Source organism: Ipomoea nil, unplaced genomic scaffold, assembly GCF_001879475.1.
Source record: "Ipomoea nil cultivar Tokyo-kokei standard unplaced genomic scaffold, Asagao_1.1 scaffold0465, whole genome shotgun sequence".
NCBI classification, from domain to species: domain Eukaryota; kingdom Viridiplantae; phylum Streptophyta; class Magnoliopsida; order Solanales; family Convolvulaceae; genus Ipomoea; species Ipomoea nil.
Genome location: NW_017616893.1, coordinates 2,515,498 through 2,641,677, shown reverse-complemented (window position 1 = coordinate 2,641,677; position 126,180 = coordinate 2,515,498). Strand labels below are relative to the sequence as shown.

The following is a 126,180-nucleotide window of genomic DNA, read 5'->3' as shown; positions in this document are numbered from 1 at the left end:
GGACGGTCGCCGGCTCGGGAAACAACACGAAGCTCCAGGATTATTGATGAATACATGGACGAATGCAGGACACTAGAAAGGCACATGCGGGCTTCTTCATCCAATAATTCCAGTCGGAACCAAATCGGCGACAAAGATGACACGTAGCTAGGCGGATTTTGCAACCATGGTTGCGTGGTTAGGTTCTGTGGTTCAGATCTGGGCAATATTGGTTAGGTTCTGCGGTTCAGATCCGGGTAGTATTGTTGAGCTCTTGACTGATTTTAAGCATATGATTAATTCTGATGCAGTTTTGCAAGTGTTGATGAATTATAGAGAATTGGATAGGATTAATACACTCAAATTCTTTTCTTGGGCTAGGACGCAATGGGTTTTGGGTTGATGACCAATTAGTGAATTGCATGGCTAATTTTCTAGGCAGGAGGAAGCTTTTTGATGATAGTTTTATCTATAATGAAGAAAGCTGGATATGGTGAAGTTGCGGATATTCCAGAGAATGTATAGATTATATTTATAAATACTTGTGCTATAAGGGACAATGCAGAGCAAAAGGCTTGGTAGATGCTTAACTATTTTTGGTTTATGAAGAGGTAGTGGAAGAGCAATGTTGCCGTTGGAAGGTCACAGTCCTTGCATCTTCCAAAAATAGTTGTTATGGGTTGTATCGCTGAGAGGTTGAAGGACAAAATATTAGATGCAGAAAAGATGGTTGATGTAGTTTGTGGACCTGATAATTAATGCTTTTGTAGTTTTGTCTTTAATAATCTTGTTGTTGCTGGGAGAGAAGCAGAGAAGCTACGGGTACAGAACTCCGGCGAAGGGAGGCGACGGCTTCATCTTTGATGTTGCATAGTCTGCTAGCCGCCGTCCATCTTTGTTGATTTGATGCCTCGCCGGAAGAAGAGGAACATCGTTTGTACTTAGCGAACATGTGAAGTGCAAAGGCGAGAAGCATGTGAAATTATGAGTCTGTCCTTGAGTTTAACGGCCAGTTGACGGTGGAATTAACAAATGACTATATAGGGTAGAAATTGTAAAGTCACGGATGTTATTGGTTCAAATCAGTAGTCGATGACCGATTTATGAATTTAGCTATAGTCAAGAGACTATTTTGAGTATTTACTCATGAAAATATATTTAAAGGCAAGTAAATACAAATGAATTTCTTCCAACTGAGAAGCTTCCCAAATTCCCACAGCTTTTCAAATATTCCATAACAGCTTCCTTTCTACATCAACGCAAAAATAACTCGGACAAGCTTGAAATCAGGAAATTACAAGACAAAATCACTTAACACTTTCCAAGTGGCCTCTTCTATAGGTGGTAAGAGAGAGAGCAAGGATGGAGCAGCGCCTGTGAATGGCTTAAGTAAGGATACGTGAAACACATTATATGTACTTGCGACTCCAGGAAAAACCCTAATTGATAGTTTACCTTGCCAATTCGCTTAGTATTTGAAAGGGACCATAAAATTTTGCAGAAAGTTTTATTGTTCCACCACCGAGCTATTGAATTATGTTGATATGGCTTCAACTTCACCCAAATCCAATGTCCTTCTTCAAACTCCACATCACAATGGAGGCAGTTATATGTTTGCTCCATCCTCGACTGAGACAACTGGAGATGATGCTGTGCATCACGACGAATCTCATATCGAGAGTCAAGACTACAAAGCTTCATCTACTACTTCCACTTTAGACATACCTGGTTCATAAGATAAAAAAATGCGGGGGCAGCCTGCCATACACAATCTAAAAAAGGGGTGAATGAAGGGCGGAGTGGAAAGCAGTATTGTAACAATACTCAACCCATGGGAGAATGTTTGTCCAATTTCGAGGGTGATCTCCAACCAGGAAGCACAAGTATACTTCAATAGTTCTATTCACCACCTCTGTTTGGGCATCAGACTGTGGGTGGTAAGAGGAAGAAAAATCCAGTTTAGCTCTGCTGAAGAGAAATAACTCCTTCCAGAAGCCGCTCAAAAAAACTAGCAGTCACTCACAATAGATTATGGCAAACCATGTAGCTTAAAAACATTAGCAAAAACCATCTGAGCCACCATGGCAGCTTTAAAATGGAAGTTGTAAAGCCATAAAATGGGCGTACTTTGAAAACCCATCAACCACCACAAAGATCACTATCTTCCGACCTTTAGAAACCCCTCAATAAAATTCATAGAGATATCAAACCATATATGGGTTGGTATAGGTAGTGGTTGTAGTACACCAAATGGGTGACAATTTTCGCACTTATGTCGTTGGCATTCTTTGCAACGGGCTACAAAAGAACGCACCATTGGATTTAAACCTGGCCAAGTAAAATCACGACAAACTAGTGAATTTTTTTTTGGACACTTTTGTGGGTTGCATCATGGACTTCTCGTAGCTCACGATTGGCGAGTTCATAATATAGAGGAATGAAGGTTTTACTCCTAAATAAGGACACATCAAATAATCACAAAAATTACTCCCATGGTTGCCCAACCTTTTGCAAAAAGGGAGAGTATGAACTTGAAGTGTGTACTGCCTTCTTGATGGCACCCAACAACGTGGAGTGGATCATAGAAATTGCACAACAATGTTCATATCATGATCCCTACTAGACAAGGCATCTATCGCTACATTGAGCTTCCCAAGTTTGTATTCCACCACAAAATCGAAGCCTAAGATTTTGCTCATCCAATGTTATTGTGGAGACGTTGATAAGCACTACTGCAACATAAATGCTTGCATTGATATTGTAATTATCAGTCCGAATAATAAACGGCTAGTCCCATAAATAGTGATGCCAATGACGAATATCTTGGGCTAAACAAATGAATTCCCTTTCATGTGTAGGAAGTTTATGGTGACGGTCAGCTTGCTTCTTGCCGAAGAAGGCAATGGGATGCATGGCTTGATGCAAAACTTCACTTACCTCACTACCCAAAGCATCACACTCGACGATGAAGGATTAGGAGAAATCATGTAGTTGCAGAAATGGAGTAGAGGTGAGGGCATATTTTAAGGTTTTGAATGCTTTGGTAGCCTCCGTTGACCACGCAAAAGAATGCTTGTGGAGTAAGTTGGTGAGAGGTGCTGCAATGATACCATAGTTATGAATAAACCGAAGGTAGAAACCTGGTAGTCCCAAGAAGCCATGGAAACTGGTTAGGGATGTGGGAGTTTGCCATTCACAGACTGCTTGCACCTTTTCTTAATCGGTGGTCATACCCTTATTACAAATAACATGCTCAAGATAACAAACCTGGACGTCTTCGAAAACACATTTGGACTTTTTCATGAACATGTTGTGTTGCAGCATTAATTTAAAGACCATGTGAATGTGTTGAATATGTTTTGCCCATATAGCACTATAAATCAAAATATCGTCAAAGAAAACTAATACAAACTTACATAGGAATGGCCCGAAGACTTAGTTCATCAAGGATTGAAAAGTTGATGAAGTATTCATGAGCTCGAACGACATCACCAAAAACTCGAAAGGGCCATGATGAGTTCGAAATTATGTCTTCTCCACATCCTCATGGCGCATATGTATTTGATGATAGCCGGAGCACAAGTCCTGCTTGGTAAAAACTTGGGACCTATGCAAATTATTGAGAAGCTCATCAATGATCGGATTTGGGAATTTATCCTTAATAATGTGAGCAGTTAGTTCTCGATAATCACGTAGAACAACCATGTTCCATCTTGCTTCTTAACTAGAAGCACTAGAGAAGAAAATGGTGGTTTACTTGGCCGAATAATCCCATGTTCAAGCATATCTGAGCACTGTTTCTCAATCTCACCCATAAGTAATTGGGGGTACCTATAAGGATAAACTGCAATTGGGTTAAAACCAGAGGACAATACAATGCGGTAATGGTGGAAGTGTCGAGAACTCTTGGAATAATGGGTCAAACTCTGATAGAAGGACGTTCAAAACATCATGGTTGGAAGCTGGGTGCAAGGAAGAAACGAGAGTCAATACACGAGGAGTGTCGCTGGACCACGAAATCAATTTGGCACCTCAAGGTCTTCAATAGAATGCTCATTGATTTCCTCTTCCTCATTAACGCCTATGACACAAAATAGGTGCTTGAAATGATGGTCGTCCACGTCTCATCACAATTAAAACAAAGGCCCTTGGATTTACATTTTTCTTGCTCCGCAAGTGACAACCGACGAATGGGAGGGATTTTGGGACTATGTTTCTGATGCGTTCTTTGGAAGGTCATACTAACATCGACAAAGGGGATATGCAATTAGCAAACTAAGGAAACAAATCAATATGATTTATTTACTTCCTTTGTTAGTATATTTATTTTAGAGTGAATTCCATTTTTGGTCCTACTGTTATAGGGGCGTTTCTAATTTCAGTCCACTTTAATTTTTTTGTCACTTTACAACCACTGTTATTGAATGTGTTCCACTTTTAGTCTACCGTTAATATTTCCGTCAAGAGGCCGTATAATCAAAGGGTATTTTGGTCATTTTATGTTTGTCTCATCTATTTTAATCCAGACACTTCGTCATCCTCCTCCGATATTCGAAGATGGCTCTTCGAACAACGAAAATGGGAAGCCAAAGCTACATCGTTTCGTTCGTTCCAACATGGGCCGACGAAGTTTTTTAGGTTTTAGGTTTAATGTTCTCATTTCTTTAGTCAAACATAGTCTTGGATGAGAAGGAATGTCAAAATACCCCTAGATTACACGGCCTCTTGATGGAAATACTAACAACGGGACTAAAAGTGGAACACATTCAATAATAGTAGTTATAAAGTGGCAAAAAAAATTAAGGTGGACTAAAATTGGAAACGCCCCTATAACAGTAGGACCAAAAATGGAATTCACTCTTTATTTTAAGGAGACATTATTTTCCTTCCTTTTAAACTTTGCTTAATATGCACTCCCTCCATCTCATTTTATGTGTCTGGTTCGGTTAACGAGGCTTGGAGTTATTTTTAATCGAATTTTTTTTCATAATATTAAGTTTAGTATTAGTATATAAAATTTATATATTTAAAAAATACATTAAAAGTACTATTAAACACAAAAAATCAAATTTAAAAATAATTAAAGAATACTAAAGAAAATAAATAAAGAAGAAAGAGTTGGTTTGACTAATAAATAGTAAGTATAGGACAAATAAAATTGAACAGAGGGAGTAATTCTTTATTATAAGCAATGTTGCAAAACACGTTAGGCGCCTAGGGCGTCGATTTTTTATTTTATTTTATTTTTATTTTTTTAATTAAAAAAAATTAAAAATTAAAAATTATCAAAATTCACTAATAAAACATAAGGTTCCCATAGTTATTTCTTACAAACTATTTAGGTAAGTGGTTGTAAAATTGTTCAAAAGATTGTTTAAACCATCTAAATACATAAAAAATTAAAATTAAGAACTAAAGAAGCATTTTTTTGAGAAATTAGTGGCCAAACCGCCTTTGTCCAAACGGTTTGAAAAAATACGCAATTTGAAAAAAAATATTGTCCAAAACGGACAACCGAGTAAAAAGTTATGCCCCGACAAAATTTTAAACCCAAAATTCTAAAAAATAAAAATAAAAATCGACGATTTAGCCGGCTAGACCATCTAGCCGGCCGCTGAGGAGGCCGATTCCGGCCTTCCTCGCGGCGGCCGGGGGCCGCCTAGCACCTAGGCGCCGATTTGCAACACTGATTATAAGTAAAGGACTTTTGATAGAGAAATAAAGACATGCACTAAAGTTTTAAACAAAACCAGGGAGTCAGAGACTCTAGAAACTCCTCACACTCATTACACCATATCTCAGCTTCCTACTTTACAATCTACATACACCCATCCATTCACCATAGGCGTTCGGCCCATGTTTCTTGCCCATTGATGATAACATTCTGCAAAGAACATAACATTTTGCTTTTGTTTCCGGGCATCAACATGGGTGATACAAAAAAAAAAAAAAAAAAAAAAACTACAAAACGAGGTATGGGCTATTCAGACATCCATCTAGAAGTTTGAATACCTTCCTACGACCGTGGAATCGCTTTTCGAGACTGTAGCCAATCTCTCCAAGATTATGAAATCTTTCCTCACATTGCAAGCCACTACTTCCACTGTTGTGACAACCTCTCTTGGCAACCAAGCCTCTCCAGAGAGCACACTACTACAACCAACTGATCCCATTCCTTCGACATGATTCACCAAACTTGAGTTTCCCACGTTTGATCACAAAATGGACCTTCTTGTTTGGCTTCATCATTGTTGTTAGTGTTTTAATTGCTCAAAAAACCCCAACATATAATTGGCATTATTATTATGGCAATCTAAGATATGGTTAGCATGGTGTCGGTTTGTGTTATAGAGGTCCGATTGATCAGATACAGCACCAGACGTACTGACACTGAAGATCTGTTTTAAGAAGATGTTTCCTTTTTGTAGAACGCTGTTTAAGAAGACAGTTTTGGAAAGAAGATCAGCGTATCTGTCTTGGAAAGGTATGGACCGGATCTTTAAGATTACATTCTTCTTATATCGTCCTACCATCTACAATCAGAGATATCTATGGAGAGTGTTCTTATTATGGAACTATAAGTACTCTTTGGGCTGCGTCACTGAAGTGGACTGCATCAGAGTTAGCTCTCCAAGTGAAGAGATTTCATTGGACTTCCTGTATGCACGGCTCTCCAACTTCAACAATCCACTAAATCTGTGTAGACTGGTTACGTACCTTGTGTGTGGCACTTGGATGAGATTATTGTTTCTCTACCTTTGTACATTGGATTATGAGTTAGTGGATTGGACGCTTTTGTGATCGTCCCCCAGATGTAGATACACACTGTATCGAACTGGGTAAACATCTTGTGTGTTGTTTCTTTGCTATCTGCCTTAGTTCTCTTTCTGCAGTCATATCACCCATCTATCTAACTGACTGATATCATCGTTGAATCTGTCAGTCTAATCTATCAGTTAGTTAATCCCGTTAATATCCTTAAATTGAGGAAATGCAAAATTACAGTTGTGAGCTATTATTCGAGAAATCACCACATGCAGATCATGAAAAACTCACCACGATAGCCTATTATATATTTGATGGCTCCCAACTATGGTACAAATGTCGCATGTAGGATGGCCACTAATTTTCTTGGAATCCATTCAAGTACTCTTGCACCCTGCATTTTGGACCACACTGGAACATCAACCCGTTAGGTGCTTTGTTGGTTTTCCGATCGTTGCTTTGATTGACTTAGGAAGCACACACAATTTCATTGTTTCTGGACGGAGCTGGCCCGGGGGCAATGCCAAAAATTATACAGGCCCAAAACGACGTCGTTTTGGGGCTGTAATTATATATAATTTTTTTTTCCATTGTTTATGCCGCTCTGCATTGCTCACTCCGTCAATCGCTCCCCGTCTCTTTCGCACTCTGCCTCTCTACGCCGTAGCCGTCGCTCACTCGCTCTCCACCTCTCTCGTCGATTCTTCGCTCTCCGCCTCTCTGCCTTCCCCTCGGCTCTCTCATCTACTGCCTCGCCAAGTCGCCAGCCGCCACCGAAAGTGACGGAACACCGGTGACCAGTCGCCGCCTCACCGGTCAGCAGGAGTGTTCTTTGGTTCGTACTTCCTAATCTCATTCTCAGTTCGAAACATATTCATCAATATGGCATGCACACTAGTTGATGTTCACCAACTCCCCTAAGGGGTTCACACTACGAGAAGCGCCAAAACACAGCTTGCAATAATCCTTTAAAATACCCCAAGTTATTCAGGATTCATCTCGCAAGATTTGGTAATACCACAATTGAGCTTCACCAGTCATATTAAAAGTTGCCAACTTGACTTGAGCTCGAATCGGGGTCTGAGTAATATGAAAATAGAGTTCACAACGATAGAGCCAAATAAGAGGGTCCTATTGGCCAAAGAACGTAGGAAATTCCATGCACATATATTGAGAACGAGGGATGGTATCATCACTAGTGAGGGGTGTAGCTTCAACTGTGACAGGTTGGAGTGCGAAAGAAGTTGGTTGTGGTGGCTTGGGAATGACATTATAGTTACGAATATGATCATCCAAGGATGTTTCAGTTCCTTAACCGATTTGGATATGTCGTTGTACTCAGCTCTAGAAATTGCATTGTTAGGAGGTTGATCATCCATGATGCCGACAATGGAACCAATGTTATGGTTTAACGTCACATGCAAACAAAAATGGAGGTAAAGAAAGAAGACAAAGAACCAGATTTCCACTAAATGAATCTACATCCCATCCACTTTAAGTGAATATAGATTGAATGAGAACGAATTTGACAAATTTGGCAAATTGGAGAGAATTTGGCACATCCTTACTCGCCCCTAACTAGTACTAGTTCTTACGATTGTACACAGTGACAGAGCCACAATGGGGGCAGTAGGAGCAACTGTCCCTACTTCCCTACCCCATCCCATTTATATATATTGTATGTATAGGTTCCTTACATAGTTAACTTATAAAAGTAAATTTACATAAATTTAATCAAGGATGTGCTATCTTAGATTGTAAGACATTTGTTTTTTTCTTAAATGTTAGGGGTTCAAATCCTACAACATTGTGTTTTAAATCTCATTTTAATACTAATAGTGATTTATAATATGTTTTCTATTTAAACTATTTTATCTAATTAATTATATTTCATATTTTGTGAAATGTTTTTTTTGTAACATTGTGTTTTTTTCTTATTTTTTTAAAGGAATAAGGTTCAAATTGGCCACTGAACGTAACCTGAAAATGCAATTAGGCCACTGAACGAAAAAAAAAGTGCAATTAGGCCACTGAACACTCCAAAAATGTGCAATTTCACCTGATAGCAGGTTACTCTCAATTTTAGCAGGTTATCAGCTTACGTGGCAGCTGAGTTGGCATTTTTAATAAATTTTAAATCATTATTAATAAATTTTAATAATAAATTTTTATTTAAAAAAATTTTAAAAAAATAAAAACGACTTTATTTTATTTTTTTATTTAATTTTCTTTCAATTTTTTATAAAATTTATTATTAAAAATTATTAAAAATGCCAACTCAGCTACCACGTAAGCAGGTAACCTGCTAAAATTGATGGTAACCTGCTATCCGGTAAAATTGCATACGTTTGGAGAGTTTAGTGGCCTAATTGCACGTTTTTGGAGTGTTCAGTGGCCTAATTACACTTTTTGTTCGTTCAGTGGCCTAATTGCATTTTCCGGTTATGTTCAGTGGCCAATTTGAACCTTATTCCTTTTTTAAATATTAATAGCGTTATGATTGTTTTATAATATGTTCTCTATTCAAATTATTTTATCCAATTTCATATTTTGTTTTGAATAATTTTTTTTTATCTCATTTTGATGTATTTTAATTTTTTAAAATATTTCATTAGTTTTTAATCTTTGACCCCCACTAGCGAAATTTTTTGGATCTGCCCCTAGTTGTACAATTCATTTTTCATTCAATTGTTTTTGGGTTTCATAACTGAAAAGTTAGTTCATCGACATCAAGCCACCAAAAAATAAAAAGAAAAGAACCAAACAATACAAAATTTTCAACCTTGCTCTCCTTTATCAACTGAACTCTCATGGTAGGGATGGGCAAACATCGGGTTAAGCCACCCCCAAAAAAAAAAAAAAAAAAAAGACCCGAATTCGGGTTGGATTCGAGCCTGGACGGGTTGGACACTTAATAAACAAGACACAATAATATTAAAACGGTTCGGGTTTTGGATTTGAGGGTTAAAATTCAAATCCGACCCGAATCAAGTTCTACAACTTATCGTGGACAGCATCAAGTTCACTGTACGTATTCTTTTGCTAAGCTTTAAAATCTAAAAACCGATTTGATAAACTGATACTAAGGTTTTCCAAGGTAAGCCAATTCTGTCTGTGTTGCAATCCTTTCGGCAGCCTTCCACCAATCTTCATCTTCTTCTAATTCTCCATCCTGTTTCTCAAACACAGAATAACAAATTAAACCAGTTTTATCTGAAATAATGAGAGGCCAAGGTTTCAGTTCATCATCTGAGCAAGGAAAAAAGCAGAAGAATGTGAATGAATCTAACATTAATGGAAGATCACTGTGAAATGCATCAAACTTACGCCTGATATTTCCAAGGCTTTTGGTATGCCCTCTACCTGTTCTGCAAATCTTATGGCCTCAAGCCACCATTCTTTCTTGCAGCTGTCTACAATATTCGCATCAGTAGCAACAGGTGTGTGCTCCCGACCTTCATTATTACTATCCAGGTCAAAGGACACTGAACAATGAGCTATAACATTGCCAGGGATGGGACGTAAAGGGGATCGATAGCCTGTAACAACCAAACCAGATCAGTAGGTTACAAGTAACTTTTTGGTATGAAGGGAGATATATTAATGCGTGATAAAGAGATCACTTACCTTTGCAATCGGGATCATGGCACTTCTGATAATAATCACCCCTTCTTAGATCAACAACATACATCACTAGCACATCCAACAAATGAAAGTATGTCAATGCACATGAGACATCTTTAACCTTTGAGTATATTACTACAACAGAACTCCTTAGCAAATATGTTTACAGAACTGAAACAAGATAAATAGCGCTATTGTAAATTTCCTACCCAGAAAGATTATTTAGAGTTGGGATTGATGAAGGAAAGGGGGCTATCAAGAAACTTATTTTCCTTTTGTAGTTCTGTGAGGTGGCTTTATCGTAAGGTAAATTTCCTGCCCAGAAAGATTACTTAGAGTTGGGATTGATGAAGGAAAGGGGGCTATCAAGGAACTTATTTGCCGTTTGTAGTTCTGTGAGGTGGCTTTGTCGCTATCTAATGCCTTCACATGTTTCTTCCTGATCACCACGGAAAATAGAACACAATCTAGCATAGAACTTTGTTACAAATTATTGGCTTTAAATAAGCTAAAATCACTTAGATTAATTAATATATTCAAGGTTTTGAACTAATGAATCAGATCTAGAACTTTGATGAATGTGGCATAGGAATTAGGTTAATACATGGACAACATCACTGCTAAAGTCAACCTAGTCTAGCTTGAACGGTAATCCAGGTTCAGAATATATTTTGTGCAATTATAAACACACATCTATATGAAATAGAAAAGAATATGTCATAATTAATGAAACCTTGAGGTGAGGAAATTAAAAATTTAAAACTAGGTTAATGTTCTCACACCATGTGGCCAAGTTGGAGGATACCAGTCAGGGAAATACCCCTCTGCCCAATCAGCCAAAGGTCAGACGGTAATATGGATTGAGGCCCAGCATAGCCCAAGCAGATGCACAACACAGCTCGGAGCCTCAGATAGTTGACCCAGTCAACTAACCATTTGAAGACCCACAATACCAGTCAAAGACCAAAAACAATAGTTGATAGGCTTAACTTAGTGCAAAAAAATGCATGGTTTTTACCTATACGGTTTCCACATAAAAAGTACTTGTGTCTATTTATTTCTAATTATTCACCACATATTTCTCAAGCACATATCTATATAGAGCTAATAATTCCATTTTTAGTCATCGACTATTGCGTCAATTCCACATTTAGTCTTAGTGTTTCAAAATTGCCACATTTAGTCCTATATTTTTCACTTCTAGTCCTTTGCTTGCGTCCTACGAACCCACCGTTAATAAATTTGTAATCTCCATCAGAGCAAATTTCATTTTTAGTACTTGACTGTTGCACAAATTCCACATTTAGTAGTATTTTTTTTTTTAAATTGTCACATTTAGTCCATTAGTCGTACGTTTTCCATTTCCATTTTTGTCCTCCATTTGCCTCCTATGAACTCATCATCAATTACAAAGATATATGCATGCACTATTGTATCATTGGTAAATGCATACACTATTGTGCATGCATCAAAATCACAACTTTCACATTTCACGATCTAATGTTCACTTTAATTTGGAGATTTAAACTAAAAATAAATTTGAATGTAGTAAATGTCCCACATGTGGTGATTTTCAATTTGTATGAACTAGTGTTTACTTTTGATTACAAATATTCACTTTGTATTTAACAGTGCATATAGCAAATTGCATCTTGATATACCATAGTCCGAGTTTTAAAATTATGATGTTGAATAGCAGGGAGTCAAAGTTAGGGAGTTTATTTTAGGAAAATATTTTAGGAATAAAGGAGAGATTTGGTTTAAGTAAGAATTTCAAACCTTCTTCACGGTATTAGAGCTAGGTCTATGAATCCCTAATCCCTTCGGGCCAACTTTTCGAGGCTTCTTTCTCAATTCTCAAGCCATGACAAAATACGGAATGGCCTCATCACAAACTTCCAACATCACGATATTTGAAGCATGAGGCAATTCAAAATCTTCAAACCTAGGTGGCAATAATTCCTCTCTTGGGACTGGTATGGTTGCTCAAACAGATTCACATACAGCTTTCACTATTAACAAAGGAGGAATGAGGCCGGACATAGTTGACTTAGGTGCTTCTGATCACATGACAAGAGATGCTACTCTTCTCCAAAATTACAAGCCAAGTAGAGGTCACTCACTTGTCCGTATTGTTGATGGTTCAAGTTCAAAAATTGCTGGGACATGTTCCATTCAACTTACTAAAGAGTTGTATCTCAACTCTGTCAAAAATGTTCCAAACTTGGATTGTAATCTTTAGTCCAGTAGCAAATTGGCTCATGATATTCAATATGTTACTAAATTTTATCCGAACTTGTGTGTTTTTTAGGACTTGAAATCAGGGAAGATGATGGGCAATGTTGAACTGTGTTCCAAGCTCTATCTCTTCTCATCTTGTCGATCCTCAGATCAAGTTTCTCAAGCAAGTTCTGTCCAATCCCAAAGTATGTTTTCTGTGTCCAATTCTAATGACAATAAAGATAGTGAAATAATATGGTTACACTATCGTCTTAGTAATCCTAGCTTTGTGTACCTCACAAAATTGTTTCCTAAACTATTTATCAATAAAACTCCAACATCTTTTCATTGTGAAATATGTCAAATTGCAAACCAGACTCGAACAGTTTATCCTCAAATTCCATACAAACCTTCAACTGTTTTTTCTTTAATTCATAGTGATGTGCCCCTCATGAATAAAAATTGTTTTTGGCACTCAATGGTTTGTGACATTTGTTGATAATCATACACAAGTAACTTGGGTTTTTCTTATGAGAGAAAAGTCAAAGGTTAGGAAAATTTTTCAAACCTTCAATCTTATGGTTCAAAACCAACTTAACTCTAAGATTTAGATACTGAAGTCAGATATTAGTGGTTACTAATTTGTCCATATTGTTGATTGTTCAAGTTCAAAAATTGATAGGACAGGTTCCATTTAACTTATTAAATAGTTGTATCTCAACTTTGTCCTACGTGTTCCAAACTCGGATCGTAATCTTTTGTCCATTAGCAAATTGGCTCTTGATATTCAAGGTGTTACAAAATTTTATCAAAACTTGTGTGTTTTTTCAAGACTTGAAATCAGGGTAGATTATTGGCAGTTCATCTATCTCTTCTCATGTTGTCGATCCTCAAATCAAGTTTCTCAAGCAAGTTGTGTCTAATCTCAAAGTATATTCGAGTCCTTTTCTGTGTCCAATTCTAATGTCAATAAAGATAGCTAAATCATATTATTACACTATGGTCTTGGTCATCCTAGCTTTGTGTACCTCACAAAATTGTTTCCTAAACTATTTATCAATAAAACTTCCAACATCTTTTCATTGTGAAATATGTCAGATTGCAAAGCATATCCAAACAATTTATCCTCAAATTCCATACAACCCTTCAACTGCTTTTTCTTTGATTCATAGTGATGTGTGGGGTCCCTCACAAATAAAAATGTTTCTGGCACTCGATGGTTTGTGTTCAAACCCTAGGCCTTCCTTGTAGGAAATGGCCCATTAGGTTAATACTTGTATAAATAGTAGATCTCTATATACTCCTATTGAGATAATAGGACGAAGCCCTTTTATTCTTTCATATTATCTAACATGGTATCAGAGCCTAAAACACCCTAGCTTTCCCTTTCTTTCCCCGCGACAGTGGATCGCTTGTTCCGAAGTGTCGGGTGGTTTTTTTCCAAATATTTCACCACTAGGCCTCTCGGAACCTCGTCGCGAGCCTACACCTGAAGACCCATCGCCAATCTCCATCGCACACGCCCTCACCGGAGTCACCGCCGTCTCAGTCATATCGGTTTTCTAGCCAGATCTCCTCCTCCAAACCACCGCGGCACCGCTCAAAGTGTCATTGCTTCCCTTGGACTCACCTTGAAGAGGCGCCCCTTAGAGTGTGTTCGGATCCTCCATCGCCAACCACCTCTTGAGACAGTTTCATTGTCTTTTTCTGAATATTTTATGGTTTCATATCCCATCACTTTCACCTCCTTTCCCGCCATTACCATGGATAAATTAACTGGTGGTGAAAACTATGCCTCTTGGGCTGCGTTCGTGAAACTCTAGCTTAAAGGCCAAGGTATGTCTACTCATCTGGACACAAAGGTTGAAGACATTAAAGAGAATAAAGGCGAATGGGAGAAGGTAGATGCGTTGTTGTGCAATATGCTATGGCAATCGATTGATCCCAAACTCCATAACGTGTTATGACGTTTGCAAAGTCCCATTACACTAATAATATTCAGTCTTTATTCTCTAATTTCCAATATGCTTAATTTTCGTGGTACAGTTGATATGGATATACTGGCATTCCTTCGCCGAATATAAGCATTACAGCAAGAATATAACAATCTGATGCCTAATGAGAAGACTGTAGATGGTCAAGTGAAGCAGTGTGACAAATTCTTTATGGTGTTCACCTTAGCTATCCTCCGTCCAAACTTAGCTCATCGTGGCAACCAACCTCGTTGTGACTACTGCCACAAGTTAGGACACACAAAGGATCGATGCTTCAAGTTGCATGGCAAACCCCACACTATGTTCATGTGTTAACTTCAAAATAACTTTCCATGTTGTTTTCCTACAGTATCCATCCTTTTAACTTGTAATTAAAGTTACTAAAATGAATACTACATTTAACTAAAGGGAAAGAATGGAAATAATCAATTAAACTATATGTTATGTCCCACATATCATTAAATACAACTTCCTAAATTTCATATGTTTTCTCTCTTGTGACAAATGGAGGGAGTATATACAAAATTACAAATAACTAAATGATTAAGATTATTTTTTATTTTGCATAGCTTATTATTATTATTTCAAAAGTCCAAAGATTAAAGGCGGAGAGAGTATTACTAAGTGTCATGCCCCATGAGTGTGGGTTACTGTTCTAGTTTATATAAAAGGAATTATGGAAAAGTAGTGTGCCATGGTCTAAAAGGTACGTGTACCACCAGGTGGGAGGAAGAAAAGGTAGGATATGGAAGTCTTCTTTCATTTCTCAACGGTGAAGTAAGACCAAGCTCATGAGCTTATTATCCTAGGTCAGAACAAGTTGATAGGATCCCCTTTTTTACGCCCTCATGTCACCCCAATCCCAGTGTGGGACATGGGGGCAAAAAAAGGAAAGAGGGATGAGGTTTCTCTCACTTTTTGGCATAGCGAGCCCCCGGTGGGAGGCTCCCACGACGAACTATTAGAGGGAATAGAAAGCTAACACTATTAACTTGGTAGATAGATAAAATTATGACTTGAACAAAACAAAGTGTGTGCAAATCAAAGAAGAACAAAAAGAAAATATTACCATGATTGCTTTTGTGTTCTCTCCCAATTCTTTCACAATATCTGTTTTTCGACATGCTGTAGACTATCAGTCCATACTCTGAGAACCAATACCAACTCCGAATTTTTCCTGGCAATAAAAAAATTGATAGGAAAAGCACAGTAACTGTTACTAGTTTTGGCTACCAAATTGGATTTAACACAATGTACTGTTTAATAAATCACATGTCATATTCCAAAGTAACACAAGTTAGGTGTTAGTCTTTTACCTGGTACACTTCCTACGGAAGCAATATATTCAACAAATGCATCCACTGGGGGGAATGGAGATTTTCCCATCAAGTATGTTCTTGAAGGATCACTTTCAAAATTATTCAACTCAAATGCTTGTGGAGTGAAGGACATTTGTTGGAAACTTTGGGCAATCTGTGTAAGAAATAAAACTTTAGGTTTGGCTTTCAATGCATAGCAACCCCTAAGCAAATTATCTCTACAGAACAGGAGAAGGGCAATCTGTGTAAGAAATAAAACTTTAGGTTTGGCTTTCAATGCATAGCAACCCCTAAGCAAATTATCTCTACAGAACAGGAGAAGGGGGCTAGCAGGACCAAATCTATCACTATGAACAATAACACTTGATTTTACAAGATTATAACAAGTGAGAAGCCAATAATTACCTCTGTATTAAAGTGCAGGGTCCTTACACAATCTGAATCCATTTTACAGACCAGAAGCCTCTCGCAGTCAGCATCAATATTGCAAATCAGTGATGCCATAAACATTTCATCCTCACTCTGCCGCGAAATTAAAAGGTCTTTTACTCAACTTTTTTTTTTTTAAAGAAGTATTAACATGTCAAATGCTGGAGTAATTAACATGTGTATTCTGGAAAGGAAAAGACATCAAGTGTCCCAATACTACTCCTATAACCCAAAAATAATTCACTCATATAAATTGGGATAAGAGTACTAGAACTGGATATTCAAATTCAAAGTAATCAGATCATACATAGTAAATTAAAATTAGCTGCATACCATGTTCTTACATTTAAAGCGCCCGCTTGGTATAAGCACAGAACTTTTCCCAGCTTTAGATGAGAGAGCTAGCCGAAAGCAGCGATTTCTAGAGTAGACAGCATTATCAACAAAGAGTTGAGCTGGAATTCCAACTGATTTTGAATCTTTTGACACAAAAAGCTTTCTGAATCTCTCATCCGTTTCACTTGAACTATATATCCGTGAACATACCTGAAACCATCTAGCAGTCACTTCAGTTGTTCAAAAGAGAAAAGGGAAACCCTGAATTGTTAACTAGGCATTTATGCAATATTCCAATGACTTGCAAAACCCTTTACTTACAATGATAGTCCAATTGGCACTCCTCAACTTTGAAGTATCACAAACACAGGTTTAACAAGAACTTTATAAAAACGAAGCTCCACTATCATGGCAAAGAAGATATGCATACCTCAGCTGTGAAAGCCCCAACATGTGAGTTGTCCTTAAAAGCAATTTTTGGCAATCTAATAATTAAATGTCTGGAGAACTTATCTGCCACAAAAGATATTTATAAAATCAGAAATTCACAATACAATCTTATTAATGTTATCAGGAAAAAAACAGTGGCAGCATTTGTATGAATCTCTATGGCCAAGTCCATTCATATAAATAAAAAAATTTAAAAACCTTACCCTCCAACTGAGTTGTACACTATTAGTTATGCAGATAGATATAATGCATATGTAATTTAGACATAAACCCAAAAGCATGTGTTGAAGAAAGCAACTATTACCATACCTTCAGTAGAAGAATCAAGCTCAACAATCCAGTCATGACTTCCTTCAAGAGAATACTTTTGTAGCAGTGTGTCAAAGACAGCCACAATTAGGAGGTCAACCATTTCATCTCCATTCTTGTCTGCATTTGCTTTCTTATTGAACTCCAAATCAAAATAAAGGTGGCATGGTAAACCCTGGGAATGAAGCATAACCATCCGTATAAAGCTCAACTACACAACACTTAAATGCAGATAGAGAAAGATAGATACTAAATTTGCATCATCAACTCAAAATTAACTGCAATCACCTATAGGTACAAATGTAATATCATTAGTGGACTATGATGTTTTATATCAATAAACATGATTGTTGTAAAAAAAAAAAAAGGATAAAGGATTAACAGCAAATAATGTTACCTCCTGAATGACTTCATAATGATGTCTCCTTTTAGGATTCATACTTTTATACCTAAATAAGATTACAAGAATAATCAACCTTAGGAGGCACTTGGCATAAAGTATATTAGTTTAAAGAAAATTGGTATTTTAGTAGTTTACCTTTTCCAGAAGTCCTCATATGTGGAAACAAGGAACCTTCTGTAACCATTTATATGGTCCTGATAACTAAAAACACGAGCATTTATGCACTGTTCTGCATATTTCATTGCTTCAACCTGCTTTGGGAATGTAGCCCATATTTCTTGGCTACATAAACATCAAAGTAAGTCAAAAAAACAATGAAAGTTATAGCATTAAATATGCGATTAATAAAATGCAAAATACTTGAACTCATCACTAATCACTTAAAGATAAAGACAGGCGACAAATGGCACACTAATAGGCATTTTACCTTAGCTTCTTTTGTTCACTGAGATCTACACGTATTTCATGCAACAATCGCAACAAACTAGCTGGTCTCTTTGGAGGAACCCCATGTGGAGACCCATAAAACACGAGGGGACAGAACTGCTTCCCGTTGCTATGATATTTTCTCTTGGGTTTTGATGAACCCAACTGAAAGAACAAAGCACATACTGATTAACAGCAGCATCAACCACATTTCGGCATATGAAAGACACAAAAATCTTATAGAAAAGCAGAATAAAGGAAGATAAATTGCAGCTCAGCAATATAATCATAAGCAAAGAACAAAAACAATGCATACATTTTCAACAGAATGGTCAGCATCTGCAGTGGTCTGGAGAATTTTTTCAGTTGATTGTTTCTGTGCTGAATCTTCCGACTTTGTAGTTCTTTTTCCTCTTTTTCTCTCTATAATAGCAGATTCTGAGAGAGAAAAAACAAAAACAAAAGCCATAACTTACATTCTGCACTAGAAACAAGCAACCAACAGTATCCCGAAGCATCAAATTGGGCATAAATTTTCCATTTTTTGTGAACATTTTTCACTTTATGAACCCAAAAGTTAACACACATGAAGATAACGAAAATCAAATCCACCAATTACATAAAGCTAGCATGCAGAAGAAAAATATTAACTTCAATTTCTAGCAGAAATGTCACCACATTGAAATTCCCATTCCTATGTTTCGAGTTATGAAGGTTTTAGTTTTAGGGTATGAGATTAAAATCCAAAAAAGGGGCAAATATATGAAAACCAGAGATCATAAGAGAGAATACGCGGAGGAGAAAAGCCGCATTTGAAGCATTCGAATAAGCGATCAACGTCGTCCATGGAATTGTCCTGTACTGTTCAGTATCTCGGGTTCGAATGATTTAACGGTGCTTTCTTGAGCGGGAGTTTAGAAAAGGAGAAAGAAGTGACGATGAACTAGAAATTTACAATAGCAAACGCGCACTAAACGAAAATTTTGGCGTTTTGGTCAAAACATAAAAAATGATAGATCCGTTAAAATTTTAGTAGATTCATCCTTTAGCAAACAAGCCTAAAGTCGAATAGTCGGCTACATTTTTACAAGACTAAATACCCAAAATGGTTCCTCCACTATAACTAAATTCACAAATTGGTCTTTGACTTTCAATTTCAACCAATTAAGTCCTTAACTTTGTAATTTTGACACGATTTGGTCCTTCATCTATTTGACCGTTTGTTGATCGTGATCGACGATCTCCAGAAGAACCTTTAGCTCTCGTCGGAGCACGTGAAGGCCTCCAGGATGAAGTTGCACTGGTTCGGAAACACGTCGTCTTCTTCGCTCTGGTACGAACTCAACTACATTGAATCCAAAGGGAGGATGAAGAAAGGCGACCGGATTTGGTAGATTGCTTTCGGCAGTGGATTCAAATGTAACAATGCGGTCTGAAAATGCAACCAGAACCTTAAAAAAGCCGTCGATGGACCATGAAATTACATATATATCCTCAAAAATCACAGTCAACAAACGGTCAAATAGACAAAGGACCAAATTGTGTTAAAATTATAAAGTAAGGACTTAATTGGTTAAAATTGAAAGTTGAGGACCAATATGTGAATTTAGCTATAGTCGAAGGACCATTTTGGGTATTTACTCTTTTTACAAATTATTCAGTGAATCCGGATCTAAATATTCACTATTTATCTTTTAAAGACTTACAATTTATATACTACAAACATACAATGTTAACATATATGTAATTAATTACTTTGTTTTGTATTTACAATTTCTTTTCAAATACTGCAGTCAAACATTATTAACAAATTAGGATTTGATGACATTTTATTATATTCACAAATTTTCTTCTACAGTTGTTACGTGTTTTGACTTTAAAAGCACAATTTATATTCTAGAAGTTCAAAATTCTAATACTAAAAATATACAATTTATACATATGCGTCTGATGTACTAATAGACACAAAAAGCTCTATATGTAGAAAGCTGTTTTTTTACTAGTGTTTGTTGTTTCTTGTGAGATATTGTTGCAAACAATTCGTACTAGTGAGAGTATAGTAGACATGTTGACAAAGGCAATTACCAAGTTCAAACATTGTTTGGAGTTGTTGGGCGCTTCCAAATGTTAGATGAGCATGGTTACCTTGACTCATGGGTATATGTGATATTGTTTTTTTTTTTTCTCCTAAGGAGCATATTCATCAAGGTGGTAGATTTGTTATGTATGTCTCATATGTACTAGAGAATGATATGTTAGGAGCGGAGAGGAGTGGGTCAGGGGTGCAGGGGCATCGACTTCACGGTACAATACATGGGTATTTTTGTACATGCATGTACATATATTTAAGGTTGCATACTTACATATAAATATCTGCATCTACAATTCTAATAAGAGCCAATAATGTTAGGCCCTTAACTGGAATAAAAAAATTTCGGTGGTAATTGTTTCTTAAAATGAATTGTTGATATTATTTTGATTTTAGTATTTTTTTAATGATTTTTCTTATTTACCCTTTATTATATTATTTTCTTCCATTAAATAACCTTAAATTTTGTTAGTATAAACTTTATTAACGGAATATTCCGTTAACTATTTATTATTCTTAACTTGCTCATTAATTTCTATAAGAAAGGTCTTAAGTTCGAACCACATCCCAATTAGAGTGGCATAATTATTAAACATATACTACGTACGAATATGTTAAAATGTATTAAAAATATAATAATAAAATTTAACATAATCTTTATCAAATAATTAACCCGACTAAATACATAGCATTAAATGATTATAAATCATGAACTTTAAAAATCATTTGATTTTCTTTCATTAAAAAAAAAGTTAATTTTTTTTTCATTTAATTAATCTTCTTTTGATTTTTGAGAACAAAATTTAATATTTCAATTATGCTTTTATCAATGCATGAAAACTTCTAAAAAAAGTTGTAAGTTAATTTTTACTATATTGTTATAACAATATCTATTGTAACCTTATATTTTGAATTATTTATTATCATTTCTATTGACAGCAATTGTCATTGACAAACTCTCAAAATAATTTGTCTCAACAACGAATAGAAATTAAAAAATCAATGATTTCATTATGTGGATGAAAAGTATGTACGCCATTTTATTGCTCTTATTAAATTAAAAAATAAATTAGTAGCTACAACAAAAAGTAATACATATGCATTTAATTAATTTAGATTTAGATGTCTATAATGGCTCTATTTAAAAAGAATTATTCATTATAAAAAATTTTAAAAGAGATATAATTTCATTAGTTATATTATCTTTATTTTCCACAATTCAAAGATTCATTACCTTCAAATTTATTAATTTATTATATTCACTACATTGTCTATTGTCTTCTTTTTACATTATTTTGTATTAAATATCAAAGTTATAATACAAAATATGTTATATATATATATATATATATATATATATATATATATATATATATATATATTGTTGGTGATAATGAACCAAAATCGATTTAATATCGTAAAATAATATTTATATATACACACACAAGTATATAAAATATTATTTGATATTTTATCCGTAATATATATATACACACAAATATATATAAACGGACCCAAAGGTTATATATATATGTATATCTACGAGAAAGATATACCAATATATATCAACAAGAAATTGGAACTAATAATCCCCAGATTATAAGTCCAATCCAACGTATATATCAAAAGAGGGAGAATGGATTTTTGCTTAAAAGCATAATCCAACAACAAGAAAGAAGGAGAAGAAGAAAGAAATATACGAGTTAGGCGAGATGCCTTTCTTTCCTTAAAACCTTATTTGCCACCTCCCAAAAGTGCTAGGAGCATTGTGGCCTAGGCTTCCTAGGATAAAACGTACAACGGTTCGACGTTTGAGCACCCAAACGAACGAACCCGGCGAACTAGAGCATGGGACAAACACAACTACAAGAAGGGAGTAGGAGCAGAGATTTTGGAGCTGGGAAAACAGAATTTCAGTGTTGTGTGTGTTGTTTTCAGTCTGTGTAGAAACACTGCTGCTACACCCCTTGTTATATAGGAGGTGAGGAATCAATAGCATTTAGTTTAGCATTTAATCCACGATTTGTAACACCTGAAACAGCCACCATTATTGAGATTTAACTCAAAAATTCAAAAGGTGGAATTAATACAAGATTAATTCTGTAACAGTCCAGAACCAACGAATGGTCCGCGCTGTTTCAGCTCAGTTACTTTCGGGATGCACGAAAGTTCGGACGACATTCGTGCCCCCAGGTGCCGGCGCACACGAGCTGTTCGATCTCGTTTCTAGTTGGAATTTGATTTGCACCCCCACCCCCGTCCGCGCGCGCGAGAGAGAGAGCCTCTATGCTATACAATTCTACAAGCTCTAAAAGAGCTCTTGTATAAAAGGGGGTGAAATCCTCTTTCCAAATCAATGTGGGACAAAGCTCACTTTTCCCTTACATTTTTCCAACTCAATGGGTCTACTTTGAGAATCAATATCTCATTCACCCATTATCTGTTTTGAGCGTACAATATATCAATCTCTTCGTCTCACTACGAAGAACCCGAATTCACTTTGACCCGATCCAAATCGGAAGTGGACCCCACTGATAATTGTACCACAAAATAGCCACTTAAAATGCCATTTTAATGTTATTTTTCCAACATATCCTATATATAATAAAGCTATATGGTCTTGTGAAAATTGAATGTTGCATTTAATTTTCACAAGACCATATGACTTTAAGATGTGAAAGTCTTGTGAAAATTAAATGGGCTTTAAGATGTGAAAATTACTTTAATATGTGAAAATTAAATGCAACATTGAATTTTCATATCTTAAAGCCATATGGCTTTAAGAAGCATGCATGCAACCCCAAAGTCCATAAGTTTGAAATTAATATATAGCATAGCTATGTGGCTTAATATTTAAGATTGTTGATGTGCATATTGAGGACTACGGAGACAAAGATGTGTTATTCGTGGATTCATCGGATACTATCCAACGACACTCTCCAACTTAATTGACATGAAGTAGGCTTAGTAACATTAAGATTATATTCTCGAATTATTAGTTCTCATCTTTTATTGATTACACACTTAATTCGATAGTATTTGGAAGAAAAAAATCAATGTTCTAACTAAGATTGTGATTTTGTCTTTAAAGATCAATTGCATGTTGCTACATCTAGAGTTAGAAATCTCAAAGGTCTAAAAATTTTGATCCGTGGTGACTCTAAAATTGTAATTCAATTACTATTGTAGTTTACTAAGTTCTTAAAAATTTATAATATTAAATACTATGTACTAAATTTTTAATATAGTTTAAGATTTGTAGTAATCACCCACCTTAAATATTATTTTAATTGTAAATATATTTATGTTCATAATTTTATCATAGGAATTCACACATAATAATTATTAAATAACAAAAATTTTATATATGAATAAATCTCATATAGTGTATATTTTTATAACACATTTTTTGTGCATCGCACGGGACAAATACTAGTATATATATATATATATATATATATATATATATATATATATATATATTTACCAAGTATTTTATACAAATATAATAAATATTAATATTTTGTTCAATAATTTCACATGATAACCTACGACACACATCTCACAACACATAAAACATGTAGGGAAAAACTACTACTACCAAATATCAACATGTGATTGTAAGATAAAGAGTTCATAGCACAACTAAGATCCCAATTATATACACAACAAGGCAAATCTAAAACTTCCTACACCATGCCATAATCTCATTGCATGATGAATCCCTCTATGCTACCACCAATAACCCAATTGCACATACATGACACACTGCCAATAACAAAAACAAAGGACATGTACTGAAGATGAAGACAGTGACAATGCTACTCAAAAGAAAATTAGAGAAATTTAAACCAAAAGTAGTATTTATTTAGACTATCGCTTTTAGACTAAGTACTTAGACTAGCGTTATTACAAAGTTGTAAACATTTATTTTTGTGACAGTTATATATAATCAATCTCTCATATATTATCTTAATTTATATACTTTAAATTACCGATTTTAATAAACAAATTCAACATTTATTTACCTATGCATGAACATCTTCTATACAGTATTGCATTGATATACTTTGAAATATTTATTTAAAAATAACCATTGTGTATTATCCATGTAGAAAAATTAGTATTCCTTATAATTGTGGATGTTCGGTCACAATTACAATTAATAAAAAAAACAACTTTGCTCCCGTGGACGTAGACACATCGCCGAATCACATAATTCTTGTTTTTTTTTTTTTTTTTTTGCCATTGTTATTGATTCATGATCTCGTTAATCTCAAAAAAATATAGAAGTTAATTGTCATTTCATCAAGCTTTGCCAACTATGTTGATCAGTTGGTAAGTATTCTTTCCAAGTCTTTTAGAGCTCATAGAATAGAGTATATATTTGTAACAAGTTTGTATGGTCCTGCTTGAGGAGAACATCACATGTAAAACAGTACCCTAAAACTCTCATATATTGCATATAAATATAAGATTATATATGTACAATTGTATATAGAAAGTTACATACGAAATCTCTTTTGTTTCACAAGGACAATATCATAAAGTCTTATGTGCATGTTGCATTATTATGTTGGGTAATATGGTTGAAAATTCCCAAAAATAATAATCCTACGAAAAGATTAATATTATATGGGAAAAAGAAAATCTGGGAAGGAAAAGGTTGAGTGTTTGGGTAGGGATTTAGCACGAGTTCGAACACGAAGTTCTTTTCCTTAAAATCTTATTTGCTACCTCCCACAAGTGCTAGGAGCGTTGTAGCCTAGGTTTCCCAGGATAAAACGTGCTACGATTCCTTGTTTAAGCACCTAAACAAGGAACCCGGCAAACAAAGCAAAGCTGGAACACAGATTGGCTAAAGAAGAGAGTAGAAGCAGAAGTTTTGAGATGAAAAGTTACTGGAATTCCTTTGTTTCTCACTGTGTAAAATGCTACTGCTTCTACCTCTCTTTATATAGGGATGTTGGAGTGATAGCATTCAACATGACCATTAAATTGGTGTTAAAACCAATTGTGTAACACCTTAAACTCAGAATTAAAACAGTATTAATTCCGTAACGCACTTTCGGGTTCAGGTGGCCAGCCCATTTCCGGACGACATTCGTGCCCGCAGGTGCCGGCGCACGCGAGCTCTGATTTCAAGCCTTTTTGATGTCCTCTAGTTGGATTTTGATTTGCACCCCCCCCCCCCCCCCCCGCACGCGCGAGAGAGCCTCTATGCTATACAATTCTACAAGCTTGAAAAGAGCTCATGTATATAAGGGGGGCAAATCTTGTTTCCAAACCAATGTGGGACAAAGTCCTACATTTTCCCTTCATTTCCCAACTTAAATGGGTCTACTTTGAGAATCAATATCTCATTCACTCATTATCCGTTTTGAGCGTACAATATATCAATCTCTTCGTCTTACTACGAAGAATCCGAATCCACTTTGACCCGACCCAAATCGAAAGTGGACCCCACTGATAATTGTACCACAAAATAGCCACTTAATATGCCATTTTATGCCATTTTAAGCTAATTTTTCCAACATATTATGCATGTTTTTAAATCCAAGATATGATAGTCAATAGAGGGGTACTTTTTAGTTTTTTAGTTTTTTAGTTTTTTTTTTTTTTTTTTTTTTTTTTTTTTTTTTTGCAAATCACATTATGATACGTTTGCCAATACACACAAGTAAAATTTGTAATAAGTTTATACGGGCGGCTAATGAAGTTTCACAACTCTTTTATTAATATATTATTAGTGATCTGATTGAAATGAGATTGTGTGAATCAAGGTGGGTAAATTAAAATGTGTATTAAAAGTTGTGTACATTACTGCAGGAGCATTACCCTTGTGTGGTTGACGCACTATTGAGTGTTTTGATTAGAGAATTTAATATATATATATATATATATATATATATATATATATATATATATATATAGGATTATTTTCAAATACAAACTCCTTTAAAATACAAACTGTGTGTATGTAAGTATGTGAATGTGTGCACGAGCTAATCTCAGATATTGTTGGCAGCATGTCCAGTGTGCATGTAAGTATGTTAATGTATGCACGAGCTTTGGTGGATGGTTGTGATTTTTTTTTCTTCCTACGCGCTGTGTGCATGTAAGTATGTTAATGTGTGCACGAGTTTTGATGGATGGTTGTGATTTTTCCTCCTACTCGCCGTGTGCATGTAAGTATGTTAATGTGTACACGAGCTAATACCAGAAATTGTTAGCAGTGCGGCCTGTGTGCGTGTAAATATGTTAATGTGTGCACGAACTCAAGTTTGTATTTTAAGGGGGTTTGTATTTGAATGCAATCTCATATATATATATATATATATATATATATATATATATATATATATATATATATATATATATAGTAAAAGACATTTTTGGTCCTAGACTTATAGTGGCTTGGACAATTTTAGTCCTTTATAAAAAAATTTGCCATTTTATGGACAGAGTTATTGTGGCGAGGACATTTTTTGTCCTCCGTCTATATTTTTGTTAGATAATCGTCTGAGAGAGGGGTAATTACGTCAATTTAGGCTATCTCCTTCTATCTATTATATCTATGTGTGTTTTGTTTTCTTCTCGGTCATAATTCGAAGGAGTCGGAGAGTCCAAGTTGCAGTAAAGGCATGGTTGTGGGCAGAGCATTTCGTAGTGCAAAACTACAAATAAATGAGGGTCAAAGTAAAGACATGGTTGTGGGACCAAAATCGTCCATCTCACAATAAAGAGATAGCCTAAATTGACGTAATTGCCCCTCTCTCATACGGTTATCTAACAGAAATATAGACGGAGGACCAAAAATGTCCTCGCCACAATAACTCTGTTCATAAAATGACAAATTTTTTTATAAAGGACTAAAATTGTCCAAGCAACTATAAGTCTAGGACCAAAAATGTCTTTTACTCATATATATATATATATATATATATACATATAATTAGGTTCTTGTGAGAACAGAGCTTCTTGTGCGGCCAGTGTATTTTACATCATTAGGTGTGCATAAATGCACCACACAGTGTTCGAAAATACACCATTATGTGTGGTGCATTTTGTGACATTTCATTCTGATGCATTTCTAAACAGTGTGTGACATATTTATGCATACCAAATGGTGTAAACCGCACCGACCGCACGGGAAATATATATATATATATATATATATATATATATATATATATATATATATATATATATATATATATATAGTGGCATGCTTATAATACAAACGATCGCCCATGAGAGAAATAAGAACAATTTACAGCTGTCAAGTGTGGTGCAAGTAAATGTGTTATAAATGCAAGTAGCTGGTATACCTTTGTAAGTATAAAGTGCATGTAATTATAACGTTTGGTGCACCTAATTACAATGCTAGATGCACTTAGTATTGATGCTAATTAAGTGTAATACTTGTATATTTAGAATAAAAAGATTGTACTTGCAAAAATGCGAAAGTGCATTGCACTTAAGGGTTTTGACTTTAGAGTTTATGACTGAATTTTTTGTTTTATTTGATTTAGTAGTTCACTTTTTACTACTTAGGATCTACCATTTACGGTTTAGATTTAAAATTTAGCTTTTCATTGATTTTATAAAATTTACCATGTTTGCATATTTAGTTATTAAAAATTGCATATTTAAATGACGCACTTTAAGTACACAACACACGCACATTAAACACACAAACAAAACACCTTCAGAACACAAACCCACACACGTTAAGCACAAAACTCAAGCATGTTAAGCACAAGCCTCAGCATGTTAAGCACAAGCCGCACGCACCTTAAGCATAGAAATCAGACACCTTTTAAGTTTCAACAACTACTCACATTAAGCACAAACTCACGCACGTTAAGCACAAAACTCATGCACCGTAAACACAAAACTCACTCACCCTAAGTTTTCAACAACAACTCACATTAAGCACAATTTTCACGCACATTAAATACAAGACTCACGCACTTGAAGTACAAAATTGACGCATGTTAAAACCCCACAATCGCACGGGAAACACTGAAATGCACTGAAACTTAATTTTATATATATATATATATATATATATATATATATGGATTTATTGGTAACACGTCAGATGGCAGATGCGGAATGAGAACAGCACGAACCGCCATGGGCATGCATGATGCAACCAATCCGATGTTTTATTTTTATTTACTCGTATTATTTATTGTTAATAATTGTCAACTACTCCAATATGTGAATGCTGAGTAATATTCTACTCTTACTGGACTCTGGATTTCCATTATTATTATTTTACAAAATTCAGCCATTGCCTTTTTCATTTCTTCCAATCACTGAATGGGCAATATAATGGAAAACATATCCTCTATTTATAGTAGCCCCATCCCCTTTCTCTTCTCATTCTTTTAATTTGCGAGCTAATTAAGGTTCGTTAGTTTATCGATCAGATCAGACAGACATCATAATAAGATGGCAGCCAATGATGTACCATGCTGTGAAACAATGTTCTGGGTATACCTAGTCATCTGTATAGCTCTGGTCGCTTTTGCTGGCCTTATGTCCGGTCTCACTCTTGGCCTTATGTCCCTTAGCTTAGTTGATCTTGAAGTGCTCATCAAGGCCGGTGAGCCAGCAGATCGCAAAAATGCTGGTAATTAACTTCTTTCCATCCATCTTTCACTCTCATCTTCCCTCAACTATATATTATAAATTCTTTCAAAACATTTATTATTATTCCATTTCGTTAAATTTTCTTGTTGGTCACAGAGAAGATTCTTCCCATTGTCAAGAATCAGCACTTGCTCCTCTGCACCCTTCTCATATGTAATGCCCTTGCAATGGAGGTTTGTTAATTGTGTGAATTGAATTTCAATGCCTGGATGGCCTGCTTATTAGCTTCTTCATTCTTGATTATTCTGTGCATGGGTCCTAATAAATCTTTTTGTTTTCAAAAGGCCCTGCCCATATTTATTGATGCTCTTCTGCCTGCATGGGGTGCTATACTAATTTCAGTAACTCTCATTCTTGCCTTCGGTGAGGTAATAATCTCTCTAGCCTACACAACATATTAGTAAATTAAATTATTGGGTGGAGGCCGGTAAAGGTCAAGTCTAACACCCGTAGCTAGGGGTTATTGGATGGAGGCCTGTAAAGGGCTACTTATTAAAAGGCCAAGTTCAGCACCCAGGGTCTTGAAAATGTGTGGCAGTATGATGAAATAAAGTTGCGTCTTCGCTACTAGCTATAACTTTTAGCGTATTGGTAAGTGTTTGATCCTAACAAGTGATATGATATCAGAGTCAGGTAAGACGAAGTCTAGCAACCCGTGGCTAGGGTTGTTGGGTGGAGGCCGATAAAGGGTTTAAAAGGCCAAGTCTAACACCCAACATCTCGAAAATATAAGGAAATAAAATTGCGTCTTCGCATTAGGTGTAGCTTTTGGCAAAGTGGTCAACATTTCTATGCCACTTGTATGCATATTTCACCCTTATTTTGCAGATTATCCCCCAAGCACTTTGTTCGCGGTATGGATTGAGCATAGGTGCAAGGCTTTCGCCATTAGTTCGCCTGCTTCTCATTGCGGTTTTCCCTATATCCTACCCAATTAGTAAGGTATATTGTGCTGGTATTGAGGAACAAACATATATAGCTTAGCTATTGATGATCATCTTTATTCATATATATATATATATATATATATTGCATCAGTTGCTGGATTTCCTGCTGGGAAAGGGGCATTCTGCTCTGTTACGCCGTGCAGAGCTGAAGACATTGGTGAATTTGCATGGGAATGAGGTTAATTTTGTTACCCATCCACAGATGACAGACACATTCATTAATTTTCTCGAATTAGTATTGATTATTACATATTATATATTTTAATTTGTTGGTACGGTACGATGTTAGGCTGGTAAAGGTGGAGAGTTAACCCATGATGAAACGACGATCATCGCAGGAGCCTTAGATCTGACACAGAAAACAGCAAAAGATGCCATGACACCTTTGTCCACAGTATTTTCACTTGATCTCTACTCTAAGCTCAACGAGTATGTTTTATTTTCATTTCTTGAATTTTTGTTTTTGTTTTTGTTTTTTGATACTTGAACTCCTTGTTCAATTACTTTTTTACAGCGAGACCATGTCCTTGATACTAAACCGAGGCCATAGCCGCGTGCCTATATATTCTGGCACTCCAACCAATATTGTGGGCTTAATATTGGTAAGCAAAAAATGCATGACACTAAGTCATAAGTACTTAAGAGTATCTTCAATAGACAGATTTTGAAAAATTTTTACAGGTGTGATTAAGAAAAAAAACGAAAAGAAAGAGAAAAAAAATAGTATACAGTTTAACGCGCTGGCACGTGCCTGACTGGGTGCTTCTAATGTACCACCGCACACCAAAGGAGGCTTTTGTTTTTTTTTTTTTTGAGTGGGCTCACTTTTCTTTCAAAAATCAAATTCTCTTGCAAGCGTATGGACCACATAAGCAACCCAATCTGCAAATTCTCTATTGGGGATGCTCTTAGTCGTCATCAATTCTTAGAATGAGTTTGGGAAAGCAATGAGTGGAGTGGTTAGAGCCATGACATGAGTGAGAGCTTGAATCAACCACTCTCTTAAATATTGCCATTCTTTCAACATGCAGTTTATTATCTTATCTTATAATTTGTATAATTAATAGGTTAAAAATTTAATCAAATGTCGCCCGGAAGATGAAACGCCAATCAGTCATCTTAGCATAAGGAGTATACCTAGGTACTATATATGAACATTTTGTTATTATGGCCTGGTGATCTTGAAACATTGGGTTTAATTAATTTTCAAATATTATTTCTATTGATTATATAAGATAAATAAATTTTGTAATTTAAAATGATAGGATTAGGGAGAATTTGCCGTTATACGACATTTTGAATCAATTCCAGAAAGGAGACAGCCACATGGCTGTGGTTGTGAAGAGTAATTGTGCAGAATTAGAAAACGCAGCCCCCAAATCTGATATGGTTAAGATAAATGTTCATTCAATGCAAGAACGAGGTTTTGAAAGAGGTATATATGTACCTAGTAATTGTCAAATGTTTGTATGTCGTCTCATTTATTATATGCAGTTAGTTTCATGAATATTATGCGTACGTGTGTGTTAAAACCAGCAGGTAAGCAGATGCGTAATGAGAAGATTGTTATGAGTGAGATATTGGGAAATTCAAATTCTCTCAACTCCTCAGATGTTGTTCTTGGTATCATCACCATGGAAGATGTGTTGGAAGAACTTCTCCAGGTAAAATTCAGAACACTTTTAATTCCAGAGTTAATTCCATATTTGGTCCTACATTTATATATAAGTGACAATTCATTTTTAGGGCCCGTTTGAAAACGCGAAAAATGACTTTCGAAAGTTATATTCCAAATTTTTCAGTGTTCGGATACATAAGGAAAATAAAGTCAAAGGAAAATATTCCTGGTCAATGAAAAAAATGTCCAATTTGACAGAAAATGTTTCATAATAATTTTTTAATAGGAAGACATTTTTCAGATTCTTTATTTTTCATTTCTCTCTTTACCGTCTTCATTTTAAAGTTAGTTTCTATATGCCAATGACCTTGTAGTCTTGTGGCATGAAGTAACTCTCTCACCACCACCACCTATTATTGTTGTTGTTGTTGTTGTTGTAACAAATACGGAGTAATATGTTAATTTCAGGAAAATGAACTAAACAGTTATAATGCACTTTTTTAACTCTCAGCCAAACAGAAAAAGATAGTTCTTTGACATTCAGTCAAACACAAAAAAATTAAATATTTTTTAGAAAATGAGTCATTTTCTAGAAATTATTTTTCGAAAAAACATTTTTCATGTTCCAAATGGACCTTTAGTCCTTTTTTTTTTTTTTTTTTTCAAGCGTACCCCTTTGGTCCTTGTATTATTGTGACATGACCATTTTTGGTATTTTGTCAACAAAATTGTTAAAGTGTCATTAAATACAAGGACATTTCAATCTTCTTTTTTTATACAAAGTGGGTTGACCCTTTTTTTTTTTAATCATAATTAAAGACATAAATGCCCTTGTAATTTATGAAATTTAAAAGATTTTGTTGATGGAGAAAATGAGGGCCATGCCACAATAATAATATGACAACAAATGGAATTAACTCCTTAATTCTAGTTTCCCGGCCTCCTTTACAAGTATAGCAACACTTCATTTTGAATTGAGAAAACATGGCATTATATTGGTGAATACATGACAAGTAACTTGTAGCTCAATGACATCTTTGTGATTCTCTCAAATGGGAGGTCACATGTTCAAACCTAGTGGTAGCGACTAACGTAAACACTTTGTGCTTTAATAGGTTAAAAAAGTATATATAGATAAATTCTACATTGTAATATAGTCAGTAGTAGTAAAAACAAAATATTGGTGAATACAATGATATGATGTTTGACTACATACCTAATAAATTTGCTATTTCATGACATGAAGGAACCCATACTTGATGAAACCGATGAATACGTTGATGTTCACAACAGGCAAGTCCGATCCCCCATGGCTTTGGCTTTTCATCCGCACACAATTCAATCACTACTTCAATACATCTCCCTAGCTACCTATCGCTCACATATACATTTGTACTGTGCAGAATTAAAATCAATTTACTTCCATCTATGAAACGTAGTAGTTCACCAAGAAGGTCTCCGGGAGCTTCTCCCCGCCGTCAGACTCCGACATTGCGCTCGCCGATTTCGCCATATGTGCAGTCGCCGTTAGCCATGCCGCCCCTTTCTTCCTCCCCAGTTGGATGCTTCACCGCAATTTCCCCACCACACCATTCTACCACCTCTACTCCCTCTCCTCAGGTACTCCATTGCAGTTTTAACTTCTGAAATAACAAAACTATTAAATTAAACTCTATTAAAATGATACTTGGACCTTGGTACATGATATATTATTACTTTTTAATGTTTTTCTTTAATTATAGGGGGTGTTTGGTAAATAGCTATTAACTGATTGAGTTAGTGGATTTGACTAGTTGATAGAATTAGCTGATTGTAGAAAGACGTGTGGTAAATTAGCTATTAGCAGATAGCTGATTACATACAAAATGACTTTCTCAAAAGTCTAATCGAAAAAGCTATTTTGAGCAGTTTTTTGAATTTTAATGTTTTAGAGCAATAAATTGTTACAAAAAGCTAATTAATCAAAGAGTTATATTGGATGTTTAACCAAGTTAAACAACTAATAGTGGTTAAATAAGTTAAAATTGGCTGATATGCTAACTATGTTGCCAATTCAAATATGGCCATAATCTTTTTTTTTTTAGTCTCGATATTTTATTTGTAAAATAAAAACTTGATTTTACCAGGTTCATCTGGCAAAATAGGGACAATGTACCATAATTGGAAAGGAAAAAATTTAGGAAAGAACGTTGCCAATTCTCTATTTTGCAGATAAAATCACAAAACTGAAAAAGTTATAAAGAATAAGTATTATAAAAATTTTAAAATATCCATATACTAAGTAAATTTGCAATAGAATTTAATAGTTTTGTTGTTTCAGAGTCCAGAGATTAAAACTGCAATTTTTTTTAAAGAATTAGGAGCGTTTATTGCAATTGTTAATAGTTAGGGACTAAAACGACTAGTAAGGAATAATTGGTGTACTAATTGCAAACTAATTTAATAATCCATATTACTACTTGTCAAATATTACACATTATGCATACTTATTTGTTACTAATGATGATGCTAATTAAGACTAAACTGAACTTACTCAAATTGAGTGCAGGTGTCAAGAAAGTCATACGAGAGGCTAGAAAAGCCGGGTGATTAGTACTTTTCTTGCGTCTCATGAAGATCAAAGGACTTGGTCGAGTTTTAAGAAATTTCATGTCATCATACAACTTGTGAAACTAAAAATTAAACAAATTTAAAAGGTTTAATTTCACTTATGTTTAGGGGTTATTATTTACGTGATGCTCCTCCGTGATTATTTAATATACACTTTCGTCCCTGGCCTGTTAACCTATAAAAAATGAGGAGTATATTATGATGGGTGATGATGGTGGGGGCATAAAATTCAACGGGGTAGTTCAAGTGGCAACTGGGCTCTTTTTATTATAGGGAAGAATTTCGGAATAATTGAGTTTGATTTTTACAAGTGACGATTTTTATTGGGCCAGCTCGCCTATGCTTCTCAGCTCAGAACGAGCGGGGATTAGTCGGGTGGACCCGAACAGAGAAAGACACAAAACAATTCGTGGTTTACACTAAAAAAAAAAAGTTGGGGGCATGAAGCAATTTAGGCAAAAAGAAGCATGGGACTATCCAGCCATTAGTTAGCTTGCTCCTCAAAAACCTAGGGAAAAAGAAGCATGGGACTATCCAACCATTAGCTAGCTTTAGGGGTGTGCAAACTTCAGATAATTTTCGATTAACTGACCGAATCGATAAAGTTCGATTAACCATTTTTTAACTAAACTTTTTTGGTTCGATTAATGGTTAAAGGATTTTTAAAATTTCGGTTAACGATTAATGCAGTTCGAAAGTGTCGAATAACTGAAGTTTATATATATATATATATATATATATATATATATATATATATATATATATATAGGGAAGGGTATAGCTTCCCGTGCGGTTGTGCGGTTAAATCTGAGCAGTTGATCAAATTTAGATCAACGGCTCAAATCAATGAAAATTAAAAAAAAAAAAAAACGCGTGCCTGAAACAAAGAAGTATAAGCTAAGGTGCACCTTAAGTGTTAGATCTTAATCACAAACTCACGCACTTTAAGTACAAAACCCACACACATTAAGCACAACCTCACACACATTAAGCACAAAACCCACGCACTTTAAATATTAACTCACAGACGTTAAGTTTCAACAACTACTGACATTAAGTACAAAACCCACGCACATTAAGCACAAACATCACGCACATTAAGCACAAAACTCACGCACTTTAAGTATTCACTCACAGACTTTAAGTTTTAACAACTATTCACGTTAAGCACACCCCCACGCACATTAAGCACAAACCTCACGCACATTAAGCACAAAACACACGCACATTAAGCACAAAACTCACGCACATTAATCACAGATCCGCTCACCTTAATTTTGACCTAGATGCAAAAATTACAAAATTGCCACCGCGTTTTTTTTTAAAAAACTTTGATAATTCTGGACGTTGATTAAAGCGAGATGAATGACTCAGATTAAACCGCACAACCGCACCTGAAGCCCTCACCCGCACGAGAACCTATATATATATATATATATATATATATATATATATATAGGGTACTTTTTCGGTACACATTATTCGTTGCTTCAGACCGGGATGTGGTGCGTAACAGCCCACCCATGGGGAAAAAATGGGGGAAAAAAATGGGGGAAAACAAATTGGGAAAAAAAATGGGGGATAGCAGTAACCTTAGACCACCAAACTTACAGAACCACTACTGGAAGTTCTTGTAACACCCCGTGTTACGACCCTTAAAACCAATTAATCATTTAACCAATTACCCAAAAGAAAGAATTAAATTACAGTAATTAATTAGGAAGAGGCCCACCATAGTCCGTGGGCCCTCACCTCTAAACCCAACCCCTAGTCCTAAAAGGAATAGAGTTAGCAAGCCTATAGTAATTGGGCCCTAATTAGGACTCTTAGATATATAAATAGGGGACACAGGAGGCACCTAGAACCCCCACCACAATAATCTCTCACCACACAAGGAATTCCAAGAATTCCCCTAGGAGAAATCAAGAAAGAAGAAAGACTTAGAGAAAGACCCTTCATAGCCAAGGAAATCAACTAAGGCTAAGAGGTAACCCATGTCTCAACAAAACCTATTTTCTTAGCTATGATCTCCCTCTAGGCATCCCTCTACATTCTTGTGTATTGATGATTCGTTTATGATATTGATGGTGTGATCTTGATAATTGACGTTATGCTTTCTTGGGTAATCTTGATAATCTTGATGATGGAAAGAGATTCTTGATGATTGTGTGATTGTAACACCCCAGATTTTTAAGACTTTCTAAAACTTATATCAAAGGTGGAATCTCATTAAATCCCAAGGAATAAATACAAGCGTACGGGGTGCTATGCACACCTGGGGTAGAGAACCCAAGTGCACAGGCTAACTAACTAATATCCTCAAGCGTAATTATGTAAACGTGGCACGCAGGCCAGAAGAGGAAAACTATCTACTTCTATACTCCAAGTTCTAGCGCGCTCCAGTGACTTAATCTTTTGTGCCTGAAAGCCAAATATATCTGTTCAGCGAGAGATGCTGGTAACCCACTCCAACGCGTTGAAATACAATACATATAGAGATATATATAGATATACGAAAACCATTTTGAGCATGAAGATATATCCTACGAACTCTAGCTTTAAAACCGGGAATGACTCGACAGATAAGGCCAGGCACAAGCAACAGTTATAACGAGCATATGCAGTTCACAACATATAAGGCAGATAAAGCAAGCATAAACAATGATCATAGCCCAACATGAACAATCCCCAATGTAAATCCCATAGTCACATCTCCCAAGACACTCGTAATCACAACTCGTCCATGTCACAGCACATAACACACTTTGTTGGCGCCACAGGACCAATCGCATGCCCATACATGAGGGTCAGCGCATATAGCTCTGACACGGCCCCGCAGCACCCTGCCTCGTATCGCAACACTGAGGGGTCGATCGCAACCGACCGATGAACCGCAGCTCATCATAGTGTTTGATCGCAACCAAACAGTGGACCGCAGCCCAAGAGAATGTCATCTGACCGCAGCCAGGAAAAAGGACGAACCGCAGCTCGTATAGAAGCGTTTGATCGCAACCAAACGGTGGACCGCAGCCCAAGAGTATCAATCTGACCGCAGCCAGCTTTTGAACCGCAGCTCAGGATAACCAATCCGATCGCAACCGAATTGGGGTAACACACACACATAACACATAGCAAGCACATGCAACCCACATTACACATTAGGAAGGGGGAGAAAACGTATAACAAAACCTATGCGTGATCCATCACATACTAAGAATAGTCCTAAGGGGTTCATACTTCTACCACCTAGGTCAACGGGATACCAATTCAACTAGCATGCAATATAATAGACTCGTAAACCTACGAATGGCACCCGAAATATCAAACTAGACATAGGCACGATGAACGGAGTCCGTTGGGACACCACGGGGATCGGGGGAACATCAAACGGGGAAGCCGGGATCCCGAATTGGGGAAATTTCCAGCGGGTGGCCGGTGGGTGGGGGGCCACCCGCCGGCTGCCCGCCGGAATTACTGTTCCGGGCAGCGGGTCGCCGGCGGGCAGCTGCCCGCCCGCCGGCTACCCGCTGCCGGGCGGTGTTTCACGGCCGTGGGTAGGTGGCGGGTCCCCTACCCCCCACCTACCCCCCACTGACTCTTTTCACACACTTTACGCCCCGGGAACCATTGTGGAACCCGAAACCATGCTTAGACACTTTACAACGCAATTAACGACAACACGTAAACAATTAACGAATCAAATACAAGAAACGAACGGCACATAACCTATCATGCTTTTCTAAATATAATCAACACCCAAACATGCGATTTCCCCACCCGATAATCCAAGAATAAGATCATACGATACAACCTAGGGTTCTAATCACTTTTATATCAACAAGAATACGGTTCATCTTCTAATTGCAAGATTCGGTAAGAATCACACATAAACATCAAGAGCATCACACAATTATCAAGAACAACACATAATCATCAAGAACACCATGATTATCAAGAACCTTTCATCATCAAGATCACCCATGGAATCATCCCATCAATCATCAATAATAATATCACAAATCATCAATACACAAGAATATGGGGAAATCCTAAGAGGGGAATCATAACTATGAAAATAGGTTTTGTTGAGACATGGGTTACCTCTTAGCCTTAATTAATTCCTTGGCTATGAAGGATCTTTCTTTAAGCTTCCTTGCTTTCTTGATTTCTCCTAAGGGGATTCTTGGAGCTCTTTTGGGGTGGTGGGGCGTTGATCTTGTGGGGAGTTCTAGGTGCCTCTTAAGTCCCCTATTTATATATTTAGGAGTCCTAATTAGGAACTAATATTATAGGCTTGCTAATTCTATTCCTTTTGGAACTAAGGATTGAGTTTAGGGGTTGGGTTTATATATGAGGGCCCATGGACTATGGTGGGCCTTTTTCCCTAATTAATCATTATAATTTATTCTTTCTCTTGGGCTATTGATTAATTAATTAAATGGTTTTAGGGGTCGTAACACGGGGTGTTACAGTGATATTCTTGATAAACCTAGATTCCTAATGATTGTGTGATATTCTTGATAAATCGTATTGTTTCTTAGTGTTAAAAGATGAATTACGTTCTTGATGATTTAAATATAATTAGAGCCCTAGGATGTATCGTGAAACTCGTATGGTGTTATTCTTGATATATTGGGTGGGAATTCGTATGTTTGGATGTTAATTATGTTTAGAAAGCATGATAGGATATGTGCCGTATGTTTCTTGCTTTTGATCCGTTAATTGTCTACGTGTTATCATCAATTACGTTTAAAAGTGTCTAAGCATGGTTTCGGGTTCTTCAAAGGTTCCCGGGGTGTTAATTGTGAAAAAGAGTCAGTGGGGGGTAGGGGACCCGCCACCTACCCGCGACCAGTTTTGACGTCGCCGGCAGCAGGCAGGCGACTGCCCGCCGGCTACCCGCTGCCCGGAAATTCGTCGCCGGCGGGTGACCCTTCACCCACCGGCTACCCGCTGGAAATTGTCCCATTTCGGGATCCCGGCTTCCCCGTTTGATGTTCCCCCGACCCCCGTGGTGTCCCAACAGACTCCGTCTATCGTGCCTATGTCTAGTTTGATGTCGGGTACCATTCGTAGGTTGAATAAGTCTTATATATTACATGCTAGTTGAATTGGTATCCCGTTGGCCTAGGTGTGAGAAGTATGAACCCCTTAGGTTTATTCTTAGTATGTGGATGATCACGCATAGGTTTCGTTATACGATTTCTCCCCCTTCCCAATGTGTCAATGTGGGTTGCATGTGTTTGCTATGTGTTATGTGTGCATGATACCCCAATTTGGTTTCGATCAAACTGGTTATTCCTGAGCTGCGGTTCAGAAGCTGGCTACGGTCAGATTTACACTCTCGGGCTGCGATCCACCGTTTGGTTGCGATCAAACGTTTTACATGAGCTGCGGTTCATATTCCTGGCTGCGATCAGATGACTACTCTTGGGCTGCGGTCCACTGTTTGGTTGCGATCAAACATTATGATGAGCTGCGGTTCATCGGTCGGTTGCGATCGACCCCTCCGTGTTGCGATACGGGGCAGGGTGCTGCGGGGCCGTGTCAGAGCTATATGCGCTGACCCTCATGTATGGGCATGCGATTGGTCCTGTGGCGCCAACAAAGTGTGCTATGTGATGAGATATGGATGGTTTGATGTTACGAATGTTATGAAAGTGTGACCATAGGATACATGCTAGTAAACCGTATATGCTTGGTTATGACTATTGGCTGTGCTTATCTCTATCTGTCGAGTCTGTTCCCTATGCTTGTGAATTATATGACTGTTGACTGTGCTTATCCCTGTCTGTCGAGTCTATTCCCTGTTTTAAAAGCTAGAGTCTCTTAGGATATATCTTCATGCTTCGAAATGGTTTTTCTTATATCTATATATATGCCTATATGTATTGTATTTCAACGCGTTGGAGTGGGTTACCAGCATCTCTCGCTGAACAGATATATTTGGCTTTCAGGCACAGAGGGGTAGACACTGGAGCGCGCTAGAGTTTTGGAGCGTAGAAGTAGATAGTCTCCCTTTCGGCCTGCGTGCCACGCTTATGCATTTACATTATTGAGGATATTAGTTAGTTAGCCTGTGCACCTGAGTTCTCTAGCTCAGGTGTGGCATAGCAACTCGTACTCTTTATATTATGTTTTGGGATTTAATGAGAATTTACCTTTATTATATAAGTCTTAAAAGTTGAAAAATTTCGGGGTGTTACAGTTCTAACAGCCACATACAGAGCTTCATACATACACCTACCCCCACAATTAACAACCCCCCCCCTCCCCGAGGATTCGCATAAACAGAGGTCAGAACCACATTCATTTTGTTATGTATACATTTTATGAAAGAAAAAATGCACGCAATGGACATTACCCCCAACCTCCTGAATTGAGTAACCCCGCTGAACCTCCTACCACCCTCAGACCATCAAACTTACAGAGTCACCAATGCAGGTTTTAAAAGACACACACAGAGCCACATGCATACACCCCCCAGCCCCACTTAACAAAAACCCCCCCGATAATTTGCATAAACAAATATAGAATCGAGACAAACCTCGCACACCCCACTGGTTCGCATTCCGCCGACGGGCAGAGACCCTAGAGGCAATCCCCGCCATGGCCCGCCCGGAGTTGAGCCTATTGTTGAATGCCGGCGAACGTGAGCTACCCCGGCAACTGGACCCTCTGGATGCTTTCGCGTGCCTGCGCGACAGAGCGGATGGCGGCGGCGTCGGCGAGAATGATAGGCCGGACCAGCATCTCCTAGAGCGGCGATTGCCACCTGACCTTGCCATCGACACTCACCCGACGAGAACGACAGCTACGCAGTGCTCTGTAGAGTGAAATACAAACCCCCGATCCCGCTAAACCCACACCAATCCTACTTGCCCCCGTACAATTACCAAACCGCCCACACAATAACTCAGTCTACGCAAGTGCCCAATGTGGTGGAGTGCACCATGGCCCCGTGCACACTAATCCTCATCCGTTGCACAAGCAAAAATGCACGGCCAAGATGTTTGTGCACGTGTGGACATTAACAATAGTTTGCACTAGAATACTTTTCTATATATATATATATATATATATATATATATATATATAATGTTAAATGTAAGTATGTAACTGTACTGCTTTCGTCTCCCACTCAAATTAGAATTGAAAATTATCAAACTCCCTAATGAATTTATTAGTATATGTATTATTTTAATTAGATTTATTAATATAGGTGTTATTTTTAGGATTTTAAAATTTAGTTTAAAAAGTTCGGTTAATTGGTTAACCGACCGATTAACCGAAAAAAATTTTGATTCGGTTAATTCTTCCAAAAGGCTGAACCCCAACCCTAAGGGCCCCCCACACTCCGACCCGACAGAGCATTTGGGAGGATGTAAATCATGATAACTCAATGATTATTTTTAAATAAGTATTTCAAAGTATATCAATGCAATATTATATAGGAGATGTTTATGCATAGGTAAATAAATGTTGAATTTGTTTATTTAAATAGGTAATTCAAAGTATATAAATTCAAGATAATATATGAGAGATTGATTATAATTGTCACTAAAATAAATGTTTGCAACTTTGTAATAACGCTAGTCTAAATACTTAGTCTTAAAGCGATAGTCTAAATAAATAATACTTTTGGTTTAAATTTCTCTAATTCTTCTTAATTCTCTTTTGGATAGCATTGTCATTGTTTTAATCTTCAGTACATGTCTTCTCCTTTTTTTTTTTTTTTTTTTTGGTAGTGTGTCATGTGCAATTTGGTTACTGGGGCAGCATAGAGGGATTCGTCGCGGGCCTGGTTCAAACGTCTACACGATTTTTTACTCTCTGCAGGTTTTGCCGCATCTAAAACTGATGTCTCCCTCTTTCATTACTTAACCGGTGCCTCCTAGGTGTTCCTATTGGGCTATGTGGATGACATCATCATGATGAGCGATGACTCCGCCTTAATTGACACACTTCTGTTGCGTCTCTCGTCCACTTTTAAAATACGGGACCTGGGCGCACCCAGCTTCTTTCTTGGCATTGAAACCCTGTTAACAGGCGGTGGTCTAGTCCTCCCTCAGCGGCGTTATATGAGTGATCTGTTAAATCGAGCGGGAATGACTGATTGCAAGTCTCTTGCAATCCTCGCGTCGGTTACACATGTTGTGACACCTTCCACTGATCCATTTTATAATCCCACTGAGTACCGACGTTGGCTGGTGTGCTGCAGTATTTGACTATCACTCGGCCTGATCTTTCCTATGCGGTTGACCGGCTGTGTTAGTTTATGCATGCTCCAACTGAAGAACATTGGGGACTTCTCAAACGTGTCCTACGCTATGTTAACTTTTAAGGGCATGTTGGATTATGGTCTATGGCTGTCTGCATCACCTTCTTGTGAGATTCATGCTTTTTCAGATTCAGATTAGGCTATGTGTCCGATCGACCAGAAATCAACCAGTGTGTACGCGGTGTTTCTAGGTTCCAACTTGGTTCTTGGGTTTCACGCAAGCAACGCATTGTGGCTCGATCTTCGACAAAGGCTGAGTACAAGGGCTCGCTGATGTTTCAACCGAGGTTACATGGATTGTGTCGTTGTTATGCGAGCTTGGTCTACATTCTGGTACTCCCGCCACTCTTCGGTGCGACAATCTTGAGGCCACATATCTTTGTGCTAACCCCGTATTCCATGCCAGAACCAAGCATGTCGAGATCGACTACCATTTTGTCCGGGACAATGTTGCTTTCGGGAAATTTCAGGTCAATTTTGTGTCTACGAAGGATAAGCTAGCTGATATTTTCACGAAGCCGTTACTGGATCCACGTTTTAGGCTTCTGCGGGACAAGCTCAATGTTGTCTCCCTTCAACCTTGTGCTTGAGGGGGTGTGTTAGTGTAATTAGGAATATATGTGGTCAGGATTAGTTTGACTTAACTGGTAACCTATTGTATATGAACAAATACTTTACTTGTATTTTGTATTATCACATTATGTATTCTGATACTCAATCAATAACAAACACTTTCTCTCATCGTTGCAACCACCACTAAATATACATTTACGTGACGGTTATATATAATTGTCGCTAAGTGTGTGTCGTTAAATATCCAGATTTTTGTAATGTGTTATCCCATCCAGAGCACATTACTGTGCCTTCTAGTGCACATTGTTGTGGATTGCATGTGATGAATTTTTTTAAAAAAGATTAGTTGATGAATGGCTGAGATGCAATCGCACGTTTTACCTGTGGCATCTTTTTCACTTGAACCCTTATATATATATATACTAGTTACGACATGTGTATTGCGCAAATAGTGTTTCGGAATTTATCAAATAAAGTATCATTTGGTATCACGACGTATATCAATGCAAGATTTTCAAATTTTTCGTAAAAGTAAATATTTCAAGAATGTATAACTATGACCTATGGCAAAAATGTTGGATCAACTAGTGTAATAGCCGTTTTAGAGGGAAGCACCTTCACTGGATAATACCGAAGCATAGTTTTTGCAACACAAACACTATTAATTGGCGTGTTCCATGCTTCCTTTTGTTGTCACTTTCGCACTTTTAGTGCCTTGGCGCAGTGCACCTTAAAAAATAGGACCAAATTATCCTCCGCCCCACCACCCCCCCCCCCCAAAAAAAAAAAAAAAAAACAAACGAGGCTAATGTTAGAGTGAGACAACATATTCTAGTGAGACTATAAGACACAACATAAATGTACATTAGATTGTGTACACTCATGCAAATGTTGATGCAAAGGATTGAACTGAGGACTTTCAATGTGTAAAACTAACGTGATAACCATCACACCACACCAACTAGTTAAAAAAAACAAGATCTGAAATGGAAAAAAGAAAGCAAAAGGTCAACCCTAACCAAGACGAGGTGATCGATTCTAATCAAAACGGTTAATAGGGAGTTAATCAAGAAAGGCAATAGACGGGTAATTGCACGAATCAAGATTCAAGAAGGCCAATAGACGAAATTATGCAAAAAGTTTGTTGAGTTATCCCCCAAAATAAGATGAACTTCCATCGTTAAAATATGTTGATACGAAAGGAGCTCTACAGAAGATAAATGTTGATGCCCAAGATAAAAACTGGGAAGGAACTCTGCAAAATATAAATGCATCAGTCCCCAAGATTGAACTGGGGACTTTTAGTGTGTAAGAGTAACGTGATAACCACTAGACCACAACAACCTATTTAGGAAAAGAAGCGTTGATATTTTCACGAAGCCGTTTCTGGCTCCACGTTTTGGGCTTCTGCGGGACAATCTCAATGTTGTCTCCCTTCAACCTTGTGCTTAAGGGAGTGTGTTAGTGTAATTAGGAATATATGTGGTCAGGATTAGTTTGACTTCACTGGTAACCTATTGTATATGAATAACTACATTACTTGTATTTTGTATTATCACATTCTGTATTAAGATATTCAATGAATAACAAACTCTTCCTCTCATCGTTGCAACCACCACTAAATATATATTTACGCGGCGGTTATATATAATTGTCGCTATGTTTGTGTCGTTAAATCTCCCGTTTTGTTGTAGTGTGTTATCCATTCCAGAGCACATTGTTGTGCCTTCTAATGCACATTGTTGTGGATCGCACGTGACGAATTTTTTTTAAAAAGATGAATTGATAAATGGTTGAGATGCAATCGCACGTTTTACCAGTGGCTTCTTTTTCACTTGAACCCTTATATATATACTAGTTACGACATGTGTATTGCGCGAATAGTGCAATGCTCAATGTGTATTTTTAAATTAGTGTTTCAGAATTTATCAAATAAAGTATCATTTGGTATCATGACGTATATCAATGCAAGATTATCAAATTTTTTCGTAAAAGTAAATATTTCAAGAATGTATAACTATGACCTATGGCAAAAATATTGGATCAACTAGTGGAATAGCCGTTTTAGAGGGAAGCACCTTCACTAGATAATACTGAAGCATAGCTTTTGCAACACAAAACACTATTAATTGGCGAGGCTCATGTTAGAGTGAGACAACATCTTCTCGTGAGACTATAAAACACTACATAAATGTATACTAGATTGTGTCCACTCTTGTTGGGTAAATTACAAAATATATGCAAATTTTACTGCCCAAGATTGAATTGGAGATCTTCAGTGTGTAAGACTGACGTGATAACCACTACACCACACCAACTAGTTGAAAAGAATAAGATCTGAAATGGAAAAAAGAAAGCCAAACGTCAACCCTAACCAAGAAGAGGTGATCAGTTCTAAACAAAACGGTTAATAGAGAGTTAATCAAGAAATGCAATAGACAGGTAATTGCACGTATCAAGATTCAAGAACGCCAACAGACGAAATTATGCAAAAAGTTTTTTGAGTTATCCCCCAAAATCAGATGAACTTCCATCGTTAAAATGTGTGGATACGGAAGGAGCTCTACAGAAGATAAATGTTGATGCCCAGGATAAAAACTGGGAAGGAACTCTGCAAAAGATAAATGCATCAGTGCCCTAGATTGAACTGGGGACTTTTAGTGTGTAAGACTAACGTGATAACCACTAGACCACAACAACCTGTTCAGGATAAGAAATGCTGATATTTTCAAGAAGCAGTTATTAGCTCCACATTTTGGGCTTTTTCGGGACAAGCTCAATGTTGTCTCCCTTCAACCTTGTGCTTAAGGGGGTGTGTTAGTGTAATTAGGAATATATGTGGTCAGTATTAGTTTGACTTAACTGGTAACCTATTGTATATGAACAACTACATTACTTGTATTTTGTATTATCACATTCTGAATTCAGATATTCAATCAATAACAAACTCTTCCTCTCATCGTTACAACCACCACTAAATATATATTTACGGGGCGGTTATATATAATTGTCGCTATGTTTGTGTCGTTAAATATCCCATTTTTTTTTTATTGTGTTATCCATTCCAGAGAACATTGTTGTGCCTTCTAATGCACATTGTTGTGGATCGCATGTGATGAATTGTTTTTAAAAAGATGAGTTGATGAATGGCTTAGATGCAATCGCACGTTTTACCATTGGCTTCTTTTTCACTTGAACCCTTATATATATACTAGTTACGACATGTGTATTGCGCGAATAGTGCAATGCTCAATGCGTATTTTTAAATTAGTGTTTCAGAATTTATCAAATAAAGTATCATTTGGTATCATGACGTATATCAATGCAAGATTATCAAATTTTTTCGTAAAAGTAAATATTTCAAGAATGTATAACTATGACCTATGGCAAAAATGTTGGATCATCTAGTGGAATAGCCGTTTTAGAGGGAAGCACCTTCACTAGGTAATACAGTATTAATTGGCGAGACTCATGTTAAAGTGTGACAACATCATCTCGTGAGACTATAAGACACTACATAAATGTACACTAGATTGTGTAAACTCTTGTTGGGTAAATTACACAAATATATGCAAATGTTAATGCCCAGGATTGAACCGAGGACCTTCAGTGTGTAAGACTAACGTGATAACCACTACACCACACCAACTAGTTGAAAAGATCTATATCTGAAATGGAAAAAAGAAAGCCAAATGTCAACCCTAACCAAGACGAGTTGATCGGTTCTAATCAAAACGGTTAATAGGGAGTTAATCAAGAAAGGCAATGTACGGGTAATTGCACGAATCAAGATTCAAGAAGGCCAACAGAAGAAATTATGCAAAAAGTTGGTTGAGTTATCCCCCAAAATCAGATGAACCTCCATCGTTAAAATGTGTTGATACGGAAGGAGCTCTACAGAAGATAAATGTTGATGCCCAAGATAAAAACTGGGAAGGAACTCTGCAAAAGATAAATGCATCAGTCCCCAAGATTGAACTGGGGACTTTTAGTGTGGAAGACTAACGTGATAACCCCTAGACCACAACAACCTATTCAGGAAAAGAAGCGCTGATATTTTCACGAAGCCGTTACTGGCTCCACGTTTTGGGCTTTTGCGGGACAAGCTCAATGTTGTCTCCCTTCAAACTTGTGCTTAAGGGGGTGTGTTAGTGTAGATAGGAATATATGTGGTCAGGATTAGTTTGACTTAACTGGTAACCTATTGTATCAGATATTCAATCAATAACAAACTCTACCTCTCATCGTTGCAACCACCACTAAATATATATTTACGCGGCGGTTATATATAATTGTCGCTATGGGTGTGTCGTTAAATATCCCGTTTTTTGTAGTGTGTTATCCATTCCAGAGCACATTGTTGTGCCTTCCAGTGCACATTGTTTTGGATCGCATGTGACGATTTTTTTTAAAAAAGGATGAGTTGATGAATGGTTGAGATGCAATCGCACGTTTTACCTGTGGCTTCTTTTTCAATTGAACCCTTAAATATATACTAGTTACGACATGTGTATTGCGCGAATAGTGCAATGCTCAATTTGTATTTTTAAATTAGTGTTTCAGTATTTATCAAATAAAGTATCATTTGGTATCATGACGTATATCAATGCAAGATTATCAAATTTTTTCGTAAAAGTAAATATTTCAAGAATGTATAACTATGACCTATGGCAAAAATGTTGGATCAACTAGTGTAATAACCGTTTTAGAGGGAAACACCTTCACTGGATAATACCAAAGCATAGCTTTTGCAACACAAAACACTATTAATTGGCGTGTTCCATGCTTCCTTTTGTTGTCACTTTCACACTTTTTGTGCCTTGGCGCAGTGCACCTTATAAAATAAGACAAAATTCTCCCTAAAAAAAAAACACAAACTAACGAGGTTAATGTTAGAGTGAGACAACATGTTCTAGTGAGACTATAAGACAGAACATAAATGTACTCTAGGTTGTGTACCCTTATATTAAGTAAATTACATAAATAAATGCAAATGTTAATGCTAAAGATTGATCTGGGGACCTTCAATGTGTAAGATTAACGTGATAACCACTACACCACACCAACTAGTTGAAAGGAACAAGATCTGAAATGGAAAAAAGAAAGCCAAAGGTCAACCCTAACAAAGAAGAGGTGATCGGTTCTAATCAAAACGGTTAATAGAGAGTTAATCAAGAAATGCAATAGACAGGTAATTGCACGTATCAATATTCAAGAAGGCCAACAGACGAAATTATGTAAAAATTTTGTTGAGTTATCCCCCAAAATCAGATGAACTTCCATCGTTAAAATTTGTGGATACGGAAAGAGCTCTACAGAAGATAATTGTTGATGCCCAAGATAAAAACTGGGAAGGAACTCTGCAAAAGATAAATGCATCAGTGCCCAAGATTGAACTGGGGACTTTTAGTGTGTAAGACTATCGTGATAACCACTAGACCACAACAACCTGTTCAGGATAAGAAACGCTGATATTTTCAAGAAGCCGTTACTGGCTCCACGTTTTGGGTTTTTGCGGGACAATCTCAATGTTGTCCCCCTTCAACCTTGTGCTTAAGGGGTGTGTTAGTGTAATTAGGAATATATGTGGTCAGGATTAGTTTGACTTAACTGGTAACCTATTGTATATGAACAACTACATTACTTGTATGTTGTATTATCACATTCTGTATTTAGATATTCAATCAATAACAAACTCTTCCTCTCATCGTTGCAACCACCACTAAATATATATTTACGCGGCGGTTATAAATAATTGTCGCTATGTGTGTGTCGTTAAATATCCCGTTTTTTGTAGTTTGTTATCCATTCCAGAGCACATTGTTGTGCCTTCCCGTGCACATTTTTGTGGATCAAATGTGACGATTTTTTTTTTTAAAAGGATGAGTTGATGAATGGTTGAGATGCAATCGCGCGTTTTACCTGTGGCTTCTTTTTCACTTGAACCCTTATATATATATACTAGTTAGGACATGTGTATTGCGCGAATAGTGCAATGCTCAATTTGTATTTTTAAATTAGTGTTTCAGTATTTATCAAATAATGTATCATTTGGTATCATGACGTATATCAATGCAAGATTATCAAATTTTTTCGTAAAAGTAAATATTTCAAGAATGTATAACTATGACCTATGGCAAAAATGGTGGATCAACTAGTGTAATAACCGTTTTAGAGGGAAACACCTTCACTGGATAATACCGAAGCATAGCTTTTGCAACATAAAACACTATTAATTGGCGTGTTCCACGCTTCCTTTTGTTGTCACTTTCGCACTTTTTGTGCCTTGGCGCAGTGCACCTTATAAAATAAGACAAAATTCTCCCTCAAAAAAAAAACACAAACTAACGAGGTTAATGTTAGAGTGAGACAACATGTTCTAGTGAGACTATAAGACAGAACATAAATGTACTCTAGGTTGTGTACCCTTATATTAAGTAAATTACATAAATAAATGCAAATGTTAATGCTAAAGATTGATCTGGGGACCTTCAATGTGTAAGATTAACGTGATAACCACTACACCACACCAACTAGTTGAAAGGAACAAGATCTGAAATGGAAAAAAGAAAGCCAAACGTCAACCCTAACCAAGAAGAGGTGATCGGTTCTAATCAAAACGGTTAATAGAGAGTTAATCAAGAAATGCAAAAGACAGGTTATTGCACATATCAAGATTCAAGAAGGCCAACAGACGAAATTATGCAAAAAGTTTTATGATTTATCCCCCAAAATCAGATGAACTTCCATCATTAAAATGTGTGGATACGGAAGGAGCTCTACAGAAGATAAATGTTGATGCCCAAGATAAAAACTGGGAAGGAACTCTGCAAAAGATAAATGCATCAGTGCCCTAGATTGAACTGGGGACTTTTAGTGTGTAAGACAAACGTGATAACCACTAGACCACAACAACCTGTTCAGGATAAGAAACGCTGATATTTTCAAGAAGCCGTTACTGGCTCCACGTTTTGGGCTTTTTCGGGACAAGCTCAATGTTTACTCCCTTCAACCTTGTGCTTAAGGGGGTGTGTTAGTGTAATTAGGAATATATGTGGTCAGGATTAGTTTGACTTAACTGGTAACCTATTGTATAAGAGCAACTACATTACTTGTATTTTGTATTATCACATTCTGCATTCAGATATTCAATCAATAACAAACTCTTCCTCTCATCGTTGCAACCACCACTAAATATATATTTACGCGGCGGTTATATATAATTGTCGCTATGTTTGTGTCGTTAAATATCCCATTTTTTTTTTATTGTGTTATCCATTCCTGAGAACATTGTTGTGCCTTCTAATGCACATTGTTGTGGATCGCATGTGACGAATTTTTTTTAAAAAGATGAGTTGATGAATGGTTGAGATGCAATCGCACGTTTTACCAGTGGCTTCTTTTTCACTTGAACCCTTATATATATACTAGTTACGACATGTGTATTGCGCGAATAGTGCAATGCTCAATGCGTATTTTAATATTAGTGTTTCAGAATTTATCAAATAAAGTATCATTTGGTATCGTAAAAGTAAATATTTCAAGAATGTATAACTATGACCTATGGCAAAAATGTTGGATAAACTAGTGGAATAGCCGTTTTAGAGGGAAGCACCTTCACTAGATAATACTGAAGCATAGCTTTTGCAACACAAAACACTATTAATTGGCGAGGCTCATGTTAGAATGAGACAACATCTTCTCGTGAGACTATATGACACTACATAAATGTACACTAGATTGTGTACACTCTTGTTGGGTAAATTATACAAATATATGCAAATGTTAATGCCCAGGATTGAACTGGGGACCTTCAACGTGTAAGACTAACGTGATAACCCCTACACCACACCAACTAGTTGAAAAGAACTATATCTGAAATTTAAAAAAGAAAGCTAAAGGTCAACCCTAACCAAGACGAGGAGATCGGTTCTAATTAAAACGGTTAATAGGTTGTTAATCAAGAAAGGCAGTAGACGGGTAATTGCACGAGTCAAGATTCAAGAAGGCCAACAGAAGAAATTATGCAAAAAGTTGGTTGAGTTATCCCCCAAAATCAGATGAACCTCCATCGTTAAAATGTGTTGATACGGAAGGAGCTTTAAAGAAGATAAATGTTGATGCCCAAGATGAAAACTGGGAAGGAACTCTGCAAAAGATAAATGCATCAGTGCCCAAGATTGAACTGGGTCTTTTAATGTGGAAGACTAACGTGATAACCACTAGACCACAACAACCTATTCAGTAAAAGAAGCGCTGATATTTTCACGAAGCCGTTACTGGCTCCACGTTTTGGGCTTTTGCGGGACAAGCTCAATGTTGTCTCCCTTCAAACTTGTGCTTAAGGGAGTGTGTTAGTGTAGTTAGGAATATATGTGGTCAGGATTAGTTTGACTTAACTGGTAACCAATTGTATATGAACAAGTACATTACTTGTATTTTGTATTATCACATTCTGTATTAAGATATTCAATCAATAACAAACTCTTCCTCTCATCGTTGCAACCACCACTAAATATATATTTACGCTGCGGTTTTAAATAATTGTCGCTATGTGTGTGTCGTTAAATATCCCGTTTTTTGTATTGTGTTATCCATTCCAGAGCACATTGTTGTGCCTTCCAGTGCACATTGTTTTGGATCGCATGTGACGATTTTTTTTAAAAAAGGATGAGTTGATGAATGGTTGAGATGCAATCGCATGTTTTACCAGTGGCTTCTTTTTCACTAGAACCCTTAAATATATACTTGTTACGACATGTGTATTGCGCGAATAGTGCAATGCTCAATTTGTATTTTTAAATTAGTGTTTCAGTATTTATCAATAAAGTATCATTTGGTATCATGACGTATATCAATGCAAGATTATCAAATTTTTTCGTAAAAGTAAATATTTCAAGAATGTATAACTATGACCTATGGCTAAAATGGTGGATCAACTAGTGTAATAACCGTTTTAGAGGGAAACACCTTCACTGGATAATACCGAAGCATAGCTTTTGCAACACAAAACACTATTAATTGGCGTGTTCCATGCTTCATTTTGTTGTCACTTTCGCACTTTTAGTGCCTTGGCGCAGTGCACCTTAAAAAAGAAGACCAAATTCTCCCCCAAAAAAAAACACAAACAAACGAGGCTAATGTTAGAGTGAGACAACATGTTCTAGTGAGACTATAAGACAGAACATAAATGTACTCTAGGTTGTGTACCCTCATGTTAAGTAAATTACACAAATAAATGCAAATGTTGATTCCAAAGATTGAACTGGAGACCTTTAATGTGTAAGATTGACGTGATAACCACTACACCACACCAACTAGTTGAAAAGAACAAGATCTGAAATGGAAAAAAGAAAGCCAAAGGTTAACCCTAACCAAGAAGAGGTGATCGGTTCTAATCAAAACGGTTAATAGAGAGTTAATCAAGAAATGCAATAGACAGGTAATTGCACGTATCAAGATTCAAGAAGGCCAACAGACGAAATTATGCAAAAAGTTTGTTGAGCTATCCCCCAAAATCAGATGAACTTCCATAATTAAAATGTGTGGATACGGAAAGAGCTCTACAGAAGATAAATGTTGATGCCCAAGATAAAAACTGGGAAGGAACTCTGCAAAAGATAAATGCATCAGTGCCCAAGATTGAACTGGGGACTTTTAGTGTGTAAGACTAACGTGATAACCACTAGACCACAACAACCTATTCAAGAAAAGAAACGCTGATATTCTCAAGAAGCGGTTACTGGCTCCACGTTTTGGGCTTTTGCGGGACAAGCTCAATGTTGTCTCCCTTCAACCTTGTGCTTAAGGGGGTGTATTAGTGTAATTAGGAATATACGTGGTCAGGATTAGTTTGACTTAACTGGTAACCTATTGTATATGAACAACTACATTACTTGTATTTTGTATTATCACATTCTGTATTTTGATATTCAATCAATAACAAACTCTTCCTCTCATCGTTGCAACCACCACTAAATATATATTTACGCGGCAGCTATATATAATTGTCGCTATGAGTGTGTCGTTAAATATCCCGTTTTTTGTAGTGTGTTATCCATTCCAGAGCACATTGTTGTGCCTTCCAGTGCACACTATTGTGGATCGCATGTGACGAATTTTTTTTTTAAAAAATAAGTTGATGAATGGTTGAGATGTAATCACACATTTTAAATTAGTGTTTCAGTATTTATCAAATAAAGTATCATTTGGTATCATGACGTATATCAATGCAAGATTATCAAATTTTTTCGTAAAAGTAAATATTTCAAGAATGTATAACTATGACCTATGGCTAAAATGGTGGATCAACTAGTGTAATAACCGTTTTAGAGGGAAACACCTTCACTGGATAATACCGAAGCATAGCTTTTGCATCACAAAACACTATTAATTGGCATGTTCCATGCTTCATTTTGTTGTCACCTTCGCACTTTTAGTGCCTTGGCGCAGTGCACCTTAAAAAAGAAGACCAAATTCTCCCCCAAAAAAAAACACAAACAAACGGGGCTAATGTTAGAGTGAGACAACATGTTCTAGTGAGACTATAAGACAGAACATAAATGTACTCAAGGTTGTGTACCCTCATGTTAAGTAAATTACACAAATAAATGGAAATGTTGATGCCCAGGATTGAATTGGGGACCTTCAGTGTGTAAAATTGGCATGATAACCACTATACCACACCAACGAGTTAAAAAGAACAAGATCTGAAATGGAAAAAAGAAAGCCAAAGGTCAACCCTAACCAAGAAGAGGTGATCGGTTCTAATCAAAACGGTTAATTGGGCTTTTGCGGGACAAGCTCAATGTTGTCTCCCTTCAAACTTGTGCTTAAGGGAGTGTGTTAGTGTAGTTAGGAATATATGTGGTCAGGATTAGTTTGACTTAACTGGTAACCAATTGTACATGAACAAGTACATTACTTGTATTTTGTATTATCACATTCTGTATTAAGATATTCAATCAATAACAAACTCTACCTCTCATCGTTGCAACCACCACTAAATATATATTTACGCGGCGGTTATATATAATTGTCGCTATGTTTGTGTCGTTAAATATCCCATTTTTTGTAGTGTGTTATCCATTCCAGAGCACATTGTTGTGCCTTCCAGTGCACATTATTGTGGATCGCATGTGACGATTTTTTTTAAAAAAAGATGAGTTGATAAATGGTTGAGATGCAATCGCACGTTTTACCTGTGGCTTCTTTTTCACTTGAACCCTTATATATATACTAGTTACGACATGTGTATTGCGCGAATAGTGCAATGCTCAATGTGTGTTTTTAAATTAGTGTTTCAGTATTTATCAAATAATAAAGTATCATTTGGTATCATGACGTATATCAATGCAAGATTCTCAAATTTTTTCGTAAAAGTAAATATTTCAAGAATGTATAACTATGACCGATGGCAAAAATGTTGGATCAACTAGTGTAATAACTGTTTTAGAGGGAAACACCTTCACTGAATAACACCGAAGCATAGCTTTTGCAACACAAAACATTATTAATTGGCGTGTTCCATGCTTCCTTTTGTTGTCACTTTCGCTCTTTTAGTGCCTTGGCGCAATGCACCTTAAAAAAGTAAGACAAATTCTCCCCCCCCCCCCCCCCCCCAAAAAAAAAAAAAATCATAAACAAACGAGGCTAATGTTAGAGTGAGACAACATCTTCTAGTGAGACTATAAGACACACAGAACATAAATGTACTCTAGGTTCTGTACCCTCATGTTAAATAAATTACACAAATAAATGCAAATGTTGATGCCCAGGATTGAATTGGGGACCTTCAGTGTTTAAGACTAACGTGATAACCACTACACCACACCAACTAATTGAAAAAAATAATATCTGAAATTGAAAAATGAATGCCAAAGGCCAACCCTAACCAAGAAGAGGTGATCGGTTCTAATCAAAACGGTTAATAGAGAGTTAATCACGAAATTCTATAGATAGGTAATTGCACGTATCAAGATTCAAGAAGGCCAACAGACGAAATTATGCAAAAAGTTTGTTGCGTTATCCCCCAAAATCAGATGAACTTCCGTCATTAAAATGTGTGGATACGGAAGGAGCTCTACAGAAGATAAATGTTGATGCCCAAGATAATAACTGGGAAGGAACTCTGCAAAAGATAAATGCATCAGTGCCCAACATCTTCTCGTGAGACTATAAGACACACACAGAACATAAATGTACTCTAGGTTGTGTACCCTCATGTTAAATAAATTACACAAATAAATGCAAATGTTGATGCCCAGGATTGAACTGGGGACTTTCAATGTGTAAGACTGATGTGATAACCACTACACCACACCAACTAGTTGAAAAGAAAAATATCTGAAATTGAAAAATGAATGCCAAACGCCAACCCTAACCAAGAAGAGGTGATCGGTTCTAATCAAAACGGTTAATAGAGAGTTAATCACGAAATTCTATAGATAGGTAATTGCACGTATCAAGATTCAAGAAGGCCAACAGACGAAATTATGCAAAAAGTTTGTTGCGTTATCCCCCAAAATCAGATGAACTTCCATCATTAAAATGTGTGGATTCGGAAGGAGCTCTACAGAAGATAAATGTTGATGCCCAAGATAATAACTGGGAAGGAACTCTACAAAAGATAAATGCATCAGTGCCCAAGATTAAACTGGGGACTTTTAGTGTGTAAGACTAACGTGATAACCACTAGACCACAACAACCTATTCAGGAAAAGAAACGCTGATATTTTCATAAGCCGTTACTGGCTCCACGTTTTGGGCTTTTGCGGGACAAGCTCAATGTTGTCTCCCTTCAACCTTGTGCTTAAGGGGGTGTGTTAGTGTAATTAGGAATATATGTGGTCAGGATTAGTTTGACTTAACTGGTAACCTATTGTATATGAACAACTACATTACTTGTATTTTGTATTATCACATTCTGTATTTAGATATTCAATCAATAACAAACTCTTCCTCTCATCGTTGCAACCACCACTAAATATATATTTACGCGGCGGTTATATATAATTGTCGCTATGTGTGTGTCGTTAAATATCCCATTTTTTGTAGTGTGTTATCCATTCCAGAGCACATTGTTGTGCCTTCCAGTGCACATTATTGTGGATCGCATGTGACGATTTTTTTTAAAAAAAGATGAGTTGATAAATGGTTGAGATGCAATCGCACGTTTTACCTGTGGCTTCTTTTTCACTTGAACCCTTATATATATACTAGTTACGACATGTGTATTGCGCGAATAGTGCAATGCTCAATGTGTGTTTTTAAATTAGTGTTTCAGTATTTATCAAATAATAAAGTATCATTTGGTATCATGACGTATATCAATGCAAGATTCTCAAATTTTTTCGTAAAAGTAAATATTTCAAGAATGTATAACTATGACCTATGGCAAAAATGTTGGATCAACTAGTGTAATAACTGTTTTAGAGGGAAACACCTTCACTGAATAACACCGAAGCATAGCTTTTGCAACACAAAACATTATTAATTGGCGTGTTCCATGCTTCCTTTTGTTGTCACTTTCGCTCTTTTAGTGCCTTGGCGCAATGCACCTTAAAAAAGTAAGACAAATTCTCCCCCCCCCCCCCAAAAAAAAAAAAAATATAAACAAACGAGGCTATAAGACTAGTGAGACTATAAGACACACAGAACATAAATGTACTCTAGGTTCTGTACCCTCATGTTAAATAAATTACACAAATAAATGCAAATGTTGATGCCCAGGATTGAATTGGGGACCTTCAGTGTGTAAGACTAACGTGATAACCACTACACCACACCAACTAATTGAAAAAAATAATATCTGAAATTGAAAAATGAATGCCAAAGGCCAACCCTAACCAAGAAGAGGTGATCGGTTCTAATCAAAACGGTTAATAGAGAGTTAATCACGAAATTCTATAGATAGGTAATTGCACGTATCAAGATTCAAGAAGGCCAACAGACGAAATTATGCAAAAAGTTTGTTGCGTTATCCCCCAAAATCAGATGAACTTCCGTCATTAAAATGTGTGGATACGGAAGGAGCTCTACAGAAGATAAATGTTGATGCCCAAGATAATAACTGGGAAGGAACTCTGCAAAAGATAAATGCATCAGTGCCCAACATCTTCTCGTGAGACTATAAGACACACACAGAACATAAATGTACTCTAGGTTGTGTACCCTCATGTTAAATAAATTACACAAATAAATACAAATGTTGATGCCCAGGATTGAACTGAGGACTTTCAGTGTGTAAGACTGATGTGCTAACCACTACACCACACCAACTAGTTGAAAAGAAAAATATCTGAAATTGAAAAATGAATGCCAAAGGCCAACCCTAACCAAGAAGAGGTGATCGGTTCTAATCAAAACGGTTAATAGAGAGTTAATCACGAAATTCTATAGATAGGTAATTGCACGTATCAAGATTCAAGAAGGCCAACAGACGAAATTATGCAAAAAGTTTGTTGCGTTATCCCCCAAAATCAGATGAACTTCCATCATTAAAATGTGTGGATACGGAAGGAGCTCTACAGAAGATAAATGTTGATGCCCAAGATAATAACTGGGAAGGAACTCTACAAAAGATAAATGCATCAGTGCCCAAGATTAAACTGGGGACTTTTAGTGTGTAAGACTAACGTGATAACCACTAGACCACAACAACCTATTCAGGAAAAGAAACGCTGATATTTTCATAAGCCGTTACTGGCTCCACGTTTTGGGCTTTTGCGGGACAAGCTCAATGTTGTCTCCCTTCAACCTTGTGCTTAAGGGGGTGTGTTAGTGTAATTAGGAATATATGTGGTCAGGATTAGTTTGACTTAACTGGTAACCTATTGTATATGAACAACTACATTACTTGTATTTTGTATTATCACATTCTGTATTTAGATATTCAATCAATAACAAACTCTTCCTCTCATCGTTGCAACCACCACTAAATATATATTTACGCGGCGGTTATATATAATTGTCGCTATGTGTGTGTCGTTAAATATCCCATTTTTTGTAGTGTGTTATCCATTCCAGAGCACATTGTTGTGCCTTCCAGTGCACATTATTGTGGATCGCATGTGACGATTTTTTTTAAAAAAAGATGAGTTGATAAATGGTTGAGATGCAATCGCACGTTTTACCTGTGGCTTCTTTTTCACTTGAACCCTTATATATATACTAGTTACGACATGTGTATTGCGCGAATAGTGCAATGCTCAATGTGTGTTTTTAAATTAGTGTTTCAGTATTTATCAAATAATAAAGTATCATTTGGTATCATGACGTATATCAATGCAAGATTCTCAAATTTTTTCGTAAAAGTAAATATTTCAAGAATGTATAACTATGACCTATGGCAAAAATGTTGGATCAACTAGTGTAATAACCGTTTTAGAGGGAAACACCTTCACTGAATAACACCGAAGCATAGCTTTTGCAACACAAAACACTATTAATTGGCGTGTTCCATGCTTCCTTTTGTTGTCACTTTCGCTCTTTTAGTGCCTTGGCGCAATGCACCTTAAAAAATAAGACAAATTATCCCCCTCCCCCCAAAAAAAAAAACATAAACAAACGAGGCTAATGTTTGAGTGAGACAACATCTTCTCGTGAGACTATAAGACACACACAGAACATAAATGTACTCTAGGTTGTGTACCCTCATGTTAAATAAATTACACAAATAAATGTAAATGTTGGTGCCCAAGATTGAACTGGGGACCTTCAGTGTGTAAGACTGACGTGATAACCACTACACCACACCAACTAGTTGAAAAGAATAATATCTGAAATTGAAAAAAGAATGCCAAAGGCCAACCCTAACCAAGAAGAGGTGATCGGTTCTAATCAAAACGGTTCATAGAGAGTTAATCACGAAATTCTATAGATAGGTAATTGCGCGTATCAAGATTCAAGAAGGCCAACAGACGAAATTATGCCAAAAGTTTGTTGAGTTATCCCCCAAAATCAGATGAACTTCCATCGTTAAAATGTGTTGATTCGGAAGGAGCTCTACAGAAGATAAATGTTGATGCCCAAGATAATAACTGGGAAGGAACTCTGCAAAAGATAAATGCATCAGTGCCCAAGATTGAACTGGGGACTTTTAGTGTGTAAGACTAACGTGATAACCACTAGACCAAAACAATCTATTCAGGAAAAGAAGCGCTGATATTTTCACGAAGTCGTTACTGGCTCCACGTTTTGGGCTTTTGCGGGACAATCTCAATGTTGTTTCCCTTCATACTTGTGCTTAAGGGGGTGTGTTAGTGTAATTAGGAATATATGTGGTCAGGATTAGTTTGACTTAACTGGTAACCTATTGTATATGAACAACTACATTACTTGTATTTTGTATTATCACATTCTGTATTTAGATATTCAATCAATAACAAACTCTTCCTATCATCGTTACAACCACCACTAAATATATATTTACGCGGCGGTTATATATAATTGTCGCTATGTGTGTGTCGTTAAATATCCCATTTTTTGTAGTGTGTTATCCATTCCAGAGCACATTGTTGTGCTTTCCAGTGCACATTATTGTGGATCGCATGTGACGATTTTTTTTTAAAAAAAGATGAGTTGATAAATGGTTGAGATGCAATCGCACGTTTTACCTGTGGCTTCTTTTTCACTTGAACCCTTATATATATACTAGTTACGACATGTGTATTGCGCAAATAGTGCAATGCTCAATGTGTGTTTTTAAATTTGTGTTTCAGTATTTATCAAATAATAAAGTATCATTTGGTATCATGACGTATATCAATGCAAGATACTCAAATTTTTTCGTAAAAGTAAATATTTCAAGAATGTATAACTATGACCTATGGCAAAAATGTTGGATCAACTAGTGTAATAACCGTTTTAGAGGGAAACACCTTCACTGAATAACACCGAAGCATAGCTTTTGCAACACAAAACACTATTAATTGGCGTGTTCCATGCTTCATTTCGTTGTCACTTTCGCTCTTTTAGTGCCTTGGCGCAATGCACCTTAAAAAATAAGACAAATTCTCCCCCTCCACCCCCCCCCCCCCCCCCAAAAAAAAAAAAACATAAACAAACGAGGCTAAGCTTAGAGTGAGACAACATCTTCTCGTGAGACTATAAGACACACACAGAACATAAATGTACTCTAGGTTGTGTACCCTCATGTTAAATAAATTACACAAATAAATGCAAATGTTGATGCCCAGGATTGAACTAGGGATCTTAAGTGTGTAAGACTGACATGATAACCACGACACCACACCAACTAATTGAAAAGAATAATATCTGAAATTGAAAAAAGAATGCCAAAGGCCAACCCTAACCAAGAAGAGGTGATCGGTTCTAATCAAAACGGTTAATAGAGAGTTAATCACGCAATTCTATAGATAGGTAATTGCACGTATCAAGATTCAAGAAGGCCAACGAAATTATTCCAAAAGTTTGTTGAGTTATCCCCTAAAATCAGATGAACTTCCATCGTTAAAATGTGTTGATATGGAATGAGCTCTACAGAAGATAAATGTTGATGCCCAAGATAATAACTGGGAAAGAACTCTGCAAAAGATAAATGCATCAGTGCCCAAGATTGAACTGGGGACTTTTAGTGAGTAAGACTAACGTGATAACCACTAGACCAAAACAACCTATTCAGGAAAAGAAGCGCTGATATTTTCACGAAGTCGTTAATGGCTCCACGTTTTGGGCTTTTGCGGGACAATCTCAATGTTGTTTCCCTTCAACCTTGTGCTTAAGGGGGTGTGTTAGTGTAATTAGGAATATATGTGGTCAGGATTAGTTTGACTTAACTGGTAACCTATTGTATATGAACAACTACATTACTTGTATTTTGTATTATCACATTCTGTATTTAGATATTCAATCAATAACAAACTCTTCCTCTCATCGTTGCAACCACCACTAAATATATATTTACGCGGCGGTTATATATAATTGTCGCTGTGTGTGTCGTTAAATATCCCATTTTTTGTAGTGTGTTATCCATTTCAGAGCACATTGTTGTGCCTTCCAGTGCACATTATTGTGGATCGCATGTGATGAATTTTTAAAAAAAAAGATGAGTTGATAAATGGTTGAGATGCAATCGCACGTTTTACCTGTGGCTTCTTTTTCACTTGAACCCTTATATATATACTAGTTACGACATGTGTATTGCGCGAATAGTGCAGTGCTCAATGTGTATTTTTAAATTAGTGTTTCAGTATTTATCAAATAATAAAGTATCATTTGGTATCATGACGTATATCAATGCAAGATTATCAAATTTTTTCGTAAAAGTAAATATTTCAAGAATGTATAACTATGACCAAAGGCAAAAATGTTGGATCAACAAGTGTAATAACCGTTTTAGAGGGAAACACCATCACTAAATAATACCGAAGCATAGCTTTTGCAACACAAAACACTATTAATTGGCATGTTCCATGCTTCCTTTTGTTGTCACTTTCGCACTTTTAGTGCCTTGGCGCAGTGCACCTTAAAAAATAAAACCAAATTCTCCCCCTTCCCCCCCACCCCCCCCCCCAAAAAAAAAAAACATAAACAAACGAAGCTAATGTTAGAGTGAGACGACATCTTCTCGTGAGACTATAAGACACACATAACATAAATGTACTCTAGGTTGTGTACCCTCATGTTAAGTAAATTACATAAATAAATGCAAATGTTGATGCCTAGGATTGAACTGGGGACCTTCAGTGTGTAAGACTGACGTGTTAACCACTACACCACACCAACTAGTTAAAACGAATAAGATCTTAAATTGAAAAAAGAAAGCCAAAGGTCAACCCTAACCAAGAAGAGATGATCGGTTCTAATTAAAACGGTTAATTGAGAGTTAATCAAGAAATGCTATAGACAGGTAATTGCACGTATCAAGATTCAAGAAGGCCAACAGACGAAATTATACAAAAAGTTTGTTGAGTTATCCCCCAAAATCAGATGAACTTCCATCGTTAAAATGTGTTGATACGGAAGGAGCTCTATAGAAGATAAATGTTGATGCCCAAGATAATAACTGGGAAGGAACTCTGCAAAAGATAAATGCATCAGTGCCCAAGATTGAACTGGGGACTTTTAGTGTGTAAAACTAACGTGATAACCACTAAACCACAACAACCTATTCAGGAAAAGAAGCGTTGATATTTTCACGAAGCCGTTACTGGCTCCACGTTTTGGGCTTTTGGGGGAAAATCTCAATGTTGTTTCCCTTCAACCTTGTGCTTAAGGGGGTGTGTTAGTGTAATTTGGAATATATGTGGTCAGGATTAGTTTGACTTAACTGGTAACCTATTGTATATGAACAAATACATTACTTGTGTTTTGTATTATCACATTCTGTATTTAGATATTCAATCAATAACAAACTCTTCCTCTCATCGTTGCAACCACCACTAAATATATATTTACGCGGCGGTTTTATATAATTGTCGCTATGTGTGTGTCGTTAAATATCCCATTTTTTGTAGTGTGTTATCCATTCCAGAGCACATTGTTGTGCCTTCCAGTGCACATTATTGTGGATCGCATGTGACGAATTTTTTTTAAAAAAGATGAGTTGATAAATGGTTGAGATGCAATCGCACGTTTTACCTGTGGCTTCTTTTTCACTTAAACCCTTATATATATACTAGTTACGACATGTGTATTGCGCGAATAGTGCAATGCTCAATGTGTATTTTTAAATTAGTGTTTCAGTATTTATCAAATAATAAAGTATCGTTTGGTATCATGACGTATATCAATGCAAGATTCTCAAATTTTTTCGTAAAAGTAAATATTTCAAGAATGTATAACTATGACCTATGGCAAAAATGTTGGATCAACTAGTGTAATAACCGTTTTAGAGGGAAACACCTTCACTGAATAACACCGAAGCATAGTTTTTGCAATACAAAACACTATTAATTGGCGTGTTCCATGCTTCCTTTTGTTGTCACTTTTGCTCTTTTAGTGCCTTGGCGCAATTAACCTTAAAAAATAAGACAAATTCTCCCCCCCCCCCCAAAAAAAACATAAACAAACGAGGCTAATGTTAGAGTGAGACAACATCTTCTTGTGAGACTATAAGACACACACAGAACATAAATGTACTCTAGGTTGTGTACCCTCAAGTTAAGTAAATTACACAAATAAATGCAAATGTTGGTGCCCAGGATTGAACTGGTGACCTTCAGTGTGTCAGACTAACGTGATAACCACTACACCACACCAATTAGTTGAAAAGAGTAATATCTGAAATTGAAAAAAGAATGCCAAAGGCCAACCCTAACCAAGAAGAGGTGATCGATTCTAATCAAAACGGTTAATAGAGAGTTAATCACGAAATTCTATAGACAGGTAATTGCACGTATCAAGATTCAAGAAGGCCAACAGACGAAATTATGCAAAAAGTTTGTTGAGTTATCCCCCAAAATCAGATGAACTTCCATAGTTAAAATGTGTTGATACGGAAGGAGCTCTACAGTAGATAAATGTTGATGCCCAAGATAATAACTGGGAAGGAACTCTGCAAAAGATAAATGCATCAGTGCCCAAGATTGAACTACGGAGTTTTAGTGTGTAAGACTAACGTGATAACCACTCAACCATAACAACCTATTCAGGAAAAGAAGCGTTGATATTTTCACGAAGCCGTTACTGGCTCCACGTTTTGGGCTTTTGCGGGAAAATCTCAATGTTGTTTCCCTTCAACCTTGTGCTTAAGGGGGTGTGTTAGTGTAATTAGGAATATATGTGGTCAGGATTAGTTTGACTTAACTGGTAACCTATTGTATATGAACAACTACATTACTTGTATTCTGTATTATCACATTCTGTATTTAGATATTCAATCAATAACAAACTCTTCCTCTCATCGTTGCAACCACCACTAAATATATATTCTCGCGGCGGTTATATATAATTGTCGCTATGTGTGTGTCGTTAAATATCCCATTTTTTGTAGTGTGTTATCCATTCCAGAGCACATTGTTGTGCCTTCCATTGCACATTATTGTGGATCGCATGTGACAATATTTTTTTAAAAAAAGATGAGTTGATAAATGGTTGAGATGCAATCGCACGTTTTACCTGTGGCTTCTTTTTCACTTGAACCCTTATATATATACTAGTTACGTTAGTTGTATTGCGCGAATAGTGCAATGCTCAATGTGTATTTTTAAATTAGTGTTTCAGTATTTATCAAATAATAAAGTATCATTTGGTATCATGACGTATATCAATGCAAGATTATCAAATTTTTTCGTAAAAGTAAATATTTCAAGAATGTATAACTATGACCAAAGGCAAAAATGTTGGATCAACTAGTGTAATAACCGTTTTAGAGGGAAACACCATCACTAAATAATACCGAAGCATAGCTTTTGCAACACAAAACACTATTAATTGGCCTGTTCCATGCTTCCTTTTGTTGTCACTTTCGCTCTTTTACTGCCTTGGCGCAATTAACCTTAAAAAATAAGACAAATTCTCCCCCTCCCCCCCAAAAAAAAACATAAACAAACGAGGCTAATGTTAGAGTGAGACAACATCTTCTCGTGAGACTATAAGACACACACAGAACATAAATGTACTCTAGGTTGTGTACCCTCATGTTAAGTAAATTACACAAATAAATGCAAATGTTAATGCCTAGGATTGAACTGAGGACCTTCAATGTGTAAGACTAACATGTTAACCACTACACCACACCAACTAGTTGAAATAAATAAGATCTGAAATTGAAAAAAGAAAGCCAAAGGTCAACCCTAACCAAGAAGATGTGATCGGTTCGAATCAAAACGGTTAATTGATAGTTAATCAAGAAATGCAATAGACAGGTAATTGCACGTATCAAGATTCAAGAAGGCCAACAGACGAAATTATGCAAAAATTTGTTGAGTTATCCCCCAAAATCAGATGAACTTCCATCGTTAAAATGTGTTGATACGGAAGGAGCTCTACAGAAGATAAATGTTGATGCCCAAGATAATAACTGGGAAGGAACTCTGCAAAAGATAAATGCATCAGTGCCCAAGATTGAACTGGGGACTTTTAATGTGTAAAACTAACGTGATAACCACTAAACCACAACAACCTATTCAGGAAAAGAAGCGTTGATATTTTCACGAAGCCGTTACTGGCTCCACGTTTTGGGCTTTTACGGGAAAATCTCAATGTTGTTTCCCTTCAACCTTGTGCTTAAGGGGGTGTGTTAGTGTAATTAGGAATATATGTGGTCAGGATTAGTTTGACTTAACTGGTAAGCTATTGTATATGAACAACTACATTACTTGTATTTTGTATTATCACATTCTGTATTTAGATATTCAATCAATAACAAACTCTTCCTCTCATCGTTGCAACCACCACTAAATATATATTCTCGCGGCGGTTATATATAATTGTCGCTATGTGTGTGTTGTTAAATATCCCATTTTTTGTAGTGTGTTATCCATTCCAGAGCACATTGTTGTGCCTTCCATTGCACATTATTGTGGATCGCATGTGACGAATTTTTTTTTTAAAAAAAATGAGTTGATAAATGGTTGACATGCAATCGCACGTTTTACCTGTGGCTTCTTTTTCACTTGAACCCTTATATATATACTAGTTACGTCAGTTGTATTGCGCGAATAGTGCAATGCTCAATGTGTATTTTTAAATTAGTGTTTCAGTATTTATCAAATAATAAAGTATCATTTGGTATCATGACGTATATCAATGCAAGATTATCAAATTTTTTCGTAAAAGTAAATATTTCAAGAATGTATAACTATGACCAAAGGCAAAAATGTTGGATCAACAAGTGTAATAACCGTTTTAGAGGGAAACACCATCACTAAATAATACCGAAGCATAGCTTTTGCAACACAAAACACTATTAATTGGCGTGTTCCATGCTTCCTTTTGTTGTCACTTTCGCACTTTTAGTGCCTTGGCGCAGTGCACCTTAAAAAATAAAACCAAATTCTCCCCCTTCCCCCCCACCCCCCCACCCCCCCCCCAAAAAAAAAAAAAACATAAACAAACGAAGCTAATGTTAGAGTGAGACGACATCTTCTCGTGAGACTATAAGACACACATAACATAAATGTACTCTAGGTTGTGTACCCTCATGTTAAGTAAATTACACAAATAAATGCAAATGTTGATGCCTAGGATTGAACTGGGGACCTTCAGTGTGTAAGACTGACGTGTTAACCACTACACCACACCAACTAGTTAAGATGAATAAGATCTTAAATTCAAAAAAGAAAGCCAAAGGTCAACCCTAACCAAGAAGAGATGATCGGTTCTAATTAAAACGGTTAATTGAGAGTTAATCAAGAAATGCTATAGACAGGTAATTGCACGTATCAAGATTCAAGAAGGCCAACAGACGAAATTATACAAAAAGTTTGTTGAGTTATCCCCCAAAATCAGATGAACTTCCATCGTTAAAATGTGTTGATACGAAAGGAGCTCTATAGAAGATAAATGTTGATGCCCAAGATAATAACTGGGAAGGAACTCTGCAAAAGATAAATGCATCAGTGCCCAAGATTGAACTGGGGACTTTTAGTGTGTAAGACTAACGTGATAACCACTCAACCATAACAACCTATTCAGGAAAAGAAGCGTTGATATTTTCACGAAGCCGTTACTGGCTCCACGTTTTGGGCTTTTGGGGGAAAATCTCAATGTTGTTTCCCTTCAACCTTGTGCTTAAGGGGGTGTGTTAGTGTAATTTGGAATATATGTGGTCAGGATTAGTTTGACTTAACTGGTAACCTATTGTATATGAACAACTACATTACTTGTGTTTTGTATTATCACATTCTGTATTTAGATATTCAATCAATAACAAACTCTTCCTCTCATCGTTGCAACCACCACTAAATATATATTTACGCGGCGGTTATATATAATTGTCGCTATGTGTGTGTCGTTAAATATCCCATTTTTTGTAGTGTGTTATCCATTCCAGAGCACATTGTTGTGCCTTCCAGTGCACATTATTGTGGATCGCATGTGACGAATTTTTTTTAAAAAAGATGAGTTGATAAATGGTTGAGATGCAATCGCACGTTTTACCTGTGGCTTCTTTTTCACTTGAACCCTTATATATATATTAGTTACGACATGTGTATTGCGCGAATAGTGCAATGCTCAATGTGTATTTTTAAATTAGTGTTTCAGTATTTATCAAATAATAAAGTATCATTTGGTATCTTGACGTATATCAATGCAAGATTCTCAAATTTTTTCGTAAAAGTAAATATTTCAAGAATGTATAACTATGACCTATGGCAAAAATGTTGGATCAACTAGTGTAATAACCGTTTTAGAGGGAAACACCTTCACTGAATAACACCGAAGCATAGTTTTTGCAATACAAAACACTATTAATTGGCGTGTTCCATGCTTCCTTTTGTTGTCACTTTTGCTCTTTTAGTGCCTTGGCGCAATTAACCTTAAAAAATAAGACAAATTCTCTCCCCCCCCCCCCCCCCCAAAAAAAAAAAAAACATAAACAAACGAGGTTAATGTTAGAGTGAGACAACATCTTCTCGTGAGACTATAAGACACACACAGAACATAAATGTACTCTAGGTTGTGTACCCTCAAGTTAAGTAAATTACACAAATAAATGAAAATGTTGGTGCCCAGGATTGAATTGGTGACCTTCAGTGTGTAAGAATAACGTGATAACCACTACACCACACAAATTAATTGAAAAGAGTAATATCTGAAATTGAAAAAAGAATGCCAAAGGCCAACCCTAACCAAGAAAAGGTGATCGGTTCTAATCAAAACGGTTAATAGAGAGTTAATCACGAAATTCTATAGACAGGTAATTGCACGATTCAAGATTCAAGAAGGCCAACAGACGAAATTATGCAAAAAGTTTGTTGAGTTATCCCCCAAAATCAGATGAACTTCCATAGTTAAAATGTGTTGATACGGAAGGAGCTCTACAGTAGATAAATGTTGATGCCCAAGATAATAACTGGGAAGGAACTCTGCAAAAGATAAATGCATCAGTGCCCAAGATTGAACTACGGAGTTTTAGTGTGTAAGACTAACGTGATAACCACTCAACCATAACAACCTATTCAGGAAAAGAAGCGTTGATATTTTCACGAAGCCGTTACTGGCTCCACGTTTTGGGCTTTTGCGGGAAAATCTCAATGTTGTTTCCCTTCAACCTTGTGCTTAAGGGGGTGTGTTAGTGTAATTAGGAATATATGGGGTCAGGATTAGTTTGACTTAACTGGTAACCTATTGTATATGAAAAACTACATTACTTGTATTCTGTATTATCACATTCTGTATTTAGATATTCAATTAATAAAAAAACTCTTCCTCTCATCGTTGCAACCACCACTAAATATATATTTACGCGGCGGTTATATATAATTGTCGCTATGTGTGTGTCGTTAAATATCCCATTTTTTGTAGTGTGTTATCCATTCCAGAGCACATTGTTGTGCCTTCTAATGCACATTATTGTGGATCGCATGTGACGAATTTTTTTTTTAAAAAAGATGAGTTGATAAATGGTTGAGATGAAATCGCACGTTTTACCTGTGGCTTCTTTTTCACTTGAACCCTTATATATATATATACTAGTTACGACATGTGTATTGCGCGAATAGTGCAATGCTCAATGTGTATTTTTAAATTAGTGTTTCAGTATTTATCAAATAAAGTATCATTTGGTATCATGAAGTATATCAATGCAAGATTATCAAATTTTTTCGTAAAAGTAAATATGTTAAGAATGTATAACTATGACCTAAGGCAAAAATGTTGGATCAACTAGTGTAATAACCGTTTTAGAGGGAAACACCATCACTAAATAATACCGAAGCATAGCTTTTGCAACACAAAACACTCTTAATTGGCGTGTTCCATGCTTCCTTTTGTTGTCACTTTCGCACTTTTAGTGCCTTGGCGCAGTGCACCTTAAAAAATAAAACCAAATTCTCCCCCTCCCCCCCAAAAAAAACATAAACAAACGAGACTAATGTTAGAGTGAGACGACATCTTCTCGTGAGACTATAAGACACACAGAACATAAATGTACTCTAGGTTGTGTACGTTAAGTAAATTACACAAATAAATGCAAATGTTGATGCCCAGGATTGCACTGGGAACCTTCAGTGTGTAAAACTGACGTGTTAACCACTTCACCACACCAACTAGTTAAAATGAATAAAATCTGAAATTGAAAAAAGAAAGCCAAAGGTCAACCCTAACCAAGAAGAGATGATCGGTTCTAATCAAAACGGTTAATAAAGAGTTAATCAAGAAATGCATTAGACAGGTAATTGCACGTATCAAGATTCAAGAAGGCCAACAGACGAAATTATACAAAAAGTTTGTTGAGTTATCCCCCAAAATCAGATGAACTTCCATCGTTAAAATGTGTTGATACGGAAGGAGCTCTACAGAAGATAAATGTTGATGCCCAAGATAATAACTGGGAAGGAACTCTGCAAAAGATAAATGCATCAGTGCCCAAGATTGAACTGGGGACTTTTAGTGTGTAAAACTAACGTGATAACCACTAAACCACAACAACCTATTCAGGAAAAGAAGCGTTGATATTTTCACGAAGCCGTTACTGGCTCCACGTTATGGGCTTTTGGGGGAAAATCTCAATGTTGTTTCCCTTCAACCTTGTGCTTAAGGGGGTGTGTTAGTGTAATTAGGAATATATGTGGTCAGGATTAGTTTGACTTAACTGGTAACCTATTGTATATGAACAACTACATTACTTGTGTTTTGTATTATCACATTCTGTATTTAGATATTCAATCAATAACAAACTCTTCCTCTCATCGTTGCAACCACCACTAAATATATATTTACGCGGCGGTTATATATAATTGTCGCTATGTGTGTGTCGTTAAATATCCCATTTTTTGTAGTGTGTTATCCATTCCAGAGCACATTGTTCTGCCTTCCAGTGCACATTATTGTGGATCGCATGTGACGAATTTTTTTTAAAAAATATGAGTTGATAAATGGTTGAGATGCAATCGCACGTTTTACCTGTGGCTTCTTTTTCACTTGAGCCTTATATATATACTAGTTACGACATGTGTATTGCGCGAATAGTGCAATGCTCAATGTGTATTTTTAAATTAGTGTTTCAGTATTTATCAAATAATAAAGTATCATTTGGTATCATGACGTATATCAATCCAAGATTCTCAAATTTTTTCGTAAAAGTAAATATTTCAAGAATGTATAACTATGACCTATGGCAAAAATGTTGGATCAACTAGTGTAATAACCGTTTTAGAGGGAAACACCTTCACTGAATAACACCGAAGCATAGCTTTTGCAACACAAAACACTATTAATTGGCGTGTTCCATGCTTCCTTTTGTTGTCACTTTCGCTCTTTTAGAGCCTTGGCGCAATTAACCTTAAAAAATAAGACAAATTCTCCCCCTCCCCAAAAAAAAAACATAAACAAACGAGGCTAATGTTAGAGTGAGACAACATCTTCTCGTGAGACTATAAGACACACACAGAACATAAATGTACTCTAGGTTGTGTACCCTCATGTTAAGTAAATTACACAAATAAGATCAAATGTTGGTGCCCAGGATTGAACTGGTGACCTTCAGTGTGTAAGACTAACGTGATAACCACTTCACCACACCAACTAGTTGAAAAGTATAATATCTGAAATTGAAAAAAGAATGCCAAAGGCCAACCCTAGCCAAGAAGAGGTGATCGGTTCTAATCAAAACGGTTAATAGAGAGTTAATCACGAAATTCTATAGACAGGTAATTGCACGTATCAAGATTCAAGAAGGCCAACAGACGAAATTATGCAAAAAGTTTGTTGAGTTATCCGCCAAAAGCAGATGAACTTCCATCGTTAAAATGTGTTGATACGGAAGGAGCTCTACAGAAGATAAATGTTGATGCCCAAGATAATAACTGGGAAGGAACTCTGCAAAAGATAAATGCATCAGTGCCCAAGATTGAACTGGGGACTTTTAGTGTGTAAGACTAACGTGATAACCACTCAACCATAACAACCTATTTAGGAAAAGAAGCGTTGATATTTTCACGAAGCCGTTACTGGCTCCACGTTTTGGGCTTTTGCGGGAAAATCTCAATGTTGTTTCCCTTCAACCTTGTGCTTAAGGGGGTGTGTTAGTGTAATTAGGAATATATGTAGTCAGGATTATTTTGACTTAACTGGTAACCTATTGTATATGAACAACTACATTACTTGTATTTTGTATTATCACATTCTGTATTTAGATATTCAATCAATAACAAACTCTTCCTCTCATCGTTGCAACCACCACTAAATATATATTTATGCGGCGGTTATATATAATTGTCGCTATGTGTGTTTCGTTAAATATCCCATTTTTTGTAGTGTGTTATCCATTCCAGAGCACATTGTTGTGCCTTCTAGTGCACATTATTGTGGATTGCATGTGACGAATTTTTTTTTTAAAAAAGATGAGTTGATAAATGGTTGACATGCAATCGCACGTTTTACCTGTGGCTTCTTTTTCACTTGAACCCTTATATATATATACTAGTTACGACATGTGTATTGCGCGAATAGTGCAATGCTCAATGTGTATTTTTAAATTAGTGTTTCAGTTTTTATCAAATAAAGTATCATTTGGTATCATGACGTATATCAATGCAAGATTATCAAATTTTTTCGTAAAAGTAAATATTTTAAGAATGTATAACTATGACCTAAGGCAAAAATGTTGGATCAACTTGTGTAATAACCGTTTTAGAGGGAAACACCATCACTAAATAATACCGAAGCATAGCTTTTGCAAAACAAAACACTATTAACTGGCGTGTTCCATGCTTCCTTTTGTTGTCACTTTCGCACTTTTAGTGCCTTGGCGCAGTGCACCTTAAAAAATAAAACCAAATTCCCCCCCTCCCCCCCAAAAAAAAACATAAACAAACGAGGCTAATGTTAGAGTGAGACGACATCTTCTCGTGAGACTATAAGACACACACAACATAAATGACCTCTAGGTTGTGTACCCTCATGTTAAGTAAATTACACAAATAAATGCAAATGTTGATGCCCAGGATTGAACTGGGAACCTTCAGTGTGTAAAACTGACGTGTTAACCACTACACCACACCAACTAGTTGAAATGAATAAGATCTGAAATTGAAAAAAGAAAGCCAAAGGTCAACCCTAACCAAGAAAAGATGATCGGTTCTAATCAAAACGGTTAATAGAGAGTTAATCAAGAAATGCATTAGACAGGTAATTCCACGTATCAAGATTCAAGAAGGCCAACAGACGAAATTATGCAAAAAGTTTGTTGAGTTATCCCCCAAAATCAGATGAACTTCCATCATTAAAATGTGTGGATACGGAAGGAGCTCTTCAAAAGATAAACGTTGATGCCTAAGATAATAACTGGGAAGGAACTCTGCAAAAGATAAATGCATCAGTGCCCAAGATTGAACTGGGGACTTTTAGTGTGTAAGACAAACGTGATAACCACTAGACACAACAACCTATTCAGGAAAAGAAGTGCTGATATTTTCACGAATCCGTTACTGGCTCCACGTTTTGGGCTTTTGCGGGACAAGCTCAATGTTGTTTCCCTTCAACCTTGTGCTTAAGGGGGTGTGTTAGTGTAATTAGGAATATATGTGGTCAGGATTAGTTTGACTTAACAGGTAACCTATTGTATATGAACAACTACATTACTTTTATTTTGTATTATCACATTCTGTGTTTAGATATTCAATCAATAACAAACTCTTCCTCTCATCGTTGCAACCACCACTAAATATATATTTACGCGGGGGTTATATATAATTGTCGCTATGTGTGTGTCGTTAAATATCCCGTTTTTTGTAGTGCGTTATCAATTCCAGAGCACATTGTTGTGCCTTCCAGTTCACATTATTGTGGATCGCATGTGACGAATTTTTTTTAAAAAATATGAGTTGATGAATGGTTGAGATGCAATCGCACGTTTTACCTGTGGCTTCTTTTTCACTTGAACCCTTATATATATACTAGTTACGACATGTGTATTGCGCGAAGAGTGCAATGCTCAATGTGTATTTTAAATTAGTGTATCACTATTTATCAAATAATAAAGTATCATTTGGTATCATGACGTATATCAATGCAAGATTATCAAATTTTTTCGTAAAAGTAAATATTTCAAGAATGTATAACTATGACCTAAGGCAAAAATGTTGGATCAACTAGTGTAATAACCGTTTTAGAGGGAAACACCATAACTAAATAATACCGAAGCATAGCTTTTGCAACACAAAACACTATTAATTGGCGTGTTCCATGCTTCCTTTTGTTGTCACTTTCGCACTTTTAGTGCCTTGGCTCAGTGCACCTTAAAAAATAAGACCAAATTCTCCCCCTCCCCCACAAAAAAAACATAAACAAATGAGGCTAATGTTAGAGTGAGACGACATCTTCTCGTGAGACTATAAAACACACAGAACATAAATGTACTCTAGGTTGTGTACCCTCATGTTAAGTAAATTACACAAATAAATGCAAATGTTCATGCCCAGGATTGGACTGGGGACCTTCAATGTGTATGACTGACGTGATAACCACTACACCACACCAACTAGTTGAAACGAATAAGATCTGAAATTGAAAAAAGAAAGCCAAAGGTCAACCCTAACCAAGAAGAGGTGATCGGTTCTAATCAAAACGGTTAATAGAGAGTTAATCAAGAAATGCTATAGACAGGTAATTGCACGTATCAAGATTCAAGAAGGCCAACAGACGAAATTATGCAAAAATTTTGTTGAGATATCCCGCAAAATCAGATGAACTTCCATCGTTAAAATGTATTGATACGGAAGGAGCTCTACAGAAGATAAATGTTGATGCCCAAGATAATAACTGGGAAGGAACTCTGCAAAAGATAAATGCATCAGTGCCCAAGATTGAACTGGGGACTTTTAGTGTGTAAGACTAACGTGATAACCACTAAACCACAACAACCTATTCAGGAAAAGAAGCGTTGATATTTTCACGAAGCCGTTACTGGTTCCACGTTTTGTGCTTTTGCGGGAAAATCTCAATGTTGTTTCCCTTCAACCTTGTGCTTAAGTGGGTGTGTTAGTGTAATTAGGAATATATGTGGTCAGGATTAGTTTGACTTAACTGGTAACCTATTTTATATGAACAACTACATTACTTGTATTTAGATATTCAATCAATAACAAACTCTTCCTCTCATCGTTGCAACCACCACTAAATATATATTTACGTGGCGGTTATATATAATTGTCGCTATGTGTGTGTCGTTAAATATCCCATTTTTTGTAGTGTGTTATCAATTCCAGAGCACATTGTTGTGCCTTCCAGTGCACATTATTGTGGATCGCATGTTACGAATTTTTTAAAAAAAAGATGAGTTGATAAATGGTTGAGATGCAATCGCACGTTTTACCTGTGGCTTCTTTTTCACTTGAACCCTTATATATATACTAGTTACGACATGTGTATTGCGCGAATAGTGCAATGCTCAATGTGTATTTTTAAATTAGTGTTTCAGTATTTATCAAATAAAGTATCATTTGGTATCATGACGTATATCAATGCAATATTCTCAAATTTTTTCGTAAAAGTAAATATTTCAAGAATGTATAACTATGACCATGGCAAAAATGTTGGATCAACTAGTGTAATAACCGTTTTAGAGAGAAACACCTTCACTGAATAACTCTGAAGCATAGCTTTTGCAACACAAAACACTATTAATTGGCGTGTTCCATGCTTCCTTTTGTTGTCACTTTCGCTCTTTTAGTGCTTTGGCGCAATTCACCTTAAAAAATAAGACAAATTCTCCCCCTCCCAAAAAAAAAAAAACATAAACAAACGAGGCTAATGTTAGAGTGAGACAACATCTTCTCGTGAGACTATAAGACACACACAAAACATAAATGTACTCTAAGTTGTGTACCTTCATGTTAAGTAAATTACACAAATGAATGCAAATGTTGATGCCCAGGATTGGACTGGGGACCTTCAGTGTGTAAGACTGACGTGATAACCACTACACCACACCAACTAGTTGAAAAGAATAATATCTGAAATTGAAAAAAGAATGCCAAAAGCCAACCCTAACCAAGAAGAGGTGATCGTTTCTAATCAAAACGATTAATAGAGAGTTAATCACGAATTTCTATAGACAGGTAACTGCACCTATCAAGATTTAAGAAGGCCAACAGACAAAATTATGCAAAAAGTTTGTTGAGTTATCCCCCAAAATCAGATGAACTTCCATCGTTAAAATGTGTTGATACGGAAGGAGCTCTATAGAAGATAAATGTTGATGCCCAAGATAATAACTGGGAAGGAACTCTGCAAAAGATAAATGCATCAGTGCCAGGATTGAACTGGGGACTTTTAGTGTGTAAGACAAACGTGATAACCACTAGACCAAAACAACCTATTCAGGAAAAGAAGCGCTGATATTTTCACGAAGTCGTTACTGGCTCCACGTTTTGGGCTTTTGCGGGACAATCTCAATGTTGTTTCCCTTCAACCTTGTGCTTAAGGGGGTGTGTTAGCGTAATTAGGAATATATGTGGTCAGGATTAGTTTGACTTAACTGGTAACCTATTGTATATGAACAACTACATTACTTGTATTTTGTATTATCACATTCTGTATTTAGATATTCAATCAATAACAAACTTTTCCTCTCATCGTTGCAACCACCACTAAATATATATTTACGCGGCGGTTATATATAATTGTCTCTATGTGTGTGTCGTTAAATATCCCATTTTTTGTAGTGTGTTATCCATTCCAGAGCACATTGTTGTGGCTTCCATTGCACATTATTGTGGATCGCATGTGATGAATTTTTGTAAAAAAAGATGAGTTGATAAATGGTTGAGATGCAATCGCACGTTTTACCTGTGGCTTCTTTTTCACTTGAACCCTTATATATATACTAGTTACGACATGTGTATTGCGCGAGTAGTGCAATGCTCAATGTGTATTTTTAAATTAGTGTTTCAGTATTTATCAAATAAAGTATCATTTGGTATCATGACGTATATCAATGCAAGATTATCAAATTATTTCGTAAAAGTAAATATTTCAAGAATGTATAACTATGACCTAAGACAAAAATGTTGGATCAACTAGTGTAATAACCGTTTTAGAGGGAAACACCATCACTAAATAATAGCGAAGCATAGCTATTGCAACACAAAACACTATTAATTGGCGTGTTCCATGCTTCCTTTTGTTGTCACTTTCGCACTTTTAGTGCCTTGGCTCAGTGCACCTTAAAAAATAAGACCAAATTCTCCCCCCCCCCCCCCCCAAAAAAAAAACATAAACAAACGATGCTAATGTTAGAGTGAGACGACATCTTCTCGTTTTGACTATAAGACACACAGAACATAAATTGTACTCTAGGTTGTGTACCCTCATGTTAAGTAAATTACACAAATTACACAAATAAGATCAAATGTTGGTGCCCAGGATTGAACTGGAGATCTTCAATGTGTAAGACTGACATGATAACCACTACACCACACCAACTAGTTGAAACGAATAAGATCTGAAATTGAAAAAAGAAAGCCAAAGGAAAACCCTATCCAAGAAGAGATGATCGGTTCTAATCAAAACGGTTAATAAAGAGTTAATCAAGAAATGCTATAGACAGGTAATTGCACGTATCAAGATTCAAGAAGGCCAACAGACGAAATTATGCAAAAAGTTTGTTGAGTTATCCGCCAAAAGCAGATGAACTTCCATCGTTAAAATGTGTTGATACGGAAGGAGCTCTACAGACGATAAATGTTGATGCCCAAGATAATAACTGGGAAGGAACTCTGCAAAAGATAAATGCATCAGTGCCCAAGATTGAACTGGGGACTTTTAGTGTGTAAGACTAACGTGATAACCACTCAACCATAACAACCTATTCAGGAAAAGAAGCGTTGATATTTTCACGAAGCCGTTACTGGCTCCACGTTTTGGGCTTTTGCGGGAAAATCTCAATGTTGTTTCCCTTCAACCTTGTGCTTAAGGGGGTGTGTTAGTGTAATTAGGAATATATGTAGTCAGGATTATTTTGACTTAACTGGTAACCTATTGTATATGAACAACTACATTACTTGTATTTTGTATTATCACATTCTGTATTTAGATATTCAATCAATAAAAACACTCTTCCTCTCATCGTTGCAACCACCACTAAATATATATTTATGCGGCGGTTATATATAATTGTCGCTATGTGTGTTTCGTTAAATATCCCATTTTTTGTAGTGTGTTATCCATTCCAGAGCACATTGTTGTGCCTTCCAGTGCACATTATTGTGGATCGCATGTGACGAATTTTTTAATAAAAAGATGAGTTGATAAATGGTTGAGATGCAATCGCACGTTTTACCTGTGGCTTCTTTTTCACTTGAACCCTTATATATACACTAGTTACGACATGTGTATTGCGCGAATAGTGCAATGCTCAATGTGTATTTTTAAATTAGTGTTTCAGTATTTATCAAATAATAAAGTATACATTGGTATCATGACGTATATCAATGCAAGATTCTCAAATTTTTTCGTAAAAGTAAATATTTCAAGAATGTATAACTATGACCTATGGCAAAAATGTTGGATCAACTAGTGTAATAACCGTTTTAGAGGGAAACACCATCACTGAATAATACCGAAGCATAGCTATTGCAACACAAAACACTATTAATTGGCGTGTTCCATGCTTACTTTTGTTGTCACTTTCGCACTTTTAGTGCCTTGGCGCAGTGCACCTTAAAAAATATGACCCAATTCTGCCCCCCCCCCTCTCCCAAAAAAAAAACATAAACAAACGAGGCTAATGTTAGAGTGAGACAACATCTTCTCGTGAGACTATAAGACACACACAGAACATAAATGTACTCTAGGTTGTGTACCATCATGTTAAGTAAATTACACAAATAAATGCAAATGTTGATGCCCAGGATTGAACTGGGGACCTTCAGTGTGTAAGACTGACGTGATAACCACTACACCACACCAACTAGTTGAAAAGAATAATATATGAAATTGAAAAAAGAAAGCCAAAGGCCAACCCTAACCAAGAAGAGGTGATCGGTTCTAATCAAAACGGTTAATAAAGAGTTAATCAAGAAATGCTATAGACAGGTAATTGCAAGTATCAAGATTCAAGAAGGCAACAGACGAAATTATGCAAAAAGTTTGTTGAGTTATCCCCCAAAATCAGATGAACTTCCATCGTTAAAATGTGTTGATACGGAAGGAGCTCTACAGAAGATAAATGTTGATGCCCAAGATAATAACTGGGAAGGAACTCTGCAAAAGATAAATGCATCAGTGCCCAAGATTGAACTGGGGAGTTTTAGTGTGTAAGACTAACGGGATAACCACTAGACCAAAACAACCTATTCAGGAAAAGAAACACTGATATTTTCATGAAGTCGTTACTGGCTCCACGTTTTGGGCTTTTGCGGGACAATCTCAATGTTGTTTCCCTTCAACCTTGTGCTTAAGTGGTTGTGTTAGTGTAATTAGGAATATATGTGGTCAGGATTAGTTTGACTTAACTGGTAACCTATTGTATATGAACAACTACATTACTTGTATTTTGTATTATCACATTCTGTATTTAGATATTCAATCAATAACAAACTCTTCCTCTCATCGTTGCAACCACCACTAAATATATATTTACGCGGCGGTTATATATAATTGTCGCTATGCGTGTGTCGTTAAATATCCCATTTTTTGTTGTGTGTTATCCATTCCAGAGCACATTGTTGTGCCTTCCAGTGCACATTATTGTGGATCGCCTGTGACGAATTTTTTTAAAAAAAGATGAGTTGATAAATGGTTGAGATGCAATCGCACGTTTTACCTGTGGCATCTTTTTTACTTGAACCCTTATATATATACTAGTTACGACATGTGTATTGCTCGAATAGTGCAATGCTCAATGTGTATTTTTAAATTAGTGTTTCAGTATTTATCAAATAATAAAGTATGAATTGGTATCATGACGTATATCAATGCAAGATTCTCAAATTTTTTCGTAAAAGTAAATATTTCAAGAATGTATAACTATGACCTATGGCAAAAATGTTGGATCAACTAGTGTAATAACCGTTTTAGAGGGAAACACCATCACTGAATAATACCGAAGCATAGCTATTGCAACACAAAACACTATTAATTGGCGTGTTCCATGCTTCCATTTGTTGTCACTTTCACACTTTTAGTGCCTTGGCGCAGTGCACCTTATAAAATAAGACCAAATTCTGCCCCTCCCCCTCCCAAAAAAAAAACATAAACAAACGAGGCTAATGTTAGAGTGAGACAACATCTTCTCGTGAGACTATAAGACACACACAGAACATAAATGTACTCTAGGTTGTGTACCATCATGTTAAGTAAATTACACAAATAAATGCAAATGTTGATGCCCAAGATTGAACTGGGGACCTTCAGTGTGTAAGACTGACGTGATAACCACTACACCACACCAACTAGTTGAAAAGAATAATATATGAAATTGAAAAAAGAATGCCAAAGGCCAACCCTAACAAAGAAGAGGTGATCGGTTCTAATCAAAACTGTTAATAAAGACTTAATCAAGAAATGCTATAGACAGGTAATTGCAAGTATCAAGATTCAAGAAGGCAACAGACGAAATTATGCAAAAAGTTTGTTGAGTTATCCCCCAAAATCAGATGAACTTCCATCGTTAAAATGTGTTGATACGGAAGGAGCTCTACAGAAGATAAATGTTGATGCCCAAGATAATAACTGGGAAGGAACTCTGCAAAAGATAAATGCATCAGTGCCCAAGATTGAACTGGGGAGTTTTAGTGTGTAAGACTAACGTGATAACCACTAGACCAAAACAACCTATTCAGGAAAAGAAGCACTGATATTTTCACGAAGTCGTTACTGGCTCCACGTTTTGGGCTTTTGTGGGACAATCTCAATGTTGTTTCCCTTCAACCTTGTGCTTAAGGGGGTGTGTTAGTGTAATTAGGAATATATGTGGTCAGGATTAGTTTGACTTAACTGGTAACCTATTGTATATGAACAACTACATTACTTGTATTTTGTATTATCACATTCTGTATTTAGATATTAAATCAATAACAAACTCTTCCTCTCATCGTTACAACCACCACTAAATATATATTTACGCGGCGGTTGTGTATAATTGTCGATATGTGTGTGTCGTTAAATATCCCGTTTTTTGTAGTGTGTTATCCATTCCAGAGCACATTGTTGTGCCTTCCAGTGCACATTATTGTGGTTTGCATGTGACGATTTTTTTTTTAAAAAAGATGAGTTGATGAATGGTTGAGATGCAATCGCACGTTTTACCTGTGGCTTCTTTTTCACTTGAACCCTTATATATATACTAGTTACGACATGTGTATTGCGCGAATAGTGCAATGCTCAATGTGTATTTTTAAATTAGTGTTTCAGTATTTATCAAATAACAAAGTATCATTTGGTATCATGACGTATATCAATGCAAGATTATCAAATTTTTTCGTAAAAGTAAATATTTCAAGAATGTATAACTATGACCTAATGCAAAAATGTTGGATAAACTAGTGTAATAACCGTTTTAAAGGGAAACACCTTCACTGAATAATACCGATGCATAGCTTTTGCAACACAAAACACTATTAATTGGCGTGTTCCATGCTTCCATTTGTTGTAACTTTCGCACTTTTAGTGCCTTGGCGCAGTGCACCTTAAAAAATAAGACCAAATTCTGCCCCTCCCCCCCCCCAAAAAAAAAAACAAGGCTAATGTTAGAGTGAGACAACATCTTCTCGTGAGACTATAAGACACACACAGAACATAAATGTACTCTAGGTTGTGTACCCTCATGTTAAGTAAATTACACAAATAAATGTAAATGTTGATGCCCAGGATTGAACTAGGGACCTTCAGTGTGTAAGACTGACGTGATAACCACTACACCACACCAACTAGTTGAAAAGAATAATATATGAAATTGAAAAAAGAATGCCAAAGGTCAACCCTAACCAAGAAGAGGTGATCGGTTCTAATCAAAACGGTTAATAAAGAGTTAATCAAGAAATGCTATAGACAGGTAATTGCAAGTATCAAGATTCAAGAAGGCAACAGACGAAATTATGCAAAAAGTTTGTTGAGTTATCCCCCAAAATCAGATGAACTTCCATCGTTAAAATGTGTTGATACGGAAGGAGCTCTACAGAAGATAAATGTTGATACCCAAGATAATAACTGGGAAGGAACTCTGCAAAAGATAAATGCATCAGTGCCCAAGATTGAACTGGGGAGTTTTAGTGTGTAAGACTAACGTGATAACCACTAGACCAAAACAACCTATTCAGGAAAAGAAGCACTGATATTTTCACGAAGTCGTTACTAGCTCCACGTTTTGGGCTTTTGCGGGACAATCTCAATGTTGTTTCCCTTCAACCTTGTGCTTAAGTGGTTGTGTTAGTGTAATTAGGAATATATGTGGTCAGGATTAGTTTGACTTAACTGGTAACCTATTGTATATGAACAACTACATTACTTGTATTTTGTATTATCACATTCTGTATTTAGATATTCAATCAATAACAAACTCTTCCTCTCATCGTTACAACCACCACTAAATATATATTTACGCGACGGTTGTGTATAATTGTCGATATGTGTGTGTCGTTAAATATCCCGTTTTTTGTAGTGTGTTATCCATTCCAGAGCACATTGTTGTGCCTTCCAGTGCACATTATTGTGGTTTGCATGTGACGAATTTTTTTTTAAAAAAGATGAGTTGATGAATGGTTGAGATGCAATCGCACGTTTTACCTGTGGCTTCTTTTTCACTTGAACCCTTATATATACACTAGTTACGACATGTGTATTGCGCGAATAGTGCAATGCTCAATGTGTATTTTTAAATTAGTGTTTCAGTATTTATCAAATAACAAAGTATCATTTGGTATCATGACGTATATTAATGCAAGATTATCAAATTTTTTCGTAAAAGTAAATATTTCAAGAATGTATAACTATGACCTAATGCAAAAATGTTGGATAAACTAGTGTAATAACCGTTTTAAAGGGAAACACCTTCACTGAATAATACCGATGCATAGCTTTTGCAACACAAAACACTATTAATTGGCGTGTTCCATGCTTCCATTTGTTGTAACTTTCGCACTTTTAGTGCCTTGGCGCTGCACCTTAAAAAATAAGACCAAATTCTGCCCCTCCCGCCCCCAAAAAAAAAAACAAGGCTAATGTTAGAGTGAGACAACATCTTCTCGTGAGACTATAAGACACACACAGAACATAAATGTACTCTAGGTTGTGTACCATCATGTTAAGTAAATTACACAAATAAATGCAAATGTTGATGCCCAGGATTGAACTGGGGACCTTCAATGTGTAAGACTGACATGATAACCACTACACCACACCAACTAGTTGAAATGAATAATATATGAAATTGAAAAAAGAATGCCAAAGGCCAACCCTAACCAAGAAGAGGTGATCGGTTCTAATCAAAACGGTTAATAAAGAGTTAATCAAGAAATGCTATAGACAGGTAATTGCAAGTATCAAGATTCAAGAAGGCAACAGACGAAATTATGCAAAAAGTTTGTTGAGTTATCCCCCAAAATCAGATGAACTTCCATCGTTAAAATGTGTTGATACGGAAGGAGCTCTACAGAAGATAAATGTTGATGCCCAAGATAATAACTGGGAAGGAACTCTGCAAAAGATAAATGCATCAGTGCCCAAGATTGAACTGGGGAGTTTTAGTGTGTAAGACTAACGTGATAACCACTAGACCAAAACAACCTATTCAGGAAAAGAAGCACTGATATTTTCACGAAGTCGTTACTGGCTCCACGTTTTGGGCTTTTGTGGGACAATCTCAATGTTGTTTCCCTTCAACCTTGTGCTTAAGTGGTTGTGTTAGTGTAATTAGGAATATATGTGGTCAGGATTAGTTTGACTTAACTGGTAACCTATTGTATATGAACAACTACATTACTTGTATTTTGTATTATCACATTCTGTATTTAGATATTCAATCAATAACAAACTCTTCCTCTCATCGTTACAACCACCACTAAATATATATTTACGCGGCGGTTGTGTATAATTGTCGATATGTGTGTGTCGTTAAATATCCCGTTTTTTGTAGTGTGTTATCCATTCCAGAGCACATTGTTGTGCCTTCCAGTGCACATTATTGTGGTTTGCATGTGACGATTTTTTTTTTAAAAAAGATGAGTTGATGAATGGTTGAGATGCAATCGCACGTTTTACCTGTGGCTTCTTTTTCACTTGAACCCTTATATATATACTAGTTACGACATGTGTATTGCGCGAATAGTGCAATGCTCAATGTGTATTTTCAAATTTGTGTTTCAGTATTTATCAAATAACAAAGTATCATTTGGTATCATGACGTATATCAATGCAAGATTATCAAATTTTTTCGTAAAAGTAAATATTTCAAGAATGTATAACTATGACCTAATGCAAAAATGTTGGATAAACTAGTGTAATAACCGTTTTAAAGGGAAACACCTTCACTGAATAATAACGATGCATAGCTTTTGCAACACAAAACACTATTAATTGGCGTGTTCCATGCTTCCATTTGTTGTAACTTTCGCACTTTTAGTGCCTTGGCGCAGTGCACCTTAAAAAATAAGACCAAATTCTGCCCCTCCCCCCCAAAAAAAAAAAAAACAAGGCTAATGTTAGAGTGAGACGACATCTACTCGTGAGACTATAAAACACACAGAACATAAATGTACTCTAGGTTGTGTACCCTCATGTTAAGTAAATTACACAAATAAATGCAAATATTGATGCTGAGGATTGGACTGGGGACCTTAAATGTGTAAGACTGACGTGATAACCACTACACCACACCAACTAGTTGAAACGAATAAGATCTGAAATTGAAAAAAGAAAGCCAAAGGTCAACCCTAACCAAGAAGAGGTGATCGGTTCTAATCAAAACGGTTAATAGAGAGTTAATCAAGAAATGCTATAGACAGGTAATTGCATGTATCAATATTTAAGAAGGCCAACAGACGAAATTATGCAAAAAGTTTGTTTAGTTATCCCCCAAAATCAGATGAACTTCCATCGTTAAAATGTGTTGATACGGAAGGAGCTCTACACAAGATAAATGTTGATGCCCAAGATAATAACTGGGGAGGAACGCTGCAAAAGATAAATGCATCAGTGCCCAAGATTGAACTGGGGACTTTTAGTGTGTAAGACTAACGTGATAACCACTAGACCCCAACAACCTATTCAGGAAAAGAAGCGTTGATATTTTCACGAAGCCGTTACTGGCTCCACGTTTTGGGCTTTTGCGGGACAATCTCAATGTTGTTTCCCTTCAACCTTGTGCTTAAGTGGTTGTGTTAGTGTAATTAGGAATATATGTGGTCAGGATTAGTTTGACTTAACTGGTAACCTATTGTATATGAACAACTAAATTACTTGTATTTTGTATTATCACATTCTGTATTTTGATATTCAATCAATAACAAAACTCTTCCTCTCATCGTTGCAACCACCACTAAATATATATTTACGCCGCGGTTGTATTTAATTGTCGCTATGTGTGTGTCGTTAAATATCCCGTTTTTTGTAGTGCGTTATCCATTCCAGAGCACATTGTTGTGCCTTCCAGTTCACATTATTGTGGATCGCATGTGACGAATTTTTTTAAAAAAAGATGAGTTGATGAATGGTTGAGATGCAATCGCACGTTTTACCTGTGGCTTCTTTTTCACTTGAACCCTGATATATATACTAGTTACGACATGTGTATTGCGCGAATAGTGCAATGCTCAATGTGTATTTTTAAATTAGTGTTTAAGTATTTATCAAATAATAACGTATCATTTGTTATCATGGCGTATATCAATGCAAGATTATCAAATTTTTTCGTAAAAGTAAATATTTCAAGAATGTATAACTATGACCTAATGCAAAAATGTTGGATAAACTAGTGTAATAACCGTTTTAAAGGGAAACACCTTCACTGAATAATAACGATGCATAGCTTTTGCAACACAAAACACTATTAATTGGCGTGTTCCATGCTTCCATTTGTTGTAACTTTCGCACTTTTAGTGCCTTGGCGCAGTGCACCTTAAAAAATAAGACCAAATTCTGCCCCTCCCCCCCAAAAAAAAAAAAAACAAGGCTAATGTTAGAGTGAGACGACATCTACTCGTGAGACTATAAAACACACAGAACATAAATGTACTCTAGGTTGTGTACCCTCATGTTAAGTAAATTACACAAATAAATGCAAATATTGATGCTGAGGATTGGACTGGGGACCTTAAATGTGTAAGACTGACGTGATAACCACTACACCACACCAACTAGTTGAAACGAATAAGATCTGAAATTGAAAAAAGAAAGCCAAAGGTCAACCCTAACCAAGAAGAGGTGATCGGTTCTAATCAAAACGGTTAATAGAGAGTTAATCAAGAAATGCTATAGACAGGTAATTGCATGTATCAATATTTAAGAAGGCCAACAGACGAAATTATGCAAAAAGTTTGTTTAGTTATCCCCCAAAATCAGATGAACTTCCATCGTTAAAATGTGTTGATACGGAAGGAGCTCTACACAAGATAAATGTTGATGCCCAAGATAATAACTGGGGAGGAACGCTGCAAAAGATAAATGCATCAGTGCCCAAGATTGAACTGGGGACTTTTAGTGTGTAAGACTAACGTGATAACCACTAGACCCCAACAACCTATTCAGGAAAAGAAGCGTTGATATTTTCACGAAGCCGTTACTGGCTCCACGTTTTGGGCTTTTGCGGGACAATCTCAATGTTGTTTCCCTTCAACCTTGTGCTTAAGGGGGTGTGTTAGTGTAATTAGGAATATATGTTGTCAGGATTAGTTTGACTTAACTGGTAACCTATTGTATATGAACAACTAAATTACTTGTATTTTGTATTATCACATTCTGTATTTTGATATTCAATCAATAACAAAACTCTTCCTCTCATCGTTGCAACCACCACTAAATATATATTTACGCCGCGGTTGTATTTAATTGTCGCTATGTGTGTGTCGTTAAATATCCCGTTTTTTGTAGTGCGTTATCCATTCCAGAGCTCATTGTTGTGCCTTCCAGTTCACATTATTGTGGATCGCATGTGACGAATTTTTTTAAAAAAAGATGAGTTGATGAATGGTTGAGATGCAATCGCACGTTTTACCTGTGGCTTCTTTTTAACTTGAACCCTGATATATATACTAGTTACGACATGTGTATTGCGCGAATAGTGCAATGCTCAATGTGTATTTTTAAATTAGTGTTTAAGTATTTATCAAATAATAACGTATCATTTGTTATCATGGCGTATATCAATGCAAGATTATCAAATTTTTTCGTAAAAGTAAATATTTCATGAATGTATAACTATGACCTATGGCAAAAATGTTGGATTGACTAGTGTAATAATCGTTTTAGAGGGAAACACCTTCACTGAATTCTTCCGAAGCATAGCTTTTGCAACACAAAACACTATTAATTGGCGTGTTCCATGCTTCCTTTTGTTGTCACTTTCGCACTTTTAGTGCCTTGGCGCAGTGCACCTTAAAAAATGAGACCAAATTCTCCCCCACCCCACTAAAAAAAAACACAAACAAACGAGGCTAATGTTAGAGTGAGACAACATCTTCTAGTGAGACTATAAGACAGAACATAAAAATACTCTAGGTTGTGTACCCTCATGTTAAGTAAATTACACAAATAAATGCAAATGTTGATGCCCAAGATTGAACTGGGGATCTTCAGTGTGTAAGACTGACGTGATAACCACTACACCACACCAACTGGTTGAAAAAAACAAGATCTAAAATGGTAAAAAGAAAGCCAAAGGTCAACCCGAACTAAGAAATGCAATAGACAGGTAATTGCACGAATCATGATTCAAGAAGGCCAACAGACGAAATTATGCAAAAAGTTTGTTGAGTTATCCCCCAAAATCATATGAACTTCCATCGCTAAAATGTGTTGATACGGAAGGAGCTCTACAGAAGATAAATGTTGATGCCCAAGATAAAAACTGGGAAGGAACTCTGCAAAAGATAAATGCATCAGTGCCCAAGATTGAACTGGGGACTTTTAGTGTGTAACACTAACGTGATAACCACTAGATCACAACAACCTATTCCAGAAAAGAAGCGCTGATATTTTCACAAAGCCGTTACTGGCTCCACGTTTTGGGCTTTTGCGGGACAAGCTCAATGTTGTTTCCCTTCAACCTTGTGCTTAAGGGAGTGTGTTAGTGTAATTAGGAATATATGTGGTTAGGATTAGTTTGACTTAACTGGTAACATATTGTATATGAACAACTACATTACTTGTATTTTGTATTATCACATTCTGTATTTAGATATTCAATCAATAACAAACTCTTCCTCTCATCGTTACAACAGCCACAAAATATATATTTACGCGGCGGATATATATAATTGTTGCAATGTGTGAGTCGTTAAATATCCCGTTTTTTGTAGTGTGTTATCCATTCCAGAGCACATTGTTGTGCCTTCCAGTACACATTGTTGTGGATCGCATGTGACGAATTTTTTTTAAAAATGATGAGTTAATGAATGGTTGAGATGCAATCGCATGTTTTACCTGTGGCTTCTTTTTCACTTGAACCCTTATATATATACTAGTAACGACATGTGTATTGCGCGAATAGTGCAAGCTCAGTGTGTATTTTTAAATTAGTGTTTCAGAATTTATCAAATAAAGTATCATTTGGTATCATGACGTATATCAATGCAAGATTATCAACTTTTTTCGTAAAAGTAAATATTTGAAGAATGTATAACTATGACCTATGGCAAAAATGTTAGATCAACTAGTGTAATAGCCGTTTTAGAGGAAAGCACCTTCACTGGATAATACCGAAGCATAGCTTTTGCAACACAAAACACTATTAATTGGCGTGTTCCATGCTTCCTTTTGTTTTCACTTCCGCACTTTTAGTGCCTTGGCGCAGTGTACCTTAAAATATAGGACCAAATTCTCATCCCCCCCCCCCCCCACCCTAAACAAAAAAAAAAAAAAAACGAGGCTAATGTTATAGTGAGACAACATCTTCTCATGAGACTATAAGACACAACGTAAATGTACACTAGGTTGTGTAAACTCCTGTTAAGTAAATTACATTAATAAATGCAAATGTTGATGCCCAGGATTGAATTGGGGACCTTCAGAGTGTAAGATTGACGCGATAACCACTACACCACACTAACTGGATGAAAAAAAACAAGATCTGAAATGGAAAAATGAAAGCCAAAGGTCAACCCTAACCAAGAAGAGGTGATCGGTTCTAATCAAAACGGTTAATAGAGAGTTAATGAAGAAATGCAATAGACAGGTAATTGCACGAATCACGATTCAAGAAGGCCAACAGAAGAAATTATGCAAAAAGTTGGTTGAGTTATCCCCAAAAATCATATGAACTTCCATCGTTAAAATGTGTTGATACGGAAGGAGCTCTACAGAAGATAAATGTTGATGCCCAAGATAAAAATTGGGAAGGAACTCTGCAAACGATAAATGCATCAGTGCCCAAAATTGAACTGGGGACTTTTAGTGTGTAAGACTAACTTGATAACCACTAGACCACAACAACCTATTCCGGAAAAGAAGCGCTGATATTTTCACGAAGCCGTTACTGGCTCCACGTTTTGGGATTTTGCGGGACAAGCTCAATGTTGTCTTCCTTCAACCTTGTGCTTAAGGGGGTGTGTTAGTGTAATTAGGAATATATGTGGTCAGGATTAGTTTCACTTAACTGGTAACCTATTGAATATGAACAACTACATTACTTGTATTCTGTATTATCACATTCTGTATTCAGATATTCAATCAATAACAAACTCTTCTTCTCATCATTGCAACCACCACTAAATATATATTTACGCGGCGGTTATCCATTCCAGAGCCCATTGTTGTGCCTTCTAATGCACATTGTTGTGGATCGCATGTGACGAATTTTGATTAAAAAGATGAGTTGATGAATGGCTGAGATGCAATCGCACATTTTACCTGTGTCTTCTTTTTCACTTGAACCCTTATATATATACTAGTTACGAAATGTGTATTGCGCGAATAGTGCAATGCTCAATGTGTATTTTTAAATTAGTGCAGCTGAATTTATCAAATAAAGTATCATTTGGTATCATGACGTATATCAACGCAAGATTATCAAATTTTTTCGTAAAAGTAAATATTTCAAGAATGTATAACTATGACCTATGGCAAAAATGTTGGATCAACTAGTCTAATAACCGTTTTAGAGGGAAACACCTTCACTGAATAATACCGAAGCATAGCTTTTGCAACACAAAACACTATTAATTGGCGTGTTCCATGCTTCCTTTTGTTGTCACTTTCGCACTTTTAGTGCCTTGGCTCAGTGCACCTTAAAAAATAAGACCAAATTCTCCCCCTCCCCCCCAAAAAAAAACATTTGTTGTCACTTTCGCACTTTTAGTGCCTTGGCTCAGTGCACCTTAAAAAATAAGACCAAATTCTCCCCCTCCCCGCCAAAAAAAAACATAAACAAATGAGGCTAATGTTAGAGTGAGACAACATAAATGTACGAAATATTGTGTACACTCTTGATGGGTAAATTACACTAATAAATGCAAATGTTGATGCCCAGGATTGATCTGGAGACCTTCAGTGTGTAAAACTGATGTTATAACCACTACACCACACCAACTAGTTGAAAAAAACAAGATCTGAAATGGAAAAAAGAAAGCCAAAGGTCAACCCTAACCAAGACGAGGTAATCGGTTCTAATCAAAACGGTTAATAGGGAGTTAATCAAGAAAGGCAATAGAAGGGTAATTGCACGAATCAACATTCAAGAAGGCCAACAGAAGAAATTATGCCAAAAGTCGGTTGAGTTATCCCCAAAAATCAGATGAACTTCCATCGTTGAAATTTGTTGATACGGAAGGAGCGCTACAGAAGATAAATGTTTATGCCCAAGATAAAAACTGGGAAGGAACTCTGCAAAAGATAAATGCATCAGTGCCCAAGATTGAACTGGGGACATTTAATGTGTAAGACTAACGTGATAACCACTAGACCGCAACAACCTATTCAAGAAAAGAAGTGCTGATATTTTCACGAAGCCGTTACTGGCTCCATGTTTTGGGCTTCTGCGGGACAAGATCAATGTTGTCTCCCTTCAACCTTGTTCTGAAGGGGGTGTGTTAGTGAAATTAGGAATATATGTGGTCAGGATTAGTTTGACTTAACTGGTAACCTATTGTATATGAACAACTACATTACTTGTATTTTGTATTATCACATTTTGTATTCAGATATTCAATAAACAACAAACTCTTTCTCTCTTCGTCGCAACCACCACTAAACATATATTTACGTGGCGGTTATATAAAATTGTTGCTATGTTTGTGTCGTTAAATATCCCGTTTTTTTGTAGTGTGTTATCCATTCAAGAGCACATTGTTATGCCTTCTAGTGCACATTGTTGTGGATCGCATGTGACGAATTTTATTTAAAAAGATGAGTTGATGAATGGTTGAGATGCAATCGCACGTTTTACCTGTGGCTTCTTTTTCACTTGAACCCTTATATATATACTAGTTATGACATGTGTATTGCGCGAATAGTGCAATGCTCAATGTGTATTTTTAAATTAGTGTTTTAGAATTTATCAAATAAAGTATCACTTGGTATCATGACGTATATCAATGCAAGATTTTCAAATTTTTTCATAAAAGTAAATATTTCAAGAATGTATAACTATGACCTATGGCAAAAATGTTGGATCAACTAGTGTAATAGCCGTTTTAGAGGGAAACAGAGGCTTATGTTAGACTGAGACAACATCTTCTCATGAGACTATAAGACACTACATAAATATACACTAGATTGCGTGCCCAGGATTGAACTGGGGACCTTCAGTGTGTATGACTAATGTGATAACCACTACACTACACCAACTAGTTGAAAAGAACAAGATCTGAAATGGAAAAAAGAAAGCCAAAGGTCAACCCTAACCAAGATGAGATGATCGATACTAATCAAAACGGTTAATAGAGAGTTAATCAAGAAAGGCAATAGACAAGTAATTGCACGAATCAAGATTCAAGAAGGCCAACAGAAGAAATTATGCAAAAAGTCGGTTGAGTTATCCCCAAAAATCAGATGAACTTCCATCGTTAAAATGTGTTGATACGGAAGGAGCTCTACAGAAGATAAATGTTGATGCCCAAGATAAAAAATGGGAAGGAACTCTGCAAAAGATAAATGCATCTTGAACTGGGGACTTTTAGTGTGTAAGACTAACGTGATAACCACTAGACCACAACAACCTATTCAGAAAAGAATCTCTGACAAATAGATGTTCATGAAACCACTACATATCTATTAATGCCAAAAAGATAAGTATAAAAAGGATGTTGGCAAACAAAAATGTGACGTTTACGTTCAATGCAATTATGCGAAGGATCCTCATTATCATTTACTCAAAATTATTAGAGATTAAATAGGTCGGATTGGACTTGTTCTATTAGACATATTCATAGATAATATCCTTGGCAACCTAACAACACTTTTCTCTTCATGCAATGCCTCTCTTCCTTTTACATTCAATTGGTACAATCTCTTGTTATTCACAAGCTCTATTTATACTAGCCTCAGCCAAAAGTGGATTAGACTAGTCACCATTACATGTTCTTCCATATCTTGATTTCCCATTTTGACATTCCCATATATGCAAAAGAATATATGCCTTTTTATCCATTTTTTAGGGGTAGATATGTAAGTTGATATCCAAATTAAAGCATCATCAACTAGCAGTGCATGATTGATCAATTTGACCTTTTAATAATTCTCGAAAGATCACTTGACACTATCACTCATAGGACTCATTTTTGAAGTGCTAACTCAATGCACGACTTCAAACTAGTTCAATTTGTGCATGGTTGTTTAGTAAATGGTATTAACCATTTATCCCATAAGTAGTCTTGTTGTGAAGAGTCTCTCGTGCGTATTCTTGAACAGAGATAGTATAATAAATTCAATATTGTACTGTGGTAAAAATTGGTGTAAAACATGTTATATTGTTATTCCATGTAAATCACTATGTATAAATGCATAATAAACCATTAATTACTTTTCTTCCATTCAATGCACAACTGTTTAACTTTTAATTTAGTTAAATATTAGGCAAATATCATGCATTGCATGATTAAATAATTATCCAATGAGAAAAATAATAAGAAGATAAATTCAATATAAATAGTTAATATATTGAACGAGGAAGAAACGTAAAATTTCAAAAAAAAAATGGAGATAAGGGTCAAAAGAGTTAATAGCATCTGAGGTCCTCCGAGTGTAGTAGTTTTGCCACGTTTAGTCCTAAACTTTCAAATTGACCATATGTGGTCCTTCGACTTTTAAATTTAACCATTCCTGGTCAAAGTTAACCACCCATGGTCCTTCAAGTTTCAAAATTTAACCAGTCGTGGTCCTCTTGAAAGAAACATGGTTGGTTAAAATTTAATAATTGAAGGACCATAAGTGGTTAACTTGGACCACGAATGATTAAATTTGAAAGTCGAAGGACCACAGATGGTCAATTTGAAAGTTTAGGACTAAACGTAGCAAAACCATTATACTCGGAGGACCTCAGATGGTATTAACTCGAGTCAAAATGTCAAATATGTCATCTAATTATACAGGATTGCATTGTGCAATTAGGCTCTTAAAATTCAAAAAGCTCCAATTAGAACTTCAAACTCACATTACCAAAAAAAAAAAAAAAAAAAAAAAAAAAAAAAAAAAATTGCAATCAACACTATTTTGTAGGTTACCTTTAGGGGCATTTGGTTTAGAATTTTAGATTATCTTATGAAATGTTAGATTCATGTATTTGGTTAAAACTAAAGTGTGTAATTTAAATATGTTTGGCTAAGGTGTTATATTTTATCTTATAATGATTTTTTTTTTCACTTTAATACCCTTAACATATAATAATAAGATATATATTTCATAATAATTAGAATTAAAAGGAAAAAATAGTAAATATGCATGAGAATCTTAAAAAACTTAAAATAAAATAAGAGTTGTGGAGAAATCACATTCCCTTCAAAATTCAATGTGGAAGGTATGTTACGTTATTCATATCACTACAAGAAATCTTGCATTTCCCGACGAAAATTTTAACGACACTCTAAAAAACGTCGCTAAATATTACAATTTATGACGTTATATTAAATAACGTCACTATATATTTTGGTAAAGGAAGTGAAAATTTTTGAAATATTTACTGACGAAATTTTTTTTTTTTTTGTCAGTAAAAATATAGAATCAATGACGTTTTATAATAAGCGTCCCTAAATGTTTTATTTACAAAATTAACATTTAATTGATACTAAAATATTTTATTTTTAATTTCATGAAACTGTAGTGTAAACCATTCTATATACAAGCATATGTAAATTATCATCAATCAAAGGTCACAAAATTGTAAATATCTCCAAATATAAAATTTTGCGATGAAAAACGAATATGAAAAAAAGTCAGTAAATGTCTTTTTACTAGCAGCATAATAATGTACACAATCGTCAACAAATGTTATTTTATTAACGCATTTCATTTTTCGTCACCAATAAAATTTATTAATGACAAGCATAATTGTATGGAAGACGTCAGTAAAGACACATTTGCTGACGAAATATTTTACTTCGTAACAAGCTATTACGACGTTTTTTTTTTTAATATTCCGTTGCAAAAATTATGTATTCAATGACAATATCAAAACCATGCAAAAACGTTAGTAATCGTAATATTTTGTGACAAAAAATTAACTTCGTCAGTAATACCTTTCCATACGCCGCTAACCCGACGGTCCGGGTGACGTTTTTATTTCGTCAGTAAAGACATTTGGTGACGTATTGTTATTTTTACCGATGTTTAAAAAACGTCGCTATATGTCGAACATTCTTGTAGTGTGATCATTGGGGAATATTGTATTCTGATCCCTTTGAAAAGTAAGATAATCTAAAACAAACATGTGAATGTGATATTCCAAAACTTACATTCCCTTGATTATATTGTATAATTTGAACCAAACTCCCTGCCTTAATTGGTTAATTACTTGCTATATATATTTTAAAGCAAATTCAGCAAACTAACACAACTTCCAAATGTGTTTTTTTAATAATATGTTATATTATATTCCAATCTCAATATATATATATATATATATATATATATATATATATATATATATATATATATATGCGTGCATGTTTATTTTCAGCTGAGAACATATCTTATTGTGTGAACCTGAGAACCTGTGCACACCCTTGATGTTGCATCATCCAATGGCCCAAAACATGATGCATGGAAAAGTCGAGCCAAAATGCCGTGCACAATGTGTGTGCATTGTGTTTGCAGTGCATTACATGTGTACATTGTGTTATAGATGACATGCACCATCCACTAATCTAGATAAAGGACCCAGGTTGGTTCTCTGGTTCACATCTTAACATAGGTTCTCATTTGAATATATATATATATATATATATATATATATATATATATATATATAATAACAGAAGTGATTGTAAGATTTTCCCGTTCAAACTCAAGGACACTTTAGTAATATCAATATCATTGGACAAAAGTGTCATTCAGGATTAGTATTTAAAGACCCTAAATAAATAATTATACTTCCCTTTTGAAAAATCATAAAAATTTATAATTCTTACATTTTTCACCTATAAATACAATAAATTGGTAACTAAAGAAATCATAAGTATTCATTTTCTGTTCATTTCCCTCTTCTTGGATCTGTGTGTTCTTTTGCCTTCTTTATCTGATTCCAATCACTTTTTAGGTGATTCCAATCATAATTCTTCATTTTTTGTTCTTCTTTCTCTTCTTCGATCTGTGTATTTTCATTCGCTTTTTTGGGTGATCCCAATCATAAATCTTCATTTTCCTCTTCTCCGATTGTGTGTTCTTTTGCTTTCTTTATCATGATTTCATTCGCTTTTTTGGGTGATCCAATGATAAAGTGGAAATTGAAGATAAATTTATTTTGGGATTGATAGATATAGAGTTTTCAAAATATTTTGTGTGTGGGGTTAAGGATTTCATGATTAATGAATTGTTTGTGTTTTGCAGCTAGTTGGATGGGATCTATGATGGGGAAGGTCGTAGTTGAGAATGGGTGCAAGTGCGGGTACAACTTCAAATGCAACCCTTGCAATTGCGAGTGATGCAAAATTAAATCTAGAGGCAAGAAAGCATAAAGCAAAGACGAGTCTAGGTTTAATTTGTTGGGAAAAATGGTTGAAAATTCCCAAAAATAATAATCCTACGAAAAGATTAATATTATATGGGAAAACAGAAAGAATTGGGAAGGAAAAAGTTGAGTGTTTGGGTAAAGGTTTAGCACGAGTTCGAACACAAGGTTCTTTTCCTTAAAACCTTATTTGCTACCTCCCACAAGTGCTAGGAGCGTTGTAGCCTAGGTTTCCCAGGATAAAACGTGCTACGATTCCTTGTTTAAGCACCTAAACAAGGAACCCGGCAAACAAAGCAAAGCTGGAACACAGATTAGCTAAAGAAGAGAGTAGAAGCAGAAGTTTTGAGATGAAAAGTTACTGGAATTCCTTTGTTTCTCACTGTGTGTAAAATGTTACTGCTCTACCTCTCTTTATATAGGGTTGTTGGAAGGGATAGCATTCAACATGGCTTTTAATTGGTATTAAACCAATTGTATAACACCTGTAACGGTCACCCACTAAGTAGGATTAAACGCATATTTAAAATTGGAATTAAAACAGTATTAATTCCGTAACAGATGAGTTTAATCTGTACAACAGGCTGAACTTTCGGGTTTCAGACCGTTGGGGTGCAGGTTCACACGAGAGCACACGGACCAGCAACACGAGAGTACATCTCTCGTGCTCACTATGGTGCAACCCGAGAGTGCACCACTCTCGTGGTCACAGAATGCACGAGAGTTGTGCTCCTGTACAACAGGCTGAACTTTCGGGTTTCAGACCGTTGGGGTGCAGGTTCACACGAGAGCACACGGACCAGCAACACGAGAGTACATCTCTCGTGCTCACTATGGTGCAACCCGAGAGTGCACCACTCTCGTGGTCACGGAATGCACGAGAGTTGTGCTCTCGGTGCACCACAACCACTCTTGCTCCTTTGTAGCACGAGGGTAGGTACCAGTTGGAAAATGATACCGAAGTTGGGCCCGCACGCGAGCTCGGGCTTGATTTCAAGCCTTTTTTATGTCCTCTAGTTGGATTTTGATTTGCACCCCCCCCCCCCCCCCCCCCCGCGCGAGAGAGCCTCTATGCTATACAATTCTACAAGCTTGAAAAGAGCTCATGTATATAAGGGGGGCAAATCTTGTTTCCAAACCAATGTGGGACAAAGTCCTACATTTTCCCTTCATTTCCCAACTTAAATGGGTCTACTTTGAGAATCAATATCTCATTCACCCATTATCCGTTTTGAGCGTACAATATATCAATTTCTTCGTCTCACTACGAAGAAACCGAATCCACTTTGACCCGACCCAAATCGGAAGTGGACCCCACTGATAATTGTACCACAAAATAGCCACTTAATATGCCATTTTATGCCATTTTAAGCTAATTTTTCCAACAATCCCCCACATGAATGAAAATTGATTTTCGGGGGTAGTTTTAAAACGGAAACAACTGTGTTCAACGGTCGATCCCTGCATAGGATAGGTAGGGTCACACCCTTTGAACCTTCCCTCGTGAAGATACATTTACTCTACTGACTGTACGGTAGAACGCGATGTCTTTGAACCGACTGCCGTTTGTGTAGACGATGACATATCTCACACAGGAACCACCCAACCATGCTTTGTTCTCATGATTGTGCCCATTTTGGTCGTGGGTCAGCATTCCTGGTTCTGCAAGAGTTTATGAAGAATTATGCCCGTCAATTCTCCTTTGAAGCGACCCTCACTTCTCTCTCACATAGGTGATTCTTTCCCGAGTATCCTGCATACTCACATATGTCAACCGACATTCGAATCACTAAAGCATTTAACATGCTAACCTTGTGCGGGAGCCACTGTTTCTAACGAGGAGTGGTAGGGAATCTGAGACCCCCACAGTGACACGCTCCGTTCCATAATTTAGTTGTCCCATTGAACCTAGGTGCCAGCTAGGTTGGGTGTCCACTATAGAACTTTATACCAAGGGCTTTAGACCCATTCCTCGTCTCAACTTCTCCACAGCTACTCTACATTACCCTTTGGTTAGCGGATCCGCTATATTATCTTCTGACTTTACGTAGTCAATCGAGACAACACCAGTTGTGAGAAGTTGTCTAATGGTATTATGTCTACGACGCACATGTCTAGACTTACCATTATACATATGATTCTGTACTCGTCCAATTGCAGCTTGACTATCGCAATGCACACATATTGGAGGTACAGGTCTTTCCCAATTAGGAATATCCTTTAAAAAATGGCGTAGCCATTCAGCCTCTTCACAACATTTGTCCAAGGCTATCAGCTCAGATTCCATCGTGGATCTAGCTATCACGGTCTGTTTAGAGGATTTCCATGCAACGGCTGCACCGGCTAGTGTAAACACGTAGCCACTTGTGGACTTGGAGTCCTTAATATCGGATATCCAGCTAGCGTCGCTATACCCTTCAAGTACAGCAGGATATCTCCCATAGTGCAGTCCAAGGTCTCGAGTATACCTTAAGTATCTCAGAACCTTCACTATTGCCGTCCAGTGCATGGCACCGGGGTTACTCGTATATCTACTGAGTTTACTAACCGCAAAGGCAATATCCGGCCTAGTACAGCTCATTAGATACATCAAACTACCAATAACCCGAGCATATTCTACTTGAGAAATACACTCTCCGTGGTTCTTGGTTAGATGAACGCTTCGATCTAATGGCGTCCTAGTCCCTTGATGATTATCCTTGTTAAATTTTTCAAGGATTTTATCAATATAATGTGATTGGCTTAACACCAGACCATCAGGTCTTCTAATGATTCTAATTCCGAGGATTAAATCAGCCAAACCCATATCCTTCATGTCAAATCTCGCATTTAACATGTTTTTTGTAGACTTGATCATCCGATCGTTACTACCAACGATGAGCATGTCATCTACGTATAAACAAAGAATGGCATAACCGTCTATCGTTTCTTTAACGTAGACACATTTGTCACTTTTGTTTATTTTAAATCCATTAGTCAACATCGCATGGTCAAACTTCTCGTGCCATTGCTTAGGCGCTTGTTTTAAACCATATAGTGATTTAACCCACTTACACACTTTCCTTTCTTGGCCCGGAACCACGAACCCTTCGGGTTGTTCCATATAGATTTCCTCATCTAGTTCGCCATTTAGGAAAGCGGTTTTAATGTCCATTTGATGAACTTCCAAATTCCGCAGCGCGGCTATAGCAAGTATCATTCTAGTGGAATTTATTCTCGTCACGGGAGAATACGTGTCGAAGTAATCAAGGCCCTCACGTTGCCTGTAACCCTTGATTACAAGCCTAGCCTTATACTTCTCGATGGAACCATCGAGTTTCATCTTCCTTTTAAAGACCCACTTGGATCCTAAGGGTTTACTACCCGGAGGAAGATCAACAAGTTCCCAAGTGTGATTCTGTAAAATAGAATCCACTTCACCTTTAATAGCCTCTTTCCACATTGGTCCTTCTGTAGAAGTCACGGCTTCTCCGTACGTTCGAGGCTCGTTTTTTATCAAACAAGATAGAAAATCGGGTTCATTTTCTAATAGACAAGTTAGAGTACTCGAATCGTACTCCAACAAGTAAGTTAGAAAATCAGGACCAAATGATTTTCCAACTCTCGCCCGCTTACTGCGTCTTGGCTCGAGCTCGGGTTCTCTCTCGGATTCCCCACTATCATTATCCATAGCTTTGTCAAATGTTCGTTTTGATGAACTCGGTCCCTCATTGGACCTACAAGGAAATACATTTTCAAAGAAAGATGCATTCCTTGATTCTATTATCGTGTTCTCGTGTACGTCCGGATTATGGGACTCGTGTACTAAGAACCGATAAGCACTACTATTATGTGCATAGCCAATAAAGATACAGTCCACTGTCTTAGGACCTATCTTTACTTTCTTAGGTGTTGGCACCAAAACTTTGGCAAGACACCCCCACACTTTCAGGTATTGGTAGGAAGGTTTCCTACCGTTCCACAGCTCATAAGGAGTCTTATCAAGCTTCTTGTGGGGTACCTTATTTAAAAGGTAATTACTTGTCAAAATAGCCTCACCCCACGCGTCTTGAGGTAGGCCCGAACTTATAAGCATCGCATTCATCATATCTTTCAATGTACGATTCTTTCGTTCGGCAACACCGTTCGATTGAGGTGAGTAAGGTGCAATACGCTCGTGTATTATACCTACACTCGCACAGAAGTCACCAATAGGTGCTTCGTACTCACCACCTCGATCGCTTTTAACTTTCTTAATCTTACAATTAAGTTGGTTTTCAACTTCATTCTTATAAAGAATGAATTTTTCCAAGGCTTCGTCTTTGCTTTTAAGCAAATACACATAGCAATAACGTGTGCTATCGTCGATAAACGTGATAAAATATTTATTACCACCTCTCGTTTGTATCGATCTAAAATCGCACAAATCACTATGGATTAATTCTAGTGGTTCAGTTTCCCTTTCAACCGATTTGAAAGGTACTTTCGTTAATTTTGCCTCAACACAAATTTCACATTTGTTATTTGTGTTAATTTGAAAATTAGGAATATGGTCCATGTTAATTAATCTACGTATAGAATTATAATTAACGTGACCTAGTCTACCATGCCACAAATTGGAAGACTCAAGCAAGTAAACGGAATTAACTTTGCTCTTATTCATGATAATAGGCATTACATTGAGCTTAAAAAGCCCATCAGTTACATAACCTTTGCCTACAAACATTCCTAACTTAGACAAAACAACCTTGTCTGACTCGAACACCATGCGAAAGCCATGCTTGTTCAACAGTGAGCCAGACACCAGATTCTTCCTCAGCTCTGGAACATGCAGCACGTTGTTCAACGTCAGTTCCTTCCCGGAAGTCATCTTCAGAACCACCTTGCCCACGCCTTCCACAGCAGACTGAGCAGAGTTTCCCATCCAAACCTTCTCGCCCTCAACGGTCTCAAAGGTGTTGAACATTTCTCGGTTGCAATACAAGTGCCTTGTTGCACCAGTGTCGATGAACCACTCTCGTGGGTTAGAGTCCACGAGGTTCACCTCGGTCACCATAGCCGAAAGGCTAATCTCGACCTCCTTCTGATTGCTTTCCTCAACCATGTTGGCTTCAGAACTCTTGTTCTTCTTCTTTGGAACTTTGCACTCAGAGGACTTGTGGCCAGTCTTGCCACAATTAAAGCATTTTCCATGAAATTTCTTCTTGGTAATGCCTCCTTTCGGACCTAGCTTTTGCTTGTCCTTCTTGTTATTCTTGGAGCTTTTAGCATGCTCCACAACATTGGCTTTAGCACTAATAGTGACAGAATTTCTTCCATCATTCGTCCTGTTCCCCTCCTCAATTCGGAGTCGCTGGATCAGGTCCTCCAGGTTCATTTCCTTTCGCTTATGCTTAAGGTAGTTCTTGAAGTCCTTCCACCCTGGAGGCAGCAAGTGGATAACAGATCCCACTAGGAAGGCCTCACTCAACGTCATGCCTTCGTCACGGATTTCATCAAAGATTAGTTGTAAATCTTCAACCTGACTTAGCACGGTTTTGGAATCAACCATTTTGAAGTCAAGGAATCGCCCAACCACAAATTTCTTTGCGCCGGCATCCTCACTTCGGTATTTATGATCCAAAGCTTCCCACAGCGTTTTCGCTGTGCCAATCTTGCGATATACATCGTATAACGCATCACACAATCCATTTAGGATGTAGTTTCGGCATAGGAAGTCCGAATCCTTCCAATAGCCAACTGCCATCACGGATTGGGCATCCTGTTCCCTTAGTTCGGGAACCTTCTCGGTCAAAAATCTCGCCAAGCCGAGAGTTGCTAGGTAGAACAACATCTTTTGTTGCCACCTTTTGAAATTCGATCCAATACCGGTGAATTTCTCCGGTCTTTCGGCCGAACCACTCGGTACCGTAGGTACCCGAGTCATGGGAATATATCCCTCGGTGCTCCCACCATCTTGTGAACCAATGTTCACTGGTGTAGCTTGGGAATTAGCAACATTATTGCCATTCCCACCATTGTTTTTCTCAACAGCATTCTCCTCCCCGAGAGCTGGCAAAACTGGATTCTCCATTTCTTCTAGGAAATTAGAGATTAACAACCAACGGGAAACGGATAAGGTTTTAAGATTGTTGGGTAAAATGGTTGAAAATTCCCAAAAATAATAATCCTACGAAAAGATTAATATTATATGGGAAAACATAAAGAATTGGGAAGGAAAAAGTTGAGTGTTTGGGTAAAGGTTTAGCACGAGTTCGAACACAAGGTTCTTTTCCTTAAAACCTTATTTGCTACCTCCCACAAGTGCTAGGAGCGTTGTAGCCTAGGTTTACCAGGATAAAACGTGCTACGATTCCTTGTTTAAGCACCTAAACAAGGAACCCGGCAAACAAAGCAAAGCTGGAACACAGATTGGCTAAAGAAGAGAGTAGAATCAGAAGTTTTGAGATGAAAAGTTACTGGAATTCCTTTGTTTCTCACTGTGTGTAAAATGCTACTGCTCTACCTCTCTTTATATAGGGCTGTTGGAAGGGATATCATTCAACATGGCTTTTAATTGGTATTAAACCAATTATATAACACCTGTAACAGTCACCCACTAAGTAGGATTAAACTCAGATTTAAAATTGGAATTAAAATAGTATTAATTCCGTAACAGATGAGTTTAATCTGTACAACAGGCTGAACTTTCGGGTTTCAGACCGTTGGGGTGCAGGTTCACACGAGAGCACACGGACCAGCAACACGAGAGTACATCTCTCGTGCTCACTGTGGTGCAACCCGAGAGTGCACCACTCTCGTGGTCACAGAATGCACGAGAGTTGTGCTCTCGGTGCACCACAACCTCTCTTGCTCCTCTGTAGCACGAGAGTAGGTACCAGTTGGAAAATGATACCGAAGTTAGGCATAACTTAGCCCGTAAGGCCAGCCCATTTCCGGACGACATTCGTGCCCGCAGGTGCCGGCGCACGGGCTTGATTTCAAGCCTCATTTCCGGACGACATTCGTGCCCGCAGGTGCCGGCGCACGGGCTTGATTTCAAGCCTCATTTCCGGACGACATTCGTGCCCGCAGGTGCCGGCGCACGGGCTTGATTTCAAGCAGTTAGGCATAAATTAGCCCGTAAGGCCAGCCCATTTCCGGACGACATTCGTGCCCGCAGGTGCCGGCGCACGGGCTTGATTTCAAGCATTTTTGATGTCCTCTAGTTGGATTTTGATTTGCACCCCCCCCCCCGCGCGAGAGAGCCTCTATGCTATACAATTCTACAAGCTTGAAAAGAGCTCATGTATATAAGGGGGGCAAATCTTGTTTCCAAACCAATGTGGGACAAAGTCCTACATTTTCCCTTCATTTCCCAACTTAAATGGGTCTACTTTGAGAATCAATATCTCATTCACCCATTATCCGTTTTGAGCGTACAATATATCAATCTCTTCGTCTCACTACGAAGAACCCGAATCCACTTTGACCCGACCCAAATCGGAAGTGGACCCCACTGATAATTGTACCACAAAATAGCCACTTAATATGCCATTTTATACCATTTTAAGCTAATTTTTCCAACATAATTTGCGTTGAAAAATAATCTTAAGATTATTTCAAAGACTTTGTGTGTACGTAGTTTGTGCAGTGAAAGATTAAGGATTAATTATGTGGTTTGGTCAGTCTCCATAATTTACTTTGTAATAAGACAAGTTGATTGTAATATGAATGCAGTGGTGTCATCTCTGCTTTGTAACAACTTAATGGAGAAACTCTGTTGTTATCTTATTCTGTAAAGTTTTCTCTTATTCCTGGAGATGGTTCTTAGTAGTACAACTGAATACTCATTTCAATCTAAACAGTTTTCAGAGTATATATATTAACTAAGGTATAATATTATTATAATTAAAGAATTAATTATTGTACTAACTGGCCAAAATTAATGTAACAAAATAATAATTATTCAAAAAAAAAAAAAAAAAAAAAAAAAAAAAAAAAAAAAAAACTTCTACTAGATCTAGCCAATTAACTATATGAGTAATACTACTCACCCCTTAAAAAAAAAATTCTCATTATTTTCCCTCCTAACATGACATTATTTGATTGATTATTTTACTGGTTTCTTAAAAGTTAGTGGAGACAATCAATTCATGACACGCAATAATTACAAGACATGTCATGGAGGAAATTTAGAAGGGAAAAATTAAGAGGGGTAAGAAGAGTTTTTCTTAGCTATACATTGCCAATCGTCTGCCGCCTTGCCGTCACCGTCAACTGGGGTACCGCCTCACAGTCCTTCAGCTATCAACACAATGTTTCATTCTTCCAAGAATAAATTGGTGATGCCTTCTTCTCGGAAGAAAGTGAAGAGTGTGAGGCGGCAACAACTAGTTGAAAATAACGGTGGTGGTCTGCTTGGGCGGATCTTGAAATCTTCTCCAGTAGGGGTAAAAGATTAAAACTAATGACATATTTTGAAAGAAAAAAATGATACACCAAGAGGCCGAGTCATAGATATAAAAAATTGATTTTGTACTTTGAGATTCGAACTTTTAACATTTGAGATACACCTCGCCATCTAAGCTAGCTCAACCCTTGTTTAACTTCATATATATTTACTATACATAAATATTTACTATGTATATATATAAGGAACCTATACATACAATATATATATATATATATATATATATATATATAGAGAGAGAGAGAGAGAGAGAGATTTAGGATCATATGAGAACTCTTGCTTATTAGGTGAGAACGTGAGAACAAATCGTGTGCATCCATCTAATTAATTTTAATGGTCTAGATTAAGTGTGTGCAAACGCGGATTAAATGTGTATAAACGCAATTAAGTGTGTGCAAATGTGATTGATCTAGACCATTAAATAATATTAGATGGATGCAGACAATTTGTTCTCATGTTCTCACCTAAACAAGTGTTCTCATGGAGGCAGCTTCAATTCCCCACTGCCCAAATGTAGATCTGCCCTTGGTGGTCGGTTGGATGTGACGATAACGGTAGTAGTGGTTGGTTACCTATCCAAATGTTTAATTCTTTTTCTAATAAAATAAATAAAATTGAAGAAGAAAACGTTAAACAAACTTTTTAAACAAAGCAACATAAGGATGAGGATTGTATATTCAACGTAACTCAATAATAGTCTGTACAATAACAAAATAAGAAGATAAGTAAAGAGACCTAACCAACTACAAACACAAGAGTCCTAACACTCCCCCTCAAGCTCAAGGTGGAGCATTCGAAATGTTGAGCTTGTCACGAAGATAGGAGAACCGAGTAGACGCAAGCGGCTTGGTAAAGATGTCAGCAATATGATCCTTCGTGGAAATAAAGTGGACCTGAATTTCCTTTTTGGCGACCTTGTCTCTGACGAAGTGGTAGTCAATTTCCACGTGCTTAGTCCGAGCATGGAAAACCGGATTGGCACATAGATACGTAGCACCCAAGTTGTCACACCATAGACTAGGCACAGAAGCTGGAGAAAAACCAATCTCCCGAAGCAAAGAAACGAGCCATGTTACCTCAGCTGCCACATCAGCTAAGGCCTTGTACTTAGCCTCAGTAGAGGAGCGCGCCACCGTGCGCTGCTTCCGACATGACCATGAAAACAGATTGGAACCCAAATACACAGCAAAACCACTGGTGGACTTCCTATCATCCGGACTACCAGCCCAATCCGAATCAGAAAACGCATGCAGTGAGGTGGACAAAGACTTCCGAACACACAGCCCCATACCAAGAGTGCCTTTCACATACCGCAACACACGCTTCATCATAGACCAATCAGCAGTAGTAGGAGCCTGCATGCGCTGGCAAAGCCTGTTCACCGCAAAATACAAATCAGGCGAGTCACCGTTAAGTACTGCAAGGCACCCGCTAGCTCACGGTAGTGCGTAGGATTAGCAAAAGGAGCAGCATCACCGTCCTCAGAACGAGCAACTGAGACCGGAGTAGAAACCGGTTTACAGTCAACCATCCCTGCACGCTTGAGAATGTCCTGAACATAACGGCGCTGAGACAGAAGAATACCATCAGAAAGAGAAACAGTCTCAATACCCAGAAAGAAAGACGGAGACCCCATATCCCAAATTTTAAACTCCTGAGCAAGCAGATCCACCAGCCCAGTAACACGGTGTGAATCCGAGCCCATGACAAGAATGTCATCGACATAAACTAGAAAAAAAAGCTGCACACCATGATCAGAATAAATGAATAAAGAAACATCAGTCTTCGACGGGACAAAGCCAACTGAAAGAAGAAAATTATGTAACCGGGTAAACCATGCACGCGGGGCCTGCTTAAGCCCATACAGAGAGCGCTGTAGAAAACAAACATGATCAGGTACTGACTTGTCCTCGTATCCTGGAGGCTGACGCATATACACCGTCTCAGCCAAACGCCCATTAAGGAAGGCGTTATGCACATCCAGCTGTCGAATACACCAATCACGAGAATAGGCCAAAGAAAGAAGAAGACGAACCGTGGTGGGCTTAACAACCGGACTGAATGTCTCAAAGAAATCCTTGCCCGCAATCTGATTAAAGCCCTTCGCAACCAACCGGGCCTTGTGCCGCTCAATATACCCGTCAGCATTCCTCTTGACACAAAACAACCACTTACACCCCACAAAATTCATCCCCGGAGTGTAGGGAACAAGTCGCCAGGTCTGATTCTGAAGCAGAGCATTAAACTCAGCATCCATGGCTTCACGCCACTCTGGATGCTTGACTGCCTGTGAGTAACATGTGGGCTCAGGAGGATCAACAGTAGACACCAAAGCCACGTGCCCCTGAGGACCCCTGCTCCGCGTGGCCATAACATGAGAGCGAGGACCAACCACCTTAGCCCCACGGCGAGGACGACCACGAGCCGGCCGACCATGATCAGAAATCGTCCGCTCACTAGACACAGAATCAACCGGCACCGGTTCTAAATCCGCAACCTGTTTCTCAAAAACACCACCCACCACCTCAGTAGAAGGAGGAGGCACGGAAACAGAAACAACTGGAGCAACACCCCAAGGAGCAACCGGGGGCCGAGAAACCACCTGCAAGGAAAGAGAGCCAGCAAAAGGAAAGACGGACTCATCAAATCGCACATGGCGACAGATAAAGACCTTATTAGTGTTAGGATTCAGACAACGATAGCCTCGGAAAGAATCAGGATACCCTAAGAAAACACAGGGAGACGAACGATATTCCAATTTATTACGATTATATGGACGTAACAAAGGAAAGCACAGACAGCCAAACACACGCAAGAAGGAATAAGAGGGAAGTGAAAGATGCAGACGAAAATGAGGAGACTCATCGTTCAACACACGAGTGGGCATCTTGTTAATCAAGTAGACCGCAGTCTCAAATGCATAATCCCAAAAACGAGAGGGAATAGACGCCTGAGCCATAAAAGCCAACCCAGTTTCAACTATATGCCGATGACGGCGTTCTACCCGACCATTCTGTTCATGTGTATACGCACAGGACTGCCTGTGACGAATACCAAGCAAACTCAAAAGTAGAGTGGAGCTTTTTGTACTCTCCCCCTAGATCAGACTGAATAGACACAATTTTATGGGAAAACGAACGCTCAACTAGTGACCGAAACCGTTCAAAGATAGAATAAATATCTGTTTTCGCACGCATAGGATAAAACCACACATAACGCGTAAAATCATCCACGAATAGAACAAAATAGCGAAAACCATTCACAGAGTACACAGTCGCGGGGCCCCAAATATCAGTATATATAAGTTCTAACACACGAGTACTTTTTGTCTCAACACGAGGTAAAGAAAAACGGGAAGACTTCCCTAACTGACACGAAGAACACAAATGCGACAAATCACTAGAATTAAACGAACTAACACCGGATAACTGCAAAATTTGATGCAACACCCGCGTGTGTGGATGACCAAGCCGCTTGTGCCAAGTAGAAGACGACACACGCGCAGCAACATAAGCAGACGGACTCGAAGACGTGGGCCACGAATATAAGCCACCGGAAGTACCCCCCTTAAAAACCACTTTCTTGGTCAAGAGATCCTTCACAAGAAAACAGTCAGGATGAAATTCAAAAAAGACACGGTTATATTTAGCAAACCGTTGAACAGAAAGCAACGAAGACGACAAACCAGGAACGTGTAGAACATCATTTAAACTAAACGACCTAGAAGGAGAAGCTATCGAAGCAGACCCAACACTAAAAATAGGCATACCTGCACTATTACCAACACGTAAAGTGTCTGGACCATCAGAGCCGAAGTGGTCAACACAGAGGAGTCGAGAGTAACAGGAAACCACTGATGAGACTCAACACCACCATTCTCAGCACCAAAAAAATCATATGAGCCTGAGGATCCGTAGTCTCCGAATACCTACGAAAATAGGCCCGTGCCGAGTGCCCAAACTTATCACAAATCTGACACTGGATGTCCGACCGCCCGCGGCCACGACCCCGGCCCCCTCGGCCACGGCCACCACCGCCCGAGCCACCACTGCCCGAGCCACCATTGCCCGAACCGCCACTGCCCGAGCCTCCACGAAATGAGCGGCCGTAACCGTGACCTCCACCACGGCCACGCGATGCTACCATAGCAACCGGGGCAGCAGCATCACCACCACCCGGCGCACAAATATATTCCTGCGAGGTTAGATAATCAGAAAGCTCAGACAAGGTTACCGGAGATCCACGCGTCAACGGAGCAACAAGAGGACGTAGCTCCGGTCGTAAGCCGCGGAAAACATAGAGATTCTGATCATCAAGCGAAATCACCCGACCGGCCAGCTCCAAATCTTCAACTAGAACTCTCGCCCTGCTCAAATAATCAGAGACGGACGACGCCCCCTGGGACAGCCCCTGCAGCTCACCGAGAAGCCTCAACGCCCGGGAACGCGTCGGCAAGCCGAGCTCCTGCTCGATCGCCGTCCACAGTAGCCGCAACGTCGAGCGTCCGATCGCCATAGGCAGCACCTCATCGGACAGGGACGAAATCAGCAACGAAAGAATGGCCTTATCCTGCTGACGCCATTGATGCACCAGCGAAGCCTGATCGGGTGGTGAGACGCCACTGTCCGCCGTCAACTCCACCGGCACGGTCGGCGGCAGTACTGGCGCAGCAACCTTCGGACATGGCAGTGTGCCATCAACAAAACCAAGCAATCCTTGGCCTTCCAAGAATGGCAGCATCTGAGTACGCCAAAACAAGTAGTTATGGATGGTGAGCTTAATAGATACGAAGTGATGGGCGGAGGATAGGCTAGTATTTGGATATACGGGGGTGGGGGCAACCTCGGACATAGTCCATTCAGATGAATCGCGAACAGAACCGCCATTGTTATCTCCCAAGGTTGCCATGAAAAGAAAAAACCCTGGATACTGATACCAGATGAGGATTGTATATTCAACGTAACTCAATAATAGTCTGTACAATAACAATATAAGAAGATAAGTAAAGAGACCTAACCAACTACAAACACAAGAGTCCTAACAATAAGCACTATATATCATACTATGATGTGTCATTAATTGAAGGATAAGTGGTAAAAAAATAAGTGTTAATTACACGATTTGGGCCTCTTCATTGATAAAGGTAGGTCCGCCTAGAGAGAATAGCTTATCTAGGAAAGGAACAGGGACGGAGCCAAAGGGGGGGCAGGGGGGCACCTGCCCCCCCTCACCCCACCCCCACCCCATATATAATTTTTGTATGTATATATGTATATATAGTATAGGTTTTAGTATTAGTATATAAAAAAAAACTAGTAAATGTTAAAAAGTGAGGAGTTAGATTAGTTGGTAAGGCATGTAGTTGGTAATGGGAAAGGTCTTGGGTTCAAATCTTTACATTAACATAATTTTCCATATTTTTGAACATTTTTATAAAGTTTCGATGTGTTTTATTTTTCGCACATATCCAATAATATTTACAACTATATTTCTTAGGTAATGGTTATAAAAAAAAATTCTTAGGTAATTTATTTATTTTTTAAAAATCATCTCTTGTGTATTTAATGTTTCGCTTTTACTGGAAAAAATTTCTGATTCTGTCCAACTTCTTCGCCCCCCCTCAGTCGAATTTCTTGCTCCGTCCCTGGAAAGGAATGAAAAGGCAAATAGTCTTTGAGTTAAAGTGTCTAATTTGAGATTTTTGAATTTTATGAGCTTAATTTTACAATTCAATATAGTTAGATGATTTACTTGACTTTATCCCCGACCACTACAAAAAAATTAAAAAAAAAAAAGGTGTAACTTTACAAGAGAGTAAATACACAACGTACATGTTAATACACTTAACCAATAACATAGCCAAGCGTATAATATAGGGGAATCGATATTCTATGTTCTCGCAGCTGACGCTTCCGGGGCCAGCTCGATTAGAGTTTTTCTTTGTTTTTTCTTTGTTCTTTCCCGTTTATTACGGTCAAATTCCACCAAAAAAATATTCTAACTTAATATTGTCCTTTAAACAACATTAAAATAAAAATATAATAAATTCCAAATTATATTTTTCTTTTAAATTGGTCTTGGTGGGGCTTGAACCCACGACTTTCGGCTCATAAGACCAACACTCTAACCAACTGAGTTACAGGACCTTTAAATTATATTTGTTGATAAATAATTTAAAATATATTAAAAAATGATTTTAACTCATAAAAATTCAAAAATTAAAACAGTATTTTAAAAATGTATAAATCTTACAATGTGGTGGCCATGTGGGAGAGCGGCGGCGACGGTGGTGGCGTGGAAAAGAAAAAGAAGGAGTGGAGGTTGGGAAGACGAAGAAGGAGTGGCAGTGGATGCTTTTTTTTTTTAATATTTTTTTCTATTTCAGGTGAAGAAGGAGGGGGAATGCATGCTAGGTTTTATAGAACGGACATTTTTTTAAAGATAGCTATACAACATAGGTACTTCACTGAACCGACGTCGTATAGTATTAATTTTTTTATATAAAAAAAAACATGTACGACGTCGGTTCGATGATGAACGGACGTCGTAGCTTGAATTAGAAAAAATTATACATTTCATATACAATGTCGGTTATACGAAAACTAACGTCGTATATCTACTAATTATTTTTTTAAACAAAAATGCTACGACGTCGGTACGTGGTTGAACCGACATTGTAACCTGAATTTTTTTTAAAAAAAAATAAATATGTATACTATAAAACGTTGGTTATAATAAAAACGACGTCGTATAGATATTAATTTTTCAAAAAAAAGGTTATGACGTCAGTTCTTTAACGAACCGACGTCGTAACGTTAATTTAAAAATAAAAAGAAAATTAGATATACTATACGACGTCGGTTATAAAACAAAAACGTCGCATATTTTGTTAATTGTTTTTTAATTTAAAATGAGTTATAACGTTAGTTTTTAAGAAAAACTAACGTTAAAATCCTTTTTAATAAAATTATAAATTATAAATTTATTTAATAGTTTTACGTCGATTTTGTAAAAAACCGACATTGTAGGTGATTTCTATAGTAGTGATGATACTTTTTATATTTTCAAATTTTTATATAATTTCTCTTTACAAAGAATTTCAAATACATCTCTTTCAAAAAATGTAATCAATGTTTATCAAATTATCGCCTATTTAGTTATGCAATATATTTTTACTATTTTCATTACTCGTTTGTTTTTGTTTTTTTTTTTTAAGTGAAGGAGGGGGAATGCGTGCTAGGTTTGACAGAATGGACATTTTTTTTAAAGATAGCTATACGATGTCTTCGTATAGTATTAATCTTTTTTTCTAAAAAAAAAATAAATAAAAAAAAAAAATAAGTACGACGTCGATTCGATAACGAATAGACGTTGTAGCCTGAATTAAAAAAAATGTATACGTTTAATATACGACGTCAGATATACAAAAACTGACGTCGTATATCTACTAATTTCTTTTTCTTTTTAACAAAAATTTTACGACGTCAGTTCGTGGACGGACCGACATGGTAACCTGGATTTTGAAAAAAATAAATAAATGCGTATACTATACGACATCGGTTATACTAAAACAGACGTTGTATAGATATTAATATTTCTTTTTAAAAAAAAATAAAAAGGTTACGACGTTAGTTCTTTAACGAACTGACGTCTCAACATTAATTTATAAAAAAAAAAAAAAAAAAAAAAAAAAAAAAAAAAAAAAAAACCTAGATATACTATACGACGTTAGTTATAAAACAAACCGATGTCGTATATTTTGTTAATTTTTTTATTATTTAAAATGAGTTATAACGTCGGTTTTTAAGAAAAACGACGTTAAAAACCTTTTTAATAAAATTATAAATTTATTTAATATTTTTACGTCTATTTTGTAAAAAAAAAAAAAAAAAAAAAAAAAAAAAAACCGACCTTGTAGGTGATACATCTCTTTTAATAAATGTTATCAATGTTTATCAAATTATCGCTTATTTAGTTATGCAATATATATACTTTCTGCAGTAGTGATGATACTTTTTTTTTTTATTTAAAACATCTTATTTAATTATGCAATATATATACTTTCTGCAGTAGTGATGATACTTTTTTTTTATTTAAAACATCTACTTTCTCAACATACTCAAGTACAAAGAGTCAATATTGCCCCCAAAGGGGATTAAACTCATGACCTCGCATTTGAAAGAATCATTTTGTACCACTAGATCACAAAGTCATTGACACAAACTTTTTAAACAAATCAAAATGAGCACTATCATACTATGATGTGGCATTAATTGAAGGATAAGTGGTAAAATATATATAAAAAAAATGTTAATTACACGATTCTTTTGGATTAAAGTGTCTAATTTGAGATTTTTGAATTTCATGAGCTTAATTTTATAATTCAATATAGTTAGATGATTTACTTCACTTTATTCCTCCCCCCCCCCCCCCCCTATAATTCAATATAGTTAGATGATTTACTTCACTTTATTCCTCCCCCCCCCCCCCCGCCCCCCCCCCCCCCCCAAAAAAAAAAAAAAAACAAAAAACAAAAAAGTATAAGTGTACAAGAGAGTAAATATATACAATGTACATGTGTTAATACATTTAACCAATAACAAAGCCAAACATATAATATAGGGAAATCAATATTCTAAATAGTTATACTCCAGTAAATTGTGTATTTTGGAGTCCAAATAATAATTTGCCCAATCTTGGTGGGACTTGAACCCACGACTTTCGGCTCATAAGACCAACACTCTAACCAACTGAGTTACAAGACCTATACATTATATTTGTTGATAAATATATTTTCAAATTTTCATATAATTTGTCTTTAGAATTTTTTTCCCAAAATGGTCCATCGACTATTGCTCATTCTCAATTTTGCATTTTGACTTTTAATTGCACCAACTCTACCCTCTCAACTCCTGGTATGAAAGCTCTTCATCTATTCCGGAGAGCTCGGTCCCTATATCCTTCCCTGCATGATGTTCATCAAGACAACTTAACTCTCACACATACCTTGCAAGAAAAAAAAAAAAAAAAAAAAAAAAAAGAGAGAGAGAGAGACTTTTGCCGCATTCCCTTCGCGTGAGCTAACTGAGACGCCTCACCCGGAAGGGTATCTTAGCGGTCCACTAAAAAGCAGAATATACCGACAATTGAGAAATGGTATAATAATATGTTGTCCTCTGAAAAGCGGGATAATAATATATCGACTGTTGTGAAGCTGGATAGAACTATGTCGACCGTTGAGAAACGAGATAATAATAAGTCGATCGCCGAGAAGTAGGATAGAAACATGTTGACCGCTGAGAAGCAGGATAGATACATGTCGACCGCTAAAAAATGAAATATATTCATGTTGACTGTTGAGAAGCGAGATAGAAATACCGTTGACCACTGAAAAGTGGGATAATAATAAGTCAGTCGATCGCTAAGAAGCGGGATAGATAATATGTCGACCGCTGAGAAGCGTGATAAAAACATGTCGACCACTAAGAAGCGAGATAGATATATGTCGACCGCTAAGAAGCGTGATAGAAAATAAGTCGACCACTGAGAAGCGGGATAGTGCATTGACCATGTTTGTGTTTGTTTTTTTTTTTTTTTTTTTTTTTTTTTTTTTTTTTTTTTTGCACGCTGGGCTGCGTACCTTGCCCTTGCAGGCCCAGTTGAACATCTGCACACCGGGTTGAGGATCGCGTCCTGTTGGCTCAGGTGAAGATGTGTACCGCCTACCATGCAATCCCCGTACGAGATGTGGGAGCATTCCCACCCTTTTTTTTTGCGCACACTAGGTTGTGTACCTTGCCCTATAGGCCCATGTGAAAATGTACACACCGGGTTGAGGATCGCGTCCTGTTGGCCTGGGTGAAGATGCGTACGGTCCGCCTACCTTGCGATCCCCGTACGAGATGTGAGAACGGACCCACCTTTTTTTTTTCTCTTTGGCCGCCTATCCTGTGTTGCGAGCCCAACACTGAAAATGAAAGTGGTGAAGAGTAGTAAGAAAATAATAAAAAGTGTTTTTTTTTTTAATTACCTTCTCGGGTTGCTTACGAATCTAGTCACAATTTACCCTAGGCTGTTTTCCGTGTTTTTCCGAGCCTAGGGGTACTGTTACAAAATGAAGCTGGAAATTGTTTTATTACCTCCATGGGCTACCTACCGCAGCCTGCGAGCCCATTTGGATGCTATTATTTACTGTCGCATCTCCTATATAAACCGCGAAGCTTCCAACTCGCGTCGGGACCATTTATATTGTATGCAGGTACATTACCGCATCCATTTTTATTTTATTTCGGTAACTTGCTTAGCCTGCAAGCCCAACCAAAAATATTCGTTAATATTTTTGATGTAGAAATATTTTTTCTTACCTCCCCGGATTACTAGCAAGCCCACTAAGGTGCTGCTATTTGGTCCAGGGCCGCTACTCGTCCTGCGGGCCCTTAACGATCGGGGTATGATCAATATTCTCATCGATTGCCTCGTCGTGAACAGGTTCGAGCTCCCTCCATGACGTGTTCCCTCATTTCGGCCCTAGTTGTAGCCTCGGGCCCCTTGCACTGCACCTTCTCCTTGGTGGTGCCCTCATCTCAACTCGTTGAGTGCTGATTCGAGTAAGGGGATGATTTGCTTGAGTGTTCTGGTTAGTGGCCGGCTATCGAGCCTAGCCGGGCTACGCCTCCGACTATTGCCGGGCAGCCTAGTTGTCAATGATGTTGGCTATCTCATGGGTAAAGGGTTAAACGTTGGGTCCGACCCTTAGGAATCTTGGTTTATTCTGTCGATGGTAGTGCCTCCTTCTACGACTATAGTGCCAGTTGGACCTCTCACGTTCCCCGGGTGGAGAATTGACCCTTGCGAATCAGACCGACCCTCGCCTTGCTAGCTAAGGCGTTTTTATAGGTCCCAAGAAGGCTTATTTTGTGACTCGGCCATCATGGCGACCCGAATTATAAATAATACAAGCTATAACACTAATAATGACATAGAAATAACAATGTTACCGCTAGGAATCGAACCCTGGTATTCTAGTAGGAGGGAGAAGACTCAGACCAATGGACCAGAAGAGGTTTGGTGAGCCAGGGGATGATTTTTATGGGGAGGGTAGGCACCCAATTTATATTGCTGAAGGACTCATGGATGGTTGACAAATGGACGGCATCGGACAACCTTCATTCTTGGCCACACACGTGTCCCCCACTACTTTGCTTCCAGCGCACTCAAATGCATAAGTTGAACTTCTTGTCCTTTAGTACATAAGATCTTGCTCCTTAGTGCTTGTGTTTTTAAGTGGGAAGTTGTGGGTTCGATACTCCTAGTAACACCTCTTATAATGTTTTGCTCCAAGCTTCCTAAGCCCAATAGATTCTCATTATTCTAGGTTAAGTTTTTTTTTTTTTTTTTCGTTTAATTAATCTTCTTTTGATTTTTAGAACACACCTCAATATTTTAATTATAATTTTGCATTATTTGAAATGATTTAGGTCATTAAGGCATTACTCCCTCCGCCTCATTTTATGTGTCTAATTCGATTAATTAACCATATTTCAGTTTAAAACTTTAACTTGGTTAACCCGCTTATCAGTTTAAAACTTTAACTTCCAGAAGATATTATCTTAAATTATATATAAGCCATAGGAAATTACAATTACGTAAATTGTATATGTTGATTTCGTTCGTAATAAAAATGTACCTTCATAGGCTATAAACTGCATAGGAATCAATTAAGTAAAATATATATATATTATATATATTTATAACTCCAATGCATGTCACCATGCAAAAAAGTGTATAAATATATATTTGTATATAGTACTACACGTACGCATGCGAACAATCCCACTTTAGATTCTCAATTTACTCATCCGAAAGCCTTGAATAAAATTAGCCAACCGAGTCGATGCATGTACATAAGCCATCCGAATGGTAATTTACTAATTCGAATGACAAAGTACATTTACATAGCCGAATAGTCACTTCCATTCGATGGGTAAATTCCATTCGAATGGTCAAAAACAACTATTCAAAATTAACCTCTCAGAGGTTAACTTCTCGGTCCCCAAACTGAATACTTTTTGGTTCCAATCTTTTACAAAATTCATATTTTCCAATTAACTTTTTACCAAACTAAAATAATATTTATAACTCCACAACTCCAAATATTATTTAAGCTTTCATGGTAGTCAATCCGAAATATTAATCTCGATTACTATATAAATTTCCAACAGAACTCACTAAGATCTTGAGACTGAGTATGCCACACTGTCCCTAGAATAGGAAGAAGATAAGATTTTCTCCCTGGAAGAGGACATACAAACGACTAACTTACAAGAAAATCAATATACCTTGGTAGGCAAACTTCTTACAGAGCGTCCAGTTAAGTTTACATACTTCAAAGATACAATGGCTTCCACATTTTGAGACCGGGAAGGGGCATGATGGTCAAGGAAGTTGCAGCCAACCTTTTCTTGTTTCATTTCTTCCATGAAGTGGACATGTAGAGAGTTATTTAGGATGGTCGGGGTTATATGATCAAAGTCTATTGGTCATTTCTAGGTTAGAGAACAACATAGCCCCTTCATATGTTAAGCTAGAGCGGTCAGAATTCTGGGTGAAGGCATATAACGTCCCCCTAAATTTACAAAATGAAAAGACGTCCAAAGTCATAGGGAACTGCATTGGCAAATTCAAAAAGTTTGACATGGCTCAACTTCGTTACAACGTCGGTTTTTAAGAAAAAACGACGTTAAAAATCTTTTTAATAAAATTATAAATTTATTTAATATTTTTACGTTGATTTTGTAAAAAACCAACATTGTAGGTGATTTCTGTAGTAGTGATGATACTTTTTATATTTTCAAATTTTCATATAATTTCTCTTTACAAACAATTTCAAATACATCTCTTTTAATAAATGTTATCAATCTCTTTTAATAAATGTTATCAATGTTTACTATCGCCTATTTAGTTATGCAATATATTTTCACTATTTTAATTACTAGTTTTTTTATTTTATTTAAAACATCTACTTTCCCAACCTACTGAAGTACAAAGAGCCAATACTGCCCCTAAAGAGGATTAAACTCATGACCTCCCATTTGAAAGAATCATCATTTTGTGCCACTAGATCACAAGGTGATTAGCACAAACTTTTTAAACAAATCAAAATGAGCACTATCATACTATGATGTGGCATTAATTGAAGGACAAGTGGAAAAAAAAATGTTAATTACACGATTCTTTTGGATTAAAGTGTCTAATTTGAAATTTTTGAATTTCATGAGCTTAATTTTATAATTCAATATAGTTAGATGATTTACTTCATTTTATCACCCCCCCCCCCCCCCCCCAAAAAAAAAAAAAAAAAAAAAAAAAAAAAAAAAAAGAGTATGTGTACAAGAGAGTGCATTTAACCAATAACAAAGCCAAACATATAATATAGGGAAATCAATATTCTAAATAGTTATACCATAGACCGGGTCTACCTTGCAAGGTGAATGCGGATCAAAATATATACATTATTTACATACTAAATGTTCACAATTTATAATTTACCTTTTACAAAATTGTAAACATTCAGTAGTAAATTGTGTATTTTGGAGTGCACATAATAATAATTTGCCCAATATTCTAACTTAATATTGTCCTTCAAACAACATTAAAATATGTTATGTTTTTTTTTTAATTGGTCATGATGGGGCTTGACCCACGACTTTCAGCTCATAAGACCAACACTCTAACCAACTGAATTACAAGACCAATACATTATATTTGTTGATAAATATATTTATTTTATGATTGTCAATGATACTTTTTATATTTTTAAATTTTCATATAATTTCTCTTTAGAGTTTTTTCCCAATATGGTCCCTCGACTATTGCTCATTCTCAATTTTGCATTTCTACTTTTAATTGCACCAAATCTACCCTCTCAACTCCTGGTATGAAAGCTCTTCATCTATTCCGGAAAGCTCGGTGCTCGGTCCCTACAGCCTTCCCTACATGATGTTCGTCAAGACAACTTAACTCTCACATGTAGCTTGCAAGAAAAAAAAAAAAAAAAAAAAAAAAAAAAAAAAAAAAAAAAAAAAAAAAAGAGAGAGAGACTTTTGTCGCATTCCCTTCGAGTGAGCTAACTGAGACGCCTCACCCTGAAGGGTAACTTAGCGGTCCACTAAGAAACAGAATATACCGGCAATTGAGAAATGGTATAATAATATGTTGACCTCTGAAAAGCGGGATAATAATATATCCACTGTTGTGAAGCTGAAAAGAAGGGCACTTTCACTCCTGGAAATTATGAAATTTCCGACCACCTGAAAGTGATCTTAAATCAGTTGAAAGCAAAAAGTGGTCGGAAATAACAACAAAGGTTTTTCCGGATACCAAAAGTGGTCGGAACAAGGCTTTCGACTTGATTTAAGATCACTTTCAGGTGGTCGAAAATTTCATAATTTCCAGTTGTGTTGTACTATTGTGTATAAAATCATTGCGAAAGCTGTGGAGAAAAGGCTCAAACCTTTGTTGGATGGTATCATCTTAGAAAATCAAAGTGCATTCGTCCGTGGCCACTTGATAACAGATAATATCATGGTTGCATTTGAAATGCAGCACTTCCTAAAGAAGAAAATGAAAGGAAGGGATGGTTATGCAGCGTTGAAGCTGGACATGAACAAAGCATACGATAGGATTGAGTGGCCCCTTTTACGTGCTATTATATATGCTGAAGCTTGGCTTTAGAGAGAGATGGGTCAATCTGATCATCCAGTGTGTTACAACAGTGGAGTACTTCGTGTTGAATAATGGTGAGCTAGGAAGTTGGGCCAATCCATCCGGAAAGAGGTCTCCGTCAAGGTGACCCCCTTTTTCCCTATTTATTTATAATCATAGCTGAAGGCTTTAGTACCATGATTAGAGATTTTGAACTGTTTGGGAAAATCATTAGTATCGTTGTTGCTAGACGAGCCGCTTCGGTTACCCACTTATTCTTTATTCTTTGCCGACGATAGCTACATTTTTTTCAAATCCAACTTAACTGAAGCTTCTAATCTTAAAAATCTTTTATCTCAACTTAACAGTAAAGAGATGCTACAGAGTCATAAGGGACGAACAACATGAGAATGATATTAAAATATGGTCAAGAATTTGGCAGTTCAAAGTTCCCCCCAAGGTTAAGTTTTTTTTTTTTTTTTTTTGGCAAGTGTGTTCAAGATGTCTCCCAACCAAGGACCTTCTACATACAAAGGAGGTCAATTGTGAGGAAAAATGTGTTATGTGCGATAATGAATCAGAATCCATTTATCATTTGTTTGTTGATTGTTCCTTTACCAAGGATTGTTGGAATAGTTTTGGCATGAACATGATGTTCCAGAATGGACTCACTCCAAGAATTGATCGATTACATTTTTACCACCCTATATGAGGAGAGATTTTCTCAAATCATGACGGTTTGCTGGGAATTAGGGAAGCTCTTAGCTGGTTGAAGAATTTCAACTTCGACAAGATTCAAATCGAAATTGACTCTCTCCAAGTGGTAGTGCAAGGTTTCAATTCTGTTAGAGGATCGGAGATTCTTCATTTCATCATATCTTTATGGATGTTAAAAAATTTATGAGTTCTTATTCTCATGTGTTTCAGTGAAACAAAGTAGCCCACTTGTTAGATAGGCAATCTTTTTTTGGGCCTGATTGCTTGGTGTGGTTTTCAAACCCTCCCCATATCCTTTGTAATGTTCTTAGTTCAGATTTAAATGAATATAGTTCTGTCTAGTTTCAAAAAACAAAAACAAAAACAAATAGAAGGAGACAATACACACGTTTTTCTATGTGGGAAATTATACCATGAATCAAGATCTACCTTGAACTGTGAACCCTAAGTCCAAAATGACATTTAAATTATGGGTCTACCGCTAACATATTATTATGTGTTGATTCACTGTTAATATATTATATGTTTGTAGTTAATAAATTATGTGTTGATTCACCGTTAATATATTATATGCTTGTAATTAACAAATTATGTGTTTTCAATTTATTCACATACATAATTTATTAAGTGAATACACATCATAGATTAACGGCAGACACATAATTTTTTAGACCATGATCCACAATAATTCTGATTCATGGTATACCAATTGTTGTATGTGGGGCTAGGCCGGCTTTTTACAAAATATCCAACCTACAATTTCCATCTTCAAAAAGGTTGCTTGAAGTTGGAAAAAAAAAAAAAAAAAGAATAATGGCGAATATAGTATATAAAAGAGTTAATTTCACCAGAGGTCCCTTATCTTTGGTGATAATTTCAAATTTAGTCTTAGAATACTATTTTTGTCATTTAACATCTCACACTATTATTTTTTGGACACTTTAGTCCTTCTCATGACTTTTCATATTTTTAGTAAGGGCATTTTTGTCTTTTCATATTTTTCTTTTGTTATTTTTACAGTTTAAACTAATTTAATTGATTTAGGACTTTACTAAAAACTAGTTGAAATATATGGGTACTAAAAATAAGAGGTTACCTAAAGTCCTAAACCAATTAAACCGCTTGAAACCGGAAAATTAAATAATAAAAGAAAAATACAAAAAGATAAAAATACATTTACTAAAAATAGAAAAACTCATGAGAAGAATTAAAAGTGTCCAAAAAATAATATTTTTGAGATGTTAAATGACAAAAATAATATTGTGTGACTAAATTTAAAATTGACACTGAAAACAAAGGACCTCTTATGGAATTAACTCTAGATAAAACTAACAAATTATAAATGGCATCAAAATGTGTCACAAAGCACCAACTGCATTTAAACAGATTGAGAAGATAACCATATAGAATTAGATATGGAGTTTCTTGCTGGAAGTGTTTGTCAGTATCTATTAGCTCAATTTTCAAATTTACAATTCAACGGTTCCTCCAATGTAATGGTTGAAGCAACAAATTTATTAATTTATTCTCACTCTCTTTAAAAATATAAAGTGATAAAAATGATAGAGGACATGTGAAGTAAGAAATCAACACATAACTACACATGCAAGGTGCCCGAAGTATCCTGTCAAGCACTATCGTCCTAATGGTAATAAATGAGAATAATAAATACAAAAATTTTAATTTGAATTGAAATCTCCTTTATAACAAATGAATTGGCCGATTGGCCGGGTTATAGTATATTCTTCCAAAAGGTTGAATCTCAAATCCCAAGAACTCCTCACACCATATAGAGGCTAGATCTTTGCTTACTGCGCATGCATAAGGAGCCCCTCACTTTGAGAGATTGCTCCCACAGTGCCACTGGTGAGACTCGATCTCTGGTCATTTTTCTCAAACTTCATCCATGTGACCAACTGAACTGCCCGTGCGGACAAATTGGGTTCTTATATATGAGAGGTGTGACAAGAATTGAATGCACTAGTACAAAAATAGTTTTTTTTTGCGTTTGTTGTACGGACTTTTTTGCGTATAATGTATAACATACGCAGATTGGCCCGGGAACAGGCGCAAATTATTGTTATTTTAAAAAGAGTTAATACCACAAATGGTCCTCTGATTATTGGGGTAGTACTTTTATTTCCTGACTTTCAATTCGACCAAAAAACATACCTTGATTTTCATTTTTGACCACAAATAATCATTCTTTAAATTTATGTTAAATAGATGTTAAATTTAAGGGTATTATCGTCAAATCAAAGTCTATATATAACTCTAAGAAAACAGTTTATGTCGTAATTACTCCAAGGTTTTTATCTTGTAAAAAAAGTATTCAGCTTTGATTGTTTTTATGTGATTATTGGAGCAATTCAGCAATTATTTGGATGTTAATCATAGTTTCTATCGATTATAAATGTAGTTTTATATCTGGCTTCAGTATAAGTTCGAACTTTCTGCCTGTTCTTCTTCTTCCACCTTTTGTTCATCATCCACCATATGCAGCATTCATTTCTAAGGTTCAATGCTTCTAGACAGTGGGATAGGATGAATAAAATAGAAGCTGTTTTATCTACATGATTAGTTAAGTTGGCCATCAAATTATTTTGTCCAATGTGAGACTTGGGATGAAAATTGAAACCCCATGATGGATATAAAAAAAGGAAGAACTAATAATTTTTACACATTTTCCAGTGAATTTTACTGTCATTTGACCATTTTCTTTTGGACAAACCTATTTGCGAATATTTGGAACTATTGGGGTTGGTAGTGAGTGGCTGGCCGATGTCTCAAAGGTGCCCTTGGACTTTGCTATGATTGTTAGGGGCAAATCTTTTTTGTTGGTACAATTGAACTTTATTTTGTAGCATTTAGCCTTAGAAATTGCTGATTTGACGATAATACCATTAGATTTAAGGAATAAAGTCCAAATTGGCTCCTGAACGAAACGTGAAAGTGCAATTAGGTCCTTGAACGTAAAAAAAAATGCAATTACCCCCCTCAACACCTCAAATATGTGCAATTTGACCTGATAGCAGGTTAACATCCCATCTAGCAGGTTGCATGTGTGACGTGGATGATGACTTGGCATTTTTTTTTGGAAAGATGATTTGGCATTTTTTTTTTATTTCCTTCTTTTGTCTTCTTCTTTACAAAGATATCTTCTCTCAAATTTACAACTTACAAGCAGGATAAATTTCATGAAAAAATATTCAATTTTACATAGTTATATTAACAACGAACAAGTTAATAGCGGGCGTGTGGTTTGGGAATTTCTGATGCAGGTACACGGTGAATGAAATTTCTGATGCAGGTACACGATGAATGGAATTTCTGATGCAGGTTTGGGAATTTTGATGCGTGGTTTGGGAATTTCTATTGAAGCTTTGCCTTAATACACGGTGAATGGAAGAAAATGAAATAAAAGGAAATTAAAAAAAATGCCAAGTCACCATACACATCATCATATAACCAGTTGGATGGAATGTTAACTTGCTATCAGGTCAAATTGCACAGATTTGAGATGTTGAGGGGGGTAATTGCACTTCTTTTACGTTCAGGGACCAAATTGCACTTTCACGTTTCGTTCAGGGGACAATTTGGACCTTATTCCTAGATTTAACACTCATTTAACGAAACACTATTTGTGGTAAAAAAAAAAAAAAAAAAAAGTTAAAGTATGTGTTTTGGTCGAATTAAAAATTAAGAACTAAAATGAGTACTACCCCAATAGTCAGAGGACTATTTGTGGTATTAACTCTTTTAAAAATAATAATAATAATACCAGGAACATGTAGATTCCTATTATTAATTTTTTTTAAACAAAATTAATTTTTTTTTTTGAAAGTTACTGGCTCTATTACATTGTAGTATCTGTTCATATACTTTCTCAACCTACTGAAACACAAAGTACCAATAACGCCTCCACTGAGGCTTGAACTCATAATCTTCCAAATGAAAGTCCAACCCGGATACCATTAAACAAAATTAATTAATTTGATAAAAATACAAAAAAAAATTCTTGTGCATTCTCAGCATGCAATATAATCAATTCATCAACACTATCAATATTTCAATTCTATCAATACTTTACTACAAACATTCTCAACACAACTATCAACTAATACTTCAACATTAATTAATCAATTCAAGATTATATGCACACTACGTACACCAAACTCTATCAACATATATAATTAACAATCAACGTAACACTACTAAATTAATAAATAAACACATATAAGTATCAACACATCTTTAAAATTAACTAAATAAGATTCAAACATTTAATCCTCCATCATAATTAGTTATCAACACCATATATTAATACGGCACCGTACACTATATATCTAAATCAACATGTCTACCTACATAAATATTATAACTTATAAGCACTCTTCACAAAAATATTTTGCCAAAATCTCACGAATCTCATCTACTTCCAATAGGGCTTTGCATCAAATGCCTACAAAAATTTAAAATAATCAAATAATTAGTTTTAACATTAATAAAGTATATATATAAAAGTACTTAGTTTTATTACGTTTTACCTACATTATCTAAAGAATCAAATTCATATTATAGAGTGCATATATCGTACATATATCTCAAAACATAATACCCGCACTCTATACCACCCGGTTGCTGAGGACACTACAAAATATGAGTTTTTATGTATATATAGTAGTAAGTTAAACAATAGAACGAAACACTACATATAAAATTGTAAAAAAATATTAATACTCTAATTTCGATATATACCTAAATTTTCTTCCAATCAACCGTGTTTCTAGCTATTTGTCATCGTAGATTTGTAGATGATCGAAATATCCTATAATATATGCTCATAAATAATTTATAAATAATAATGGTTAATAATTCTCAATATGTGTGTGTGTGTATACTTACATATTCAATGTGGGCTTAATCTCTATGTCGCAGTCACATGCCATATGGGGTATAATACATATACCATTTTTGAACTAATCATCTACTCAAGCACCCCGTCTGTTATCAACCCAAGTACATCGGAATAGAGGATTCTTAAACACCTTATAATCAAGTTCCCAAATTTCGTCAATGACTCCATAGTACGACATAACATCTGCTGGGTTAATATATTTAGCACTAGAATACTCTCTTGATAGTGCTACTAATGTCACTCCACTATTTTGCACCTTACTTCTTTCATCTTAATGTTAATTTTGTATAAAACGTATACTCATTAATATCATATCCTTCATAAGAGCTCACAAGCATAGCAAGGCCATACGCTAACCACGCGTCCACGCACTTAATGGTTTCACTGATATTATTTAACTCTTGAGATCATTATATCTTTGAACCATCTCATAAATGTGTTATTGTGTTTATACCCAATGACCTCAATGACCTTTTCAGTTTCATAACCAATCGAGGACTATCAGCGTCCGTTGTGGGTGAACAACGGATGACGATAGTCTATATATTTGAAAAAAAAAAATAAAAACGGCCTCACTTTACACGTCTGATTTTTTTTGACACCAGACGCATATGGTCAGTTCTGTACTAGTGCTGTTGTTCGTTGTTGCCTGTTGGTTAATTTTGACGATAATGAAATTGACTATCAAACTCCTTACATGACTTGCATATATATATATACTATGATTTTCATTTAAAAAATACGATTGAACTAAATAACTACCTAGACTTTTGCCCCACTAGTCTTTCTTAATTTAAAAGAATAATAATAACAATAATAATAAACATACCAATTATTTTGGAAATCGGCAGCTACGGTATGGTCGGTGGCGGTGGCGGTGGCGAGTGAGGCAACTCCGGCGAAGGAAGGATGGCGGCGAGTGTGGCTGAGGCTGAAGCGTTGACGGTCGATTCTGGTCTTAGGCGTCTTCTGAAATAAGAGGGCGAGAAGAAGGTCGGCTGTCGGTTGTCATCGTCGATAGAGGAAAGGCGGCGGAAGTCGTCGGAATGGCTATCATCGTCGTCGAAAATGGTCTCAGGCGAAGAACCTAAAGCATTGTTGTGTTTTGCGAATTGAAATGGCAGAAAATGCTAAGTCTTAGGTGGGTAGGGTATTAATTTTGCGTTGATTTTCAGCGGCACCCCTTCCTTTAGGGGTGCTGCGGAAAGTCATATAATAAAATAATAATAAACTTTCCGCGGCACCCTCTCCAGCGGGTGCCGTGGAAAGTTTATTAAATATTTTATTATTTAATTTTCCATGGCTCCCTCTGAGGGAGGGTTCCGCGGAAAGTTTTTTTTTTTTTTTTTCGAAATTACTTTCCACTACACATTTATTTTAGAGGTGTAGTGGATTCTTATTTGTTTCAACTTTCCACTACACCTTTATTAAGAGGTGTAGTGTAAAGTTGTACTTATATACACATTTTTATAATAGTGGGTTTAGGTCAAATCGAGTGTCATGCAATGTGATCTCATTAAAATTTATGTAGAATCAAGTTTAGGAGTAAATTTGTGAAGAAAACAACATAAATTACTACGGAGTATAACAACTAGTTAACAACAACAACAAAAAAAGCAAGAGATCCCAAACTCAACGGTAGATTACAAATTAGAAAGTATATATATGTATGTATATAAAGACGCGTAAAGGGTCAGGGAAGTTGACGCAGACTTGATTTTGGTTTGGTACATGCGTATTGGAAATTGATGGCGATTGGCGGCTGCCTAACGCTAACAAACTTCACCACTATCTTCTCTTTAATAAGCCTTTAATATAATTAATCAATAAAATAAAATAAAATTGAACTAATCATATAATTAATTAATATCGGCTGCTTTGGCTGCTAAGAGGGCAAACTACGGACGAGATGTACCTTGCATTGTGGCACTTAGTTCAAATGATATTCAAATTATGTTTACAATATCACTATTGGGAATTATTGAATTTCCGAC

General features: G+C 36.6%; 2 protein-coding genes and 25 non-coding genes across 28 annotated transcripts; 1 reads left to right on the top strand and 26 right to left on the bottom strand.

Annotated features, from left to right (window-relative positions):
* Positions 1 to 9,676: 9,676 nt before the first annotated feature.
* On the bottom strand, positions 9,677 to 19,195 carry LOC109173023 (DNA-directed primase/polymerase protein). The gene is made up of 15 exons (XM_019322280.1): positions 19,047 to 19,195; positions 18,571 to 18,692; positions 18,256 to 18,419; positions 17,964 to 18,110; positions 17,823 to 17,874; positions 17,426 to 17,600; positions 17,097 to 17,179; positions 16,664 to 16,876; positions 16,307 to 16,423; positions 15,899 to 16,055; positions 15,652 to 15,759; positions 10,372 to 10,437; positions 10,072 to 10,283; positions 9,802 to 9,916; positions 9,677 to 9,762 (listed from the first exon to the last, which is right to left on the bottom strand). The coding sequence occupies exons 1-14, from the start codon at positions 19,099 to 19,101 to the stop codon at positions 9,827 to 9,829; spliced, it is 1,761 nt and encodes a 586-aa protein (XP_019177825.1). The 5' UTR covers positions 19,102 to 19,195; the 3' UTR covers positions 9,677 to 9,762; positions 9,802 to 9,826.
* Positions 19,196 to 28,655: 9,460 nt separating this feature from the next.
* On the top strand, positions 28,656 to 34,344 carry LOC109173032 (DUF21 domain-containing protein At5g52790). Of its 2 annotated transcripts, none has more exons than XM_019322293.1 (13): positions 28,656 to 28,987; positions 29,104 to 29,180; positions 29,292 to 29,375; positions 29,836 to 29,949; positions 30,046 to 30,132; positions 30,244 to 30,383; positions 30,469 to 30,556; positions 31,022 to 31,095; positions 31,220 to 31,389; positions 31,494 to 31,618; positions 32,819 to 32,865; positions 32,976 to 33,192; positions 34,121 to 34,344. In XM_019322293.1, the coding sequence occupies exons 1-13, from the start codon at positions 28,807 to 28,809 to the stop codon at positions 34,163 to 34,165; spliced, it is 1,449 nt and encodes a 482-aa protein (XP_019177838.1). In that variant the 5' UTR covers positions 28,656 to 28,806; the 3' UTR covers positions 34,166 to 34,344. The 2 variants fall into 2 exon arrangements, with proteins under 2 accessions (XP_019177838.1, XP_019177837.1); XM_019322292.1 differs by having other exon boundaries at positions 31,491 to 31,618.
* Positions 34,345 to 46,612: 12,268 nt separating this feature from the next.
* Positions 46,613 to 46,685, bottom strand: TRNAV-UAC. Its single transcript has one exon. It is a non-coding gene; the product is annotated as a tRNA-Val (tRNA).
* A 4,134-nt stretch (positions 46,686 to 50,819) lies between these two features.
* On the bottom strand, positions 50,820 to 50,892 carry TRNAV-UAC. Its single transcript has one exon. It is a non-coding gene; the product is annotated as a tRNA-Val (tRNA).
* A 3,908-nt stretch (positions 50,893 to 54,800) lies between these two features.
* TRNAL-UAA lies at positions 54,801 to 54,873 on the bottom strand. The gene has a single exon. It is a non-coding gene; the product is annotated as a tRNA-Leu (tRNA).
* Positions 54,874 to 55,289: 416 nt separating this feature from the next.
* TRNAV-UAC lies at positions 55,290 to 55,362 on the bottom strand. The gene has a single exon. It is a non-coding gene; the product is annotated as a tRNA-Val (tRNA).
* A 1,392-nt stretch (positions 55,363 to 56,754) lies between these two features.
* Positions 56,755 to 56,827, bottom strand: TRNAV-UAC. Its single transcript has one exon. It is a non-coding gene; the product is annotated as a tRNA-Val (tRNA).
* A 416-nt stretch (positions 56,828 to 57,243) lies between these two features.
* On the bottom strand, positions 57,244 to 57,316 carry TRNAV-UAC. The gene has a single exon. It is a non-coding gene; the product is annotated as a tRNA-Val (tRNA).
* Positions 57,317 to 58,723: 1,407 nt separating this feature from the next.
* Positions 58,724 to 58,796, bottom strand: TRNAV-UAC. Its single transcript has one exon. It is a non-coding gene; the product is annotated as a tRNA-Val (tRNA).
* Positions 58,797 to 60,221: 1,425 nt separating this feature from the next.
* TRNAV-UAC lies at positions 60,222 to 60,294 on the bottom strand. The gene has a single exon. It is a non-coding gene; the product is annotated as a tRNA-Val (tRNA).
* Positions 60,295 to 61,710: 1,416 nt separating this feature from the next.
* On the bottom strand, positions 61,711 to 61,783 carry TRNAV-UAC. The gene has a single exon. It is a non-coding gene; the product is annotated as a tRNA-Val (tRNA).
* Positions 61,784 to 63,188: 1,405 nt separating this feature from the next.
* On the bottom strand, positions 63,189 to 63,261 carry TRNAV-GAC. The gene has a single exon. It is a non-coding gene; the product is annotated as a tRNA-Val (tRNA).
* Positions 63,262 to 64,669: 1,408 nt separating this feature from the next.
* Positions 64,670 to 64,742, bottom strand: TRNAV-UAC. Its single transcript has one exon. It is a non-coding gene; the product is annotated as a tRNA-Val (tRNA).
* A 1,432-nt stretch (positions 64,743 to 66,174) lies between these two features.
* Positions 66,175 to 66,247, bottom strand: TRNAV-UAC. The gene has a single exon. It is a non-coding gene; the product is annotated as a tRNA-Val (tRNA).
* Positions 66,248 to 69,141: 2,894 nt separating this feature from the next.
* On the bottom strand, positions 69,142 to 69,214 carry TRNAV-UAC. Its single transcript has one exon. It is a non-coding gene; the product is annotated as a tRNA-Val (tRNA).
* Positions 69,215 to 70,618: 1,404 nt separating this feature from the next.
* Positions 70,619 to 70,691, bottom strand: TRNAV-UAC. Its single transcript has one exon. It is a non-coding gene; the product is annotated as a tRNA-Val (tRNA).
* A 1,407-nt stretch (positions 70,692 to 72,098) lies between these two features.
* On the bottom strand, positions 72,099 to 72,171 carry TRNAV-UAC. Its single transcript has one exon. It is a non-coding gene; the product is annotated as a tRNA-Val (tRNA).
* Positions 72,172 to 75,028: 2,857 nt separating this feature from the next.
* TRNAV-UAC lies at positions 75,029 to 75,101 on the bottom strand. Its single transcript has one exon. It is a non-coding gene; the product is annotated as a tRNA-Val (tRNA).
* A 1,417-nt stretch (positions 75,102 to 76,518) lies between these two features.
* On the bottom strand, positions 76,519 to 76,591 carry TRNAV-UAC. Its single transcript has one exon. It is a non-coding gene; the product is annotated as a tRNA-Val (tRNA).
* A 1,414-nt stretch (positions 76,592 to 78,005) lies between these two features.
* On the bottom strand, positions 78,006 to 78,078 carry TRNAV-UAC. Its single transcript has one exon. It is a non-coding gene; the product is annotated as a tRNA-Val (tRNA).
* A 1,410-nt stretch (positions 78,079 to 79,488) lies between these two features.
* On the bottom strand, positions 79,489 to 79,561 carry TRNAV-UAC. Its single transcript has one exon. It is a non-coding gene; the product is annotated as a tRNA-Val (tRNA).
* Positions 79,562 to 80,964: 1,403 nt separating this feature from the next.
* On the bottom strand, positions 80,965 to 81,037 carry TRNAV-UAC. Its single transcript has one exon. It is a non-coding gene; the product is annotated as a tRNA-Val (tRNA).
* Positions 81,038 to 82,437: 1,400 nt separating this feature from the next.
* On the bottom strand, positions 82,438 to 82,510 carry TRNAV-UAC. Its single transcript has one exon. It is a non-coding gene; the product is annotated as a tRNA-Val (tRNA).
* Positions 82,511 to 86,862: 4,352 nt separating this feature from the next.
* On the bottom strand, positions 86,863 to 86,935 carry TRNAV-UAC. The gene has a single exon. It is a non-coding gene; the product is annotated as a tRNA-Val (tRNA).
* A 2,838-nt stretch (positions 86,936 to 89,773) lies between these two features.
* Positions 89,774 to 89,846, bottom strand: TRNAV-UAC. Its single transcript has one exon. It is a non-coding gene; the product is annotated as a tRNA-Val (tRNA).
* Positions 89,847 to 109,920: 20,074 nt separating this feature from the next.
* Positions 109,921 to 109,994, bottom strand: TRNAI-UAU. Its single transcript has one exon. It is a non-coding gene; the product is annotated as a tRNA-Ile (tRNA).
* A 2,545-nt stretch (positions 109,995 to 112,539) lies between these two features.
* TRNAI-UAU lies at positions 112,540 to 112,613 on the bottom strand. The gene has a single exon. It is a non-coding gene; the product is annotated as a tRNA-Ile (tRNA).
* Positions 112,614 to 126,180: the final 13,567 nt, after the last annotated feature.

Bases quoted from the DNA above. Each gene is read 5' to 3' on its own strand.
- LOC109173023 (XM_019322280.1), bottom strand. From the start codon at position 19,101: ATGGACGACGTTGATCGCTTATTCGAATGCTTCAAATGCGGCTTTTCT. The intron at 16,877-17,096 runs GTATGCATATCT...AGATGGTTTCAG, and splicing joins TTGGGGCTTTCACAGCTGAG to GTATGTTCACGGATATATAG. The intron at 9,917-10,071 runs GTAAGTTTGATG...TTTGAGAAACAG, and splicing joins AAGCCTTGGAAATATCAGGC to GATGGAGAATTAGAAGAAGA.
- LOC109173032 (XM_019322292.1), top strand. From the start codon at position 28,807: ATGGCAGCCAATGATGTACCATGCTGTGAAACAATGTTCTGGGTATAC. The intron at 30,133-30,243 runs GTTAATTTTGTT...GTACGATGTTAG, and splicing joins TGAATTTGCATGGGAATGAG to GCTGGTAAAGGTGGAGAGTT. The intron at 30,384-30,468 runs GTATGTTTTATT...ACTTTTTTACAG, and splicing joins CTCTACTCTAAGCTCAACGA to CGAGACCATGTCCTTGATAC.